We start from the raw sequence: 134079 nt of genomic DNA on the forward strand, positions 1-134079 counted from the left end.
GTGTGTGTGTGTGTGTGTGTGTGTGTGTGTGTGTGTGTGTGTGTGTGTCTGTGTGTGTCTGTGTGTCTGTGTGTCTGTGTGTGTGTGTGTCTATGTGTGTGTGTGTGTGTGTGTGTGTCTATGTGTGTGTGTGTGTCTGTGTGTGTTAGCTTGTAAGTATATTCGACGTCCGCATTTTTAGAGATAGACCGCCGCAGCGCCGCCTGTGATTTACCACGCGCGCGCGCGCGCACACAAACACAAGCTTTACGTACATAGTGCGTCCTGCCGGCGGCGGCAACGCGCACGATTACCGTCGTCGTTATTATATTATACGCACACTGCACACAGAGCCAATTAACGACGTCCAGCCGCGCAACAATAATAATAATAATTAAATCGTTTTCTTCAGGAATTTTTTTTTCTATTATGTTATGACTTTAACATATATATTTTTATTTTGTATCGTTTTTCTATAGACTTCTTTACTTGAACACTATAGCTGATACACTGTACGACTGTACAAGTCGTTAAACAAAATCAACAATGTGCTCACGATTTTGTTATTATAATATCAGTTATAAATGCTTGTCTGAATGACACTTGGTAAAAAAAAAAAAAATAATAAATAAAAATATTATAACAATTAAATGTTCGTTTTCATTTATGGCATCCAACTACTACGGCTATTGACTAACTTCTCGAATTTGAACAGAGCCCAGTCTGACAAAATGTGCTTCTATCAAACATAAAATAACCAAAACACCTGTATGTGTTTCGATTGATATTTTTTATAAACGCGTTTCATAATGATATCTTTGTTCCAACAACCAAAGATGTTACCTGAACCTTCTACAAACACTTCCATTTAAACTTATCCAATCATCACAATCCTCTAATATCTAACTTATTCGTTCGTAGAAACGCAAGTGATTCCGATCATATTTAAAACGGAAATGGTGCATTACTTTCTAGTGACTAAAATTAACCACGAAGTTCCGTCAAAATGGACGGTTTCTTCATTCGAGACTTCCAACTACTGCTAAATATAGTCCATCACTTTCGCTTATTATTGTAAAATAAGTATTTACACATTGTGTAATGTTTATATTAAACAAAAAAAAAAAAAAACAAAAAATAAAAACAATGATATTTGTTTGACATGATAATAAATATATATATATACATATACATATATAATGAAATTACATTTTATAATAAAACGCATCTTAAAATAAATAAATAAATAAATAAATTAATAATATATATAAATAAATAAGTAATTAAGTATACATACGTAATATATATAATATATTGTAACTTATATATATATAGGTACAGTATACACGCTTATACCATAGTCAACAACTAATGTGCATGTGCTTATTTTGTTTCTGTTCTATCAGTACATGCAATAATAATATTATATTCATCACGGGATGAATTTATAATATTTATTTTTTAATCGTAGTGTATTTGTTTTTTGAAATGTATGTGTTTTTAATCAGTGTATTATATAAGTCGTAAAAAGCAAACGCACAAAAGTTGTTGGAAATGCCTCGTTAGAAACTAATTAGGCATTAGTCTGTATACAATAATAATAACGACTAATTATTCAACTTTATAAAAAAAAAGTAAAACATAATAATAGTAATAATAATAATATTTAAGTAATATCTATACTGCTAAAATAATTTATAGTATTATCTTGTACACATGTAATAGACGATACTTATCTATTAAAAATAAATAACATAATATATATGGCGTATTTTCTTAAGTCTATAAATTGTAATAATATTCAATTCAAGTGCGTTATATATTTTATAAGACGTATTTTGTTATTATAAAATAGATATTACACTGTGGATACAACATCGTAAATGTAAACTATACAATGTTGGGTGAGGATAAGGACGTGAACACTAGTAGTCGCGACAGTGAGTGTCATTATTTCCTCTCTCTCAAACCCTCTTACTATATCTGATATATTTATTAATATAATATTTAAAAGCTCAAGAAACGGTGTATAATATAATGTTATATTGGCCATCGGCCGTCAGCGTATGTTTATCTTATTTTGAATGTGTTAAATTAGTTTCAAGCGATGCACGTTTGGGTTAAATTGAGACAAAATGACTTACATAAACCTACGCAATCAATATAGTAATAATATAAAATTTTTTACGCGGTGGGTATACTTATTATATACCTATACAATATTATATGTTTGGGGTTATTGTACAGCGATATAGGCATATGTTATGGTGAGCGGAAGAGGGGTAGATTTTAATCATGTCATCTAAATAATCGGATTAAAACTTATACCGGGTAAATAATAAATATAACTTTTCAAAAGTTTGAAAAAAATACCTCTTCCTAGACCCGGGAAAAACGATTTTTTGGCACTTTTTTTAATATTTACGTGATATGTTCTAGAAAAAAAAAGAATGAGAATGGGATGTTTATTTTTTGAGGTCGGAGTTTTATTTTTCCACGTGTGACGACGATGCTCTCGAATTACCGAATACTATATTATAGTATAACGTATGGTATGTTATAGCGTCGACAGTCCGGCGCAAATGTTAAGTTGTAATAATTCTATGATAATGGAACTAGATGACAAAAACGAACGACGTGGTTACTTGTAAGTCGATACGTTCCCCCGGGTGTAAATTACGATATCTAACGAAGAATGGAAAGGAAAAGATAACGAAAGAAAAATAATGCACGTACCTTACCAATTATTATATATAGGTATTATGAGGTTATATAATAAGTATATTATATTGAATCGTACCATATGATACGACCGTAATGGTGGATAGCGTAGGATTTGAAGATGAAAAAATTGAAACGAGAGACGACGATCGTCATAAAGCGAGAATGAGATTGAGGCGCAGAGGGGGTTCGTGAGGGATGTTTAACCGCCTTTAACACGTTTAACGTCGGTTGTGTTTGACTAAAAATGTTTATATATCTACGTATCTACCTAGTGTTATTTGGGGGTAGCTTTGGCTTATTATATAATAAAATATCTACGTCTACTAAGTATAATTTAATTATAATTATGGCGTTTCGTTTGTGCGAAGGTCGTGACTTTTATTTTTTTGTGATTTTGGTTCTTTTTCTATGTGCGTTTTAAATCTCACCCGCCGTGATGCCCACCATTGACTCAGCTGCGGAAGTGAGCCGGAAACGGCGTCGATGATCACGACGTGTATGCCTGGTGCAGAACAGCCGTCTTGTGGACCGTCTGCGACTGCAATTTGGGATTAGTGCAAGCTACCTGCGCGTTTTTCCGGCGTTGCGGCATAGATCTAATGCGCAGACATAGGTACGCGGATACCAGACACGATACCAGCAGGATGCCAAGCAGGACAACTAGCGTGGCAGAGAACCCGACTGTAGTCATACAGATCATTGATGCACCCGGTTCAACGGTTCTGATGGGAAACACCATAGTGTTGGTGGCCGAGCTGTTTGTCGAGTCGTCGAGGGCGAACGTCAGGTCACCCGTGGACACCACCTTGATGACGCGGTTGACGCCTACGGCTTCCTGTTCGGCGGCGGTGGCGGTGCTGGTGCTGGCGGTGGTGCTAGTGGCGACTGATCGACGGTGAAGTCGCGGCCGGACACGTCTCTCATCCCTGGGATGGGCTGAACCGATGCGAGCGTACACATCTAGGGGCGCGGGTGGTGGACCATACTCTGCAGGACCTTGCACAGCTGGATGGTGGGCAGAGAGCAAATTACCGTGCTGAGCGTTGAGTATGGCGTTGGAGTCTGAACATTGATCCGGGCACTGGTATCGACATATTTGTATGGTGCATTGGAAGTGCACTTCCATCGAGTCCGGGAACTTGAACGCTTGGAAGTGCGCGTACGACAGTACAGATGCGCTGGCACCGAAGTTCTTGATCTTGGTGAATCGGGACATGAGCTTGCCGCGGGTTACGCAACCCTTTTGGTCCACAAGTTGGATAGGTGCTCGTTTGCCATCGTGCGCCATACAGTTCCGTACGAGCATATCGAATTTGGAATCATCGTCCTTGATTGCCAGTACCATGGTCATAGTCTGTCCGATTTTCACCAACCCAGAGACTTCGGAAGCCCATGGTCCCTTGCCGACCTTGTTAAAACAAAAGAAAAAAATTAATAGTAAAAAACGAATTGAATATCATTATCAGTATATGGAATCTAAATTTTGGGGCGACAGTTATTTCAAGTAAAAAAAAATAAATGGATCAAAAGGTGTTGATTTAAAGTGAAATTTAAGAAGACGTTTCATCGCATTTTTTTCCAACTCTATCATATAAATGTACACTACGCATTTTATACTTAGCTTCATTAGTTTTAATATTACAATGAATTGACGTATTATTAAAACTAGAGAGGTAACAAAACTGATAGTGGTTCAATATTTACGATTTTTTTATTTTGAAAGGATTTGTAAAGTATTAAAATTTAAATATACTTATAACTGGTTTCAAAAAAACAACTTTAAAATAAAAATGCTTTCAACAATGTAATCAAAATAAGGTTTGTTGTTCATATTAATTCACTCTAATATAAGAATTAACGAATTTATAAGCGTGAACTACTGATCATTGAGTTGCCATGTTATAATATACTTACATATTTTTATGAGAAGTAAACAATAATAAATGCTGACGAGACGTCTTCTTAAAGAAGACATAACACTCGCACATTTATTGTAGGTTATCGTTGTCCGTTTGTTGGTTTAAAATTGAATTATTAAAAGAGAGAATAAATTTTGACCTATTACCTATTGAATTTAATGAACGTTATCTACAGGGCTATCTCATGCGTTTTCTTCGACATTTCAATGTTAATGCTAGTTATACGGTAGGTATAGTTTAATACCGAAAAATTAGATCGACGAAAAAGATAGTAGTCAAAATCTTGGTTGAAAGTAGTAGATACGACGTGTATAATAATACATAATAATATAATAGCTTTGGTGTAAATGCGAAACTTATGTGGTATATATTATTATCATGCGTTTTCGAATACGATTATTCGTGATATTGATGGTTAAATATTATAACTGTAAATGGCATATAATATTCACTACATGATATATAATTATATTTTTCTGCACTCGAAATAAAGCAAAATTGAAAATTGATATTTAGGTGGCTGTGTATTATAATTATTGATAAGTAGATTGTGTTGGGTAACTACATTTAGAATTTACATAATAAAACTATTATTTGATTTTAGAAATTCGAGTGTAAGGAGATAAACATTATCATTTATTTTAAACATAAATTATGGTACGTCGTTAACGATCGAATTATATTCGCAACTATCTATATGTACAACGTTTGCTATTATATTTACATACTACTTTCGTATAATCGATTTGCATATGTAAAATTAATTAGTATTAATTAAACTGAATTCCTGCAATAAATAACCAGGAATAATAATGTAAAATTGTAAATTTCTTTTTGGCGACATTAAAAAAAAATCCTATATGAATATGTGGATAGCCCGTGTACTAGTTAATTATTATTAATTATTTGCCAAGATAAAATGTCTACAGTGGGGATACGGATGATAATTTTGTTTTTTAGCGATTTTTCTATGACAGAAACAGGTGAGTAGAGGTACGCTAGGAACTAAATGTAATAAATATTATTATTGCAGAGGGTTTTTTTTGTCCGTATTTAATATCTTAGGAAATATAAAGATATTATAAGGTTTATAAACGATTCGGTGCCGTTAATGCATTTTATACTTGTGGCTATCACATATTATAATATTACGATCACGGTCGAGGTTACAATGGTCTTATCAAAATAATATGTGTATATAATATTTATCAATAGCGTAATAAATTACTTGTATTTGCATCCAACATCCAACGTTATCACCGGCGAAGTCAGCCCTGACTACATCCAGCATGTCAACCGGGAATGGCCTGAACGTGACGGACTTCTCGTACTGGTCGTGCCATGTGCACCGGAGTTTTCGGGCCTGGTCCCAGACCTCTTGCACTTGCGGGTCGTACTGGATAACGACGATGTTCTCGAAGTAGGTGCCTGATCCGGAGTCAGCCCCGTACCCATATAGACCATTCTCGGTGTTGCCGGAAGTGCCACACGCATGCACGCCGATCTCGAAGTTGACGGACGTTCGGCCTAGACCGGCAGGCAGGTGCACACAATTTCCGTTGCTATAATGGCCCTTACTGAACACGATTCCATAGAATGGCTTGTCGAAACTTAGGAACACTTTCATCGAGTTCTTCTCGCACTTGACGTCCAATGACACGACCTTTGGCATGTCAGCAGATGCGCTGCTCGGCCATGGGTCACCGAGTGCGTTTCCCACCGGACCGGCCGAGTATACCTTATCCATGGCCTCGGATTGTTGGGCGACCAATTGCTGTTGCTGTTGTTGTTGCTGTAAAGACGGTGGCGGTGGTGGTGGTCCGTGATAACCCACGTTGTGGTGGTGATACTTGCTAGACTGCTGTTGGGGTGGTTGAGCCTGTTGCTGAGGTGGAGGCGGGCCGCGGTTCAGCGGTGGATGGCCACGAACAGGTGCCGACTGCGGTTTCAAGTAATTGTGTTTGGCTATGGAACCGGACGCATCCTGATCGTCCACGTCGTCGCCGGTCTCCATGGCTAGCTGGTCTGGATTGTGTGTCTCCATCGCGTCATCACGCTTCTGCGCCGATGACTGCAACGATCCGTGTTGCAGCTGCTGTTGGTCGGACTGTAGCAGCAGATCATCGATTGATTGCGATGTCCCAGAAACAGCTTCGACCACGTCAACTTCTTCCGTCATCTGTACGCAATTCACATATATAATGTAAACGAGAAAAAAATAAAACCGTGAAAATGATGGCGAGAAGAAAGAAAAACAATTTTAAAAAATCACGTGGCATGTTATAGTATCTATATATTATGGTGATTTACTCTAAGCACGCTTAATTAGAATAATTTTATTACCCAGCAAAAAAATAAGGGTGAGTATCCTTGCTAAATCACCCCGTTTATTCTAAAGTTATAAGTAAGACTTTTATAGAATATGTGGTAGCGTTCAAAGTTTTATTGTATTCATTTTTTTTTCGTGACCGGACGAGTATGTCTACGATTGCATCGTGAAATTTGTATCAGTTCTTCGCGTAATGTCAACAATTTTAATGTAAACGTATAGATACAGATTTTATAGTTTAAGGCTTCATGGTTGCCAGATTTTTATAAAATTAAGTGGCTTACTTTATATACATAGATACATTTTATTTAGTAAGTTTGAAAATTGCATCATATTTTATCCTTATTATTTATAATATACTATACATCGATAAGATTTATGTAAAATATTCGAGATTATATAGCGATCGAATTAAAATTTTTAAACAATATTATCAGTAAAAATATAATAAATGTTATGTTTGTCGTAACATCTATTCAAGTATGTTTAAAAATGATTTCCTTAATTTAAGATAAAATAGTAAAATAAAGTAATTAGCTTTCTGGTCAATATAATCATATTGTTAGGATGTAATTAAATAATTTATTTTAGTTTTATTGTGTATCAAAGTGATTGCTAATAATAATTAAATGATTACCTATACATAATTACTTTGACCTACTCGGAACAGTATCAAGGGTCGTTCTGGGACAGATTTTCGAAATTTCAATTTACCTGCGATACGTGTTATTGTATATTATAACCATATAGGTATCAATAGTCGGTAACTGTTGCGGCGGTAAATCTCGTTGTATTTAATACTATAATATAGATCGCGGAGAACTACTTTCGAAAAACGCGAAAGTCGTAAAGGATACTACCACGCGTACACACGATGTATTGTATTGTATTGTTGTAGGTACATATTATCATAGGTACCTACTACCTATGTACCTATCTAAATATAATACATGTTCTGCATGTCGTATCAGCCGGAGAACGAAGTAATCACTTTTTTCAAGCTCGTAAGGTGTACTCATGTAATAATATTGTCATATTTGCATATGTTTTTACCTATATGATACACACGCGTTTAATAAGAATAATATTATTATTATTATGACGTGTGCACGAGGAAATGTGTTTATTGTTTGTGCGCGTAAGTGATACTCGATATTATGCTACTTAACGGTACTACAAAGGTTACCTAACCATAACGAGTAGACAGCAGTGCATACATATATATACCGATATCTAAGTATAAAATAAGATCTATATTCCACAGAGTACGTATATATACAACAATAATACGGTATAATTGTCCATAATGTTGTACCTATATATTATTATATACACACCGCGTGTTCCGTATCAATTAAATAGACCAATGGTATTAATGACCGCGTCGTATATGATACACGTAGTTATATATTTTTGTGTCACCACTTCGACGACGACGACATAATCCAACCTTTATAGTCTATATTATAGATATCAGCAGTTGCCCGCGGTGAATCGTTATTAATGTTTTTTTTAACGTTTTAATCAAAACAACGAATTACTTATACGTCGTGTTAATATGTATATTTATACATATAAATAGGTAGTGGGTACAATATAGAATATTATTATTTGGAAATAATACTCACGCTGTACGCCAGAAAACAAAACATCAGTGACAGTCTAAGGATCATTTTTTGTCCGTGCGGTCTTATTGAACAATCTGAAAACATAAATAGATTTAAAAATAATATTTTATAATAAAAAAAAAAAAAATACAGGCAAAAATATAATATTATAAACAAGTGGATCAAAATAGCTATCAGACGCGCGGCTGCATACGAATTGCGTCCCGTGGCAACAATTCCTTCCGAATTGCGTCCCAAGTTTTTTTGGGGGTAATACTAATTGCGTCCCGGTTATTTTTTGTGGTCATACTAGTTGCGTCCCGATTTTTTTTAAGTGAGTGCTACGTTGTTTTATATAAATATCAGTTTGTAACCTCTTCAGAGTATTTATAAATTGAAAAATATTTGGATGGGCATTATAAAACATCGCGTTGAGTTTCGAATGAAAAGCTTCACAACTATTAGTATTAGAAATACTAAAATAATTTATAATAATCAATAATTTCGCCTTTAAGATATCACAGGTACTGGGGACGCAATTCAGCCGTGCTCGAGAAAAACCCGGGACGCAATTAGTATTATACCTTTTTATATCTTTTTATACGGGACGCAATTCGTACGCACCGAGACGCGCCATGATCGCAATAACATCCCCGTGTGAATAATGACTGGGGTATACCTATCGATCGAAGAGGAAAGTTAAAATATGAAATCGATTTAATGAGAAAGAAAACAAATTCGTCTTTTGAAAAGGCTTCCGCGAAAGAATCGATGGAACGTGCGTGTGTGTGTGATATGGACTGCCGTGTGTATAGCTGGAACAGTACCTTTATGCAGTATAGGTATACAAGTCGTTTGACCGCTTTGAATTAAAAAAAAAAAAAAAAAAAAATAACGATTTCCTTCCAGTCCCGGCAGTCCCGGATTGTACTGCCTACTTTTGCGCACTAGTGCTGCAACTCGCGTATTCCGTACATAGATGAGTAAGGAAAAAAAATCGTCAGACAGATGATTCCGGTTTTCGCGCTCGTCTCTGCGTTCCGCGGTGGCACATCCTGTTCACCAGGAAATCTGGAGAGAACACTAGTGACACACTGGGACATAAATGTGTGTAAATCGTCCGTTTTTACCAGTACACGATCGTTAACAATGCCGGTCATCGATAAACAGTGCGTACACACACACACACATATACATATTACACACACAAACTGCATCTCGCGGCAATAAGAAAAATAAAAAATATATGTATTGTTTAATGACCATATAAGTTATAGAGCTTACGAATCGAAAAAAAAAATATAAAATGAACTTTCTCAAACGTCTTTGAGTCGGATAACCTTTCAAAAACGTCGACGAGGCAATGATGTATACAATCGTTTATCATACGTATTATATTATCAACCTATATGCACACGAGCCTTGCGAACTTTTCAAACCGCTGTTATTGGCTATTATTGCGATAATAGAAATTATTTAGATCATTGAGAGGGAATATATTATATTATAATTATATTTCAATAGGAATAACGTGTTTCATAATTCGATAATAATTAAGAACGAATGAGCCGCTCAACTTCCGAAATCCGGTTTTATGGTCATAGCCGGTGTGCGGCTCGTGAGTGGGTCAGTGTTTTTCTTAAAATAAATAAATAAATAAATAAATAAAATAGGATAAAAGTCTTAGCAGTCTCTCCCGACTAGGTTACCGTGCTACTACGCATTATGTATGTCGAACATTTTTATGGTAATATATTATATTATACGTTTAGGTCAAGTACCCGAGAGAAAACGCCGGCAGCTGCAGCAGCCGAGCCCGGACTGCCGATGCCTGCTCGCCCGCTCCCAGCGTCGATCAGTGAACGTGATTTTCAATAGCCGCGATCACGTTTTGTTTCTACGAAACTATTATAATATATACGTACCACCGCCTATTCTCTTTTCCATGCCAATCGATCGGTTTGATGACGATAATAACATGGTAAAAATTGGCGGATGTAAATCTTATGAACCTATAGCTAGTTGGCCCGGGCGCCAGGTGCTCCCCTCGGGGTTTTCTGGATTAGATTTCTGATCGATTTATTACCCCTTTTCCCCATGATTGACCCACAAAAATGGTGTGATGTGTATCAAAAACACAATATCGTTTAACAGCAAAATTGTATCATTATGTTACGAAAAAATGTTCACCGTAATATGATGTTCGTCGTAATATAAAACAAAAACCAATACGAAAAGTACAATATGTACGCGACCTAATTCGTGGCCCAATGTTGATAAAAATAAAATAAGTATACAAATAGTTTAATAACGAAAAAAAAAATTATCGTTCGCCCAAACGCATACACCTGATGTTTATACACAGTAGAAATGATGTGTATTGATGCCAAAAAATATCGTTCAGTGTGGTTCTTATTGCCTTATATATTATACAAAAACGTATTATTTTAAATCACGTGCAATTCCCTGTATACGTATCTACTTAGATACAAACCGACAATGTATAGACGTTTGATTTATGCTCGACATGTTACATGCTATATATTATAATACACAAATGTCATTTGCGAAATTGGCGTCTTGCATTGGCCTAACCTACTGTACATTATTAAGTACCTAGTATTGTCGCAGCAGTATTGATTGTTATTCGTTCATACATAATTATATTATACACACACTCGGTTACCGGCGAGTTTTTTCGATAAATCTGTCGTCCTAAATATATCCGTATGCACCCAATAGTATTTTACGATTTCGGTACACCCAGGTTACTTTGGTATTCGGTATATTATGATTGCGTTAAACCTAGGTTTTTAGACGTCGGTGTTCTGCGGTAGACATGCATACGAGTATAATATACGATCGCACACGCTTTTCGCGGTGGTGCTGTGAAACTGTGACTCAATCGTACACACAAAACAAGGTTATCAAGCCTTGCATTGTCGTTCATCCCGTGTTTTACTACTCGTGTTAATAACTATATGCGAAAAATAATAATAATAATATATACTCTCTGCTAGTTAACGTGACTGTGCATACGTAATGCACATAATAGTGCATATTAGTCGACGACAAACGGTTTTTGTTCGACACGTGCATTGTCTCCCGAGTGTCGTAGCTTTCTATTTTCTCCAGACGCGTCGCTGCAGCATCCCGCGATGCGGACCCCTATGGGTCGCCGTAACGTCCTTCTATGTTTCACCGTCGCGACATCGGACGTTTAATTTCACTTTTAAACGCGACAAAAGATTAAAATTAAAAGATTGGCCCGCAAATAGATGATTCGAATAATACTATTATCATTGCAGATGTATATGCCTCTAACTACATATTAGATCGCGGTCGTTACACGTACATCGTTATGAATAAGCTGATTATTGCCGTGCTCTGGGTCGGTTCCAGAAACGATATTTTATGATAATATTATTGGACCTATTTTCATATGGTTACGATTTAATTATTACCGTTCGAGTCCATGAACAGCGGTATATAATATGATATATTCCTTATAATATTATGGTTTCCTGTATCTTATAATATATCAAACTTTTAAACACAATATTGCACTGTTATTAACTCTTAAATCGTGTCGGTACATCCATTATTTGCTCTACATATTTACTCCAAAACACTAAGTATATTACCATCTCATATAAATACATTATTTTTTTTATCAAATAATATATTATAAGAATTATATCTATATTAAGCTAGACATCAACGCAGTTCGAACTTACGGCGACAAATCTGTAGTTAATTAACCTCATAAATCATCCCAATTAATATGTATTCAAAACTATATTAATTTTGATATTTATTTATAAATTTAAATACACATTACATGTCGTCTCGCGATCTATGTCAAAATACCTATGAAATTCACGAAATATGTGTTTCCAAAGCTATGTTCAAACTATAAATCTACTTTGCTGCAATTTTTTAACGATAAATAATATATTGTTATTCATTTTTTTTTCTACTTCTATGTTACCTATATAACACACTTATTATATTATCTACTTCTAATCATGGCAATAATATTTTAAACCACTAAATATGAATTCAATATTTTAAAGCACGTCCAAATAAAAACATATATGTACATATGAAATCGTCATAATTTTAACCATCGTTACAGGTAATAGTTTTTATATATTCGATCTATGTAAGTTTTGAAAAAGTTTACAGTTTATTAATTAAATATAGATTCAAAGATTCAGTGATGTTTAAATTATCTATGTGATTTATCTGTTCTTGATTGTTCATCGTAATGTTTTATTTAAAAATTGTCAATAAAGGCAGTTGGTGTTAATTAAAATTATTAATATAATAGTAAAAGTAATTATACAATATAATATTAATGTTTAAAGCGTAATTTATAATAATTATAAGCGTAATTTATAATAATTATTTTTGGATTATTCTATAGTTTTAGAAATGACATAACATTTGTTTAATGTTAAATTATTTACCACTCGAATTAATACTAACAATTTAATGCATACTAAATTATTAACATATTCAGAAACAATTAACCACTGATAAGTTGATGTTTAAAAACGAATTGATTAGTATTATTCACGCGGAAACTGGTTTTAACATTTAAAGAGTAAGTACCTGCTTATTTACTATAATCGTTTTGCTAATCATTTAGACGGAATTCATTCATGCTTTAAATTGTCCGCGTATTTGTTGGAATCAAATTTTATAGGTCGTGTCGAAACTATTAAAAATATTTAAATAAAATAAGATATTGTTGAAAATGATTTTTGCTCTTAGCCGACCGCTGTTTTTTGTTCATGAGATATTGTATAAACATTCGTCAATATATTTTTTACAGAAAACACTAGTATTTACTAAAACTAAATAGCGTGAGTAGAGATTTTGATATTATTCATTTTAAAATGTTTCAACCGAAATAATTTTCAAAAATGATCATTAAATCGTAATTAAGTCTTATAAAACGAAATAGTATATTTATATATAGTGTGTAAAATTAATTATTTTCTAAGATACTATAAAACTATCCTTTTATTATAGTATGTATGTGTGTGTATAAGTATTAAAGTAAAAATGAATAATTAACCATACTTGTTTGTAAATCACTTTTATGTTCATAACCTATATTTAGTTCGTATAAGTCTACTATAAATTGATGCTTATTAACGTGATAATTTTGGAATTTCATGTTTATAGAAATGTATGACAAATATTTGTATTTAAAAAAATTAAGTTATCGTTCGTATAAGATAAAGTATAAGACATTGTAAATAATTGAAATCTTACCTCAAAACTAGAAATCTGGTCTCACTAACACGTAATTAGACAGCAAATCGTTGTATTACGAAAACAAAACAACAGCACTATTGCACACTATTATAAAAAAAAATAAAAATAATAAATGTTTTAAAAAAGTTTACGGAAACTACAAAAAGTTTTAATGTTAGGCCGAACGAGCAGTTGACGCGACGGTTTCAAGACGATTAGTGATCGAGAACTCTTGGCCGGCAATAAGAAAGGATCAATGAGATCCATCCATCTCTTAGTCGTGGTTAGCTTTACAGGGGTCTGATGATGATATTGAAACGGCGACAACGTGTTTCCGTGTCCCCTTCCTCCTTCACGGCCACTCACGATAGATACTAGCCACTTGGTCATGACCTAGACCTCAACAGGAACAAGTCGGATGGTCTGGTTTCATCAAAGCCCGTATAGCAATTAGTCTGCGTGTGTGTATGTGTATACTGTTCCTCTCTCTCCCCGTCTGCGCTTGAGTATTTACTATACATCTTTCTCTCTGTCACTAACTCACTAACTCACTCACTCACTCTTTCTCTCTCTCTTGCTCTCTTTCACTTCCCATCGACCCCTCACTCTGTCTTTATCCATTTCTCCGCTGTTTCACTACGATTTTGTGCTTCATTGAAACTATTTGTACGGATATGGCTCGATAATGCTATTCTAAGATAATAATAATATAACGTAGGCACTCCACGAAAGTAGTGTACATGTGCCAAAACGAATACAGAATAGAGAAAAGTCCTACTGTCTAATTACACAATTGTGTAAACGCGTAGCCTTTATTTATTTTTAGTAGTGAAATTTTAACATTAAAATCATATAACCTAATTTTGAACAAAATCTTTCGCGAATTATAATATTAAAGTAAAAAACAGCTAGATAAATTTATTTCCTAGTTAAAATATAGATATTCTTAAATGTTCTGTTTATTATATTACTTATATAGTAGTTGTATTCGTTTATAGAAAATAAAGATGTACTATCTAATATGTAGATATTTAACGATTATATATGAATAGTTATTTAATTGTTGTATTGATTTTAGGTTTTTATGGAATCAATTAAGTTTTCTATTTATAGCTATACTGTTTAAAATAATTTTATTATTTCTTAACTAAGCAGTAAATATAATACTTTTATAACGGGAAACATATTTTGTATGCTATTGTATGTAATGTTATAATATAAAGAGTTTTAATATATAATAAAGTATATTATGTATTTTCTTTACAACTAAATTTATTAAAGCTTTATATTACAAATATCGATTGTTTTATATTACGCAATGAACAATGTTTAATGTTACAAGAATGTTACTTGGTATCAATCATATACGTAAATCAACCCTATTTCTGATATCACACACATAGCTAGTAACAGCCAAGTTAATTTTTTACAATATTAAATATATTATAAAATTTCAAAATAGAATGTACGAAGTTTTTCAAAATCTCATATAATAATTGCATAGTAAAGAAAATAATTAGAATATTTGTTCTAAAACTATTGTTTTTTTTTTTTCGGTAAATGCAAAATACTCACAAAACATTTACTCAATCTCTTAAATGTAAAAACGTTTAATTTTTGCAAAATCGATAAAAAAAAAAAATCAAAATCTAGTGCATTAAAATAAGTCGTTCAATATCTGTAAAAAGTAGCGAAAATAATTGAAAAACACTAAATTGCAATATTTCTATAGTAAATTATGGAAATGGATTTGATGAAAAGAAAGGTAACTTGCAAATTTTTGAAATTAGCTTACAAAATCTCGCATTTCTTTATGCATCTTTTGGTATATATTTTGAAATTTTAGAGCTAAACATGAGTAGGCTACTTTTAGTTAACTTAATCATTAATATTTTATAAGCAGCTTACAGACAAATTTTCGCAAGTAGTTTGTAACTAATTTCAAAGTTATATGTCAATATAGATGGGCTAACTTCACGATCAAACAGTGCATTTTTTAGGTAAAGAGTGAACTTGCAAATTATTGCAGATCTCAATGCATCTTCTGGTATATATTTCGAAAACTTAAAGTGACATGAGTGAACTATGAGCTCACAGTTCTTATTTTGTTTGTAACTCATAAATTAATATCTCTCAAATTTTTAAAGTCAATTTCTAAATTATAAATGAAGATTTTGAGTCATTTTACCAAAGTAGATTAGACATTTATCACTAAAAATATGAATTTATGACATAATTGAGTATTTTTAGGAGTATTGTAGGTACATTAATAATTATTTAATTTTATTAAAATATTAATATCTATATTTATTTCTATATTTCTAATATTTGTTTAAATGTATGTGACACAAATATCGTAAAATAATGACATAAATTTCCACTGAATTCCATGTATTATATAATTTATTATAAAACATTTACTTTTGTTATTTTAGTAATATAAAATTATAATTCTAAATCTAAAATATGAGGTATTTGTACTGCTAACTAAATTACATTGTTTTGCCGGCAAAAAGTATAGTGATGCGTTATATGTCTTCGATGTTAATCAAAAGAAAAATAGTCTAGAGTCTATAATATAAAAAAAAAATGCAGAATATTTGCTGAAAAATAACAGTCTAGTGTTTGATAATAGCAGATATTGCTTATTGCAATAGTTGTATCTACATAAAAACGATTTAGTTTGTATTTGAGTGTTAATTTTTACTTTTGAGAATCAAGTTTTTAATAATAATACATTAGATTTACACAAAAGTTTAAAATATATCGTTAAAATTATTTATTAATTAATTAAATTGAGAGCGTAAAAGTGTGTTTACAAAATAATATTTAGTAAAAGTAGAATAATGATTTGTTAATATACCCAAGTTTCAAATAATTATGTTTTATACACAATACAATAAATAATAATAATAAAAAAAAAATAAAACAAAAATTTGAAATAAATATTCGTACACCTATTTTTTTAAATACTTAGTAAAAGTGACCCTTATAACGTATTCTTTCGTAGGTATAGTTCCAATCAGATTGTTAGTTGTTAGGTTTACCTAGTTATTTAAAATTTAGCTGTAATAAGAAAAAGTAAATACTAGAAAGTTAATTGAAACTACGATTAATATCTATAATATCATCTATATAAGTCTATAAAAAGTAATTGCATAACGCATCTAATTACAGTAAATGTGTAAAAACACATTTTTAAATAAAAAAATTGCTCAAAAATGTTCGTATAGTTACTATACGAATATTAAAAATCGAGAAATAATTTGTAAAAGTATGTATTAAAATTATGGAATTTTCATTTTCTATAATAACACAAAAAAATTCCAAAAATGGAACCGTCTTAGAATGTGATAAGAATCGCTTAGAAATTTAATGTGACAACACATCAGTGGTCCATCTTAAACACTAATTTATTAAATTTATCAAGTGAAATGTGTGAATTTAATAAAATATTCAATTGTATATAGTAACCTGTTATTCACTTGAAAGTATGTCACATTCTGTAATTGTAGACGGTAGAGTAGACGGTTAGATTTTAATGTAATTTTTAGTTTTAAAGCATTGTAAAAATAGATAAATTAAAATTAATAAAAATGCATAATCATTAAAATAATATTATCTATTTGAGACAGCAATGACTAACCTAACCAGCAACGACTCGAAATGAATTTTTTTTAAATTTTTTTATAATCAGTTAGCTAGATATTAATTGTTTGGATTGTATTATTTAATCTAATTTATAATTTAGTTATAATTTAACGATCATTAATGTATACTTTCCTCAAATTTAATTTTGTCTTTTTTTATTTTTTATTACTTGGCTATAGAAGATTGCTTCAATACATTTTTTTGTTTTATTAGTTTACTTAACTACCTACTCAATTAATAATTTAAATAGTACAGCCGTTTTTAAAATAATTCATAATATTTTTAATCTCAAAGCATTATTTGAAAAACAAATAAATATCATATTTCATTATAGTAATACGTACTATTAATTTAATATATTGCATATTGATCAATATGTATATTGATGTATATGTATATGTATATTATGTACATACAATATATACGTCTTAATATTATAAATTTCAATCATGAATTAATTTTTTTTAGTTTAATATTTTTATTATTTACGTAGTTTTTAGAATAAATAAATAAATTTAATAATATTTAATGTGAAATTAAATATTTCCAAATTCAATTTTCGTAAAATTATGTGGCACATGTAAATTCGACCGGAAAAGACAGGCCATAAAAATATTGTACGAACTCCACCCGAGAATTTATTTCCATAGAAAAGGTCAGTAGTAAATTCCGCTTCTGATATTCATGTAATCGACAGTAATTATTAGTAGTTTCGGCTTTCATCTTCGCTCCGCTTTCTATACAATAACCCTCGATTTGTAATAAAACACCCGACGAGTAGGTCAACTATTTAAAAAAAGAATTTGGTTTAAAAACTAATTTTGTTATCAACAAGTGTAGCTTATAATTTGATAGTATTTTAATTAAAAATTAAGTAATACAATAATTTAAGTTTGAATTATCTATTGAATAAAATAACAAAGGTCTAAGAAAAAATATATTATATTTATATTATAGTAAATACATTTTTTGGAGAAAATATGTATTATAATGATTTATTCGATTTTTATAATTTTATTTTTGCTACTAAATAGTTTTATAATATAAAGTATATTAAAATTGTATCATATTATAATATGTATATTAATACGTATTATTAGTATTATTAATTTAACAATTTTCGTAATATAATAATATTCTATAGGACAGGTATTGTATAGGTATATAAAATATAATTGAATATAATATTGTATAAAGGTTAAAATGTCTATAGTTTAAGAAACTCAATAAATAATAATAAATATTTTTAATTTCAAAGAATATACAGTTAACAACTATTATTTATATAATAAGAACTGAATCATAGTTAAATAATGTACTTAACTCTTTGTATCACCCTTTCAACTATCATAGCCTATACTCTATAATATTATATAATTATCATAAATAATAATTATGTGAGATTTACTTAAACAGATCTATTTATAAAGGGTAGAGAATAAAATTAATTGATTTCAATCGAAGATTGTGAATAAAGAACATTGTTCTTAGATCAAACAATATTGATGTTAAGTACGTGTGAACTGTCGATTTTACACAATCTATAATGAAAAGGAACTACGATTAAAACTAACCTCATACTTTTATGTTCCCGAATATTTCCTTTACAATTCTTGAAACATGTTTTACAATGTAGAAATCGTTATAAACATTTTAAAAGAAGAATAATTGAATTGATAATAAAATACGTGAATATGTAGTAATGAGCAATTAATTTAATCAATTACAATTGATGATTTTACACGAATGTGCAGTGTAAAGATTATCATACATCAGATTAAAGCAAAATTATTCGTTTTTCCATTATTATCAAATAATATTCAATAGTTTTTGACACGAAGTGTATAGTTATTATTGATCACGATTCTCGGCACTATAATTTTGTTACAGCTTAAATTTATATTTATTTAAAATATGTTTTTTTTATAATTTAGTTAAATTTATCGAAGTGACGTTTCAAAATAGTTCTGTTTCACTAAATAAACGACATTTTTTTTTTTTTTTTTTTTGGTGACATGAAGATATACTTATTCAGAAATTTTTAAGGTTAGTTTTATTACATTATGATTTTTATTATATAATGTAGGTAAACTCAACTGATCACACGTAGGTAATGTATAAAAATTCAATAACAAATATTAATTATTTCGACTACTAATACAATTGGACTTCTTAATTATTATTAATAATCAAAGATAGGCAGCTGTCAGCCACTGTACCTTTTTTGTCCGGTCTGGCTACATTTTTAAATTGAAATTTAAAATACAATTTTAGTGTTTTTTGTATTTTAATTTTTTACTGTATTATGTTTTTATAACTCTAAAACATGTTGTAAATATAAAAAGTAAATGTAAATTTTATTGACATCTTCTTTTTTTTTTATTTCTATATTCTCTATCCAGCTAAATTCTAAAGTTCTAAAAACTGACTCACTAATAACTTCGAGTTTCTCATCACTGTTATGTATCATATATATGTAATAAGCACAATCAACTTAAACAATTTTAACAACACAATATTATAATAAGTGTTGATTAGGTTTAGTTTATTGAAATGCATACAACACATAACAGGTAACTTTCGTGATTACCAAAGAAGTAATAAATATATTAAGTTTTGGCATGCATAATAAAACTATAGAAATAGAAAAAAGTAAAAAAAAATGCTAAAGTTCACAATCAGCGCTAAAAGTATAATATATTTACTTATTTTTTAGGTAGCTACCCGTTCAATATCTGATTTGAGATAAATTTGTTTCATAAAACTAAAAAAATGTAAAAATGTAATTCAAATTCAAAAACAATTTAGCATATTTGATTAAATTTAAGAAATTTTGTATTGAGATATTTTAATTAACTAAACATTGTAACTAAACTATACGATTGTATCCCTTGTGCATTATATATATAAACATATAGTACCTAAGATTATTTCATCCGAAAATTATTTGATTCCACGAATTATTAAACGTCACTTTAGAAGAAATACTCCAATTCAAATGTTATTATCCAAAAAAATGTTTAAATAAAGTATAAAATCATGAAAATGTTAAGTGATCAATAAATTTGTTTTCAAAAACGTATGGTTGCTAGAAAAAAAGTTTACCTGTGATGATATTCTTTATTTTTCATATATAGGTACTTAAAAATAATTTTATATATACGTATAAGAATATAATATTTTTCTGAAACCTTGGATAACAAACGCGTATTTATAACACATGGCTCCCACATGCGACTTTAAATTAAAAATAGTCAATCTATTAATATTTGTCAATGTTCGAAGTAGGGTGATATATTATATTCTCGACAATATTTCACGAGCTTCTATACAAAATTTTATTTTTATGCTATATTTGATCATATTTTATAACAGCTTTTGACCGATATAAAATTGGTTTCAATAAAATTGGTTATCCATATTGTTTTGAATTTAAAACATGGAAATACTATCGCTGATATAATAATATAGTATACTATATATTTTAAATTAGTTTAACGATTATCTAAATTATTATACGTACAATTTTACAATTCAATGCTGTAGACAGAAAGTTGTTCAAAAGATTACCTTATTTAACATATATTAAAACCTAAAGTATGTAAAAAGTCTACAAAACCATAAAAATCAAAAATTTATTTCAATTTACTATTTATTTTATCCTTTTATCAATAACTTTATAATTTGCGTGTAAACGTTACAAGCTCACATAATTGTATACGTCTGCTTGTAAAATGAATCGGAACGTTGCGATGTTGTCGAACACTTGAAATTATATATGACTGAATATGTAAGGTATAATCTATTACATAAATCGAAATAATAAAAAAATTGTTTTTCCAGATATTTTATTAAATCTTAATGGTTTTGTATAATTCATTGAATATCCTCTGTCCATTCCTCTGCAGCTGTCGGTAGTTCTCGAAATGATATCGTTGCAATCGCTATAATTATAAAATATTATCATATAGTTACAATCATTGTAATAATGATTATTCATAATTCATAACACCTAATACTCATATGTATAATTTAATGGAAGATAGTTACTCTCTAAAATTTTATAAAAGAAAGGGTAATGATGTTATATAGTTTTACCTCCTCCTTTAAGCTCCAATTTATTGTGCATTATGATAGATTTTTTTTTAAAACATAATGCTTGAGTTTGATTATTTTTTTGTTTGTATTACGGAGTTAACTATAATAACTAATGAGTTATTAAGACATTTATATTGTATAGGTAATCTATACGACCATACTTAAAGAAATATAGTCGATATAATAATATTGACAGTATATCTACTTAGTGACAGCGCGAGGGGGAGGGCAATAGGAGTAGTTGCCCCAGAGGGAGTTTACCAATTGCGCTTAAAATTACTTTTTTATATACCAATTGTGTTCTAAATATTTTAGGGTCAATAGACCAACCATGCTCTATACATTTTAAGGTTGATAGATAAATTGCACTCAAAATATTTTAAAATACTTAATGAAAACTTATTAGTTAGTTATAATTATATAATAAATGATTACACATATCAATTTTTGTGGGTATAAATACATAATATAATATAAATAAATATAGTCAATTATTTCAAAATTAAAGTTATATCAGTTATGTAATAACTCACATTGAAACTATTTTAATATAAATAAATAAATATAGTCAATTATTCAAAATTAACGGCTATCATCAATGTGTTATCTTATATAGTACAATAGGTAAATATTATGCAACGAAACAATTAGACTGATAAATATCCAAAGACAATGAAAACTTATGTTCGTCTATCATTAAATTTCATACTTGTACGATCAAATGTGCGTAATAATAATAATGTTTCATAAAATTCCTGATACTGTTATAAAATATTATAACCAGTCACTTAAACCAGTAATCAATTCATCAATAAATAAGTTTTTAATTTTTAAGCATTTTTATGTGTAGATTGCTTATGTAATTTAAGTACAAACGCAATAGGTGCAGTAGGTGCTTTGACCCCAAAATTAAAGGAGCGCAATTGGTACAGTGACTCTAAACAAAAACTTTGTTTTGGCGTAATTGATCCATGCTTGCCCCGGACTTTGTGCTTTAAAATTTTAATTTAGGCCACGTGAGTAGTGGTTCAAAGGTCCTGTATAGGTAGAGGTTTATTTTTCCTAGGGCACCACAAACTCCAGCGCCGTCACTGTATTTACTATTTACTAATTTTATATTTTTTCGTTAAATTAAATAATTTGATACGACTTCAAGTATCTACTGCCCTATATTATATACCCAGTGTTTTCACATGTATTAATTTATTATTGATAAATTATTTGAAAGGTAAAATAATTATGTTCATTTCCTTCCCATTTTATTTTTGACATAATTTGTAAAAAAATATTTATCATAAAGATGTGCATTTTATTTGATGGCTTATTAAATAATTTTACTGATAAAATTCTATAAACATTGATTCTAAATTGATTTGCGCCCCAGAAATTTTGTCACGATTTCCATAGTTAACATGGTTTTTAAATTTCCAAATAAATTTCAGAATTTTATATTATTGTTCTATTTATATATTCATATATACATACATATAAAATAAAACATAAATTGTTAACTATGTAAGGTATATAATATAGGATACTATATAAAGGAGCTATTTAAAAAAAATGATACAACTCATACAAAATATACCTACGAATAGAAATCTTTTATTAAAAAAATATAAATAATAATAATAATCATAAATCAAAAATATTAAAAATAACAGTTTATTCGATTGTTATAAATTACCATCTAATTCTGTACACTGCATAGCGTCGCCTGTGAAAAATTAATTGTCACTTCTTAAACTTCGTTAGTAGGACGCTATAATAATTGTATGTATTGTCTTTGTCTTTCAAACATATAACATAATAAATTCGCGATCAAAAGAACCTATTATGTGTTGTTAGATTTAGTATCTAAAATATTACAAAATGCTCATATACAGCACAAAAATTAAAATATCGAGAAAAATCTAATACTTAATCACTGATAGTTTTCTAACTTTTAACTTTGATAATAATTCACTCTAATATCAAAGATAACATAATACGTAATGGATTCTACTGAACGCAAATATGCTATGTTGAATGTTTTGATGGAGACAACACAAACGGATGGTGTCCTCTCAAATGGGTCTGCACGTGACTTGTTTTGCTTAAAAACATGTCTTATAAGTAAAATTATCATGACTCTCAAAGTGATTCAATTTTAATAATTTTTGTTTTTTTTGGGTAAGAAATGTCTCTAACAGGGCGTATGGATTTCTTGCTACCCGTTCAAAGGATTTTAATTTTGTATGTAGTAAATATATTTATTAACCATAGTCGATCTTGCACGGCACCGTCCATGACAAATTAAATAATACTAGTAGATTTATCTTGTTTTAAACTTTGTTAAAAGTAAACTAAAGATGTTTTTTACACAGTCATATATATATTTTTGACCTAACTGAATGTTATCATATCTCCCACTTCAAAAAAGTTACACCATTGGTTACACGTTATCATTATCATTGACGTGTTCGTGTATGTATCATTATTTTATTACATTATCTTATTGTTTCCTCCCGCAATATAGTTATTATCGGTCACGACAATGAATACAACAACGTACGCGCGTGTGTGAAAAAAATCACGACGTGTGCAGCAATATAGTATCCATATAATATAATAATAATAATAATAATAATACGTAATATAATATATGCGCAGCATCGGGTGTACCGTAGTATTAAATATTCTGACTTCACGTCGATCGACTGAGAGCTGTGCGCATACGATCGTTTTTCTTTTTCCCTTATTAATTAATTAACGTATCCGGCAACGGAACGGATACGAGTACGATGAATGATGATAATAATAATATTATACACAACACCGAAAATAATAATAATAACACGCAGTCAGGTAACGATATAATTATGATCGTCGTTATAATAATAATAATAATAATTCTAAAATAGTGTACCTATGTAAAAGTACAAAAAAAAAAAAAAAAATAAAACGTTTATAATTATTGCAAGTTCGCCTTCTCTCTCACACCGGTGGCGGCGATATTAATAATGTTCGTATGATGATAAATAATAATATAACAATATATAATACATAGGTATGTATTTCTATGCTATACGTACATATATGGTGATCGCATACGTTATTATATTGTTATTAGGTGCGTGGAGTAGTTATACGTAGAACGTGGACTCGTGCGTAACGCACCTCTCTTCGAGTATAATAATAATATATAGGTACCTGCACATATCGATGATCAAATGGACCGCTTCTAAACTTCGTCTAGCCTCGGCCGAGTCGTCTCGATCGTTCCACACCGCCGCCGCTAATGTCACAGTTCTAGTCCTGAGCACAGAGCATACCTATATTAAATTAAATATTATATTATAAGCACCGCCGAATTATACGTAAATATTTTGTATACCTATATTTATATTGAAATCTTTAAATTCCGAACACTTGATCGTTGAAATATTGTCCGCTATTCGGAGGTGTTAGCTGTTCAGAGCTGATATTACTTATATAGTTATATATATAATATAGACTGGGTGGCCGCTGTATATGTTTTTTCCCGTCAATTATACTTTTTACAGCTATGGTTTCCTTTTTAATTTGATTTTTGCAGACCGTTTACCGTACGCTGCTGCATTGGGTTAGATACGTTTAATTATCACGTACCTAAGCCGGGTGATCATTTATTGTAGTATTACACTCGTTACATCCAAAAACTTAAAAACTTTTCTACAATATTTTTCTAAAACAAATAATAAAATTTTACTATTTTTTATTGTTATACGTATTTTTTAAATATTAAAGTTTTTAATAATAACATTTATTTTTAATTCCTTATTCCAAAGTAGAATATTAATTGGAGTAATTCGATATACTTAAAGTTTAGACGAGTGGAGTGAAGTGATACAGCAGAGACATCCCGCAAAATGTTCTCTACAGTTATGAATGTTTTATTACTATGTTAAATGATCATTCAATATAACTAATAAGTAATAACAATACTGTTATAAACTTCGAAGGAATTAGTATACAATTTTTTTTATTTTTCTCCGTCGAATTAAAGATGGAAGAAATCGTGTAAGATAGGGGTAGAAGAGTTATCGGTTATAGGGACATTACATAATATAGGCATTGAAATGTAACGCATAGTATATACGTTCGTGCGTGTGAGTGTAAATCTGACGTGTAATGACAAAACGAAAGGGATAATAAGCAGGATTAATGTGATTTCGGCAATGGACTCGCGGGCCGGTTCCCACGTGTCTCCGTCGGCCGTCTACGCAGCGGGTCGGTTGGCGGATGAGCGACGGGTGTTTGGAGAGGGGGTGCGGGGAGCGAGGGAAAGCACCTTGGGCAGGAGGGGCGGTCAGTCTGCATTCCATCGGGCAGGTCGGCCCCGTGACCTACTTATTATCTTCTTCTCAAATATCTATGTATATATGTATATATATATATATATATATTATATACTTGTAGTTGTACATAAGTACCTGTAGCAACAGCAGCAGCAGCTATATAATGTATACCCGCGCGCGCGCATTATACGCGCTCCGGGCTTATCGCCTCCCCTCTGTGTATTTTTATTTCTCTGTGGCACACACACACTCATAAGTCATCGTCGTAAATGGAACCCTGTTTTATGGGAACTGGATAGAATTTTATAAATTTATAATATGTATGTGTGTGAGTGTGTGTAAGTGAGTGTGTACGCGAGCCGCCACTCAGTGGTGTCGGAAGCGAAAGGAAGCCACCGCCGACAGGGGCTAACCGAATAACTACTTCCTCCTCTTCCTCCTATCGTGTGGTGTGCTCGTGTATGTATAACAACACGCCATTTGCGTACGAAAAAATGTTATGGAAAGTAAAAAAAAAAAAAAACCTAGTATTAATGATCCATTGATACTATTATACGAACACACACACGCTTGTCGGGACCACACGTACTATATATGTATTGTATATAAACAGGTAGGTACAAGTATATAAGTTTATAACACGCACTGGTTTAGTTCATTTTACGCGTACGTTATTAGCATGCCATTGATTAGCGTTATGTGTATTATATATAAAATATAATGTGTGCAGATCAAACAAACGAGATCGCTGCGCGCATTCGTGGTCCTCGCCTCCTCGGCATAAAATAATTACTATCATTATATTGTGTAGGTAAATCCGTCGTTTTTTTGATAAAATCATCGACCAGATTTCTCATTCTTCTATCATTTTATATAATATTATTATCTGTGTATTTTGATCAGAAATTCCGAAAAAAAATCATTTCACTACATTATTATATTATTGACTTTAAACAATATGATATTATATCGTAATAGTTTATATTCTGTATAATATGCGATTACAAATAATACAATTATAAGTAAGTCAAGATATTCAGTTGTAAAAAATAAAAGCTCAAGCAACTGTTTTATTTGTTGAGATTATATTTGTAATAACATTTTTTTATTGTTTGTATTGCTGTGACAAGAGTCCATTGTTATTAAACGCGAATAAACTTAAAGTATATATTATTAAATTTTAATATTCAAATAGTGCATGCTTTTGTATAATGTTTCAAACGGTCTAATTATTTTCATTACATTAAAAAACGCACGTCATAAATAATTCAAATTTTTGAGCTAGCAAGTGAAAACTAAAAGTAATAATGTGTTTGCATTTGAAAGAATGTATAATTGCACGTTGAGGTTAGCCTAACCTATATACCTACCTACCTACTTCATTAATAAAATATGCAACTATACTTATTATACAGCAGTATATTACTGAGGCCGTAAAAAATATTCTGTCGCGGAGAAACGAAGAGTTTAAAAAGTATAAGTTTTCGACCTCTGTAAATTATAATATTGTTATTGTGCTGACAATGGTTAACTGTAAAAAAAAACTAACAAAAACGCAAGGTCTCAAATATAAATAAATAATATGCAAGTGTCTAGACATAAATAATTATGTATAATAATATTGATAACGTTTTATTTACAATTTAGTTTTATCAAAATATGTTAAAGTAAATCGGTACTAATGTTAACAATACAATATCAGTAATTATTGGTTATCGGTATTGATTTTGGTTTGCTGCTTATTGCCCCGGTCATTGTGCAACATAGGGTGCTTGAAAATGTTACTTACAGCCCCAGTCTGCTTGTCACTGGCTGCCACTGTTTTTGTACCATAGTACAACGGGATGACGGCAGGACTGCAATCGTCCTGAACCATAGGGAATGTGTACTCGAGCTGGACGCCGTACTTGGGCAATTTGTCGTGCACGTAACTAAGCACGTTTACAGGCACCGTCCTTTCCCTGGACAACAGGATGCTAGACAAGTACCGCGGGCTGGACGGTTTCTCAGCGCAGTGCAAAAGCACTGCCCACGTGTCCTTACAGTCTAGTACGAACGTATTGTAAACTCCTTCATCTATAAAATTACAAAATTGTCGTTTTTAAGTTAATTTTTCTCATCATGAAAACTTAATCCATCTACGATCGAATATATCAAAAATACTTTGACATAAATATGTATAGCAATATAATAATATATAATAGTATATTATTAAAATTCTTTATACTTAGCATATGAGTAGAAATGCAACGTAATTAAGATAATAATTGTTCTAAGAGAGCTTTAGTCATTACAAAATATAATTAAATACCTATACGTGATTTAACCTTTTAAATTTGAAGTAACATTTATTTAATGTGAATAGGTAATTAACAATTTATAGTGGATACGATACAATTTTACAATATTACATATTTAATTCTAATATAAAAGGATATAGATTATAAAGGAAATATATAACGGTTGCTTAATTAAGTATTTTTAGGTAATTTATGGTAGCTCGTATCTAATCTATAGGATATAAAAATCCGTATTAAAACACGTAGAATGAGGAAAAATAGCTAAGCGTACAGCTATAGTTAACCAGAGTTTTCAGTCCAAAAGCTTCAGAAATAAGATAATAATCATGAAGTGTTTAATATATTCCTTGAATGAGGCCAAACATTTTTAAAAATGTGTGATATATGTATTAAAGTTGATTTGAGGCAACAAGTAACAACTATATAACTTGCATATAGTTACATACAATTATGAATTAATAAAAACTCATTCTCATGATTATTGTTTTTTTTTTTACCACCGTTTTGATTAGAAATAATTAAAATAATTAATACACAAATATTTTTGTTCTCGGTACCTATTGTGTAATATAAAGTAAATTAATTATATATAACTTAGAGTTTCAACTAAATTTTGAATTTGCAAAGCTATGCAACTTATGACTAAGTAAAAGTAGTGTATATATACTATTATTATGTAACACTATAAAATGTTATAAACAGACGCACGTATTTTAAAATAAACTATTATAGTATTATATATTATGTGATATCATAACGTGCCATACACGGTGTTTCCATGTGAACCCAATGACCGGGAAATTCAAAGCTTGGTATATTCCATGTGATGTTGCCGGTCAACATTTCGTTGTCCGGGTCGTCCGCATAGCTGTACGTAAAGTCCATGGAAATCTCCGGCGTGTCCGGCGATAAATTGAACGTCGACCTCATGCATCTATAGATCTCTACCTCTTCTGAACTTGCGTAATACTCTATTACGTTCCATGCGCCTTTAATCTGTAAATCGCATTTTGTTTCACTTATATTATTATTATTAATTTATTATACATATTTCGTCATAACCTTTGCGATATATCGATGTAACGATGTTTATTTTCTCTATATTTTATACCACCTATACTACTCGTATATAGATAGACGTACAATAAAAAGCAATAGCCGTATCATAGATACCTACGCGAATGTATTAAAGGTAGTGTTTAAGAAATATTTTACAAAAAAAAAAGTGTAATTTTGATTTTTTTTTTTTTTTAGCGCAATTTTTAATGATAATAAATATTAATAATGCATTACGTGTTGTTATAGGCATATTTAAGTATATAGGTATATAATGCTACTATGATGTAAGTACTCTATATTTGTGTATAATATTGTGTTATTTAATTTTTTTGTATGTGTCTTATCAATGTAAAATATTTTAAATACTTTTATAATATTAAAGTAGGTAAAAAATCATTCGTGTCTTTAAGGTAGAAGATTTTTAGCCTTTGTATATATTTTTTACATAGTCACAAAATAGACCGATTAAATATAAATTAATTTCGTATTACGACAAATTTAAATCTATAATTTTATTTTGTTTATTTTCAGTATTTATTAATTAAAGGTTTTTGCCTTTTAAGACATATTTAGGTTTATTTTTGTTTTTTGAGGTATATTTTTTTATTTTTGGGCTTTTTGCTCATTATTTTTAATAATATTTATTATTAAAAAGATATTATTATATAATGTGAAGGCACTTGGTTATTGCCACGTGTACACAATCACATCACGTACAAAATTAAGTAAAAAAGCAATTAAATTCAACAATCGATCAATATAATTAAATATTATCTAATTAATATAAGTTAGTTTCATTTACATAACATTTTTATTTTTATTTTTTTTTAAATACCTAGTACGAAATTTATTTAATTTAGATAATTATATAGTCTAATTTTAAATAATACTTATTAATTATAATTTTTACAAAAAGTTAAGTAAAAATAAAATATTAAAATATTAAAATATTGAAATATTTTATGAAAAATTTCAAACACTCAATATAGGTAATAGTAACATGCTACTAACCAAAGTAGCGAAGTGCGTATAAGCATTTGCGAAAAAGAATGTCATTGACTAGGTATAATTTTAAGCGAAATTTAAGCTTCTTAGATTGAAATATCTAACAGTTCTTATGAGGGTATGACGTGTGTGTGTATGGTAAGGGTGGAGTACAACAATTAATTCGAAAATACTTTCTTATCTCTACATTGTTTTTCAATCAACATCGAATTAAATATATTGCAATTCTTATAAAAACTATATACTTATAAATAACTCACACGCATATTTTTTATTGCTATAATTATTATTTAAAACTAAAATTTATTTAAGTAGATTGAGAAAAAAATTATCAGAGGGTTGAAGTAAATATGTAATGGAATAATTATTTCCCACAGTCCTATTTCCACCCATGTGTACTATATGTATACGAAGATAACATTTGACTGCACACGTCATAATCAGTAACGGCTATATGAATATTTTAATATCGAATTACGTATTAAAATTATACAAAAAAAAAAAAAAACCGTTTAACACAAACATACATCAAATGTGTTATATATTTTGAATGCACGTACATATTATTATTACTATTATTATTAAATCGTACATTTGTATTAAATAATGGTCTAATACGCTTTTAAAATATATTACCTATTCGAATAATTGTATTCGATATTAACAGATTATGGTTGGTTCGTGACGCATATCAGCATATGCCTAATATTATTTTAATTAATTTAATTTAAACATTTCTTTTTAATTATTATTTTTTTTTTTTTACAAGTACGCAATTAATATTTCTAAAAAAATTAAATTGTGATTTAATATATTTTATTTCCCAATATCAAAAAGGTACTTTGCGTGCAGTAGTAATTGAAAGTTTTTTTTTTAATAACAGATATTCTTAATATTAAATTGATTTAATCTCAAATGAAACCACATGTGCGGAAACATTAAATATACATTATACTATATTAATATCTATTTTATTTTTCTACTACTTCTAGTACTTTATTTGGATATGTTTTGTTTTATATTATTACATTAATTATTAGTAGTAAATATGTATATATTATCATATATTATATAGTTCTTACTGCATCTAGATCACAATTACTCCTGGCCCTGACTTCTGGACACTTCTCGTCATTTTTCGACAGCTTATAACACGACGTCGAGTGGCTAAAACTGATAATAATACAAAATAAAGCTTTTACCACTTTAAAACACGCCATAATAATATAATAACAATAAATAAAATGCGCTTATTAAATTGTATAATTCGTGAATAAACTGGTTCAACAAAGAGGAACGTGTCGCTCTGGTGGTACATATATTTTATCAGTTATCTCCCGATATCCGGTATTAAAATGCATGTAATAATAGTAAATAATAACGTCGGGGTCGATAAAAACAAATATTTATCACTATGTCCACATAAAAATGTCGATATTTCGTGTAGGTAAGCGATCAAAGTTTCCAGTCGCATAGATTGTAATATGTCATAATTTTTCAACAACAGTTCTGATCATGTATAGTACACGTTGACCTAGTTTTTGCGGTGTCTTAAAATAAGAATTGGAAACGAACAGGATGAAATTAATGGTATTTGTCTATGAATATTATTGGTGTGTATGTGTGTGTTATTTTTTCGGGAGGCCTCTTTAAAAAAACTGGTTCTGCGTTGATCATTAATTGGAATACTCGTTTAGAGCATCTGGACGGCTGTGATTTTTTTTTTTTTACTTTAAGTTGATTCCAGCTCATTGATATCGTAGTCAGACAACGGTCAAACATCCATTAGTATTAATATCTTATTATTATTATTTAGTGTATTATTGATTTTAATTGACAGTAATGCACGCTGCATCCCCTAAAACCGGGATTCATGGCAAAAATAAAATAACATAAATCGAATATCGTAATATTATATACGATTAGGTACGAATATTTGATGTTAAGTTGAGCTGATTTAGACTCAAAGAAGAATCACAGTCAACGCGCCAGAGCACGCGCGCGCGCGCGCGTGTGTGTGTGTGTGCCTCGGAGAAAGCTCAGAAACATTTTAAATGAGTGTGTGTATATTTGTACCTACATGAAAAGTTTAATTGTATGAAGGTAGTCCCCAAATAATATATATATATATATATGTATAGTATAATGGACAACAGGTCAACAGAGAGATGTGGACAAGTAGTCGAATCAATATGAGATTATTACGGAATAATAAATGTAAAAATGATTATAATATAATAATAATATTATTGCAAAAACATTTTCATAGTTATATTAATTATTTTATATTTTTATTATCTTAGAAACATAATATACTGATCACTTCCGGAAATACGTTTTAATAATTTCAACCTCGTAATATTATTTAAGCGTCAATGTCACTTATTTTGTTATCTTTAAAATAACAATCAATTAAATGTTTCAATTTAAATATAATTTATGTCATATGATAAGTTATTTGAAATTTTTAACAACATCTAATACCTTAGCACTAAGATAACGGGGAAAATCAATGATTCTTAAATTCTAAGTATAATAACTATGTCGTTTTTTTTTTAAGAAACAAAGCCGATTAAGATATGAAAAATGTCTGTATAGGCATAAACATTCTATGTTATAAAAATCCACATTAAAAGGTACTTATGGACTATGATAATCAAAATATATTATCATTATCTTTATAATTATATAGATGCAAATGTGAAATTACATTAATTAGATAAGCATAAACTATGAATTTTTTATTCTGAAATAGGTTCCTATTAGATACATATCAATATCTACCTAATATTACGAGAATATCTAAAATAATATGTAATTAATAATAATTAAATTGTTAAATACTTAAGTTGTCTCATTCTATGTTTCAACAGGTTTTTAAAACTTTATTTCGAAAATTAAAAGTAACATTGTTTGTATATTGGCTTATAATTTGTTTACACAAAATGTAAATAATAATTCATACAATAAATTTTTTTTTTTGCAACTTGTCAAATTTAAAATCACGACATATACTTACATTCTATCAGTTCAACATCGACATACCAGATTAAGTTTTTAATATATATATTTATATATTATTTATACATTTGACTGTTAGTCAAGTTAAATTTAAAATTTTAATAGTACTTTAACTTAATATATTTTTCAATGTATAAAAATATAAAATTCAAACATTTTCGTAACACTAAGAAACATGCATTCATATTTTATCATAATATAATATACAACTATATAAGTGTCTCATTAATGAGTCCATTTGTACCTACTATTTTAAAAACCAATCAGTGTAATGTTTTGCTTCTACTATAACTTTTTAAAATGGAAACTATATAAACAATGAACTAAAAATAATTTCAATAAGAGTAATGCTTAAATGATAGTTTAAATAAATGTATTTCAGGAAAAAAATTTTACATTATTTTTATCAATTCAGTAACCTATTTTAGTGAACGTACTCTACAATATACATTTATTCATTAAAATATTAAATATTTTGGTAAAATTATTTTATTTTATTATTTAATTAACTAATACCCATAAAAAAACGAGCCCATAGAAAAATACAATCATAATATAAGATCTATGCTTACTAAACAATTCTTGGTATTTTTAATCATAAATAATAGTTCTTTTATATTTTAAGAAGAAACTATTAAAATATCAATAAAGAACTTTTTAAAAGTATTATACCAACTAAGTAATAAAAGTATAACATGACAATTTCTAAACATATTATTACGCAAAAAAAGTTGATTGAAAAAATAAATAAAGTGTTTTTCAATTATCTCCTACAATAAAATTAATATTTTTGTAGTTTTTCTAAACATATTAAATAAAAATAAAAACTACATAAAAAAAATAACAGCTATTCATTTATCGTAATACACTATTAATATATATATTAAATATACTAAATGTAAAAATATTTTTTTATTTGAGTTGCCTAGACGTATTTTAAGGGAAGTGGCCAAACTACTACAATTATGTCCCACTTTCTCAATGATTCTACTAAGGATGCAAGAATGTTCCGAGTAATTTGTCCTCTTTCTTTTTTACTAAAATTGTATTTAAACTAAATTGCATGTTAACAACAACTGTATTAAAATATTTTTTTAATAAAATCAGTTTAACTAATTATTGTATTTTACTAATGTGTTTCATAGTACTTCTTATTTTTAATTAAAATTATAGTATTGGTTGACGTATTGTAATTTATTAATTTTCAAATATAAAATATATTTTTGTTTATAATATGATGTTATTGATCTGAAATGTACCACTAGAATTCATAGTCGTTTTTGCAAAAAAAAAAAAAAAAACAAATAAATAAATAAATAAAAATAATATTTATTTTTATTATAGTATAAGGTTATTAAGAGTATTTAGGTATCAATAAAAATGTTCTTATAATATAACTACACATCACAATAATAATTATATTTATATAACTATTTGTAATTTAGAGAATATAATAATATAGATAAAAAAGTAAATAACTAATAATGTTAATTAAATTAAATATAACTACATGATACTATGATAGGTATAAAAAAAAATATAAAAAATATTCATACACATTTTGATTTATAATTTTACACGTAATTGTTAAGTAATGCTTAAAAGGTACCAAATTTGTTTAAGTTTCTTGTTTCATGAGCCTTATAAAAATAAAGTTAGAATTAAAAATAATAAAAATGTTATATTTATGGCATATTGGCATGGATAGTTTAGGTTAGATTTATGTGCGGTAAAAATTATAGTAAAATTAAATGAATTAATTAATATTGATTTTCATATAACATTGATTTACAAGGTACTGATAAGTTTAGTCTTTTATGAATTGTTTATCAATATAAGAATATTTAGTTTAACTAAAATTAATATTATTATAGTTTCTAACCAAAAATGATGTAAATATGACGTAAGTTCTATAGATTCATATGAAAAAAATGGTCCAGTTTTAAGTAAAAAATAATAGCCATACAAATTTAAAAACAATTGATGCAAACAATTTGATAAATTATAGTTTGCATTTAAATAGTTATTTTATTTAAAAGTTAAAAAAAATAATAAGACTAAAGTCTAGTAGGTACTTATAGGTATAAACGTGTTTTCTTAATATTATCTACAATAATTTTAAAATCACATTTTTTGACCTGGAGGTGGTCCACGATGTCTGAAATTCTAGACACACCCAAAAACACACTACAGCTGTAGTCATATTTTCATATATTTTATTATATATATATATATATATATATATATATAGTGTTATAAAAACACAATTCATCAAAGAATATTATTTTACTGTAAATATATTCTGAAAGCAGCCAACGAAGACGTATACAACGATGTTAAGACATGTTTATCGTATTATCATAGTTTACGGTTATAACTTAAATAGGCAACTCAAAACTTATTTTAGTTTATTATTAGTTATAACATACATTATTTAGGTATTTAATTTTAGACTCATTAAGTGTGTACCACTTACGTGCGGAAACAATGTATTAGCATTTTCATATAAATATAGAGTGTTTTTCCCTTAATTGTTTCTATTTTTTTTATTCATAAAATATACGTTGAGCCTAAAACTAATGACTAATAGAAATATTAAAATATTATAACTACCTACATTTTATTTTAAAACATTAAAATATTTTAAGGAAAAGTGAATTTTTTTTTAGTTCATCGCGATTATAGAATCATTCATAACATATATTTTTTATTCATGAATGTGGACCATAGGTAATAGTTATAATATAAACATAGGTATATAATAATATATACAGTGGCAACTGACATGATTATCGAAGATAAACAACTTTGTTTAGTTAATATTCTCTTTCTCGATTGATTTAAAATTATTTAAAATTTATATTTCCACAATATATTTCTCTAGATTTAAAAGAACATATTTTACATTGAAAAAATATAAAATATAAGATGATATACCTTTATACAGTTATTATTTATATTTTTATTTTCAGTTATAATTAAATCCCATTTAAAAACTATATATTTTAATTTTTTAGAAATTTTATTAAACTAATAAATAACATTTTTTTTCTGAAAATACTCCTACAACGCAGTGTTTTTCTAAGTATAAATATATTAATATAGCATGACAATTTTGTTGTTATATATATTTTATAAAGATTATCCAAGTTATGCGTACTTGATGAGTATAAAAATTACAATCATTAACAATTTAAAGCAGCAAAAATAATAAAATTATATGAATTATTGAGGTCAACGTACCTATTTTAACATGAAGACCTGATTTAGATAAGTGCATAATCACAATTTTGTGATATGCACTCAAATATCGAAAATTGTACGATTATTCTTTCGATAGTACCTATCTTGTATTAATCAATTTTGATTTTGGTGCTAATTACATTTCCTATTTATTACTACCTCAGATGGTGTTAATTACATATCTTTATTTTGGTGCAAATTACAAACTCAATTTAAAAGTTTTAGTGCAAATTACACATGTTGTAAATATTCAGGGTCAATTTTGATGTAAATTAACAACACCCTTATAATTTTATCTATGAATGGTCTAAAATATTATACATACCACATACGTTTGCTTAACATTTAATATAATATTCAAATACTGTGATGTACGATGTACCATGACTATTCCATGACTATTATGTACAATATACGATTAGATGGTATATTATACATTAAAAAATGTCAATCATTTTAAATTTTGAGTGGAGCGAGGGGTTACATTAGTGTATATTAAATAATACAACTGTATTTTTTTCATATTATTCTTGAATATTCAACTTCGAATGTGGTTTCTTGTAGAAAATGAAATCTAGTTGGTACTTTAGAGAGGGGGGGGGGTCAAAAGTTAAAAGTTTTTAGTATTTTAAAAAATAATCGAAACAAATTGAACCACTGTGGTTCAAAAATGTAGAACAATAAAAACTTGAAATTTTTACCAAATATTAATTATTATTAGCATTTTCTTAACGAAATATAAGTACCAAAATATTTTATATTTTTTTCTAAAAATAAATTTGAAGATTTAAACATTTTAAATTTTTCTTCGATTTATGTATGATAATTTTTTTTTTTTTGTATATAAAATAGGTTTAAATGTAATACAACGATTTTCATGATTTATTCTTACAGAAATTAAAAATAACAAAAATATAGTCAAATAATAAAGCGTTTGAGTTTAAATTTTGACTAAATTCATCATTATCACAAAGATTTGCAAATTATTTTATAGTTAAAAATTCATTGTGTTATTTATTTTAATTTTATTTGATAATGTAACAGAAGATGCCTCAACATTTTTGTTTTCATTGGAATTAAAAACATGTAGTTGAAGGCTCATATTATTTTTTTATGAGTTTGCTGTAATAAAAAAAAAAAATGTATTGACAATTTAAAACATTATACTATTACTTAAATAATTATAGTTTACTAAAAAAATATGTCTTTAAAATATTATATAGAAATTATTTTTAAGATATTTTTGTACATTTTGTTAAAAAATATTATGCTTAGTTAAAATGTTTTATGATTGTAAAGGTACAAGGATTTTCATAATTAATTAATTGTACTATTATATTTATACTTATATAAAAATATCAAAAATTTATCAGCACAATTTATTTTTCTAAGCAATTACAGTTAAAATTTTAATAACGTATTTTGTCAAAATTATAAAATTTGTTAATTATTTATCTACTATGAGTAAAACGGATTATCCATTTGGATACAAATAAAAATTTACACGCTATTAGACAGACATATAACAATAAACTCGTGTAATTATGGCTGTATACGAATTGCAACCCTGATACAAAAATTGCAATTTGTGACATACTAATTGCGTCTCGGGTTTTCTATACTACTATACTAATTGCATCCCGATAATATTTAAAAATTATTTGGTTCAATTACACGGACAACAAATAGCTATAAAGTTTTCCATTCAAAATTTAACGGAATGTTTTATTCTGCTCATTCAAATATCAACAATTTTATTGATATACTTAAAATCGTACAAAAATATACTTGCATAGAAATTTGCAATTGTATTCTAATAAAGAATATAAAACATCAAATATTTTAAAAACAATAATTGTTAAGAAAAGAAATTATTAAATACGACGTGAACGAAATAACATGTTTTGTTCGTTTTGATTTTGTCAAAACCGAATCGTTCAAGTTTTTTCCAAGCCATAAGCCCATAAATAATATTATAATAACATATATATCACTTGCACATTATAACTAATATTTTTTATTATTTTTTTTTTTTATTCTTTTATTTTTATATTTAACGATGAAAACAATACTTTTGATATACATAATTACGATACGATAAAAAATAATATTTTTAACCTAACTTAGCAAGATAATATTTATAATATTTATTTAATGTTGTAATTGAATCTTAAGTCTATATCAAATGGGAAAGAAAATAACGTATTTACTTTAGACATTAGTATAATTTTTAAATATTATCGGGAAGCAATTAGTGTAGTTGTTTAATATTATTGGGATGCAATTTGTATGAAAAAGTGATCTTGGGACACAATTCATTTTCACCGGTAATTATTTATTTTATTGGAGTATACATTATAGATAATATTAGGTATACAGTGCAATTTTATTCAATATAATTTAAAAAGTGAAGGGAAAATTTATATTAGCTATAAAAATACCAATACGTTTACTAGGTTATTCATTCAATACCTATATAATTTGTGGTGGATAGTAAAGTGAAAAAAAGTACAACATGCCTGACTAACCACCACTGGGGAACTTTGAAATGTACCATGTACAAGAGAGTAGGTAAATAGATTTTACATGAATACATGATAAGAGATTATTTAATAGCTTGAGATATTGTAATCAAAAACTTTAGACTTTACGATTAGAACATTTAGATAAGAAGTTTGTCATATTATGTTGATATTTTCATTTTTACAAAAATATCTAAAACACTAAGTTTTGTATAAATACTGCTTTTGTTTTTATAAACACATTTTAAAGCCCAAATTTGATTAAAATTTAATATTTAAGCAATGTATAAAAGTTTAATTTTACTTGAAACTTTTCACTTCCACGTATGTATTATTATTATTATTAATTATATAAAACATTATTTTCAATATATAAGTGTAATCACTATAACCTTCTGTACTAGAATTATAAATAGAAAAATGTATAAAATATCTTAAGAAATTTGAGACAGTTCGTCTACGCTTAAAATCGATTTTCATCTATAATGTCAATATATTATTGCATATAAGTTTAATATATGTATTGTAAATGACGAGGGAGGTACAAAATGAGTATTTTTTAAATGAATATCTACGCTGTGATTGTAATATAATATCTACATATTAACTACTATATTTTATTTAATGTTTATAACTAGGTAACAATTTTGACGGAATATTCAAGTAGGTAACTATAAATAATTACCACACAAATATTAAGAACATTAAAAAAAAAAAAAGATCAGAGTTTTACTACTATAGTGACTAATTAGTAATATTTAAATAAGCGTATTACTTTAATACTCAAAGATTTGTTACAAAATAAATCGAAAATAACATAAATATTATTTTACATAGTACGTTATTGCTCTCTAGTAGATGAATATATAACTACAACATGAAACTCGTTTAATTTTGCTTTTACATTACTAGGTTTCAGCATGTATAGGAGTATTAAAATACTTAATTTAGTGGTATAAAAATTTAATGTGATACATTTAAATACTAAGGCGGTCAACTGTGAACTTAAAATAGTAATTCCCGTAAAAAGTGATATTTAAGGTCGTTATAGTTTTTTTCTTTTTTTTTTTTTTTAGTTCATATTTAGAATAAATTATAGAACCAATATATAAAATATCGATACTTTTACAAATTGTAGAAGTTTTATTTGAAGAGTTTTTTAAAAATAATTTTCGAAATAAGAAAACTATTGGTTCTTCGCAGCAGTGATTTTATTGCGTCATTATCTTTAAAAACACATTTTTTGTTACTAAAAATCTTCAAAAGTTTCAACTTCAATTTCTTTTCACTGACATAATGTAATACCTACTTACTTTCCTCTTATTACATGAAAATGAACATAAATATATGAACTTTGTAAATTATATAATAAACAATTATAACTATGGAATAATTAATAACTTAACTAACAAATTAAATTTTAACCTCCAATAAAAAACAATTAGCTGTTTTAGTTATTATTGATGATTTTTAATACATTCATACTTTTTGGAAATAAATTATATTGCATATTTTACACATTATACATTTTTTTTTATCGTTCCTATTTATGCTATAAAGTTTGATTTAATATAGTTGTAGACCTGGAATACAAATTTTTAATAATTATAAAAACAAAAATAAATTAAGATATTATATTTTTTTACAAACAATATTCTCATAATTATTAACAGGGATGCTAAATTGGCAATAATTAATATGTGAAATATAAATATTTTATGTATTTTATATTTTACACATCATAGCATAGCAGTATAGTACCATGGATAAAGTAAACTGTTTTATCAACAATTATTTTTTACATATTCCCTTAACAAAATCATTTAAAAATAAAACAATTTAAATTCACTGTTATAACATAATTTTAAATCGTATAGAAGTTATAGCGCTAGTCTTAATATTTTGTAAAAAATAATATTTTATTTTTTTAAGGGAATTTTCAAGGAGAGGAAATTATTTTAATAATTTGTGTTCAAATTAAAAATACATATTGCAATTGAGTAAAAAATACTCAACGATATTTGTAATGACTGTATAAAATATAATACATTAAACATACAAGGTAAATGTAAATGATTTGATAAAAATACAAATATAATAAAATAAACAAATAAATTTATAAAAAAACATTATTTCATTGTTACAAAAAATTTACCAAGTACAAAATAAAATAAAAAAATTGATGAAATATTGTCTTTACAATGCATTACTTAACCGGTAATTAGATATTAAATCTTTGATTGTTATATTGTCTGTCGTAGAACAATATAAAAATATGATTAAATTAAATTATTATTATTTTTTTATTGTCCCAAACACAAATATTGTGTCTGTTAATATCAAACATCATACATTTAAATATTAAATATAGAGTGACATGTACTTAAAAATTGTAAGTATTACATTCAATTAGCTATTGACAGCCTCGCAAGTATAATTTAAACTTTGTAGTAGGAACCTAAACGTTCATTTAAATACTTATAAATATTAAATGTATTACTTGAGTACCTACATACTATGTATTCGTCATTTTATCAATTTTAAAATGCTCACTTAATTTCAACATATTAAACTCGTAATAAAAAAATAAAACAATAAATTAAGCTGTAGGTACCTACTATAATAATAATAAAAATTATTAATAAATAATCTTAACATTTTTCAAATATAACGTCATTGAAAGCATTATAATATAATCTTAGAGACTTAAAACATTATCAATGAATAATATAATATATAAGTATATCTACCAGTTTTTACATACACAAATATTGATAATTCAATATATTTTATAATTTTCCTATTTTTCTAGAAAGTATAATAATAGTAACAATTACTCGTATATAAATATTTCAATTTTCAAAGCTTCAATACAGTAGGTGTAAAATTTAATGAACCCACGTATTTGGATCCATTAAATGTAGTTGAAACTATAATTAAATACTCGCATTGTGGTTTTAATGAAAATAAATCAAAGTACGGCACCTAAAACAATATTAAACGACAATTAATAATTAAATATCTAACTAATTAATATTTTATAATATTGTATCTGAGTGTTAGAAAATATAATTAAAAATAAACTTACAGATATTGCATGCATTTAAATACGTATATAAAGTCATCATATATACTTTTACTAATTTTTATGACAATTATTTAGTTAATGGTAATTATACGTTTATAAAAATATGTCTTATTTATTATCATTATTAAAACAATTAATTCTTTATACATTACTTTAGATAATTTAAAAGTAGATGTATTATATGAAAATACATATTTAAGAATAATTAGTAACCTACATTTATATTAATATTTAATATTAATAGTGTCTAACTTAAAAAATAAATTACTTACCGGAGTTCTTACTCTTAATGGCTTACTCTCGTCTTTGCAATCTTTTGAAGACCATGATAATGTGTAGTGAAATTTCTTTAATGTCATAGTAACTGGTCTCCATGATAGTCTAGCATTAATTAAATTACGTTTGTCAGGATTTCCAATTACAACAATTTTAAGTCCTGCGATTTGTTTAGGATTTAATATTTTTTTTCCTAAAACAATAAATCAAAAAAAATTTATTTTTATTCTTTACTTATAATATCGTTTTTTAATTATCCTCTTAATTCGTATATATATATATTAATTATTTAGTTTAACTGCAGTCTAACCTCTACCTAATGATATGTATTAAGAACTTGATATAAATATAAAATATTCACTAAGAACTGAGAAATAAATTATATTGTATAAAACCATTAGTTCTTAATTTTTAGTTGGATTTAGACAAATTATAAAAAGCGTTTAAAAAATTATATATTTTATGAAAGTTCACAAGAAAAATGTCTACGAAGAATCTTGTAAGATCTAATAAAATGCATTTTTGTAAAAAACTATTGATGAGTATTCTTAAACAAAAATTTCTATAATTTCTATCAACAGTTGCACTCTTGAACTATTACTAAAATGTAGATACACAGGCAAAGTTTAAAATAAACTAAATTGTTATATTTAGTTACAATTAAATAAAAAAAAAAATATAGAAATTATTAAAAATATAGTTTGAGAAACAGCTAGTAAACTAAGGGTAATTGATTTTAATGAAACTAGGTAGTATTTTTGTTTTATAAGCCCATAAGTATGTTGTAATTAGTAATAACATAAGTTAAAGGTGAATTCAACGAAAAAAAAAACACATATTAAATGTCATCTTAATATTTTGATAGTCATCACTTTAATGTTATGGTGTTAAATGTATGTATTAACAAATGCGTAGGTACTTAAAAATAAAGTTTAGTTACGAGTTCTAGTGAATAATAAATTATATTTTAATAACAAAACTAATAATATAAAAAGTAACTATAAAGATTGATTGAAGTATTGAACAATAAAGAAATATTTATAATATTATACCAATAAACCTTAAATATTATACAAATACATTTCATTTGAATGTATAATATAGTTAAATAGGTACATTTATTACATTTTCATTCACCTTTGGTTTTCAGGGTTGTTGAAGCCTTTTGACCTGCGAATCTTTTTCTTCCGAATTCGCTAATGGCTTGCACTTGAAGAAAATATTCGGAATTTGAGTTCAGCTTTTTGATTGTAAACCTCAAAATATCCTAGCCAGAAGGGGAAAAAAAAGCATATAATAATGTTTTTCATATACAGATAAATGACGTCATCGTGCGACAAAATAATAGTTGCGAAACACCTATCTTGTTACGTGGTCCATTAGGATAAGTCGAGGGTAGTTCCATTGTTATATATTGTTAAATGTAATACTGTTCTATTTATAGTGGAAAAATAGTTCACAAGACCTCAGTACATTCATTTCATTCGAACGATGCATGTTGTCTTGGGCAGTATTCCGATTTGGACATTATACGTAAGTACTTAATTTTTTTTAAATTAAATTGATGCACATTGGTTATTTATATTTCATCACATTTATAATAAGATTTGAATAATAATTAAGCTTTAAGTAATAAAAATTAACAAGTAAGTAAATTATTTTAATATAAATAAGTCCCTTGTTTTAGAATTTAAATGATCTTAAATTTCCAAAATGTAATAGTTTTAAAACGTAATTTAAATATGTGCATTTTTGATAGGAAACATTATATTATATGAATTTCTTAAATTTAAAAATAAACTTAATATTATGTTATACTAGTCCAAATTCTAGATAAATGATACATTAAAAATATGTACTTGAATATTTTAATAAATATATATATATAATTTTCTGTGTATATTTTTTCTTTTCTTACTACAGGTATTATTAACAATTAATAATATTTATACTATTTTTCAAATGTTTAAATAAAATATCTACGTATAAATATATTATTTTAATTTATTTATTATGCGATTCTACAATAAATAAAATATTAAATGATACTACTTGTAAAACGTATCTTTATCATGCATATTTATTAATACAGATTAAATAATTTTTTTGCCATTAATTCAATGCTATTTCAACATCACTAATATAATCAATCCTCTATATTTTTAACACGGCTGGCAGTAAACGTATATTATGTTTTAATATTTTGAAAAAATTGTATTACACCTTTCCTATACGATAAATGTAATTAATCCTGGATTAAATTTTACATTGAAATTATCCTATATCAGCAATTAACAAACGAAAAAAAGAAAATTTCTATGGTACAAAAACCCGGTACCTATTTAAAATAAATGATAATTATATATTTTGATCAACTATTGTCTATAATATTAATAAATTGTGTTTTGAATAAACGTAGCAAGTAGCTGAATATTATACAATAACAGGAGTTTCCAAAAAGCTCCTTGTTCCTCAGTGAATAAACTTTATTATTTACAATTAAACGAACACACTAACATGAAAGAAATAAGTAACCATAATAGGTATAACTTTTTTCAGCCATTAATTTTTACATTTTATTTAAAGTATAACTAGGTACCTATCTAAAAAAGAGTACTACTCTTCCCGCTCATTTAATTTCTTAATTTATTCCTTACCTTAACATTGTACTGAAAATAAGTTCAATTGCTTATGTAATTTAAAAATAATTGAAATATAAAATATAAAAGTCAATGAAATAGATATTTTGATATTTATCAAGAGAAATTAACTCAGTATAATTTTTAAGAACTTTAATTAGTTTTATATATTAAAATGATTTTTTTTTATATAGTTTTTACTTAATCACATCATTCTAATCAAAAGTTTAATAACAAGCGAACGTATAAAAATTTTTATTTATTTTTCGTCTCTAGAATAAGATTTTTTTCCGTCTAATATTGAAGACTGGTAGAGCGTTATACTCGTATTAATATAACGTGTAGGATTGTATAATATAAGAAGGTAGATATTTGTGGGTGGTAGCATTTTATTAAGACCTATTACGATATAATGATCATATTTTTTGTAATACTTTGTCGTCAGGCATGCATCAAATTCAATACGGTGGAATATTTCCTAAATCTTTTATAATAGTTTCGCGAACCTTGTAATTTATAGAGTGCTGAAAAAAGTTTAAAAACAGAACTTATATTTAACCCACTTCAAACCTATTATAAACATTTTTTATTTAAGAACTTAATTTGTACATTCATATATCATCATATAAGTACGTTCTATATTGTTATATTATTTAATGAATTAGATTGAAATAATTGATAATCATGATAATAATAAACATTTTAATAAAAACAATAATAATTATTCTAATACAAAAACGAGATATAATAACTAATTGCATTGATATTTTAATTTTAGAAATTAAATATTATTAAAGTTGTTTGCGACGCATGATGTCTAGTGATCTAATAATTTTTTTTTTTAATTTACCCCGTGCAGTAATTAATTTATTAAATGATAATTATAAAAAATGTCTGCCTCATTTCAATTTGGTACCTAAAGAAATCTTTATTTATTGTTGTTGTATAAAACAATAATAGCTGTCGCCATAATTTTGTTTATTTTTTTACGCCGAAAACTACTTAATCTCTAGACTTTTAAAACTATCGACATTTTTATAACTATTATTCTAATACATTATTATTACGTGAATACAAATGTGCACTTCGTCCGAAAAATCTACCACTGTCAGTCACAAATGCACCCACCCCACCGTGGACACTATTTGCTTTTTTTCTTTTCTTGCCGGTCTTCAAATTTATAACATTCCCTGTATTTCCCGATATTTAGTGATTTGTTATTGCAATACCTGAAATACCGGCTGTCGTTATAAAATTTTCCATTTTACATTTATCTACATCTCATTCCTCCCCACGTTCGCATTTTCTGGCTTTTTTTAACCCTCATTTTTTTAAATTACCAACTATTCTTCCATTTTTGGTTTGAAATCTAATGAGTAATTTCTATTTCAACCATTTGGCGAATGACTCCCAGATAGTAAGATTTTTTCGGGTGTTTACCAAGTTCTGATTTATGTAATTCTTATCCCCCCCCCTCTTCGTCAAAATATTAACGCAACCATGTTTTTTTTGTCAGGCGTTGGTGTCATGCGTGTCAGTCTCATGTCTGTCGATGGCCCAAAAAGTGAGATGGGAACTGGTTTACGACCCGATGCTGAACGACGAATCATTCGATCGATTCGTCGCCGCCGACCACCACGCTACCGCCAAGATGATACAGCCACGAGACGATCAGCAGCGGCAGCGGGACGAGCAACAGCTATGGCGGCATAGGGATGAACAACAGAAACGACACCGCCACCGCCAGCTGCAGCAACAGAAGCGAGATGAGTGGCAACAGCGCCGCAGCAGCAGCAATAGCGATTCACGGTACGTCGATAGCGTGTCAGTGCCCGCGTCTGAGATTTGCAACTGCACGCAAAAGACAACGATCCACCGGCTGACCCAAAACCACTACCCCAAGGAACTCCTGTCGGTCACGTGCAGCGGAAACTGGTGCAAGACAGCCTCGTACCTAGTTCCGGTGTTGTTAAGATCGAGCACACAGTTAGCCGAAAACCAAGAAGAATTGCCGGATGAACTACAGCAGAACGTCAATCACTGGACGTTTGACTCCGTAAGGATTCCGGTCGCCTGTTATTGTTCAATTAAATAAACGATATTTTTGCCTTTGATCTATATTATACCTACATTATAATAGACCAAGACGTGTAATACGATATTTTCCCCGATTTGTTTTATCCTGCATCTCCCACCTCCTCCTACTAGTTCAACCTCAGTCCGGTGCTTTATCTACATTCTATAATATAGACAAAAGTGGACAAGTAAATGAAAATAATTGACTCAAGTAACAAGTCAAATGAATGCAAAATTTTTAAGTAAAAAGAAGTTAATGTTAACAAACAATACATTTTAATTGACTCAGTTTAAAAAAAGTTGTTTTACTTTTTTAGTGCGTAGATTGTGAAAAAATAGTAATGCATGTTATTTAAAATTTCTTAAATCATAATAAACAATTTTATTAAACTTTAATCATCGTTTTCGTTTATTGGATCATGAAATTCACTATAGCCCATAGTCATAGGTATGAATAATGTACGTATCATAATATTTTACGCAAAGTATTTTAAATAAATTATTTAAAGTACTTTAACGTGTGTTAATTTAATTTTCAAGATTTTTACCAATTTTTAAAATCTTGTCGGTAGTCGTACAAATCACTGGAAGTTCGACTTCATAAGAACCTCCGTAGATTGTTTTTTTTTTTTAATAAACAATTTTTGTTTGTTTGATTTTACCTATTAATACTATACCTATCTTTGTTATAATAGAACAAAATGTATAACACAATAATTACGTTATTTCGTTTTATCCTGCATCTCAAATGAAGTAAAACAAGGTGGTGGTTCTATACCTATACGTATATCTACATCGTTGTGCAGGGTTGAACCCTGTCGTGGGCAGATCCTCTCTCTGAGCAGAGTTAACTATATAATGGTATAAAGAAAGAAACCACGATTCCTTCCCCGCCCAAAAAGGTAGAAACGCCTATATGGGTGCCAAATAAAATATTCAGTTAAACTACAGACGATCAAGCAAGACTTTCAGGTGACATAATCCCACTAATAAAGTTCCATAGAAAAAAAAACTGAAAGTCGTGTCATATTTGATTCATCGATATTAATGAATACCTATATACAGTTACATTTGAGTAAATTTATAGTAAACAAAAATTGGGAAATAATAGTGACCGCTCTATTCAAAAATATAAGTATTGAATGTACCTCGTCATTGAATAGATCACTGTAATGAATGTGTTAAATTAGAATTCATCAATAAATCATTGTATACTAACAACGATTTTCATTGGAGATATTATTAAGTATATTTTATTATACATTTATATTGCTATTATAGTAATTTATTCGACTATTTTATATTACGGTATAAATAGGAAATCGTTGAAAGTTATTTTAAATGTTTTTGAAATACCATTTCGTATAGTGAAATACAATAATATACGTAAATATTTCAAATCCCCGTGTATACAAACCGGGTACTAACAATAATAGATAGTATGCTTTGCCCGGTCCGCGTAATTCTACGAACCAACATGTATTAAAAATGTGAGTATATGTGTGGATTTTGTAAGTTCACTTAGCAATGGATGGATTTGCTGGATTTAATGAACTATATATACATGGGCGTGTGTAAAACTATAAATGAAATAGAAATACTTAACAATTAAATAGATGGTAACAGTATTTTGTCGTATGTTGTTGTATAATATAATATATAGAATTTAAAATAATACACAATAATATGGAATATATCACAAAAATACAAGTAACGTAATATTATCATTATGCATTAGGTACATAACAAATCAGGAAAGCTTACTCTGTGAACAGGCTAAGTTCACGGTAACTATATGCGTCTTGTAGATACAACACAATAAATTATAATATTCTATGTACGACTTATAAGAATTTGTTAACCTTTATATTTTAAATACTCCAGTCCCCTCAGCTCCCCTCTAAAGTCTAAAGGATTGTCAAAACCTTAGAAGTGTGCCGCGACAAATCAGTAAACAGCGTATAATATCGCATTTATAATATATTTTGTATATTTTAACTCACTGCCGGGACCACATTCCGTTTGTGGTAAACGTGCGGTCCGTCGTGTACGCTGATGAACACTTTATATTTTCGCACGGGTAGAACGGACTTGGTGGGTGGCTTCCACGACAACACACACTGCTGGTACTCCTTATTGGTCCATTTTAACGACGACACCATTAAGTCCTGTGGCGGTCCAGGTGGATCGACGTCTGTAGCGAAACAAATTCAATGTATTATAATATATATATATAACATTATACACGAGAATAACGACACACACATATCAGTACATTACAACAATACGATTAGGTAACATTGGTAACCATATAGGTATAATAATATAGTTGAACACAGTAGCGGCGCGAAGGGTAGGCACGGGCGGACCCCATTGCCTTCTCTGAAAATATCTGGCCTATCCACTGACCCGCAATGAAACTTTATGAAAATTAAATATTTTAAAATGTGCATCCTAGTTATTATTAAATATTCTTCATTGTCTTTTATTAGTATAGAAACGGAGAGAAAGTATAAATGCATAATATGGAAACACAATAAGTAATATTTTCAATGATCTACGTAGACACGTAGTAAATTATATGATTGTTATTCTTGTTTTTTACGAGCATAAAAATAGAAAGATAACATTAAAATAAATTAAATATATAATGTCAGTTATTCTATTCGAGTTAACCATGTTCAAGCGTATAATTTAAACTGAACAATATTGAACATCATATGTAATTATTTCAATATTATTTTATTTTAATATGTCGATAATTAAAAATATGTTGATATTAAAAAAAAATATATATATATATTAAATTAAATATAACTTTCATGATATATTATTATTTTGATTCATACGTAATATTTAATTATGTATGTTATGATTAAAATATGATATTGTGGATTAATTGGATGGTATAAAATATAAATAGAAGGCATTAATATAGTTTGGATTTTATTTTACAGAAGAAGTCTTAAGGTAATGATAATTTATTTTAAAATTTTTTGTATGAATGAAATTATGTATTATTGATTATTCAAGCAAAAATTTTGTCGTGGTCTAGATCCCATAGATTCCTTCTCTGGATAAGATTTCAGCAGGAAATTTGAAGCAAAGATTTTATACCTTATTTAAAGTATATATTTATATATTAGTTCTGCAGTAAAATAATGTGCCTCGAATAGACCCTAAGGTATAAAATCCTGGCGCCGCAACTGGTCGAACACGTATAATAAATTCTAGGAAATAGCATAGTTTTATTATAATATTATGTCTGTTTTGTTGTCTTGCGAGTTATGACCTGAAAAACGTTACAGCTTTTTAATAATATATATATATATATTTTTTAATATCGTTCTAAAAATAAATTTTTATGTGTTTTTCTTTATAATAATATTATTTTATTTAAAGTTATTTAATATGGACAACCAAGTAATAAAACTTATTGGTATTATACGATTTTCAATAATATTTATTAATATATTTATATTTTAGATTGGATGTAATACTTTTTTTCTGAGTCAAAGTTGTCATATCAACCAAAAAATAATAGTTTTATTGTGATATAAAAGTGTCTATTTTACTTATTACCTAGATTATAAAGAATTCTGTGCTGCAACGCATATACCGATTAGGACAATAAATAGCTTATGAAATGAAAACTTGATTTAATATATTGCATGTCGGTATTACTCAGATTTATTGTTGTTTGTTACTTGATCACAATTACGTTTTATAAAAGTCCTAATATTGTTATAGAACTTTGATCCAAAATTAACTATTGATATTTGAAATGCAAGAAAATTTATTTTTTAACAAACTAATTAATTAGTAATACATTTACCAATGTAAAATATATGTAATGAAATATTTTCGGAAATCATTAAATCAACCTACCGTAGTTCAAACACTAATAGTAAAATAGATTACTATATAGATAGCAATATAAAAAAATATATACTTAGTGTGTAGACTTGTCTTTACTTAAAACTATTTTTTATGTACAAAGATAGGTATATAATTGAATTCAAATTTAATAAATTCATGATTATATTAACCAACTTGAATTTTACTATACAGCAGGGATCGTCAATTAATATTTTTGAAAAACCACATTAGGAATCTGAAAATTGTTCATGGGCCATCAAAATTTTAAGTACATATTTTTAACATATAATAGGTGTTATTTTAAAATTGGATGTAATGAGAACATTATTTTTTTATTTATTATTTGCTATTCTTTATAAATATTAAGAAAAAAAAATAATTTATATTACAAATATTTAAAAAAAATAATTATAAATATAATACAAATAGAAAATACATAATATTTATTCTTTGTCTGCAGGCAGGATAAAATTTGTTCGCGAGTCGCTATTTAGAGATTCCTGCTGTACAGTATATAGTTGTTCACATTAACCCCTTCCATATTTTTTAAATAATGTATCATTTATTTGTATGAATTAATATCTTAATATGAAACAATTTTTATTAAGCAAATAATATAATTTCGCTGTCAGTCTTATAAGCCTGTAAAATTAGAAGGATAGTTATCAATATTATTGATTTATTGAAGTGTTATTATCAACACTTAAATTTCATGGAACCCAATCGCGTTGCGTTTTTTTTTTTTTGTGGATAAAAAGATAATATGAAGTAGGAAGTAATCATCCGAGTCAGAATAGGACACATAAATCTAACCCACTCTTTCCTCATTATTAAAGAACCGTCTCCTATATGAAACACATGCTAGAAAAACCTTACAACCAATTAAATAGTCACTAAGTTCTTAAAATATATCAAAGCATGAAGAATCTTTACTAGCCCAGCCTCCGTGTAAGAGTAACTTCGCGAAGAAAACACGAAAATGATATGTTTATTGTTTCACATTATTGACCCAAGTCAAAAATTGTTAATAATGTTATTTCAAATTATTTATAACCTATATATCTAATCTACGAGTAAGCTATTAATCATCATTGTTGAGGCCTTAACTGATAATTTAAAAAAAAATCTAATGAATCGATAATAAAATATTAGTATATATTTTAAAACGTTGCGGCGTTTAATCTATAATATTTTTTTCACGTGTAATATGTCATTTTAAAATTTATATCGAATAATATAGGTACATTACGTGGGACTTGAGTATTATATTTTTTAAGCATAAAGGATATAATTTGTTGATGTATCACATAGATATAAACGAAAAAAAAACAAAATATATTAAGTCTAATTTTGCAACTCAGAATGATAATAATTGACAACATATAAATATATTATTTCAGTACACGTGCATCGTGAAATTATGTTGATATAAGCATGTGAGTGTTGCACGTGTAAATGAAAAAACTGCGCGTTTTTTTCTTGGTTTTTTTTTAGAAGGCGCACGTGTTTTCAATTAATTTATATATAATAATAGTGTTATATACAATATTTTGTGGTTACAACAGGCATTACAATCATTAGATATATTTGATTCGATATAATAATCATTGTATAAGAACCATGATACAAAATGATGATGTTCGAATTTCGCGTTAAATATTTATGATCAGATAGACATTCTGTCTATACGTAACAAAAAAATAAATATGTTAAGAGATTGTAAACATCTATTAAAACATTAAAAATAATGTTATTTATTAAGCTACGAATAATAAATTGCAAAAAAAAAATAAAATTTTATTTTTATCTTGATAGTATATTTAATATTATTTCAGTATTATCTACATGTAGATAATTTAAGAATTTAAATATCTTATTTAGACCTACCTATTTATAAATATAAAAAAAAAGCTTTCTGAGCCCAACACTATAATATAATAATATTATATATGTGGACATAGCTGCAATTGCACTTACTCGGTCCGATATCGACAAAAAACTGCTCGGAAGGCGGTGAGTAACCGCTGGTACCGTTCTCGTTGATGGCGGCTACGCGGAACTGGAACCATCGTCCTGGTAAGTGCAGCTGCCTGAACTGTTCCCGTGTCCTGTCGGTCCTGGCCACTATTGCCCATGTGGTCATACGCTCCGGTACATACTCGACGCCCACGTGGTGTCGTTCCTGGACCAAATACGTAACGTGACCTATGGATGTGTCCATAGACGGCGCAGACCATTCGACCGCCAGCGCCTTACCGTAATCCGACACTGCGACGATTTTTGGCACGTTTGGTAAACCTGTAAGCCATGTAAATAGCACGTGATTATGAAAGTACTACAGGTATACACTATAGTAGCCTCTTAAAATATACGGATTACTTACCATTTTTACCGTAAATAAAAAAGTTATTTTAAACTAGCTGCCTCCAACGATCATGCAGATAGTACATAATTATACTCTCTCAAAAATAATCACACTATAGTTGCGTCCAATACGGAATTAAGTAATGGTTCATATACTTCACTAAAATATACCGCGTAAAAAGAATTTTATGTATAAATACTTAAAAAATATTCTGCATTAAAATATGGAATTAAAAATGTATATTGTCATTCAATATTTTTGGATTAAAAATGTAAGAAACTTAAAAAAAATCTTAAATTTTTATCATGATAATTAATAATAATTTATAAACATCAACCATTACAATGTTTAACACATGGATGATCTGCTCTCCCTTTCAAAAGTGTGATATTTTTGATAGGATTCAATGATACATTTATTATTTGCTTATTAAGAGGTAGTTTTTTTTTTTTTTTTTAATAAAATTTAAAGTACCTACGCCGAGAGGCAATCTGGATAAAAATGGATTAAATTTTCAGACTTGAGAGGGAGACAGCATAGTATGCGCAATTTGATTGCAAGTTTCATATATAATAATATATTATAATTATATCAATATATTTTAGCATCTGCAAAAGCAATGGAGTTTAATAATGAATTGATTAATAATACTTCATTATTACCTGTATAATTTAAATATACAGTTATTATTATGCACACTATTATCCTTTGGCGGGGTCATTACTAAACACAACTTTAACGAGCAGATACTTCTAAAATTACCATTTTACTGCACTTTTCTATACTTAAATTGCCTGTTCAATTTTTGATGTAAATACGTTCAAATAATTAGAAAAATTCTCTACTCTTGATTATAAAATAAAAAATTATATTTGACAAATTCAATTTTTTTGTAAAATATCTAGTGTCATATACAGTTATCAATAAGTATATTAAAAAAAATAAATATTTTTTTCTAAAATATTAAAATTGACTCATGGTATTAAATTAGTGTAGTCATTTAAATGGATCACTTAGTATATAAACGTTGATTTGTAGTAAATTTGTGAAAAATGCAAAAATAAAAATATTTTTCACCCATAAATTTACTCTAAAATTAAATATATTTCTCTAATAGACGGAGACCGGTGCCCATTAGATCCTATAATATATGACTTATAGGAACCAGTCCTTTAAAATAAGTACTAAAACATTGTAGTAAATCATTGTTAAATTTCTTGTGCAATACATCCAAAAATCATATTTATCACCGTACCGAAATACGTTTGTAAGTTATTATGTACCTAATAATGTCATAGGAGTGACCGGTTTCTTTTAATTTTCGATGCACTCATTGACTCATACGACACATTAATTCGAATGTATAGGTAGATTATACATATTGTACGAAATGCAAATATATCAAGACTGAAATCACCATGTCTGTAACAAGCCCATAAAAATAGAAAACGAATAACCGTATTGGTGCCAAAAACGATATAATATTTTACGATAAATTGTACAGCATATTATTATACCATATACAGAGTGCTTCACATTTTTCTATACATAGCTAGCACAAAATAAAACGTAGTTGCTTTTCTTGTAAATAATGATAACAGTAAAAATGAGAATAACAATAATACAGTTGACTATTACTTATTAGGAACTCAAAATGTATTGTGGAGAAGGGGAATCTTGTTACTAAGAATTTCGATGTATCAAAATAATATTGTTCAGCCTATAATATGAGGTTTCTATTATATTTTAATTTTTAAACAATTTATAAGTATGTAAAATACTAAAAACGTATAATTTAAAAGGGCTAAGTAAATTGAGTTTGCAATAATTTGTATACATTTTTAAATAAAGAAATTGAGTCCCGTTTCCTGCTTTCAATTATTATATATACTACTATTTTTATGATATTATTAATTAGAAAATATAAGAAGCTAATCTTAATTAGTTAATTTAATTTTGATCTAATTGTATGATAATAAAAAATTAATCTTTTAAATAATAATTTATACAATGTATATCATAATTATAAAATATACTTATCATTAATTTTATTTCCAATAAAGATTTCATAGTTTGTTTTTTCCAGAATCTCACTAACCAAAATAAGCTCATCTGGGACCCAAGTTTACCAATCTCATATTTAGAAATTCTCATGACTTTTTTTAAAATTGAAATATCTTAAAAACTCCATTTAAAAACAGATAATATTTATGTCTTCAATAAATTTGATAATTTATAGTCAATCAATTCACTGTTTTATTAAAGCTTATCACAGAAAATCGGAAGTGCTGAACGAAAATTTACCATGTCGTACGTTCGTAAGACCAAGACGACACGTGCGAGTGTGGTTTCCTCTCAATATTGTTAGTTTTCTTATTGACCCGTAATAACACATTTAACACTCAACACTATCACGCGGTACACGGATAAAATATTAAACGAACAAACCACAGAAGGAAAATAATTAAGACTACAGAACTTTACAGTAAAGACCATTTATGACCAACTATAATATTATGTGGCTATAAAAATTCAAAATATCGGAAACTTGGCCGATTAATTTTTGAATCAACTTGGTTTTATATTTTAAACATTATCATACCATATAGTGTTATGGTGATATTGTTTTAAAGGGAATTTTATTTAATCGAGGTATCGAGGATTTCGAGTCATCAAGGTTCGGGCTACCGAGAATCGAATGCACAGTATTATTTTAATAACGTATGGCGTATCATAAACATATAATAATATAGGTAGGTATAACGTACCCGGTCGGTGGTCAGCTAAGCCGACGGGTGGCTGGCATGTTATTCCGCAACTGTGCCGGCAGCACTTGTACTCGGCATGACAAAAGTCGTCGGAACTGCATTGCTCCAAACACGGTCGGTCCAGCGAGGCGACGCTGTCAAGGTCGCCGACCGGACACTTGCCCGGCTTATTAATCCATCGTTTGTTCAGACAGCCGCTATAACACTGCGGACAAAATCAAAACAAAACAATAAAAACAAAATGTTTTAAGCCGGGATTGTTAATAGATACCATGCGTATCTATTGCGACACTCGTCAAGTATTATATGTTATTTATTATATTATTATTATTAGGTAAAAGTAAGGATGTGTGAATTACATATAAATATACGGGACACGGTGCAGTGTCAGCGATATATTATACTTTAAAATGTAATATCATATATATATTATATATACAGGATGGACCATAACACTCCTTGAAGTTTATATATATATATATTACAACTTTAATGAAACACACTTCTTCTGACTTAAAATTTAAAAAAAAATGAATTCTTTGTGCAGTGTCCAGAGTCTTGAAAAAAAATTGGACGATATAATTTTATACTTTGATTTATACGATTTTTTTACTACAAATTATCAATTTATCACAATAATATGGTGTACGTACAAATTGATACGAACTTATGAAGATGACGGCTCGTTGACGGAGATATTTTTAAAATTATATACAAGTATTAAATAGTAGGACGGTAGTAATTAAGTCATATAATGATTGTATTTATCTATTTTTGTTGATTACGTTTATAGCATATAAAAAATAAATAATAAAAATAGAATATATTTATCAGTTTTGTTATCAAACATTATGTATGTTTAACCACTGAATTGACTAGCTGTTAGAGCAGAGGATGTGAACTCCCCGCAATGGAGATGTAAGGGGATCTGGAACCTATAAACTCGTAGGTCATAGAGTACGGGGATGTCATAGTAATTTGCATCTACAGTGGAGTCAGCTTAATCCTTTGTTATTATTAGTTATGCGTATGTATAAATGGTTTTTTTAATTACAAATTGTTTTCAACTTTTGATGAACAAAATTCTTATTTTTCTAAAAAAATATATATATTTATCACGATTATTGGGAGTTTTGAGTTGTGATCATAATAAAAATATTTTTTGTAACTATATATTAAGTTATATTAAAAAATGCTGGCAACCTCCGCAAAAACAGTATATGGCCGCTCATAGATGGGGTTTTTTTTAGCAGAACGTAGATAATTGCACCCTATTCGGTGTTATTTATTCAGACAGACAAAACAAAAACTGCAGAAAACAGAATATTAGGCGCTAATTAAAAATTATAGCTCATGGATGTACCTATTAAATACTAGTGTAATTTTGTTCTATCGTAATCGTATTATTTTATTCTATCGTTATATTATATTTGCATTCCTATTTTTTAAATATGAAATTTCTGGAACACCCGTAGTAGCGTGTTTTCCACATATACCAATCCAATGTCCATATAGTCACTCTGTATATATATATACGCGTCTTTACGGTGCATACATTAACACATACCACCTATATATACACACATATATAGGTACAATATACATATTTTAATGGATACGGCGGACGATGTAAAAACGACTCAGGGGCGTCAACGGCTAATAATGCAGTTTTGGCGAAGCCCGTCCCGTTTTTTTTTTTTTTATAACTTCGTCGTTATAATCGCGAAGACTATTAACTATATATTTTATACAATACCTATATATATTTATCATTATTTATTCTTATACACTTTAATACACCAGACGCATATTTTACATGCCACCACGATTTTTTTTTTCGTTGTTATTTCTACATTTTTCCCCGTCGATATAATAACACACGACAACACTATAAAGTGTTCGTAAACAAAAAATATTAATACATATAATGCCAAGTGCATAGACTAAAATTTACAATCAATCAATTTTATTTACTAGAATATTAGACACAAAAAAATTATGAAAAACATAACCACCGTAGAAGTGTGTATACCTTGTACCTATATATGATATACGTGTTGTGCTGAGCATTATTATTTATTATCCATGGGTACTATTATACCTACTTATACATATTACAAAGTAATATAACAAAATGATTTGTCAGGCGTGGTAACCAATCCTCTTTTTTTTCTTCAATAACGCAGTTATTCAAAATATAAATTTTGGATTTTTATACATACTTAAAGACGCCATAATTTACAAGTTTTATTTTTTGTTTTTATATTGCTTAAAGGGTGCCCTTTGGAGAATCCCTCATCTTCTTAAATAGAAATTATTTAGTCAATAGACCATAATTTATCCGAAAATGTAAAGTATTAAAATCAAAATTTGAACGAGTAATTTTTGAGTAATTTAACTTGGTTTACAAAGGTTAATAGATCATTTTCTCCTTTTTTCTTTAAGTTATCACAATTTAAGTAAGAACCATGATAATATTACTTAACCACAGTACTTTGGAATAATTATTTTTTGATAATAGATTTAAATGATATTTGAGCTATGGAAATTTAAAATTTTTTAATAATCTATTAATATTTATAATTTATAGAAATAATTCGATTATATTAAATACAAGATTCGACATTACATTTGTTTTAAATTTTTATGAAACTATTTTTGAGAAATTTTATTCATGATACAAACATTTTAATAATTGAAACATATAAAATTTTTTTTTTTTAAAACTATCCACTAAATAATTCATAGTAAAAAAGGGGGTTCTCATTTAAAAATAAGAAGTTTAAATTTTTATAGGTCACTCTTCAAGTGTATTTAAAAAATTCAATAAATTCATTATCAAATGAAAAACTGGGGGTGAACTTGTTTAGTCAAAAACAAAATGAATATTCTTATATAGTTACATACATCAACAACGACAAATGCATTAATGCTGACACAACATATTTATATATATTAATAAACTGGATAATTTTTTTTATCATTATTATGAGCCAGCAATTTTGCTAAAGATTTTAATAGTAAATTGATTTTTGGCTTTTTTCAACCTACATTATGATTTTATATCTATATAATATGCACATTAAATCATTCAGGATTTTTGATTACTCGTCAAGGTTTTTATTTTTTGTAATTGTGATTTTTTTTTAAATGGCAACCTACGATTTTATATTGACGTTCTGAATTCCTATTTATAATAATACCAATAATTTAAATATAATATAATATTTTAAACATAATTCAATATTTTATTTTTAATACCATACAAGTTAATTTTAATTAAAATTCTGTTAAAAATATCGATATAAATAAATAAAAATATTTATGTAACTTTATATAATAATTAAAATATAGGTACCTAAAAGTATTCATTAAAAAATTTAAACTAGGTACAAAAAAGAAATTAATTCCCTAATCTATATTTCAATTATTCAATGATATTAAACAATATCTCTCTGATAAAAGTTTGTTAACTTTAATTTTTAAGCGAAGATAGTATGTTATTACTTAATGATAACTGTTTATAAAATAAATAAAATCTAACAATGAAAAATATTAAATGATTATCAACCATAATTATCACATAAATTTATTTTATTTTTATTCTCGCTATATTTTATTGATGATATTATCATAGATACTGAAAAATTACTGTTATTATACTTTTATATAAATTCTAAATATAATCCTTTAAACTCCAATTGAATCTCAATCACAGTATTTCCATTCTAAAAAATGAACCATATTATTTTAATTTTTAATTTTTTAATGACAAATTGTATTTAGTATGTACCTATTCGTATTTTTAAATTGTTGTGACCATTATCTGTCAACATAAACTTACATAAATAAAGTTAAAAAATAAGCAATCATATAAAAAATGGCAACAACAGCTTTGTTATTCTCTACAACTAATACGAATCTAAATATTTACAATTTAAAAATAACATCATAATTTAAAATAGACAATAGTTTGGTATAAACAATGATTTATCAATGGCTAATAAAAACAACTAATCTGAATATTTTAGATAGAGAAATTATAACTGCTTCTTAATACCTAATAAATAAATACTTCGAAAATATAAACACAAAACAAGCAATACAAAGTCTATGGAATATACTTTTTATTTTACAAACACGAATCAGTGTTATTTTTAATCTAAAAAATATTTAAAAATAATTTAATTTGATTTTAGAAATTGTATTTTACAAAATATAAGCTTTTTTCCTTAAATGATTAGGTTAACTTTAAAACTAAGAAAAATAAGTCATTAATTTATTTAGTATATAAATAACAAATATATTTTAAGCTACATAATAATTTTTGTAGTTCATACATGAATAAATTAATAAATAAATTATTTTATCAATAATTTACAACTAAATTGATTGATTAAATATTCGATAAATATATAGGAAAATGGTTAATCACTCATCATAAACTTTCATAGATCATTATAATATACTGAACATAATTTAAATTATGTTTACACAATAAATCATTATATTTATACTTAGAACTAAAATTTATACAATGCCACAAAACAATCTACAACAGTTATTTATAACTGGATTACACACCCTATTGTAATAAACTTTATTTTACATTTTAAATTATTGCACTTCATTTCACAACATTTATGTAATACGTGATTATTGCATCTATTTGTCTCGTATATTAAGTATAACGTGTTTTAATACTGGGCAAGTTAACTAATTTTTATTTTTTTAACTTTCAATTATTTTAACATAAAGTTGAATTAATATTAAAAAACATGAATTAAGTTTAAAATCAAAAGGTACTTATTTTCAGCTTGTAAAAGTTACTTAGTTAAAAATCAGTAACAATAGCAAAGTAATATTTCACCTAATAGTCAATACAACTCTTAACTAAGAAATAGTCAAACATTTTAATATTTTTAAAATAATAATAATTAAATTTATTATATTTAAAATATAATTAGTTGAACATATACTATTAAATATTAATCATTTCGTTTCAAGAATAAAATAATTAATTACTCTATCAAATTATTTTACTGTATTAGTTAACAGTAATAAATCATTTCAACAATTAATAAAATAATATAACCATTAAACTATTTTGCATCTCTACTTTAATTATCGTCGGAATACTCATAATACCGTGATTATTTTTCTAACATCGAATTTACTTTTAATATAAACATATAAATATTTTTTTAATTTTATTATTACAAAAATATCATAAGTAAATATCAATTAAGGGGACTGGAGCGTAATTGATTTTCAGTCGAAAATTCAGCTCACTACTTCAATCATTACACCCAATATAATGTTCTGATATTAATTTTGAACATGGATTTGTATTCGTCACTAAGTTATCTATGCTTTGACAATTTATTTTTTCTGATTTTTATTTTATTTTTACTTAGAAATTTCACTAACAAAAATAGTAAAAATAGATCATATTCATAATTTAAATTTAAATACATTGATATAGAATATGAAAAATGTTAGACAGTTAAAACATAGAAAATTTAAAGAAAAATTCAAATCTGCTTTTAAAATTGAAATCGAAACATTCTACTGAACGTAGTGATTGAAGTATTTTTTGAAAAAAAAATAATGTTTGTAATTTTATAAAGTAATATGAGGTTGACACGTGCATGCGTGTAGGTAAAATGACAAATGTATATATTCTGTCACAGTAACACCCCTATACAACGTGATCGTAACATTCCAGGAATCGAACATATCTGATTAATGATTATTTGTATTATAGTAATGTATACAAAATATGTATAAATGTATAGGTAATAGAATTTATTGTAGGAGAATTAAATTATATTATACACTATACAGGTATAGTTAAAATTATTTTTGTATCGTTGTCATTCGTTATAAGAAATATTAAGTAATGATGATGTAACCGACACATCAAAAATGATAAGCAAGTTCATATTATACGATATTTTATTATAATTATGATTACTGTTATTTATTTTAAATTAAAATAATTTACAAATTTTGGTGATTTTGAAGAATTTAGTCAAAAGTCTTAAACACTCACAAAAATTTAATGTGGATTTACACTCAACGTTTTAAATTTCCACTATGAACAACTTATGAGAAAATTTGTACTAAATTTTCAAGTTTTTTGACCAAGCAAAAAAATTTTTTGGACAATTATTTAAAAAATAACTGATTTAATTTATTTTTGTTTTTCCTGGCGTTTTTGAAAACTATTGGAAATTTTTACTAACCCAAATTTTAATGACAGACAAAATAAATAATATAATAATATTAAGGAAAACACACACACATGTCACATTGTAAGATCAAAATAATTATCACTTCGCTCAAGCTCAGCATTCTAATATATATTTAAACAACAATAAAATTGGAATATTTACATAACATTTGTGTTTGATAAAATTAAGATTTTTTTCAAATTATATAGATACTTTTTGAGTGGTAAATGAAATGATTGGGTAATTATAAGAAATTTATATTACATACCTTTGGTATACTTTAATAAAAAATAGTAAAATGGTAAAATAATCTACTATTTAAAATGATATTTATGACCCGCATAATTTATTCATTGTTTACGATGTTTGGTGACGACGATGGATGGTTTCTAGGAAATACTGACCGAAACGATTCCAGATTAGACTCACGCACACTTATGTTCGTTTACATTGCACACACTTACAAATCACTTTAATATCTTCATGTTATATTACCTATATTAATTTCCTTAAAACACGACCTGCTGCAGCCACCTTAATAATAAATAAGTATATAAAAGTGTATGAGATATCGGGTAAACTAGTTATATTTTTATTTTTTCAATAATTGTTGCCCCTATAACTGTCCTGTCCATTATCCATAAATAATATATTTTAATATTCTATGAATTTTCAATTATTATACTATTATTAAACATTATTATTTATTAGTTATTTCTTATGTACAGCATACATTCTACACCTATTAATTATTTGTATCACTATTATAGAAATCAGAAATAGTGCAAGACAGCAAAACTCTTAGACAGTACAATTATTTAGAAAATGTGTGATACATTAAAATTAACAAATTTTATAAAAAGAAAAGTTTACAAAACAAGATATATTTTAAATTGATGGGGTTTATAATAGGAAACTACTTAGTTTAACGTAACATTAAAATTAATTAACATTTAACTCAAAAGTTACTGCATATCATGGAAAAAATATAAGAGTTAGAAACAATTAAAATAAAAAAAAAATGTATTTAAAAGTAATTTAACTTTAACTGTTTAATTCATTAATGCCTAACCTTGATGTCTTTATATCAATTTTAATGAATTTTTTTTTCTTAAAAGATTAAATGAGAGGTGTAACTACTCTTCTAAATAAAATTATGGATATCAACAAATACTTAACTCAAAAACCATAGTTACAATTTAACCTGCCTTGACCCATTCCCTTTTAAAATATAAAAATGTAATTATATTTTCTAAATCAAATTTAAAATTAATATTAGCTTTTTAATTATCTTCTGGCTTATTTATTTTATAAGCAAATACAATTTTTTTTGTAAAAATTATTGTTTACAATTATTAAAAGAATAATTATAATAATTAATAATATAATATACACATTATACTTATTGTTATTTAAATTACGTTAAAATTAATTTAAAACAATTTTTAAATTAATATATTTGTATTTAGTTTTTTTACTAACAATTAGATTTTAATTTATAATACCATTATATAGTATATATTAAGGTTAGGATAAATTTTATCCGAAAACATCACGTTATATAAATATCTATGTATATTTATTTGCGTTGTGATTTAATCCTAATGAACCGATTGCCAAATAAATTATCTTGTTATTCGAAATCTATGAGTTATTATATGTTACTTTACAAACTGGTGCATTCCGCTGAAATTCCCCGCTATTATGTGTTCGTACATCACTTCATATTGCAATGTTTTTGCTCGATTAGCATACGGTATAGTTGATACAGGTATAGGACTTCAGATAGAGAACGTATTATAATAATATATTTTTAAAAGATAGAATAGTGCAATTTATAGTCTGCAGGTATTGCTTACTTCTACAATTTTGCGTAAAACCCAAATCAGTAATAATATTAAGTAATTATCTACCCTGAATTTTGTCATTGTATCACATCACATCATAATATAAAGTACATATTAAAAAATATCTACTTTGTAATATATTTCAAACTTATTAAGAAACAAATAATAGCCTGCATAGGATGTAATATTTTGTAATATTTTGAATCGTTATGACAAGTAAGCAATAAAATCAATACGATAGCATGACAGATAATTTATAAATTATTTATGTATATCAAACTACATTAATTTTTTATTAGAAACACTATTATAATTATTTTCATCATGAAATTTATAAATTAATATTTAGCATAATTAGCTATTTAGCTTCATCAAACGAGTGAAATTAGGTCAAATAAAACACAATTGTATAACCTTTTTAGTGCTTATCCAATTAAGATTTTATATATATATTATAAAGAAAAGTTTAGGTAGATATTTCCAGTAACCTTTAGTTAATTTATCAACACGTTTACAGTAGGCAGTAGCTAATGAAACATTATTGTTATGTCTAATTTATGTCGGCCAATCAGTAATGACAATATTTTAAAAAGAAAAAACTATTTTTTTATTTTTGTTTATCTTTTACTAACATTTAGATGATGAAAATATAATATATTGCAGGCATATTTATGAAATAATAAATTAATAGATAAATACACAATAATATTATTCTTATTTCTTAATAATTCTACACATAATATTCTACGCGTCAAATTTTCTAAACTAAAACAAACCTCGAGAAGAGCAAAGATCCGCTGCGCATTAATTTCTTGTTAAGAAAAAAACACTAGAATTTCTTGTATGCAAACCCCGATAAAGGACAACCGTATAATATCTATCATTTCATTTAAATCAAATCCATTCGTTTAAATCGTATTTTATACAAAATATAATATTGTAATGAATCGACCAGAAAGACTGTGATACAAGTATACGTAGGTGCAGTTGTGTCGTTTCATGAAATTTCTGCAATGTACAATTAATAATATAACCAATTATTATTCATCATATCCCATTATAAATATATATAAGCAGGAATACTAGGGACAGATCGCATTGCTCACAAGTCATTTCATTAAGTGTTATTTCATGGCAAATGATGAGATGGAGTATGATGGGTGTTGTATATATTAAGGGGTGCAAAAAATAAATAATACAGTGTAGTTCATTTTAATTAGTAATTGAATTATTTTACTCGTCACTCAAATAAAATTCTAATGAAATAAAATTACTTTACTTTTCAATCAGAAAAGTAAAGTTAATAAATTAACTACGTTAATTATACATCGAACAAAATAAAATTGTAAACAATCGTTATTCGATGAAAGTTATTGGAATTAGTATGTTAATAAAATTTAAAAAAAGAAAAAAAATAAACATCAATAAAATGAGATATAAATCTGAAATGCCCTAGATGATAATATTTTATCTTCAAAGTTTATAATGAATCAATAAATGCACTCTAATTTTAAAAGTAACAGATTAAAATAGATAATTGCAAACTCAAAATTTGGAGTTGTACGTTCATAAGACGAAAGCAACACATCATGTGGTGCTCCCATAAGAAGATGTTACACCCGAATTTATTGTCTCTGTCTTATAAATGTAAACACATCAAATTTACTTTCAGTACAAAACTGATTTTATGTTTTTCACTTTAATATAGAGCAAATTGACTTATTATCAAATTTAAAGATAAGAATATTATTTGTAATATTTGTAATCTTTCGTCGGTTTTATACGATATTTTAAGTTTTAAGTGAATAGTGAATATGTATTCTATTACTAAATTATAAAAATACTCATAACTTATTTAAAAATTAAAATAACGTAAAAAAACGAGGAAAAATAACTAATAATATTCTTTTCTTTGAGATTGACAATAAGTCAATTTGCTCAAATAATTAAGTTAACAACATAAAATTGGTTCTACTGAGGGAAATTTTTTTATATTGTATGTTTGTTAAACGGATACAATACCACGCGGGTGTAACATTTTCTTAATACAATATTTATTACATATAAAACCATAATAATTTCACATGACACATTAAAATAATTCTGTGTAAATGAAGAAAACCCAAATAAACTTTTACCTAATTTACAGCGCAAATACGTATTTATTCCAGATCATTGAAATCTAAACTATGATGTGTTAAAATTAAATATATTATTTATTAATAATGTAATCCCGTATCACATTATACTAGTATGGTCAAATAAAGCCATCCAGACGGCTCGAGTGGTATAATATACCTAAAAGTTATTCGTAACCGATGGTCGTTGCATATCTATACGTTTGAATGTCCATATTTAAAATTCTGAAATCGATTGATGAAATCAATGGGAATACTTATATGTAGACCCAAGTTTACAGCTACATCGTCCGTCGTGTCGCGTCGCGTCCAAAAGTCGAGTGAGGTCTGATACTCGTGAAATAATTTTCCGGGAGATGGTGGGATATACATACCTAGTGAATAGTTTGGTACACGCGGTATACCACGATTGAAACGATCGATCGGATTACAGCAAAAGGCACACGACGGTAACTGTTGTAGTCTGGCTTAAGTGTACGCATGCGTAAATGTGTATACGTACTTTGGGCTGTTCGGCGGAGACGTGGCGGTAACACTTAGCGAAACAACGTGCATCGCGCACGGGATCGCCAACGAGTGCAGTTATCGCGTCAGCGGTGGCTGCATCGGTGGTGGCGGTTGCATCGGTGGCGACGGCAGCGGCAAAGACCGCGGTCGACTGCAACACGATGTACCACCGAAACGAGGCGGAAGACGGTCGTGCGCGGCACTTCATGATGACGATTCGTCAAAGTCCAGTCGCCGGTTCGATGCGTTTCAGTCGCTGTCCAAACTGGTGTACGCGTGCATCGGCGGTATGCAATACACGGCGGCTGCAGCCTATGACCATTCGCGACGGCTACGGATGCGTTAGCGTGTGTCGTCGGCAGGTATTCCAGACAACAACACCACCACTACTACCACTACCGTCTACCACCGCCGCCACCGCCAACGCCGCCAACGCCGCTGCCGCCGCCGCCGCCGGTGCCGAAGACGGCCGACCGAACACCCACCCACCCACCAATCCGCATCTCGTTATTATATTATTTGCGTGCGTGTGCTAGTGCACTTGCTGCTGCTGCGTACTGCTGCAAGCGCGGGTGGCGGTGTCGGCTGCAGAGATTACGGCAACAATGGTATACAGGGTGAATCTTCGGACACGCTCAACCCCGTTTTTCCATTTTTTAACGGCGAATTTTTTTTTCTACGTGAAATTTTCAAATATTCTTGTTGTACACCATATTTTCAAAACGAAAACCCTCCTTATAGCTGCAAATTATTTAATGAATAATATTTTAAACATTTTGATATGATAGTGAACCAAAAGGTTATACTTGTACGTGTTATACATGAATCATTTTTACAAAAAATATCAATATTAGTAGATTAATATTGACTACTAACATTTATGAATTACCATAGCTCCTATACATTTTTAACACATTGTCATAGACCTATTATCCTCAGTATACGAGTACTCAAAAACTTCTAGTTTGCATTTTTAATTAAATAAGTAGATAAATAGTAGGTACATCGAAAGTTTCAAAAAAAAAAATAAAATGTTCCACTAAATAATTTACTATAAAAAAGGGGATACCTACTCATTTTAAAATTGATTATGACTACTAGACACACTTTAATTAGTACAGATAATCTCAAGAATTTTAAATTATAGTCTTTAAATGTGTTTAAAAATTCATAAATTCAGAATTTAAATAAATCCATTATTAAATGAAAATGGGGTTGAACTTACTTGGTGAATCATCCTGTATATTATGATTATTCTTATAGTTTACGGTACCGATGCATGGTATTTTAGTCTCGTGCCTGTTATTTATGTGAACAAGCATTTTATTTTTTTTAATATATCTTTTAATAATAATATATTATTGTATATTCCGTGTATTATAGTATTAAAAATTAAATTAATGTATTGTATACGTAATGCTATTATTACCTATGTATAACACACAACCACCGCCGCCGCCGCCGGTCGGCCACATATTATTACTATCAAAATTTGATATGCACGCCGCTACTCCACAAAACATTTCTTTGGTGTAAACCGCGTCGTTTGGTTTGATTTTTTTTTTAAGTATTGGTTACCTATTTTAATAATTAATAATTTAACGTCGCAGGACATCGTCCGTAATACGATGGGAAACACGCAACCGCGGAGACACGACAAATGCGCAATAATAATGTGTTCGTGTTTACTGTAATAATAACCACCGTATAATACGTAACGGCCGTGTTTTGTATTCAGTGCACATTAGTTATTATAATATATTTAAGTCCTATACATTATTATTTTATCTATATAGTATAGGTACAAAGAGGTATAAACACGTATTTTATCTCAGACCAAATCTCGTGTGTATTTTCAATGTATATATAGATTTGATTGCTGATGGCAAAAAAAAAAAAATTGAAAAATAAATAGAGTTGTGTCGAAAATTATGAACACGATGCGCCCGAAGAAAAACTCAACGGTGTATGCATAACATATTATAAATATAGGAGACACGCATCTATAATAAATAAGTAAATTATTTTTGTAGATCCACGCAAACCTAATATCGAAATACGTAATGCGTACAGTCATATAGAACAACAGAGCAATAGTATAGACATATTATATTTATTATAATATACAACCAGCTGCAATAATTATGAATCGGACAAAAAGTTGGTATAGGTTTACTAAAATGTAAAAAATTGAACAAATCTAACTATGTATTTATGCGATCGTCGAAATTCAATAAAATAATATTTAAATTACCTATATAAACGTATAATAATATGATACATACTGATACACTGCCTACTACAGCAGCGGTGCCTTAAGGTATTTTATATTATATTATACTATTGAACGCCGCCACTCCCTCGCAAACTATAGCAAAACAAATTCGGAATTTTTACAAAAGTATCCGCAATACATCCACAAAAAACGATACGACATTGTGCCTCGAGCAGGATATATGAGCAGTTACTTCATGTTGGTATAATATATGGTTCCTTTGTTTGCAATACCCTTAAGTAACATCCTATGTATTTCTGTCTTTGAATGAAATGGATAAGAATCTAGCAGAATGAGATACATTTACCTCGTTTTTTTTACCTATATCCATAACATTTATTAATCTGTACTTATCCATCTATTCGTACACTTACTTAATAATATTATATTTATAAATGTTACTATAATTTTATGCAGAATGACTCACCAAACATGCTCAGTCCTACTTTTAATTGAATAATGAATTTATTCATATTCTTCTTTTTAGAATTTTAAAATATGCTCTTACTTAAAAACCATATTTTCAAATTATTGAGATTTTTAAAATTCATAATGAATGTTTACAAACTTTTGTTTTTCAAATGAGAATCCCTTTTTTGACTGTAAATTGCTTAGTAGAAGATTTTTTCTTAACACCAATATATCTAATTTAAAATTCAAATTCTTTCTCTATTGAAATGTTTGTATTAATGATGAAAATCTTTAAAAATGATTTTATAAAAATATAAAATATAAATTTAACATTGGATATAGTGTTTATTATAATTCGACCATTTTTATAAATTGTAAATGTTAACAAATTAGTATAAATTATTAAAATTACCACGATTCATCAAAGTTCACATATCTTATAAATTCAATATCATAGACCTTATTTTTAGTAAAAAAGTTAAATAACCCAAAAATACAAGACGTTCATATTATTATGATTTTTCAAAAAAACATTTTCAGAAAAATTATTCGCTAGATTATTTAATGCAGAAAAAGTGGGTTTTCATTTGAAAACAGAAGTTTGTATCTCCATAGAACAATTTTTAATTAGTATAAAAAATCTTAACAACTTCAAAATAAGGTCTTGAATTAGTATAGTTGGAAATTTCAAAAATCAGATCTTGAATAACTGCATTAATGGATAAAAAATTGTGAGCATGATTAGTGAACCCTTGTACATTACCTATTATGAAATAGACTATATTTTATTTTTTTTAAAAAAACAGCACTACACAGTACAAAAAATATCTTGTATACATGTCAAACGGGACCCATGTACCTAATCAATTTAATGCAATAAAAGTAATTGTAAAATAAATGTGTTTAATAGCTATATTAAAAAATACATCATAAAATATACTTAGTTATATTAAAGCTGATGGACAGTCTTTGCTCAGAATCGTTTTTTTGGATACAATATGATTTATTATTAAGTTAAAATTTAAAAAAACCATTTAAGTGACTCTCTCGAAACTTAATGTACAATAGAGTGATACCCACTTGTCCAAATTTTTTTGAATTTATTTTATTAATAAACCACATCATTAAGTCTTATATTTTATACTTAAGTTTAGGTTTGAAATTGAATAATGTAAAAATTTTAAAAATATGTAAATTTTGATGAATTCTGTGAAACTAATTTTTTAAATGACTATGTAGGAATATTTGTAATTCTATTTATATTCATACTTTGATCAGCTTACAAATAAGGGGGAAAGTCATCTAATGTAATTTAATTTTCAACAAAGTAATCGAAAAACTTAATTATTCTATTGTCAATAAAAAATTATTTTTAATTTTTAATAAATGAATCGATTCGAGTTATTCAATTATAATAGCAATTTTAGCAATTTTTACGTATGCTATAGCAATTTAATATGGGAAAGCCTAAACACTGATGTAGCTTTCATTAATTCATCAAAGCAAAGAAAATAAAACTGAAGACGTTTACATTAAACCTTTTCATTACCTTTTTACTTAACCGAAAATCTGGCGAAGTTTACAATCACTCGTCCAACATATGACGTTTGACTCTTTTATTGAAAAATTAAATGAAAATAAAGAGCAAAAATAATAAATATAGATTTTAATAAAAGGTACCTTCTACTTAATGTGGTCCTTATAAAGAACTTGTATATAGGTAATTATTTTTAAAGTTTTTCAAGCATCTCGCGTATAGTATTCTGTTCAATAATTGCAGTTCAATATATACTTTGAGTTTGATATACCTATTGTATAATAATATAATGTACCTATTATAGATAAGTACATAATATTTTATTTGAATTACTTTGTTCAAACTTAACAAAAAAAAAAAATGTAAATATCTGCAAAACATAATAACATGTATTTTACTATTTTAGTATAATATTATGAACAAAATAAACATTTTTATATTTATAAAATATATAGGTAGATCAGGCACGTATACAGGGGATTTGGGAGTTCAACCCCCCCCCTGAAATAATTTCTTTAAAAATTAAGTCAAATTATACCTATTATTATAAAATATTTTTATTACTAGCTATTGGTTAGTTTTCTTTTATTTATGTTAGTCGGGTATGAAATACAAGTTTATAATCTAGTACTCGTATTATAGTCAAATTAAGTGATAACTGATTACTAAGAATTACGCACGTGTGAGAACTGAACATTGCGATATAAGCCTTTATATACCTAAAAAACTCACATTTTGTCAATAATCTTTTTTTATATCTCAATCGATGACCAAAAATTCCTATTAATTTTCTAATTTATGTATTATTAAATCAATACTGTACGGTACATTTTGGCTTCATTATCTGTTACAACTGTTACTGCGAACGGTCATTCTCAACTCTACGAAGACTTAAAACGTACTTACGAAACAATATAAGAGAAATTAGACTTACTGGATTGACACTACTAAACATATACCGAAATTTTGATTTAAATGTGGTAGGAATTATCGATAGATTTGCTAAGTTACCACGAAAATGGGATTTTATACTTAAATTTGTAATTATCATTTATAAATTGTTTGATTGTTTTTCTTCTATCTAGGTACTTAATAGTATAATACACTTAGGTAATTTTATGTGCATATATATAGGTTAGGTACCTATAGGTTATATATGTACTAATAAAATAAATGTCTGTTCTGTTCATAACATTTAAAGTTTTATTCATTATTATTATAATTGTTCTTAATAAAACTTACTTCTGAACAAATGACATACATAAAATTTGAATATTTAGCATAATAATTGTCATATTAAAAAATAATGAGTAATGAGGAAGAAATTGTTTTATTATGTTATGTTGCGGTACAATTTGTATTACTATATTTTATAACCCCCCCCCCCCCCCCCCGAAATTGTATTTTGTATACGTGTCTAAGGTAGAGGCTTACTAATAATTATACAATTATTTATTTAATGAGTACACTATACCCACATTTGTTGTCTTAATTTTACAATGCGTAATAAAGCAACTCTACGTTCAACAGTTCACGTTTAGCTTCGTTAATTTTGATATTAAAGTTAATTGACCGATTGTGAAACTTAACGATAAACACTTTTTATGTGTTGGTATATCGATCTTTTACGAAAATTTTATTTTTAAGCAAGTTATAAACATTTTTAAACTGCACTGTTTTGTTTAGGTAAAATCCAATGCAAACTTGAATAATTGTAAAACACCACAAACAAACAAACACATATTAAGTTCTTATCGTCAAATTTCATAATAGATCAATTCATTATATTTATTAAAGCTAACGAAGCTAAACATGAACTGCTGAGCATAGATTCGCTATGTTACGCACTTGTAAGACGAAAATAACAAATATGGGTATATTATCCTCTTAAAATGAACAATTCAAGTATGGACAGCTTATATTATATATTATTTAAACGTCCTATCTCTCCGGCATACAACAAGATAAACAAATCATTAATTATCTAGATAGATATATTTTTATCTTTTATACAATCCAGATCAATAGGAAATAACCAATTAGTCATTTAAATAAATAATTAAATCATCTTGATAACATTTAATATTAAAATATTTATATTACTAATGATGTAGTGTGTGAGGTAAATGGGTTCAACTGTTCAAGTACTTAAAATCAGTGTCTGATGGTACAAAAGAACAGTCATTTTCAGGATGATGTTATAAGTAGGATTATGTTTGGATGAATGAAGTTGAGAAGCGTCAGGTATTTTATGTGACAACAGAGGATGCCGTTAAAAGAGTTGTAATGCCAGCCATGTTGCATGGATCGGAATTTTAGTCAGTGAACAATAAAACAAGCGATTGTAGCAGAGATGAGAACGCTATATGATGGATCTGTGAAGTGACACCAAGGGAGTGTGACTGTGGCACCAATTGTTGACAAAATGAGAGAGAATAGTTTAAAATGATTTGGTCGTGATATAAGAAGTACCTCTTCTCCTAATGGTATATATATATATTAATGAGTCAAGTGAGAGAAACATAATAATGCATACATTTTTTAAACTTGATTCCTTCAAAAGAAAAATTTTAATTTGTTAAAGTGTTTGAATTCAAAAATAACTAGTTAATTGTTTATGGTCGATGTATATCTGATGTGCGTTCACTTATTTTTCATTTATGACACATGTGTAAAAACAAACCTTGGCACGACGTCATTGTGTAATATATTTTGTTATGGACCCATAGAAATTTGAATATACGGGATGAATAGTATATGATTTTCATAAATAAAGTCACTCAATATTTCAAAAACCGTCAACATTTTTATGATATAATTTTTATGTAATTTTAAAGTATAAAATATAACAAAATAATACATATTTTACAATTTTTAATAGATTTTACTTTTTTGAATCATAACATACATATCTTATTTCATATTCCTATGAAGAATATTTTTTTGTGTAACTATTCAATGCGTCTATAAAATTATAATTTAAATAAGTAGTCTTAATTAGATTTAACTTAAAAATATATTAATTCAAATAAGTTACAATTGATTAACTTCTTGTTCAAAGTTCAGTTTTGTATATCATATCAAAATACTGAAAAAATACCCTTCTTCAGAAATATAAAAATTTCACGCTTTTATTTAAAATAATAAAAGATATTACATTGTATCATTTATTTTACTATTAACGATACAGTAGATTAAATTAATTTATTTTAGTCGGAAACATTGCATATATTATATTATTATAACAGTTCAGAAACTTGTACGTTTATTGTGCAAAATATTTAATAACCTCATTAATTAATAGTTATATCATGATTATCATTCATCAGTTCCAATTAAGCTAAAAGCTATTTCCAAATTTTTTAAAAACCGTGTATAATGAATGAACGTCGAAAACAGTGTCCTGCACAGCGATCACTACACTTGCCTATAAAAATTAAAATTGAACATTTTATACATTTTTAATTTCAAAGTAATTCAAAAAGAATTTTATCAAGATTTGAACTTAAAATGCTTATAAAGAGAAAATCGTGCATATGTATTTTAAATATTTTCAAATATCTGTAATAGCAACTTATAAGGAATTTTTAATATATTTTTAGGTTGTTTTATCAATTCCAAGAAATTATTTTTTAATAGATATTTATGTTAAATAAATAATAATAACAAATTTTTATAAATAGCTCAAAAAGAATCAAAACATTTTAACCATGTTTATTATAATATATCAAAAATGCTATATTAACCTTTTTTATGAAAATTTCGAATATCTACGGTCATATGTTTTTAAATTACAACAAAATAACATAAAATAGCTTACTTTGCGTGATTATTCTAGTTTTTCTTAGTTATTAAGAAAAATAAATATTTGGAATTTTAATTTTGAGATTTCAAAAATATCTAGTTGATGTCAATTATGTTGAAAATCGAAATATTTCTTCTGCTAAAAACCGTATATGCATACACAAAAGACAAACATTATTAAAAATCAATACATGCATCAGTCTAAAAATAAAATATAAATTGATTCAAATATTATTTTTTTATCTTAAAATTAAATTTAAAAACATTTTAAAAATATTGATAAATTTATTAAATATCTTAGGTTAAACAATCTTTTTGTATAATTCATAAATATTTATGGGAATACAAATATTTTACAACAATAAATTTTGTTCAAAAATTCAAAAATATTGTAAGTACCTATATTAGCTACGCATATATTATACATATAGTTAAATATTATATTAATATATACATAATTATAAATGTTATTTTTATTAATAATGCATTATATTGTTATAAAACTAGGTATTAAATATTTTTTCGTTAAATGTATGAGTATAATAAACCTTTATGATGTTTCATTTTCTTTAAATACGTATATATAATATATATTGTAATATATACCTATTTCATTAATGTAGCTACTTATATAACTATACAAGCGATTAATAACAAATTAATTTACAAATATAATACTTAATATATGCATATAACATGCAAATAATTAATAAAAAGTATACTAAAGTATTACCTATGCGTTTTAACCTAAATACAAAACTATTATTAAATGAATAAATTAAAAAAAAAAAAAATTCAATAAATTTCAATAACAAATCATAATATAAATAATCTATACTTGTTTAAATACTCTTTACATTTTAAGTCGTTAAATATGAATATTTTGTTACCTGCCAATTGAATAAATATACTATAAATTGTATCTTATCGGCTACTACCTATATCTATTATAAGTACCTACATACATAGTGCATTAGTACTTAATTACAAATAATCGTTTTAAATAAATTAACAATGTAATTATTACCTTGTTTATTTATTTAACAAATATTTATAACATTGTTTTGATGAAATAAACTCTATTACTTTAATTATAACTATAACCTATTAAAAATTATATAATTTCAAAATATTTCATAAATGAATTCAGAAATAAATTAAAAACGTTGGGAGTTAATTTTAATTTTAATTGAATATAGATGATACTATATTATATAACATTTAAATTTAATGTCCCTGCCCATGCTTAATGCTCTTTATATGATTATATTATGTATTCACTATACATTTTTGTAAAAATAAGGAAATATGTTAATAATTAAATAACTGTTCCAATAGTTAAGTTTTGAAAAAAAAAAAAATGTTAAAAAAATGAAAACCTAAGCCTAGAATAAATTATAAGCAAAATAAATTTAAATACATTTATACCAATAATAACATAATACAAGTATAACAGTTATTTATATTACTCCTAAAACTACTACAGTTATGTAACTTAATCAACACAACATTTATTTCGATATTAATAAGGCGTAACTAAACTTCTTTAAGTATACATTTAATTAATAAATGAATACGTTTAAATTATAATTCTATAAAATCCATTACTTACTCTTAAAATTTCACAATATTATAATATATTACAATTATTAAAATAGATAATTAATCGTAAAAATCATATTATAAGTTATAACTAGATGAAACAAAATAAATAAGATGATGTATAATAAATTATAATACATGATTTTAAACATTTCAAAGAACTAAAATTATTCAAAATTAAAAAATTCTTCTTATTAAATAATTAATCAGTGATTTATTTCATAATATGTATTGAAAGACTGTTTCTCTGAATAAAATTTTAAAATTTTATAATAATAAAGGTCCAATGTCCATACTAAAACATTTTACATATTATATTAATGTTTTGTGTATATTAAACTTATATAAAATTTGCCAAATACTATTAAAAATGATTTGTAAATATTTTTAGTATATAAAACGATTCCTCGCTATGTTTACCACCAAGACTTATCTCATATACCTACCATAAATCAATTTCTGATGTTATATTTATCAACTATATAAAAAATAAATCCCTAAATAAATAATAATAAACAAATGACCACTTCTAAAAAAAGTAGAAAATATATCTTATCCTTCTATTACAAAATGTAAATTTCTCCTTGCCAGAAAAATAAATGGCAAAGTAATAATCACCCGATGAACCAGAAGAGAACACATGAATTTAACCCACTTCTTCCTCAACATGCATTATCGAATAGTTGGCCGCTACATGTGAAGAAAACCTCACGAAAAATTACGTTGTTACCAAATATCTAAAAAACCATAATATAGCACGAATAATCTTTACTTATCCAGTCCTACTCTAACACGCACTTAACAAAAAAAAAAAAAAAATACAGAAGTAATACACTTATTTTTCCATAGTTATAAACTTTAGAAAAAATTCTAAATAATGTTATTTTGTTTTATCTATATCTATAGGCTGTTAGACGTTAGTATATAGTTGTCCCAAAAGTCCCGTATCACTCTTAATATCTCCATGAAAAATCAATATATTTTTTTACTGTATTAAGTATGGAAATTCTGATTGAATGGTATAAAATTCAATTTTTTTTAAGAAAAATTCAAAAATTTTTTCATGCATTTAAGAATTTAAAATGTTTAAGATAGCCATTTTGTTGATCATATTTTTTAAAAAAGTTCAAAAAAAAAAAAAAACTAAAATTGAATAAAAATTGACCAAATTAGAGCAAGTTATATTTTTGAATAATTGTAATAAAAAAATAAATTGTTTCACATTTCAATAATAAAATATCTATTTCAGCATGATAATACTTTTACATACCTTTTAAAGTTTTAATTTGAATAGAAATAAAAATAGTAAAATTTATCTTAACTTTAATTAGGTGTGTAAAAGTATTGTCATGTTGAAATAAATATTTTATTATTGAAATGTGAAACAATTTATTTTTTTATTACAATTATTCAAAAACATAACTTACTCTAACTTGGTCAATTTTTATTCAATTTTAATATTTTTTCTATTTTTTTTTTTTAATATTTAAAAAAATATGTTTAACAAAATGGCTATCATAAAAATTTTAAATTCTTAAATGCATAAAAAAATTTTTGACAATTTTTTTTTTTTTTTTTAATTTAATTTTATGCCATTCAATCAGAATTTTCATATTTAATACAGTAAAAAAAACCCGTGTCTAAATATGTTGATTTCTCATGAAGATATTAAGGGTGATACGGGACTTTTAGGATACACTGTACATTTTAATCTAAAAGTACAGCTACTAATGCTGAAAATTTAACAGATAATTTAAAGTAAAATAATAATAATAATAATAATAATAAAATGTAAGCTTACAAACTAAACAAGATGATATATTTAATACTTTTAAGTTCTTAAGTAATCAATAATCATCATATTGTATCAATGTAAAAAATGCAGTAGGTACCACTAGTACCTATAATTTTAACTGTTAACTTTACTGTTTAATAATAATAATGATAATTAACAGCAAATTCTGTTATCGTTATTTTGTGTAAATATGTTTTTTTTGTTTGAACAAATACAATATACGGTTATATATTTTAATACTATATTATTTAAATATAAGTATAAGTATTTTATTTTTTCCACCATACACAAATATGTTTAGTGTTCAAAACACTTGTATTCAATATCTTTCTTCATTAATAATAGGTATAAATAGTTTAACATTAACAGTTTACACCTATTCATTATTAAACGGATAAATTCATACACTTCACTAATGATTATCATTTGAAACATTAATATAATTAGTTGAACACAAATTATAGTAATTCATTGTATATTATTCATATTCGTAGGTCATAAATATGAATACAAATATTAAAAAATGTTGAAGTATGTTCAACAACATGCCTACCATTTAACAAATATAGTATGTGCCGTTAGTTGAGCACCCATAAATATTTATAAATTGGTAAATTTAATTTAGCATAAGTAACTTGAATAACAGTTGTTATAACTTTTGAAATACATTTTGATATATATATATATAATCGTATTATACATTTGCATGCCAATTTTTAAAATTAAAAAATTGTAAGTATCATTCACTACTACAATATTAGTATGTTATAGCTATGGTGTAATGAATAAAAAAAAATCATAGACGCATCTAAATCTGAACATGGAATAAGTTTTGCAGTAATTAAAGATGACACAATCTTTTAACACAAATTTGAAAATTATACCATCTATGCAAGGATAAAATTTTCTCTAAAATCAAACAATTTAATATAAACTTATATATAATTACTAAGAGTTAAATTATATAACAATGTATTATAAGTTTTTCGAAAAAATATATGAATCAATACATAGTTATTACATTAAATTTGTTTTTCTTCTACATGAGAAATAAAATAGAAAAACTAAAATAATAAAAAATTAATTAAATTCTTAATATATGTATCTGATAATTTTGCAGATAATAATTAAATGAATAAAAACAAACTATAGAAGGCATACAATATTACTATACAAAATTATATATAATTAAATGGCTAAAATTTATTATTATACAGAATTCGGTTTCTTTTCTTCCCCTTCCTAGATTCTGGTCGCCAAATATACTTAACTGACTATTTATTGTAAAAATAATACAGATAATTTAATAATACACAACCGTTTTGTGAAAATAACAATATTCGAAATATACCCAAATATACCCAAATAACTCGTATACCGGTGCCTTAAAAAATACTAACGGTGTGGGTTTTTCTGTAATTACCAACTAGGAATATCAACTTTTCCAACTACCAACCTAGTAGTATAAGTATATACAACTAAAATGTATGCTACTTACGCTGCATTAATAATCATCTCATCTTCAAACTTAAAACAGCCTGCAGCAGCATCGTCATCAGTGACTCATTGAGCGCACTCTCTTCAAACTCAAAATCCTATTAAAAAAAATGAGCTTATTCAATACAAAAACTAATATTTGAAATAAATTATTCTATATATTTTATGTGGGTCTCCTCATTTATTGGAATACATCTGGAAATAAAAAAAGACTTAATGGCAGCCTACAAAACTACCCACATCTCCAATTATTAACAAAAATTAATATATAAAACTCACCTGAAACTTTTACTGTTACCCATCACAAAATAATGAAAAAGTGGCAGAAATGCTAATGCTGTTAAACCTATTTCTCTCCAAAAAAACTAAAAAATGTAAAATTTTACATAAAAATAAATTACCCTCCTGGTATAAAAAGAAAATATGAAGTAACCATTACTCGAGCTAAAATAGGCCACTCTCACCTAAGTACCAAACATAATATGCTTACATCATCAGAAATAAACCAGCACCAATATATAATATCTGTAATGAAACCGTAACATTATAAAATATCAATTGTCCTAAATGGATAACATTGAATTGAGTACCAAAATATTGAAATGAGTTCTACAAAAGCTTTTGAGTTATCAGAATTGAGTCCGATCAATATAGTTAGGTTATTCTAATTGAGTCCCTTCAGCCTATTAGTTAATAATTAATTAGTTACTGGTTAAAATTTAAATGACATTGATTTAAAAAATCAAATCTGCAAATTTGCAGCTTCTATACATTTATTTATCTGCTCCCGTAAAAATTTTCCCTTTTCCAATATTATTTAGATAATTTCATTGCTTAACTTCGTAATTGTATGTATGTATCTAACTGTATTCCCAAAAGAGTATGAAAAAAATAAAAATATTTGAAGACCCCAATCAAAAAATGCATTTAATTTTGTGTGAAAAATTTCACACTTTTTAGTGGTCCAATTAATACTTGTTGAAAAATCGTTTCAAATTTTGGGAGGAAATTGTGCAACATCATTATAAATGTAATTATTTAAAATGTTATCGCAGAACTGTCAATTTTTTGGTCATCACATAATTTTATTGTCATTAAATCTTCCGTGAAACAATTGAATACGTCATTTTCGTTTATAAATGTCAATCTGTAAAAATTCTTGAGATATCTATTTTTCTCAGAATTAGACTTGTATACCTTAGACAGACCTAACTATTGAATTGTTCACTACCAGCTTTGGCCAAATGAAATCGACACCCTTTAATTCTAACATCGATCTAGACTTGTTTAATTGCATAATGGATTCTATTTTCAAAATCAACATAAATTTCTGAAGGGCAAAATGTCAAACTTATCGATGTACAATAGTTAATAATATGTTGAAATTCTTTCGCATAAATATTCGACTCTTTCAAGGCCATCACCAACTATAAAGGTAGTTATGATATCTTATCTATACAGATTCAATTAAAGATATTAAAATAATAAACTGAACTCAATTCAAACACATAAAAGTAACATGGACCCAATACAATATCACTGCCTTAAATACACCGAAGCTCGCAAGATCCTCAATAATCTTCTCACACTTCACCGAAGAGAACAACAAAGAGAACACTGTCGTAATCAGTACATTTTTTCACAATTTAAACCTAAATCATAAATTGTAAGATATCCAAATCATATAAATATTTATCTCAAAACATAATGTATAAATATATATTTTTTCTAATATAAAATTAATCTAGACTAATAACCTATGTAGTTGAAGCCTTTTTACCAAAAAAATAAAAATTACTATACAATATACATACAATATTGTTCAAATTATTATCTAATATTATTCATATAATTTAAAAGCAAAGATTTTAATTATAGTAAGACCATAATTTCACAATTTTTATAATGAACAATTCTAATTTCCTTGTACCTAAATATTACAGCCAGCTATTTATATCACAATTACTGTATTAATAATATATCTACTAAATATATACCATCTTAAATTACAATTACTAAATTACTTATGGACTATGACTTGCATAAAACTATAATACTTCATGTAACCAGTAAATTCTGAAATTACTTAACTTCATTCACAACTACTATAATTAATTTATTAACAATTGTAACTAATTATAAAAACATACATAAAACATAATATATACAGATGATAAATTCTCATGAATAAAAAAAAAAATAATACAATAATTTAATCATTTTAAATTAAATACATAAAAATACTTAAATAATTATTGTTTATAAAAATTTAAGTCCATACTACTGTTCCATGAAATAATATAAGTACTGTTCTTTTAAAAGTTTTACAATAAAGTATTTAAAAATAATAATACATAGCAAATAAACATTTTTTCCAATATGTATAAAATAAAGACGTATAATATTCAAAATCAATATCTTATAATACGCTTCAATATAATAACCAAGTATTTAATATAAATAATGTACATAGGCGTGAATAGATTTTAATATATTATTATTTTTAAATAGAGTATTGAATATATTAGTTTTATAACATGAAACAATTTTCAAAAAATCCAACAATTTACTTTGATTGTCAGTCTTAATCCTGTGAAATTGGAAAGGAAAACTGTTAAAAAAAACCAATACCTATATCTAATGAGACGTAATCATATTATATTTTTTTTATAGGTAAAAAGTTAAAACGTATGTAATCGTGTTGCAATAGCACAATATTATAAATGATATGACTTCAAGGAATGTCATGTAAACATAAAAGAAACAACACTAAATAAATTAAAATAATCAACGGAACTTTTTTTATCTTTTCTGATAAAATAAGTTCTTTACACTGAATCGCGATGTTCGCTCTCGCAGACAAGATGATAACTATATTATTTAATTTATAATTTAATTTATAGATAATATGCATATAAATAATAAATAAATAATAATTAATTTACCTTATATATTTAGTTCAAAATAATTAATAATACCAACAGGTAATATATAACCAATTTTCATAAAAGATTATAAAGTATAATAATACTTTTTTCCAACTAAAAATGTTTTAATCTTGCAATATCTAAGTTAAAAATGTATGATCAAAGTCAACGTCGATGACTTTCTACCTATAGAAATATTCAACATTTTAAACCAAATAATAGCACGCGTGTTATTTACTTATAAGGTAAAATAAATAACCTCATAACTTCTCCCATAGACCAGAATTCTGAACCTAGAATCTGATCTTATTACCCAGGATCCCATGAAAGTAAAATAACTTATTAAATATTTTTTTATGATGATAACCCAAAACAAATTTATTTTCTGACATTCTATACGTATTATTATCATGAAAAAGAGGAAAGTGGGACGCTGACTACAACTTTAACTTTGGTGTAGACTGTTTAGAGTGTAGACTGTAAATGGTATTCCTCAAACGTGTTATAATCAGAAGAAACGTTATGAATTAAAAGAAGGATACTGTTTTACAAAGTTTTGTAGTTGTCTAATGGCTACACAATTTGTTAAATAGCACCTTACTCAATTTTACTGATGACGGATAAGAAGTTAAGAAATACTTATAGTTTAAATCAAAGGTCACCAATCAATTTCTATGTAGTTCTGTCTGAAAACTTACTAAACTTCACATAGTCCAAAACACTTTTAATGATTTTTTTTACACATAAACTATACATAATTTTTTTATAAAAATGTAAAATATTATGTAAAAACTATATTGTATATTTTATATTCACGCGACTATCAGGTTCATAAAAAATGTGTACACGGTCCACCAGTTGATAACCCCTGGTTTATATATACCACTCCAAATTTAGTTATCATGTTAATAAAGCATAATATATTAAATAAGTTTAAGATATATGAACTATATGAATAATATTATATCAATATACAATACAACGATGATATCTACGTACAATATATAATAATATACATAATAATAAATAATAATTTATATTATCTGTATCTTATCTTTATATAATATCGAAAATAAACGTGGCTATAATTTTACTTAGATTTTATAAACTAAAATTTACAGAGCTTAACTGTGATTAAACGGCTTTTGAATAAGTTAAAAGAATGTCAAATCTTAAAAATAATGAATACACAAGTAAAGTAAAAAATTAAATTTTCATCAAAACATTTTTAAGAGTTCGTCTAACCCATCTTACAAATGTACAACATGTAACAAATTTGCATTCAATAGTTATTAAATATACTAAATACTCGTTAATATCGTAAAACACCAACATATAAAATCATTAAAAACATGTATAATGTATAAGTTGTATTATACGTCAATAAAATTTACTGTTTAATATTAAATCTAACTAATAAAAATTGGTTATGCTGAATGCAAGTTTTCGATAGTACTGTTTTGTAAAGAAGATACAACGCATACAAGTGAGATGAAATTTACACATTAATTTAACATTTTTATGAATTTTATCTTTATATCAAATACTTTTAATCTTTTGTAGATTATTTAAAACCAACTCAATTCTATGCCTTTTAAATTTAAAAAAAATATATATATTGTAAATGAAAAATCTAAATCTAAAATTAAAATTTTTTTATATAAATATTTATTTATGGAACTACAAAATTACATGTATAACCATTTTGGTATAATTTTGTCATACCTACTTAATTTAATTTATTCATCGTAACAACTATTTTAGATCAAGTATCATTTTCTAAAAATACCTATAATAATCTTAAAATCAATTTATTTTATTTTTAGTATTAATATTTTCTTTTATATTACACTAGCGGATTACCCGTCACGGCTTTATCTACGAAATTTTAATAAGTATATAATAAAAAATAATAATTTATGGCAACAATTTTATTATAAAACTTCTCTATAAACTACATTTGATGTATTTCCATTTGGTGTCAAAATTACTTAAATTATGGGCATATTGACTCTGGAGCATGCCACATAAAATTTTTCGTGTAGAAAAGAGCCTAAAAATGTAAGCTAGAAGCTCACGGCTTATAAGCGCTAACTCATCAATGTATTCAATTATTTAGGTACACGTAAAATTTTGTTGTTTTTTTTTTTTTTTTGTCGATTTCAACCCCCTAAAACCAAAATGTTGAAAAATCCATTTTGGGTGCACAGTGAAATTATAATATTAATCTACCCTTAAAATTTCAAATCGATTACTCTGATAAGTTCAGCTCTGCGTTGATTATGAATCAGTTATACGGGACAGTCTCGTTTATAAATATATGGATTAAGTTTATTTATCATTAATTACTAATCAGTAATAATTATAACTTGCTATCTTCAACAAAGGCTGACTTACAGAAAGTAGGTTAATCAAATATGTAATCATTATAATATAAATTCTGTATTATATGTACTGCTTTAATATTAGTTTAATATTTACTAGCTAATAATTTTTATGAAATGATATAACTATTACTAAGTAATATATTATACGTGATTTGTTTTAGCAAAAATTCATATAATCTATAATTTTACTAATAAAATGAATTAATTACTCACGCCAAAATAAATAATATATAATAAAATATAATCCTTAGAAATATAGGTCAACAAATAGACCATCAATGCACAGAATTATTTTTCATATAAAATCATTGAAATTTAATTTTAACATTCACAACAATGACAAGGAACATTCGACACTTAATATACAGGAAACTGACTTCCACAAAATTTCCTTTTTCCAAATGATGTATTTTATTATAGGTACCTATCTATAATATTTTAATATGACATTATATTTATATTTTTTTAATAAATTACTTATTGTCAGATTATTTTAATTGATACATTATTAATGTTCAACCATTCAATATTTTATAGGATATGGTTTTTACTACCACACATCATTCAATATTTTTATTCGTAGGTTTATATATTATGGTTTATGGGCAATAGGCTATTTATGTTTATAGCTATATATATTATGTAATATGTATTCTACTATTATGCTTATGTGGTATAATATAAAAAAATCATAAAAATGAATAAATGTATCTACTTGCCTATATAAAATAAATAGATATATTATTATTTTTAATTCTGTGAGAAAAATAAAAATAATATTTATCTATATTTATTTTCTATACTTATCATTACAATATAACTTATGGTAAGCTAGATAAATCTTATAAAGGTAAAGTATCTGAAAAAAAATATTGTTTTAGTTGATCAATTTTACAGTAAAAACATTAAAGTTTTATGATGATTTTCACTAAAATAAGACTATTTATAACATGATAACTAGCACTACTGCGTTCTTTCTAAAAGAAACTGCATAATAATATAGTATATAGTATGCAGTGTAAAAATATATCACATACCAACATTGTGTATGTGTATACACCAGCAGTCCTGTTCCACAGTTATACATACTTCTTTAAAAATGAACTAAAATCAATTTAAATTAACTAAAACTTTATCGACATATTTGTAATATTTTTTTAAATAAATTTTAAGTGGACAAGTACTTAATTTAAATAATAATATTTAATTTTGAGCAAAATAAATGCTATAAAATAATATAATTCCGTCTAATTTTTATTATAGAATGTTTTCATTCCTTTCGTGTCATTTAACCTGTATTTAAATTATTTAATGACTATTAGGTTCATACTCGTATTCTTACTACATACCTAATTATTACGTACCTATATATTTTTTTTAAATAAATATATCATTTTCATGTTTCATCTAAAAAAAAAACACATAATTAAGACATTGGCGTAATAATATGATCTTATACAATTTTTTACTTTGGATATCTACTTAATTTTATTATTTCAAAATTTCAAATAATAAAAATTTTAATTACCTTTAAGCTATTCGTCTATTATATAGTTTATTTTAATTTTATATACATACTGTTAAATAATTGGAAAAAAATAATAATACAAGGCAAGATCAATTAGCCAATGTACAATGTACAATGTACCTATAATACAATATGGCAATACTAAATACTTGTTCCAGTCGTACTTAGGACAGGAAATTTTTTAAAACGTGTGTATAACAATATAATATAAGTAAGCTCTTATGAAATCGTGATACTTAGAACATTAAGGAAAATAAACAATTATAACACACTACATAACTTCATTAAAAAATGTTTTAATTATTATCATTTATTAAAATGTAACGGGACTAACCCACATAACTGCACTAATTGTTCCTATGCACCAAAAAAAAAAAAAAATAATAATTAATTATGATATCACGAAACTCATTAAATAACACATTTCGTTAATTTTATTAACCCACTCAAATACATATAGTTGAAGTCATTAAATATTTTTTATTTTGGCAAAGGAGGCTATATGTGTATAATATGGACTGCATGATTGCACTTTGCAGCATACACAATACACATATAACATATATGGTAGTGAATATATAACTTTATAGTTCTGGGTTTGCGGAAACTACATGGACACTAAAAATCAACTATTGGTTCTAACCTATAATACCTGCAAAAGCGATAACTAGTCAGACAACACTAGTCGACTTACAAAGATTTTTTACTAAAACCATCATAATATAATGCATATTGTGATATATAGTTTTATTACATTAACATAAAATTTTCATTGAAATATTTTAAAAATGTAACTACCTGCAGTTTTTAGTTTTATAATACACTTGATAACCTACTATTCATCTATTCACTACATTATAATAAATATAAACAATTAAACTATCATTATTGTTTTATAATTGTTCTTTTAAATTTTAGTCACTCTGAATATTTATGTTTAAAAACCTTGATACGAAAATACTATGGTATCAAATAATATCAAATAATTATTTAATTAAAAATAATATATTACCGAATTTATACATAAATGTAACGTAATTATATTAGTGTGTCATTACTTATTTTATTACCAAAAAAATAAATTAAGTAAGTAGTAAATTCAATAGCAAACATTGACTACCTATAGCATGATATGATTCAAATTATCGAAATTAATAGTTAAATAACATATTTAATTTAGTTGGTATTTTGCTTTAGCTGGTCAAATGTAAGAAATTCCCAGCACTTCTTAAAATCGTCGAGAAAAACAAAAAATGTATGTTAAACAGAAATTTACTAGCTAAACCAGTTTTTAACAAAATTTATATCTTTCTTTTATTATAATTCAAAATCGAATAATTATAAAAACTTAATATTTTTTTATATAGATGATAAAATTTTCTAAATATTTTTAAGCTATTTAATAAAGGCACTAGAAATTTTCAACTCATCCCTACAAATGTTGATATCAAATGTTCATAAGTTATTATTAATTAATACTAAAAAAATAAGTTAAGCATAAATCCACAAAAAGTTTTTATAAAGATGTAAAGTTAGAATTTTAAAAAATGTCGTTAAAATTACGAAAACATCAAATAAATATATCACTTAGTAATATAAGCTGTTAAGCCGTTTCCGCTCATAATCATTTATCATATACAATGATATATTATGGTATCCAAATTTAACAGATCTATAATAATGATTCACTCAACATTCAATGTATAACAGAACGGTACCCATTTACCAACATTTTTAATTTTTTTTTTTTTTTAACTTATAATATGTTGTTTACAGCATCTGCGTTTAAGTCTCCAAGTTAGGAATAATTAACCTAATAAGTTGAATAATTAATTAATTAGAATGGAGCATAAAATTTAAGTGTTAATGAAAAAGTTTAGTTATTGTGTTGATGTGTAAGTCTGAATAAAAGGTTTTGTTAGAGACGCGTAATTGGTGCATATATTATTTTTGAAAAAATAAATATTGAAAAGCTTAATTTTTTTTTTATTAAATAATTTTATAATTCTTTAAATTTGTGTACCCTAACCCCAAATTAATATTAAATATTAATAAAGTTGTATGAATTTAAAAAAACCAATAAATATTTGTTCGAATGTTGAATTTGGATAATTTATCCAGAAGATGGTATAGAAAGCTTTTCGGCGATTATTGAACATAGTAGCTACAAGTTTGAATAAAGTTTATTGAAGCACAAGTAATTGCTTTTCCAGAACAAGATGAAAATAACAAACACTGTTAATGATTAGAAATATAAATTCTATTAGTAAAAGCATTTTTGAAAATCAAATGGATCGTTAGTTCACGTATTATTAAAATTAAATTACTTATTATATTTTATACGTACATACTATAATATTTAATAGTTTGTTAGGGGTGCAACTAGATTAGAAAAAAGTACACTACATGCGAGATGCAAGTTACTTATCCCTTTTTTGAACCTTTTATTTTATTGAAAAGCAACTTACCTATAGGCTATAATTTTTGACGCAAGTAATATACATCGATACAGTTTATCTGCACAAAAATAAAAAAGTGTAGTAATTATTTAGTGTTTGGTTTAATTTTCAGATTCCGTAGAAATGTGGAATATTGTCCATATACCATCTGTGAACTTTGCAATTAATTTTATGCAAAATCGTCGGAGAAACGCACATGGAAATTTAATAAAAACGTACAATATTCACACACTAAAGTAACCAAACCACTTAACACGATGACGTGTTGACCGAATACGCGATACGCGGATAAAACGTATTCAAATTTCAGGAAACATCCGAATAGGAAATTATTCATATTTCTTATATGCCTTTATATATATATATATATAAATACTTAATAATAATGTCATGCCGTTGTAATAAATTACGAAAAAAAAAACTCTCTATTTGTCTCTCTCTTTCTGATCGAGAGATAGAGAAAGAAAGAAATATGGTGTTATTGTGTCAACCACCGTTGCAGCAGTTTATAAATATTTCGCGAGATTCGGCAAGGTCGCAATATTCGGTTGCGTGTCCGAAAAACAAACAAAAAACGACATCCCAATAATGTGTCATATCCATAAACAGCTTGAACATAATTTTTGTGATTTAATACGAAACATCAGAATTTTAGGATTTAAAATTTAAATTGCGTGTATAGTATACGACCAGTACGACACACTTTATATACCTATTACAAAATGTTAAGTATTCAGTGACCTGCGTTCACAGTGGCTAACATAGTGTATAAAAACTTGTTATTAATTTTTTTTTTTTTTTATTTTATATTTGATCTTAATCATTGAAAAATATATCTTAAATGCGTGCTAATCAAAATATAATTTATTTAAAGTTTAATAATATTTTAAATTTCAATCGTGTATGATTGATGGTTATCGTATCAATATACAACATACATTGAGTAGTATTTTAACAACATGTTTTTAGACGATTAAGAAATAAAATGCTTACGATAAAGTTCTTATTATAATAACTCTATAGTTATCCAAAATAATAAACTAAATTTCTTCACGATTGTATGGTAAATTATCAACGAAAGTATTATAAGAAATACATTTGGTGAATATACTTAAAATAACTGAACATTGAACGGAGAAACTTCGAATTTTCACGTTGTAGTGGTTTGAATTCAATTTATCGAATTACCAAGTGTACTTAAATGAATGACTTTTATTTGAATTATCGCGAGATTTTCAAGAGAATAAGCATTATTACTTCTAATTACCGGAGGTTTAAATTATCGAGAGTCGACTGTACATAAAAGGTTCAATGTGAGCATATAAGTATTATATATATTTTATATTTGGAGGGTATTAATCAACAGTATCATTAAATGTGAGTTCGATTGATAAAGTTTACTCTTAAGTTATAAGTAATAAAATTGATTTTATAATAATATACACAATTTAAGTGTACTGTTATTGAAATCTATCATAATGCATTATTGCTATCATATTAAATACTGATATATTTTTTTTCACGAGATTCATAGCATAGCCATTGTATAGATACGAATATAAAAATAAACCATATACTATTTGATTATTTATTAATATATTATGCATATAAGGTGGTGGGAATTGGAAATTGTGTTCAATAATAAACTATCAATATAGGTGCCCATATAGATATGTGTCTTGCTCCTACACTTAATCGTATCCTACTTATCAATAATTATTCAATACATAATTATACACCATTCACTTCTCACATTTGTTATAGCCATTTTTGGACTAATGCCTTCCTCACATTTTGCTTTGTGGTTATTAAGTTGTATTACTATACGAAGTTAATAAACGAATATTGATTTTGAATCTCATAGAAATGCTGCAATGCCTACAAAACGAATTTTAGAATTGATTGACCAATTTTCTTATTATAATATATTTATTTATGTAATATGTCCACATTGGTACCTTAATAATTTAATTTCTCTTGCTTCCTCTAGCCTTTATTTACATTTTTTCACGTGTATAAGTTGTAATCATCGTTGTAATTTATTGTTTTTAGTTATCACGTATATCTGATAAGTATACAAGAATTTCACTAAACGTTTTTGCAGAACAATAAAAATCTCATTTTATCTTAATAAATTATGACGTCAATCGTCATATGGCAATAGGTCTGAATAAAACAGTGTTCGTATTGTTATCCATATATTTTATGGATAGAGTTGGCCAGTTGGATCGACACCGGTATACACATTTATAAACACTGCATAACATTCACACACATTACGTATTTACACATTCCAAACATTATAAATATTTAAAATGATTTTCTGTAGGCAACTTCAGTTTACTGTTAGATAGCATATATTAGACGAATAAGAAGTACGTTTATAAGAACATAAATTTGTAACCATCACGCGACTACTCATCATACAGGTCGAAAGTATATTTTCAGGAATTAATCGATATATTATTATATTTGTGCCCGGGTACTTATAACGTCTTAAACATTTCATTTGTAGGTGGATCCATCGCGTTTGTGGGACGGACGTGCATCTGCGCGTTTCCACAAACACTTCGCGGTACCTATCCGATCGTTTCGACGGTCCCGCATACTCTGATCCACACACATATCATCGGCGAATCGCGCGTGATTTAATATAAATTAAGTTATTGGAATCCGATAAATAATAGATCAAAGAGCTGTGCACAGTATGCAGACCGGACGATACTTGCAGCGAGGACATAGGTACGCGCATATGTGTGTGTGTGTGTGTGTGTGTGTATGTGTAAATGTATTACTCGCGTGCAGTGTATGTCGCCAGATAAATACTGCTCAAAACGGATGAGTTAAAAAAAAAATAAGATAAATAAAAAGAACGAAGGGGAAAAAATGCAGTCGTCCGGGCCGCGTGTGCAGACATGCTATTATCAAAGGTGCCGCTATATTCCCGTGAATTGCGGTTGGTAGCGGTTCCAGTTTCCCGCGAGGACCGGTTCCCCTACCCGTCGTCCGGTCGGCCAGTGGCGGCGGCAACGGACGTACGCGCCGCCGCCCGTGGTCGCGGTCCCGGTCTCCCGGCAGCGTCGCGTCGGCCGGTCGGTTACGCCAAAGAACCGGCCGCCGGTAGTAAGTAGTGTGTCTCCGCGGGTCTACGAAATACGTGCGCCGCAGCACAGGTGTCCGCGCTGCTACCACAGTAATAATACGTCGCATCGTACGCACGCGTAAATATCGCACAAACTCATTGCGCGCTATCGCCGGTACGACAACTGCTGTCGATTATCCCGCACGCAGAGCGCTGTTCCCGCGTCGTCGATTTATTGCGCTAGAGTGTCCGGCCGATTCCGGCACAGCGCCCGAGACATTTTTCCGGTCGGCGTTCCGATTTCCCGTCGCGCGTCGACGTCGGGCTCGCCGATTTCGGGATCGTCATTCGCTTCCGCGGGTCTCGATCCGCCGCGGTATCCGCGTGGTTGTCATCGCAGCCCGCAGCCCACGCGCCAGTAATGTGCGACCGGCGACGTGCGGAAAACCAGTAAACGAAAAGCCGATACATTGCTGCACACGTGACACGGGGAATATGATGATCGTTTTCGGGGGCCGAAAAAACGTTTGACCGAAGCACAGCGACCAGCGACCTCGCAAAGAGAGTTTGTACCGCCGGATACGATACCGCACAGACGTCAACGTCGTCGTAACTGTACCACCGAATTGAAACGTAAGTAGAGTTGTTGACAAATCGTCGGTGTTGCCGAAAACACATAATATTAATTATTATACGTCATCGTACACCTACGTTATTGTGATCAGTAAAACGAACCCTGTAGCTTGGCGCGACCGGGGTCCAGGACTACGTTCTACAAGACATGCCGAAATAGCCGACGTCTATGTGTATTTCGTCGTAATTCGTTGGCTGCGAGTGAAACAAAAGTTAGGAAAAAGAAATCATTGATCGTGGCTGCGGATCTACGTCATCAATTATCGCGGCCGCCGGGCACACGTCGTTTATAATATAAAGTATATATTCATAGATGTGTACTGATTTATAGATATTATATACTGCAGAGAAGGATAGAAAGAGAGAGAGAGAGAGTGAGAGAGTTTTGTTATAGTACCGCTCATCCACCGCCACCGCCTCCACCACCGGTATATGGGGAGGTGCCCTCGAGTCCAGCGCAAAAGTACGGTTTTTTGAGGCGTCTGGTTCGCGATGATAAATCTATAAACTTGCGTACGTTCGACGATGATGATGGTGATAATAAAATAATAATATATATTTGCAATAAATACGTCCGAAAGAAGGGCGGTGTGTATCCATTGATATTATACAGGTAGGTGTATGAAACGTAATCTGAACCCGACGGGTCCGCAAATACAACATTGCAAAATAATATGATCTACGCGCGGTATACATTATAATATGTTATTATCGCGCACCGATTTTCGTCTTCTTGATTGACGATTTCGATTCATCTTGCGCATTTACAACATTCGCGACCTCGTTCCGGTTATATGTTTTTCTTAGCTCTCAATGCTTTATACGTTGATGCCGCACAGTGCGTTACCACGGATACCGATGATCGTTAACCACTGTATAATGCACCTCGCGACGATTGTTTATTTGAGGGCACCGTCGCACCGACGTAAGAACGCCATTTAATCGACCAATCGTCCGATTTTTAGAAAAATCCCAACCTCGTTTTACAATAATTCCCTCGACGTTAACCGCGGGCACCTGCTCCCGACAATGGAAACCACAGCGGTCTGAGGTCAATTTTTGTCGCTCTCCGTTTTTGAATAAATACCGCACACAATTTTAGGACATTCAGAAAGATTTTCCGGTTCCGTTATATTTAATAATTTTATTATCATTACGATATGCGCATACCTATATAATATATATTATGTTGTATGCCTACCGTTTGTCACAAGGTTTCACTTTGCAGTGTATGTTTCGTTCGCCACGGGACAATAAATTATTAATATTTTCTTTCCAATTTCATTATAATAATATCATCACAGTGCTATATGAAATTGCAAAATATTATGTGCTCTTCTCCAGCATTGGATACCCACTACTAAAACTGTTATATAGGTAGGTATAATATTTTATATTGAATTATATTATATACACATGATATACCGGCTACTAATAGACACACGACTAATTGGCGTGTTACTTTTATTGTGTACACATTCCGTTACACGTATGTATCTCTGCAGTAGTGAGTAGTGACGTGTTGCCGGATACCTACTACAGCGATTCGAATAACACGGATATATTTTATTATTATTAGAACACGGCTTAAAGTTATAATGTGAGTTTTTGATTTATGTGATTTACGCTGCATAGCAATACTGGTTAATTGACTGCGGTTTCAATGATCAATGATCATAACGCGTTTCCATTACTACCCACATAATATTATGTATTATTATGTTTATAAGCTCTCACGGTATATAATATATTAATATTTATATATTACTTATTGGTGCATACTTACACCTAAAACTGAAACCAAACCAAAAATATCAAACATTATCTCATTGTAATATTCGAACTCGCATAACAAATCTACGACAATATCGGTTTCGTAAATTAAGTAAATTGTAAATTATCCAGTTATACGAATAGGTATTGATGCAACTACGTCGAAACTCGTTAATATAATATATTATCGATCGATATCAAAGCTTGCAATCGAATAGACGAATTAACGAGAAAATAATGTAGTTTACACGCTATAGCGCTTTTAAACTTAAATTTCAGCAAACCTCGAACGACAAACCATTATATTTTATTATAGCTAATCCTTTAAAATTGACCATTGCGGTTAGCCACACATCTGCGGTCCAACCCACTTTGTGTACCAGAGTATACACCATCATTACACTTAATATTTTATTTACAAATTACAAGTCAATTGCGCGAACCTCGTTAGTAATAGTAATAGTAATAGTAGTGGTAGTAGTAGTAGTAGAAGTAGTAGTAGAAGTAGTAGTAGGAGTAGCAGTAGTAGTAGTAGTAGTAGTAGTAGTAGTAGTAGTAGTAGTAGTAGTAGTAGTAGTAGTAGTAGTAGTAGTAGTATTAGTGATACACTGAATACACAGTACACTATTATTGAAACGTCATATAAAATTATAAACACAATTTCTTCCGGATAAAAAGAGCGATGTATTAGAGCGCCTCCTCCCCCTAGTGAAAAGTATTTGATTTGTAAATAGAGTTGCAGGGTGATAGTAATTTTTATATTTTTAATTCCTACTGGATTATAAAACAACCAAATCAATTTCGAAAAAACCTTCTTTTTTTTTTTTTATCACCCAAAAATGGGTTCAAATCGACGTAATTGACAATGTCCACAACCTGTGAGTTAGGGGTTTACACTATCAGTGCGCGGTGAATGCACGATATTATCATAATCGCGTATTTTGCATCTAGGCTTGTACACTTAATAATAATATGGAGAATGATGAATAACAACAATAGCCGAGATATTTTGTCGCTTTGCAATAATAACGACGGAATTCATGTGAAAAGAAAAACGAGTTTTTAATAGTTTGCCAAACTCATAACATCTCCCACCAAGTACGCTTGTATAGCAGCTGTGCCGCAAGTATATGATGCTTCACGTTTTCTTGAAGGGTGCGCCGCGCCGTGGGAAAACTCTATACAGCGTATGTATCGTCCGCATTGTGTGTGTGTGCGTGTGTGTGTGTGTGCGCGCGCACGCGTGTGTGTGTGTGTGTGTGTGTGTGTGTGTGCGTGCTGAGAGTCGATGCCCTGTCTGTGGTCACCTCTCTTCCGGCCCGGGCCGGCTCACGGGTTGTAGAATGCCGTTGGGTCAAGGCTATAAATGCTCCCGCCGCGGTGATCGCCATACAGACTCGCGCGCCCCGCGACGCTTTCGTAGGCCAATAATTCTCCCACTGCCGCCGTGCTCGTTGCCACTGCCTCTCCTCGCCATCTCGATCGCCACTGTATGTGTGTACGTGTGCGTGTGTGTTTGTGTGTGCATGCGTTTGTATATGTGTGTGCCACCTGACCTAAATCAACTTACCTGATCCGCCCGAGGCGTATAGGTGCACGCCGACGAAAAATATACGAAAGAAAAAATCGACAATGTATTATATACGTCCGCTACAATATCTACGACCAGCCAGCGGTAATCCGTACGCGCAAGACTTTCTGCCAGTCTTGTAATCATTTCCGACTCCACTTATTAGTCATACATATGCGCGCTCTTACTTGCACCCGCAGACATGCACACGCGTGTCCGGTGTGATGTTTTCAGAGCATAAAGCACGTAATTTCTATAATGTTTAATATACGGTCCGCCTAATTGTTTCCGACAATATACATACGTATAAATCTAATATTTTATGGTCCTGTGAGTTCAATACGTGAAATGAATTAATAAAGCGCATACCTCACTCGACACGAAGGATTTTTTATCTTTGTTATTGTTGTTGTTGTTGTTGTTGTTGTTGTTGTTATTTTCGTCAATATTATAGGTGTATGGCTAGAAAATAAGGCAGAAAACTAAAGAATGCGTGGTGCGTTAAGTGGAAAAAAAATTATCATGTATTGTATAATGGAGAGTTTGTACCTCAATAGTTAATCGTCCAATTGGATTTGTATGTATAACATGTATGTAGGTATTATATTCGACGGTGACTACTATATATACAAGAAATATATTTGAGAAAAGAAAATGAGTATTATCTGTCTATTAATTAGAGTTCCGGTGGGGATTTTAGATATTTTTGAATTCGGTAAAAAAAAAAAAAATGCTGTCTCCTGTAATCTGTAATCCGGTTAGGACATCAGACAGGTTTGATAATGTCAGCCCCGGGGCCCCCTTCCCGTACGCAATGTGCCCCGCACACACCACCACATTATAATATTATGTGCAACACACGCCCGGTGCTGCATATAGCTCATGTACGCACAAGAACGCACGCGCAAGAACTTTAGACGGTTCACAGCCGCCAGTTAATTTAAAATTCATAACAGGTCCGATACTGATTTTAAGAATGTCCGGAATTTGACCGACTGATGGGCACGCTTTCCAAATAATATTATAATATGTATGTGTCTAATGTTACAAACACGCGCGCTCTTGGGATGACGTCACCTGCTGCGTGGTAAGACCATCATCCGCCACTGACTGAAGCACAACTTTATGACGATATTCGATCGGATATTTGACTTGTCTTACAACGTAGGTATTATCTGGATATTGGAAAGGGAGATCATAACTAATGTTCAATCAACTTATTTATAAACATTTTATAGTATACATCGTAAATTGAATCGTCTTTTCGATGGTAGTAACGTACCAAAATCATATAATAGAGTAACGCTCTACTCTCTCTGTTTCATTATACCAGAAACAAGACGGCAAACATGTCGAGATTAACAATCATCAATACAAATTGCTGTAAAACGAATTCATTGGTCCATAATCGTATTAACATCATTCCAATGAGAAAATCTAAAACCCAACAACATCATTCCTTGCAAAATAAAATCGCGACCATCCGCTGCTTATACTCGCACCTATTTTATTCGTATTCATACATTTACACGATCGTAAAACGTGTGTTTTCATTATAATACGTAGTGTAGGTTAGTATAGGTATATATGTTGTGTATCTACACGCGCACTTTTCGTGTGCCAGCTCCGCGCCTGACAGTCTCGCAGCACGATTCTACGTCCGGCTGGATCAAACTCGCGTGTATATATACGTATATAAGCCATACAAGTACTATGTATTATTGTTATTATTAAACAGGCGCGTTGTCGCGACGTGACAGCAATGTTAAAATCCATTAAATCCAGGACGGATCTGACAATGAGCCCACGGGCGAACAATGGGGACCCGCCGCCGCTGTGCGCGATTTGTGCGGCCGACTATACGGACCGACAGACCGATACCGACCGACGGGAGCTCTATACGCGTACATCATACATATGTACAGCGATACGTACGACCATTGAAAGTAGGTCGATACGCCGCACAAATGAAAAACGAAACGAAATAAACAATGCTTATATATATACGTATATTGTACACACAACAGGTATATCCGATATCGCGTATTGATGTGTCAGTATACGTATAATCCGATTAAAATGAATGACAAAATAAAAATATTATCGTCGGAGAAAACCATAATTTGTCGACAGAAAAAAGTAAAGTCCTCCTCATATTATATTATCTAGATATACCTACCTATACGTATTATATCCTATACACGCACACATATGTATCGTTTTCTTTTTTTGCAGGATAAATGCTTCTCATTGATGCCGCGCACTACATTATCGCGCGACACGCCTTGTGAAGAGCGACTCGTTTCCGCATGCACGTCGTTTTTTTTCCGAGAATCTTTAGCGGATTTAATAATTTATCCGACGCGCTTAAAACGGAGACTGCACAAAAACCCGTTCTTGTTTCCTCACTTCTTTACGTACTATATAATATGTCTCCGTCCTTATCATCTACGAGTTCCCTCGTCGCTACACACAGACGTATTATTATTTGGTCATCTTCTCTTTTTTTTCCTGACCGATCCATTCATTTAATTTCTTACGGCAGACGTCGGCGATCAACGAAAGTAAATCACACGACAGAAAAATTGCTGTAGGTACTAGATACATGATAACGGACATTAAAAAAATAATAATAATACGCCCATGTCTCATGCACCACGTCAGCGATGCACATATTATTATACATTGCAGGTACCTACCATAATAGAAGCTATTCGCGGCGCGGCATATACCGGATATACGGTCGATCCATTGACTGCGAGTTGCAGACCGTGCGCGCGCGCGTTATCGAGTTATTTCCGCGAATGAGGTTCCGACGAGGTACGTTGTTAAATTGCAATAAAATAAAATAATAATAGACGATCTCAAAACTACCGCAGCCCGCAGAGTTGTAAAAAATTAAAAAAAAAAACCTGACGACCTCCTATCCCGGAGGTATTATAATGATAATTGATAAATGCGGTTTTATGACCAACCGTTTTATTTTGTTTTCCGTTTTTCGAGTTATAACATGCTGTTTCTCTGTTTGCACATCATATACGCGCAATGTAATATCATAATATAATGCTATGTTTTCGTGTGATCAATCACCTACATACTGCCCACGTGATAAGTAAACAATTTCGCTACCCACTGAATTTTAGCTGAGATGATCAAAAAGTTATAAAATTGACTTCTGGAGGCTGCTATATACAGCATGAACACACGAGTGGTTTACTCACATTGTTACGATGAAATATTGATATCAGATTAATTATATTGATACTTCTTGCAACGTCTAAGCTCTAAACTAAGCCCGTTATAATATATATCCACCGAAGTATCGAACGGACACAGGTTTTAGAAATCAAATCATCAATAATTAATTCAATGGAATTAATGAAGTGTGCGAAGGTTTTTAAATGCAGAAACTTGTCTGATATACATAATACGTATTATTGTGCTTGATAGCCTTCGTCATGTCATTTTGTGTGTGGAAAAAATCAAACTGATTAATTATTAGATTTTCGTATTGTATAATAACGCCGAGATTAGCGTGAACAGATTTGTTGGCCTGAAATATACACTGTATAATATGGTTTATATGGATAATACGGAGTAATGTAAACATGTATGTTCTAAAAATCACTCGGACACATTGGTATACACTGTACGCTCATTCAAAACATACTTTTATATATTTTTCTCACATTTTTTTATTCACACAAATTCCGACACAGCCGTACAAAGTTAACCTACTATAATCTGTATAAACGCAAAAAAACGTTTTTCCAAAAATAAAAAAATTAATGTTTAGTAATATTTATAGATAAGTACATTATATATTAGTTATATTATATTCAAATCATTCAATATTGATTACATAATATATTATTTTCTTAACACATATTCTGTTAAAAACTACCAAATTTTCAGTCCTTAATTTAATAAAACGAGTTTTAAAGACAAAAAAATTATCGAATATATTATATTTTAATATTAAAAATTGTATTCAAATGTTGTTAGATGGGTAGTAATTTGATCAAATTTTCATTTTCTGTATTAATAGGATATTTAACAGAATTATTTTTTACAGTATTTTGTTTCAAGTAAAATTCATATTTTTTCAAATTTAAAGAACATTAACAAAAATTGTATAAATAAAAATACTTACCTAACTACAATAATTAATTAGTCTTATAGATTTATAACTATGGCAGCGATATTCAATAATAATTTATCAATGAACAATATAACAACGATTTGTATAAACTCATTAATCATCCCAGAAATATGAAAACTTTAGTTAATTAATTCGATATATTCAAAAATTCAAATTTTGTATTACTACTAAACACATAATTAAGTATTAATTTATACGCCTATTTCAATGCAATACAGTAAAAAATTATAAAATCAATTAATAAGATATGTTTTCTGGATAAGTTGATTTCTATTAGAATTAATGCTGCACATTGGCGTAAAATTATTCACGACAAATTCAATGTTAATACGACTCATATTAGATTATACAAGCTGTTTAAACGAAAATGTTTGGAATGAATTAACATAGGTATACAATATTAACGGTCGTAAAAATTTGAGTTAAAATCTGTGGAGAAAAAATTGGCACTAATCTACAAAAAAATATGCCAAGTGCTAAGCAACTGCAGGTTATTGTATACACCTATGTATATACACAAATTATGATGTAGATATAGCTCACGTGGACACCATAAATATCCGACAATATTCAACATTTATTCGGTTGGTTAATATTTAGTTTATATTAATTACCTATGGGTATATAATATATACTACGAGTATGTGTGTCCGTGGCATGTTAGGTTATTTAATAAGCATATATACTAGTTATGGCGATCGTCAACGAGTATAATTATTTATACATAATATATACCACGTCCCATAACAATAAAATATGCATTTATGCGTGTAACAGTACTGAGAGTGAGCACAATATTATATATATATACGTATAATATACCTAGGAGGTACCTGCGTGTATTTTATAAATTGTAGATGACTTTGGCCGGACGTGGTTTTCCACGCGTGTGTTCTATCTCTATATCTTGACGCATACATTATTAAATTTTACAATAAAACGGCGAATAGACTCGTATTGCTATAACCTAGCCTAACCTGACCACCTAACCTAGCCTAACCTGCCTACCCATATAAAACATATTATTATAATACGTGTGAATGTTGTATATACCGCGTATAGTGTAGATATTGTACACATAAAAATAGGGAAAATAAATTCTCGACCAGTGCGCGGTTTGTCAGTAGTATGTATTATATATTATTATACATGAACGTCGTTATATAGAAATTAAAAAAAAAATAATAATAATTATAGAAAAGCAAAAAAAAAAAAAAAAAAAATGGAAAAAACCGCGAGCTCGCGGTTATAATATCGTCGCGCAAACGATTCCGGGAACAAGCGGTGTACATGCAGCACTGCAGACGGGCTGGACACGGACTTAATTACGTACTGATGGCACGTATTACGGCTGTCGCCATCCTCGCCGGCCCCGTCCCCCGCGCCCGTTCGCCGTACACGCGCAGGTGTCAGTGTGAATACCCTCCACCGCCGTCGCCTCCACCACTTCCGTCCAATACCGTCTACGCGATTTTTTTCTACAACTATATATATACACATATATATATTTATATTTAATATTATTATTTTTTATTTCTTTTATCTCTTTTACAGTTAAAAACGTCTCGCGCGCCATATCCGCCGCCGTCTAACCTGTGTACGGCTCGCGCGGTTGTACCTCATAATATGTTTATAGGTAATAATAATAATATATACTCGGCGCGGCGTGCTGCCGCGGGATGAGGGGAAACAATCGTAGTCGTAGTCGTCGTCGTCGTCGTCGTCGTCGCCACCGTCACTGTCGCGGCCGTCGAAATGACTGGCCGCGCAAGCTCACGGTTTTTACAATTATCTGTTTTTAACGAGTGCGACAAATCCGCGCGCGACGGCGCGGCCGCGTATCATATTATTATCATTATTATTATTATTATTATTATTATTATTATTATTATTACTGTTATTGTGGACACGTATTGACGTATTGTATATGCACTGTTACAATATATTTTGTATGTGAATACGAACGAACGATGATAGAACGCAATAAACACGTTTAGGAATTGGAATTTAAAATGTCTCAAAATTGAAAATGTCAATTAGACCAATGAAGACTTTTTTATACGTAATCTGATATGGACAACTATAGTGTAGATTAGTTTTTACAAACATAGTAAATTAGTAAACGTTGATAATGAACGATTTATTTCAACGTTAATAGACGTGGTTTAGAAATTAGCTTTGTTATGAGTTGTTACTTATAATATGTCCAACAGTAATTATAGTTGTCTCATCCAACGGATAATTCTTTAACTCTTTATTTTTCGGTAGTATGATTTTTGAATCAAAACAAAATTTAGTTAGTAATTTTTATAAATGCATTCTAGTGCTTATTGAGTTTTTTGCTAATTAATCAAAATAATTGATAATTAATTAGTTACACATACCAAATAATATGTATATAAATATATAATCGTCTATTTCTTATTTAGTTCATAAATGTTTTATAAAGTCATGAATTTGTAACTTACCTTATGAAATTATTTAATAATATTTAACCTTTTGACATCAATGTTTAACTTGTTAAGGCAAATTCTACATAATTGTATATAAACGGTTCTTTGTATCATACAAAAAGGAAACGTATACTTTACATAATATTTTATATTGTTTTAGGTACAACTATAGAATTATTGATATTCAGACATTTTTTTTTTGGTTTTTTTTTTTTTAATTTATGATTTATTCTTATTTTTCAAATAAATAAAATGAATATAAAACTGTTGAAATGTTACAATCCTAAATGTATAAAACATATTATAATATAATGTTAAAATATAAAATATATTATTTTATATTATTCACCCGCGCAAATTTAGCAGTATGATAATCACAGTATAGCACTCAGCTCTCCGATTGACGTTTGTGTCATTTAAAAAAAAATAATAATAATAATAGTGATGATATAGTATCACGATAATTATGCCTAAGCCACCGCCTCTAAACGTTATTTTTGATTTTTGTTATTTTTATTTTGTTCGCAGAGTGATGCTAGCGATGGGTGACAAGACTTCTGCCGCATGGCCCACGTGGTGGATCCTCACATTTTCTGTAAGTACCTACTCGGCTACTCATATAATATAAATGTTACATTATTATATTATATCATCGTGTGTGTATTAACAACGATGCTATACTTATCAGCTACCATTACCTACAAATGCACGATTCATTATTATTTTGTTGTCGTTGTTGTTGTTATTTTAAATGCGAAAATTCTATACACATTACTATCAAACCGAAACGTCGCACAACTGCACGTCGTACGTAAGTTAAGGTACTTAACATTGTGGTACCACAGATAATACACTAAGAATCTCGGGGATTTTACAATATATTATTGTTAGATACGTGTAAAGTAAACCAAAGATACGAGTATTTTCAAGAAAAATAATACAGCGAATTAGGATCTTAGTTGAAGGGTATGCACGATGAACCTTTAAGGTATATTATATAAGCTACCAATATGATCTTTAGATTTTTACCTCATCGAATACCTTAGAAGCTTCAAAATATAGATATAAATACTGAAATAAATAATATTTTATTTTATAATTAAAATTTTTTATTTGAATCTACATACGTTACAAACCAGAAATTTTTAAGAATACAATATTATTGTAGTGGACAATAATTATTGTCACTATTGGCATCCATAGTGTTTTAGGATGCGCATGTTGTTAATATTTTTTTTAATTTTGAAAATATCAACTCATAAGAAATATTATATTACATTTTCTATACTTAGGTACAAAAATTAAACTATTGATTCCACGAACTTTTATGTATTAAAATTGGATTTGATATTTTAAATACTTTAAATCTTACGAACAATTTTTCCCGCTTAATTATCTAAAAAAGTATGATTATGTGTATAATATTTTTTATTTTAAAACAAAGATAATTTCTACAAAATGTCAAAATCAATAGTAATTACTGATTATTGAATAATATTTTACAAACAATTTTATAATTACAAAATTATGTTTACTCAGTTTATTAATAAAACCATGTGTAAATAACGAATAGACTACATTTGAGCAAATCGGTGAGACTAGTCTACTTGCAGCTCAATAATATCTAGTAAAACAGTAACATTTTCATGAAAAAAATAAATGCATATACACATAGTAAAAATCTAAGATATTTTTTATTTTTAAAAGTGAATAGTATATAGATAAATAATTTATTCAAAAAAATCAAATAGGTATTGTTACAAATTAATTTTCAATATGCATACTAAAATTCGTTGCATTTTAAAGCTGATTGCGAAATATTAGTTCCGTATAATACGTTAAAAGAAGGATTTAATATAATATTGTTCTTTGTATTGGCGTATAGTATACATAATATATCGTCAATTATACTCATGCAGCAGGTAGGTATATATTACCTAGTCATCTAAATTCTAGTTGGTGTACACACCATATGCGTTACGCATACATCTTCTTACTCGTACATTTATGTACGGAAGGATCCATTTGACAAAACACTCATTATTTCAGGAAACACAATTGTTTTCGAAAATAAAAATATAATATTTTCTTTCATTTAAAATTTTAAATCATTACAAAATTTTTTTTTTTGAAAAATTTATATCTTTTACTATTTTTTTAATAATTTTTAAATTGTTTCACTTTTTGAATGACAGTATACATTTTTTATTTTTTATTTCGAAACAGAATATTATTCGGAGTATTTCGTTCTATATTAATTTTGGACTAGCAGTTTATTAGTTATATACTCATTATTATTTTAAGTTTAAATAAAATAACACTTATACTAACATTTACATTTGCACTACATTTATACTCCTATATAGCTATATAGTATTACTTTATTCTGCTCATCTTAATTTTAAATACTTATGTTTCATAAACTGTACCTACTCATCAAAAATTCGATTTTTATGTATCGAAGTATTCCGAATAAGATCCTGGAACAAGAAGTTAAAATGAGTATTATCGTTAAAATAATCAAAAAATGAAAAAAAATACTATAACTATAAAAAATAGTAAAAATAATTTTTTTCCCAAAACCGTCAATAGTTTTTTTAAGCAACGAATGTCTTTCGTCAAATATATCAGCTTTTATATATAAATATGTAATTTGGGTAGGTAAGTTGGACTGTATTTATATGTATGTAGGTATAAAGTATATATATGACCTGTTAATGTATAATGTATATTATATACCTATACCCGCTTGCATACTATAATGGCTATAATATAGTCACATGTTTTCGAGATGGAATTTTTTTACCGTAAGTACGTATTTTGGGTATGGTAGAAAAACGGGTCTATCACCATATTATATGAAATTATATAACATTTCCTGGCGGAGTATTAACCAAAATCGCCCGTTATAGTGATTATTATACCGATCGTTTGTGTAAACAACTGTGCGCCACCGTCGAACGCGATCCGGCGATACCGTTTTTCGCGCATAAGTCTTGAAGGTCTTGAGCTAAATAGTCGAAATGTCACGTCGGGTCAAAGACATACACGCCACTAACACGCCAACCGAAGAACCCTAACACAGCATATTTATAATATTTGTATGTGGATGCGCTCGTCTGCGCATATAATACACGCACTTAATAACTTTTGAAACTGGTAGGTATGTCCATGAAACGCGATGCGTCCCATTAAAATAGCGTAATAATATTGTTTTATAAAACAGCAGTGGTAAGTAAGAAAAAACTAGCGGACGACGTTTAACATAAATACATAATATCTAAATTTACATAAACATTTTTTTTTTATATTACTGGTTTTTTTTCAAGTTCTAAAACACGGCGAGTTTTAATAATATAATTACACTATATCATTCGGCAGGTTATATTATACGCCCGGGCGTTATTGTTCCCTCGGCGCTCGTTTCCTCTTCACCGTTGTTTTTCTACGATGTACTTATAATAATAATAATAATATAATATGATGATATCTGATTTCGTACAACCGATTACGCGCGATATTCTATACGTACAACTCGATGGTAGATATAGGTAATAATAATATATAGATATCTATGTGAGTAGATGAGCTATTATAAGTCTAACCTAACCACCTACTGTACGCTAAATAATATATGATACGATGTGTGTCTTTATTCGTAAAGCCGTCAGTGTAGTATACAATATTGAATTGTATTATTATTTTTATGACTGCGCGTCTAGAACGTCCATCGTATCATACCGTTATATATTTATATATACAAATGTATATTATAGTCTAAAATACACGTCTATATTTACATGCAAAGCTAGACAAATTGACTATTTTTTTTTTTTTTTAACTAAATACTTAGAATCAATGCTAAAACACATCAAGCAAATTTAATAAAATTGTATGCAATATACACAAAAACAAAAAAGGAATTGAAGTATAAATAGTTTATACTAAAGTAGTTAACAGAAAATATAACAGAAAAGAAGATCTTTCATGTTGATCCTTTTAATAGAAGTCATACTAAAAATATTAACTTAATGACAATAAAATGAATCGACTGATTAGTAACTGCATATCACGGAAGAACTTTTAAACAATTACTAATATTTTGAAGTCACTTTAAAAAAAAAAAATTAACTCGTTTTGTAAAGTTATAAATAAAGCAATTTAACCTTTTTAACTCATTAATGCCCATATAAGTATATGCTACATCATCGTAGTTATAGGTCGTTTCTCTACCCCTCTCTAAATCCAAACAACAACGAATAACTTATTAAAACAATAATAATTACCCTCGACTGGTAAAATTTGTCGTACATACATTATGTAGTACACGCGCGCAATTTTCTGTCTTTTGTTTCGCAAAACTGTTTATTGGGACGGTTTCACAATAAAATAATATCTCGACAAAAAGCGTCCGTAGTCGTTCATTACAGCAGTCACACGTAGGTAGACGATGACAATTATATTCAATTAAACAATACATGTATACTTTATACATATTTTATGTAAGTATTACTATATTGTAGAGACAACGGTAATAATTTTCAACAATTATAATTTTATAAATATTACGTTATTTGTAATATAGCCACTCTGAGATATTATCAGCCACTGCAAATTACGTGGTCACAAAGGATCCTGATAATCGCAACAATAACGGACACATGAAACATAATATATAATATTGTATTTGTATACCAGATACGTTCCATCAATGTACGTTGATCGTTGATAATTATATTTTGTTACCATTGTCTTCGGTTAGGTTAGTCAATGGACGTGGGGTTGATTTCCTCCTTCTTGTGAGGTCATAAGCAGGCGGTTCAAGTCACGTGCTTTACTGGTTACCTAAACTGGTATACCGTTGGTTTTGAATGAAACACACACAACTGGTTTTCATGTACTCCCTATATTAAGCAATGACTGTAATATACGTATATTCTGTGTTAAGTTTTTTTTCTTCTTTTTTATTTTTTTTTCCGCTGTGTTTATAAGATATTATGTTACATAGATACGTTCGTTCAGTGCAAGTTGTGACCGTCAATAGCGTACGTTAAGCTTCTGCTATCGTGATTTATACGCCACGGAGAGAATAAACTATAAGACTTTTATACTAGGTTGAAATGTTTTAGTAAATTATTACAAAATTTATAATGTATAGCATATTAAATTATAAATACTGACGGAAAACACTGCAGTTATATAGGTATTTATAAAATGCTCCACAGAAAAAACGATATTATGCGCATCTGCTATACGCTAATCGGCCCGTTCGGTGTACATTTTTCAACGGCCGTTCGCCTGAACGTCGCACTTTAAAAATTATTTCGTATACGAAGTCGAATCATACTCGATAATATCAATACAATATAATTATTGTATACACGTATAATAACACTCGTTGCGCGTTCCAAACGAATACAAATTGTCAGCTTTCTTTTCCTGCAGTTATTAATAATTAACGTTTGCCAATTATATGAACTCGCTATGTACACGAAGAATGTAAGCACACGCGCGATGTATTATTTTAACATTCAATTGGTATATATTTATGTATATACATTATACATATTATATATATCGTATTAATGATTTCATACGCTCGAAACCAAGAAACAGACTACTGGTTTTTTTTATGTGCTAATTTTCCAATAATGATATACTTAACCAAGTATAATAGTCATGGAAATTCAATAACCTGCAGTGTTATGTACTGCATGCGTGTTTTAAAAAAATGATATTATCGAGATTTATTTAAATATTTTCATTAAAAAAAACATATTTTGTAATGTTAATATAATATTTTATGTTTGAAATTATAATAATAATGTATATTTGAATACTTTTATAAATAATTAATAATATATTATATATTATTATTATTATTATTATTATTATGATCTATCTACAGAATATTGTAAATAATATTATTATCGTTATAATCTGTCTAAATTATAAACATTCATAGGATATAATAATATAATATGTATAGAGTATAATATATTAAAGGTATAATAGTATATAGAAATAATATACAATAATACTAAATAGAATTGTATTCGACACGCTGTGCAATATAAAAAAATTTAATATTTATAATTATACACAATTTTTTCGTACTAAAACGTCATTATGTATTAATTCACCGGAACGAATATATATCAGTTCTATGTTTAAATCGAAACAAGATTATATAATTAATATTATACCAAAGACTAGAACCAAAATCATAATGCTTAAAAATCCGTATTTCGTTTCTAATTCATAAAGCAATTTATAATGAGGTAGTAATAATAGTAATGTACTCGCATTAAGTATTTAATTTTAAACTGTATGGTTAATGATATTGTTTTCTATATACATATTTTAGAAGACCGTTAATTTTGTAAAGAATATTTTTAGTACCTAATAAATACAAAAACCGTGTTTATAATATGTATACACATCGTTTATATGTTTTTACCTAGACATATAGGTTAAAAGAGATAAACAACATCAAAAAACGTGTAAAATCAAGTTCTTCAATATTTATAATTGATATAATTTTCTCGTTATTATAAATAATACATTTTTTTACTATTATTTTCAACTTGCGTAAATGTACGGATAAAATATAATTTTATATGGTGTTTATTAACGATAACATTTCATTTTTGTGCTTTTTTACCAAATTATACAAATTTCACAGTTGTATTTAATAAAATAAAATTTATTTAAAGGACGACGAACGATGATATCGTTAATTAGTTAAGTTTTTTATTTTCCATGGAAAATATTTATTTTAAATTTAACAATGATATTTTTATAACAAGTTTAGTTTGTTAACTAATCATATTATATTATACACACTCCTTAATCCTTAGCAATTTTCTATATTATATTCGATTTTTAAGTTATTTTAACGATAATATTTAATTATTATTTAGTTATGTGACATTTTTTTTTATGAAGCTTATTCAAATACAAGCGTTTTGTATTTAAAAATTCCGTACTCCATAAAGATTATTACTACATACACGTAATTAAATTTTTACCAATATTACCACATTTTTTTTCATAAAACTTGATATGAAAGATTATATAAATTTCAGACAAATTAATTTCACGTTAATTAGCAAAAAAAATCATTGTGTTAAAAATACCATCAATTATTAAAGTGGCCTGTCTTTCAAATTTAACGTAAATACCTACCTAACAATTGATATATACTTAAATTAATTTCAATTACTCACATACTTTATACTTTAATTTTATAGTTTAAGATATTATTATAAAAATAAAAAATAAAATACATTTTATTATACATCTATATAGATTTTAGATATATAATTATATTATATTAAACATATAATATTTAATATACTTTAGTAGGTAGACAGTAAATCTAGATCTAGATCTAGATGAGGTTAATGAACGATCAAGTGTAATAGAATATAAGTAACTTCTTTATAAAAACCATATACACACAGTAATAAAAACATAAAAATATTTGAACATTTTTATTTATCTATTGAGTAAGTACTATTACTAACAACTGTTTATAACTAATGGAAATATGATGATGATATTTGATCACAGCTATAGTCAAACACAATGTATATTATGTGTATTTTTAGTATCTAAATATCCGATCAAAACCGACGATAATAATATTATATATTAGAGAGTAAAATGAAAAAAAAATGTAATTTAAACGTTATCTTAAACCAATTATATATTGATTTTTAGATGATTAATAATAATTATAAGTACCTGTAATCAATTAGATATATTTTTTATAATTGTGGAGTTTATTCTTTATTGTAACAAATTTCTGAGTATAGAATTATACTATTTAATTATTTATGCTATATAAAAAAAAAAAAAAAAAAATGTAGAACTTAAAATAGAAAATAATAAAACATTTCTTTCACTTTTAAAAATTAAAGTTATTTCTATAGATAAAGACTTCCATATTAACATATGGTTTTACTATTGTAAAGTTTTATTGATAAATGAAATTTGATTTTTATCAATGATCTATTATGCATATTCTATTATTGCAAACATAACATTAAATTGTATTACGATTGTACTTTTTAAAATTCAAATCACACATTTTCATCGATCACGTATATTATTCGTTTTACCTTTACAAAATAATCCTGTTCTACTTTACGTATAATCAAATCTATTCATCATATTCTTTTATATAGGTATGTGAAACATTTATGTATAATGTATATAATACATTATGTAGGTATACCCGTAGCAAATACTGACACGAATCAGAAGATATAAATTACTAATTGTAACATGCTTTAATAGTCACTTAAATCTATTCTTTGTATTTCATGAGAACTAAAATGAATTTGTTTACATCAGAACAATAATAACAAATATATAATATACTATTTAAAATATATCAATGTTATACAAACATTTTATGATAATTGAATACAAAAATGCTCATCTTATTAATAATTTTTTTTTTTTTTTTTGTTTCACTTCAAATAATTAACATTAAAAGAAGTCAAAAGCGTAAAAGTCATTTTTAAATAAATTATAAATGGTTACTTCAAAGTAAAAATATGCTAATAAGGGTGTACCTATAGGGTACGAAACACATAATATAAAATTATTTTATTCCACCAATAATACTACAAAAGTTAATTGTTCTTTGTTTTTAGATTAAATTAGACCATATCAAAGTTTCTTATTCATTAGTATTCTTGTTTGCGTATACAACAGTTGATTATTGAGTTGTTTTTATTTTTTTTAATGTATATTATAGCATAAATTAAACGCAGTGTTCAATTAATAGTCTTTAAAAAATACTGGCAACGATGTTCCATATTTTTCATCACTTAAAATAATACGAGTAGAATGTGCAAAAATAATATTAACATCGTAATATTAGTAAAAGAGAATAATTTAGTATGTAAAACTGTACATAATAATTTACATAATTGTTATTATTTAATTGTCACTCACAATTATTTATCGTATACTAATTTTGATAATTATAATTAAACAGAGCATAACATGGCTATTTTATAATGTAATTATTTTTTATTACTATATACGTAGCTTAATTTGACAGTAATTTTGTATTTTTAAAAGCACTTAAAAACTAAAATATACAATCTTATTTAAGTTTTGTTTAACCTAAATTATTTTATAATTTATATTAAATAAATTGAAAAAAATATCTTTTAATCAAATTAGTGTCTACTTTGCATCCTAGTTGTATTAATTAGTCCAAATATATATATATACAGCGTTTATTTAATAATACGTTGTAGTATAATATGGAGCAATACAAAATATTAGAATGTACCTTTTACTTGTATTTATTATTTTAGCGGTATACTACTAATACGCTCGTGACGATAACAACTTTATTTTGCTTACAAATTATTTGAACTGCCAAATAACAGATATATTATATCATATGTAGAATCTTTCTAATACGATATCTACAATTGTCAATTATTGCGTATACTAAATAAGTTATCAGTGTTATCACTTATCACACTGGGCACACTGTCAAACTTCTAATTATTATACCTACAATTTTTTCAATAATTATCTAATTAAATATGTTTTGTCTGCTTAAAAAAATACCTATACAACAATTATATTTTAAAGAAAAAAATGTAAATACAAAGAAGCAAGAAAATTTGTATGATAATAATTAATCTATATACTATATATTATAAGAAAATTGCTAAATCTTGATACTAAACTTAATTAAATTAGAAAAATATTAATCGATTACAAAATCCAAGACTTATTAGAAAAGAAGAAACTATGATTAACTAACTTCAAATAGATCACACTATTCACGCTCACTTTATCACAGTTATCTAATGACCAAAAATGAACCTCCAATTATGTAATATATATGTTGCCTCCCTGACGATAAATCATATTTTCATAAAATGTAAAAACAATTTGTTTTGTGGTGAAAACGTTTATAGTTTTATACAATATATGTTGACTAATATGGGCCACATTTTCTACCATGACTCAAGTCTCAAAATACCTAAATCAGCCCTATCATCCACTTAACTGATTTTATTTCATTTTGCAGTTGATACAGAACGCTATGAGCGTAGGTGGTGGTGGAGGTGGTGGCGGTACCAGCGATATTTGGCCGCTCGAACGACCTGACGGTATGCCGGTGATCCAGTCATTGGAGGTGATGTGTGGCAAGGATCACATGGACGTGCACTTGCAGTTCACACAGCCCTTTGAAGGCATCGTTTCGTCTAAGGGTCAATACGCTGATCCGCGTTGCGTATACGTGCCACCATCCACCGGCAAGACATTCTTCACATTCCGCATAGCGTACGCGCGGTGTGGCACTAAACCTGACCTCAACGGTCAGTTCTATGAGAATACTGTGGTCGTCCAGTACGATAAGGATCTGCTGGAAGTTTGGGACGAGGCCAAGAGGTTGCGGTGTGAGTGGTACAATGATTACGAGAAGACCGCATCTAAACCACCCATGGTCATCGCGGACCTGGATGTTATACAATTAGACTTCAGAGGTAATAGAAATAGCAATATAATTAAGAAAATATTAGAGCGTAGTAGGTACTTAACTGTAAGCAGGAACTATTTGATCTTCATTTTGATAAATGTTTTGTAAATCAAACTTCATTTAAATTCGTTTTTGGAACTTATTTAAAATTAAATCTCACAACATCATGCTATATGTTTATATATTATTATATGCTTCTATTAAATATCCGTATATAATACACTACATAATACAATTATTTTAATTATTAATACATTTTATAACTTTTGTCTGAAATACTAGGTGATAATGTCGATTGTTGGATGGAAATACAACACGGAAAAGGCCCATGGGCTCCACCAGTTAGCGGTATAGTACCTTTGGGTTCTACGTTAACGTTAGTAGTAGCCATCAATGATTATAGAGGTAATAATGAACACTATACAAACATAAATATAACAGTCTATAATTTTAAAATAGTAAACTAATGTACTATGATAGTTCATACTAAACTGTAAATGATGTATCCTCTTTCTCCGAATGCAGTGTTAATACCTTTAATATAATGTATAAAGAATTTTGGAAATTACCAATTTATTTAAAATTTAAACATTAAAATGAAATAATTATATTTTTTAATGTAGTTATATATTGAAATTGGTTTATTAATGTTTTCAAACATTATCAAAAACATTTAACAGTAAATAGAAAAGTTTTTTTAATGTATTTTTAAGGCTATAATATGTCCTAAGGCCTTAAAAATAATGAATCTTTGTATTATTTTTTTAAATAAAAAATAATGAAATCGGAATTTACAATATACTATTGAGCGATATCCGATAATGGGACAAGTTTTTCGGTGTTACGCGCATTCTGTGTTTATATAGCAGAGCGTCTTAAAATATAGTACGGCCATAGAGCACACAACCGCATAAATATATTATAGTATTATTAGTGTACCAATAATAAAAAAATCTTTGATTATGTTATAAACCTTTGTATTGTTATGCCTCCGCAGGTGAATTCGACATGAGAGTAAAATCTTGCGCCGCGTCCGATGGTGGTGGACACGTCATACAGTTGACAGACGACCAGGGATGTGTATTAAGACCGAAAATGATCAGCGGATTCCTGAAAGCCAGGACTTCAGATGAAAGGGCGTCCGTCATAACTTATGCATTCTTCCACGCTTTCAAATTTCCGGATGCACTCAGCGTGCATATTCGGTGCAAAGTGGAAATCTGTCGACACGGTTGTCTGGACCACTGTCAAACGGATGAACGGACATCGGCCGGACATTTATTCCATCAGCAGCAGCAGCATCAGCAACATCAGCTACAATACGGGGCAGTGGATAGAAAAGATCAACAGAACGATCGGTTAGATTATGTTCAAACGGTCGTAGTCAACACGGATCAGCCGAGTGCTCAAGCACAGATCCACACTCCATACGATACCACCAGTCACAACAAACCGTTATCAGGTCAAAACAAGGTACGGTATCAAAACAAATATTTTCTCTATTTTACCACTTACTGTTTTAAATATATGTGTTTATTATGATTGATGTTCTGTGGTTGTTCACTGTACAGTGACGTCACATGAATTTTTCGTAGGGACGCTGAAATATAAGCAGGACACTTAATTTTAGCAAATTCATAATTTATATTGTATGTTATATCATGCGTGTATGATGCTTAAAAGTTCTATACGTCAGGATTCGATAAACGAAACTTTATTTCGAACATTTGCGTATTTCAAAATCATTGGGAATATTTTAGCATATTTTGACATAACGTGCATTTTATCACATTTAAAATTATTTTAGTTATTATTAATAGTTTTGATATAAGTAGCTACCTAATAATTTTTTTTTTGTCTTCAAAAAAAAAACCTATTTGAAAACGTTAAAATACCATTCATAATTACATATAATATAATCAAAATACGCATAGGTACTACGTCGACTTTAAATTATTATTGATGTCAAGACGTTATAATTAATAAAGTTCGACTGGTCGAGTTTAATGAAAACGATTACAATTATCCCGGAGCAAAAATACAGTTTACATACAAATGTGAAATGAAAATTATTCGGGGATGCGATTGAGTTTTATTTATAAATCAAAAAAAAATATATTATAATAATAATAATAATAATAAACAAGCAGAACAAATCGACGCGATTTCAAACGAAAAGGATTTTTTTCAGGAGACATTCAACCGGGACGGCTTCCCGCACGGGCCACGAAACCTGGACGACGACGCCGCGGCCGAACCGTCGTCGACCGGCGACGACAAGCAGCCGCCGGCGTCATCCGCGGCGGACAACGGGACAGCGGGCGATCAGACGGCCGCGAGCTCGGCGCAGCAGCAGAGGCGCCGGCGCCGGCGTTCAATGAACGTGTCGGACGCGGGCAACGCGGACGTGGGCGTCAGCGGGCTGTACGACGTCATATCGCAATCGGACCTGGCGTTCACGCCGGACACCAAGGCGGACGGCGAGGCGGTGACCATTTTCCAGGGGCGGATCCGCGAGGACGTGGTGTACGGCATATGCATGCCCGTGCACGGGTTCGGCGCGCTGTTCGTCATGTTCGCGGGCTCGGCGATCGTGTCCGTCGTGGTGGCCGGGTTCCAGTTGCACAAGTACCAGGTGAGGCGGGAGACGCAAAAGATGATGTCCGTGCAGGCGCACCAGCACAGCGTGGCCGCCGCCGGCGGCGGTTACATCCACAACTCGCTGGCCGGCATCGTGGCGCTGAACAAGCTGATCGCGTCCAAGACGACCGCCGCCCAGACCAGACGAAACAGCTAATCGTCGACTGCTGTATTGATATCATCAACAGTATCGTTTACTATCCACGCGTTATATCATTATATTATCAACTATATACAAGTGTACATGGTACACACTTACTTCGACGACGATGACGACGACCGCCGCGACTTTCGGTACACGCATAAATCACGCGATCGATGCCATCGCCGTTTCGAATCATCGTTATCGCCGTCGGTCGTCGATGTCGTCGGCGTACATTTATTCATAACTTTAGTGAGGCTAAATCGATTGGGGGGGGGTGGATGAGAGGAGGTGGAATTTAGTTTGAAAAATATTTTTCTCTTTACTTACCCGTCGCCGAACCGAAGAGAGAAATATACTTTTATTAATCTTTATTCGGCGGTTTCTTTTCTGGATGATTATACTAGTGCACTATTTATACCTATATACTACTTAACAGGGCTTTATTTTGGCGTGGGGAAAACGAGGGGTCGTTGAACTGGGCTTACAGAATGTTTAGGGGGAGTGGAAATTTTTCGTTTAATTGTCATTTTCTTTTTTCTTTTTTCACTATGCATGACTCCGCTCGGCGATTTCTTGCGGTGAACATTATATTATTTTCATATTTGTTACCGTAATTTATAATAATATTTTCAGTAGTAAAAAATAAATAAATCATAATCGAAAAAAATCTAACTTCCGCTACCAAAATATCATATTGTAATTAAACAACAATATTGTCTGTGTCACAAATATCAGGGAGAAAATTCAAATTATGTAATTGTTTCTTTTCTTTTTTTGACATATAAATTAATTTTGCCATAAAAATTGATCTTTTAAAACTAGTACTTTTTTTTTTTGTTAAATAGGCGATTATTTTCGTTGCAACTGCGAAAAATTCGTAAATACAGTCCTGAATTGTAATCAATCAATGTAATATTAACGCTCCAATTTAAAGTGGCTTAATATGAACAAAAAAAAACATACAATTTACCTAAGTATAATATAGTCAGCCGTCATAAATGAATGTTCTATTTATATTTTATCATAAATTATTTAGATTCTTAAATATAAAACTATCTAGGTCAGCCCACCATAACACTAAATCCATCTCTGAACATCATATTATCGCCATGCGGCATAAAAATCCTCTGACTTTATTATGATGTAATATATAATACCCCGGTTAATACTGATAACAATTAATACTTAAAATTATATATATTTATATTTTTTTTTTCATTTTTATACGCTTAAGAATATTATAGGTAGTATACATAATATAATTGACTATTATTATTATTATTTTATCGTACTGCGTTTGAACTAAGAAAATATTTTTATTTTTTTAATTGGTGCTAAATTAATCTAAATCAGCAATAAATATTTGACTTGAATACAAGATGCATACATATTTTTAATTTTATTAGACAATTCATTATCTTATTCCACTTTAAAATCGCATGATTTTAAGTTTAATTATAGTTGTGTAAATATATATCTAATTACTGAATGATAGCAATCAAAACTAGATAATTTTGTTATATTTTAATTTATTTTAATATTATAGTTTAATATTGTGTAGTCACGAAATTGGCCAGTTTTTCGAAATAACGGTTGAAGTCTTATTTACAAATCTAACAAATTTTATTATCTAGTAAAACCAAAATTTTTTGTGATTTATAAATAAAATTCTTAATATTTATTCAAGTTGTATTTATTACACGGCGTTTCGTATAGGCGAAATATGTACATTCATGCAAACGAATATCTTATTTTAAATAAATACATACTATTGTTAACAATAGTTATATAGTATATTATACTATATTTGCATCTGATTAACAACACCCGTTGGCATTTTTACTTAATAATTAAGTTATTGTAAATATTTTATTATTATTATGTATTTATTATTTATTATATTTAGCGTGAAATTGTTTTGCTCAGCATTTTGAGGGGTGAACAGAATAAAAATGGAATTTTTTTCTTTATCTTAAATAAAACTTGATTATTTTCATCTGAATTTAATCTACTAAAAACTAAATGACTCATACTATTTTATATAATTTCTATTGAAAATAAATAGTTTTTAAAGGTATATCAAAAAAATCAAAATTCTACAAAGATATATCTAATAAATCTTTATTTATTACAAAAATACTTTTATACAATTCTTTTAATTTAAATAGTTCTAGGTATAAAAACAAAAAAAAATGAATATTACTAAGTTATTTATAAAATAATGCAACTATAGTATCTAATTACTTAATCCATTTTTACTCTGAGCCTCACATAATATTATAATCATATATTTTATGGTATAATTTTTAGTGTGTTAATTTTTTATTTTATTATATTTATAAATATTTTGTTATTATCATAAAGTTAATAACTGTATTATGTAAATAAATCTTAAACAATTTTTTTAATTGTATTTTATTTATTATTAGTATTTAAATCTGAACCAAATACACTGTTAACACATATAACTTAATGCATTTTAACATATAAATATATAATATATACCTAAAACTCATGTATTGAATACACGACCACATCCCTTCAACTATAATAAATTATAAATAACAGTTGTATTAACAGTCCTAGCACAATGAACCTATAAAAAATGTATATGTTATCTTATATATTCGCATTTCGCACATTGCATAAAATATTTATATCATAGTTGATATCAACCTGCCTAATAACCGATCAATTTCTCTCTGCACTAAAAACGTCATATTAAATTTCTAACCCAATTAGAACTTGACTTAGAATTAACTAACCCAAATATTAGTTGTTAAATAATTATCAACATTGTCTATCTGTGATAATATAGTTTCAAATCTATGAATTAAGCTTAAAAATAAGTAAAATATTTAGAAAATTTTACCACATGTAGCCGATCATAATATGAACACTTGGTGAAAATTTCAAATATCTATAGCTATTTGGTTTGGAATTACTGCAAAATAAAAAAATATTTTGACGAGAAATAGGTATTTAACGATGGATATCTCTTTTCATCAGAATTTAAACTTAAGATATTTGTAGAAAATATATGTATTTATTTTTTTCAATTTCATAATTCCAACAATAAAAACCTATTGTACTTATTTTTTAAATTTTAAGTATGAACATTAAAAATGTTATGAACTTTACCTAAAAAATAATTTGAACATTTTCGCATTTTTAACGAGTTTGTTCAAGAATGGCAAATAGAATTTTTCAACGTGCCAATTTATGATATGATTCAAAAAACAATTTTCAGATGAGCCAGTTATTATTTTTATCATCATAGAGGATTTTCACTAAATATAAATGAAAAACTAATGATAACAATGCAAAAAATTATATAAAAATGTACCTAAATAATGTAAAAAAATTATTAAATTATTATTATTTGTTAGAAACCTTTTACTTCATATTGCTTGAACGATTTTTTTATGTTTGATTGATATTATGATGTTGCTTACTAGGCAATACACGCTGCCGAATCTTCTTCGGTTAATCTGTTTCTAGTTTTTGAATGTGTAACCTCTAATACAGAAAAGAAACTTTCGCAAGCATATAAGTTGAAGAAAAGATCGTTAACAATGAAATCGCTAATTTTTTGACGGAATAAAAGGTATCTTAGCTGGAATATTATTCCACTATTGTCCATGTTACTACAACCTATAAATTATATTTTATAATAATAAAGATACCAATAAGTCATTGTGAAATATAGACTATCGAAAATCTTCTGCATGCCAACCTAGGCACGCGTGTCACTTATTTACCATCCCTGAGTTAGTTTGTTTTTACTTTTATTTATACCTACTTTATGTACACAACACATATAACCTAATCTTTATTAAACAAATGTGTAATAATAACATAATAATATTATGCAAGGTGAATCAAATCTTAAAATAATTTTCAATGCTTTTTTCGGACATACCATAGATTTTTAGCTTGTTGGTAATAAACTAATAAGTAATTTATAAATATCATTATTCTTAGTGAAGATTATTGATATATTGAATATTCAATTGTTTTATATTCACGTATATTTTATTTATTTATTTATTTAAAATATACAGCTATAACAAATGTCTGCTAAGATTAAAATCTGTGTATTTTAATCTAAATTCTACAATTGTTAAGACTTAACCATAAAGATAACTCCAATTATACATTTTTTAAGATTTTTTTGGAGTGTAACTATAGAAACTATGTATTAAATCCTTATTTAATTCTTAAATATACATATACAGTAAAACCTGTCTAATACAGTGCACGAACCCTTGTTAAGACGGAATCCTGTTCTGTGCAGAAATTTATTATGGTCCCGGCAGATTTTTATAATTTAACATAGGATTAAACCCTTGATAAAACAAAACCTGTCTAACATAAAACGGAAATCTTTTTTTGGTTCCGTAAATCATATATACCTTTAACAAACGGAAAAACATATCTTAAAATGAACAAAAATATTTTTGATTACAAAAGTAATTGCAAACTTTTTTGATTTTGAAAAATTTTGTTGAAATATTAAGTTCAAATGCTTATGAATAAAAATCATTCCTTTATGTCTTTAATATTTTTAAATAGCTATACATAATAATAACTGTTAAAGAAAAATGTGTTAGTATAAACAATGTTCAAGCTTTTTGGCCCAATAAAAATATTTATTAAGATATCAATTAAAGATTTTCAAAGCACTAAAAATTAAATAAAGATAGTTCTAATATAATTTATTTATGAAAGAATTTTATTATTCTATACAATGTATGTTCATTAAATTTCCTTTTTTTTTTTTTTTTTTACCTATTGTTGACTTTAAAAAGCACAAAATTATACATATATTTTAGTTTATTTTTACCATATTATTTAAAATGTTCAATTTCATTGATTCTCAAAAAGTATATTTCACATGAATCTAAATACATTAATTAAGTAAAAAGATATACTCAACTAAATAAAGATCATCAAAAACTAACTTTGTTGTTGATCTTAGATAAAAATTTAAAATAAGCAATTAAGGACCATTTAATGCTCAAAAAGTACTAAATTTATTTCATTATAAATATTATTGAATTATTTGTTAAATAAATAAATAAATAAATATGTTTATATAAACAAAAAAATCATTATAATTTATTAGACACTAATATACAAAGGTAATAAAAAAAAAAAAAAAAATCGACATTTCTAAAATAAAATGATAAACTAGTTCAATCCATCGTTGTATAAATATATATTTAGACATTTTATTTCAGGCATGAACCAACACTTAACAATATAATTGTTCATTTCAATGAAAATAAATATTAATTAATAATATAATTTTAAATAGACTACTCACATATTATTAAAATATTCTAAAAATCTATATTTTAATGAATACATAATAATAATATAAACTAAATAAATATATCACATGCATGAATTTTAAATAATTTAACATAAATTAATTATAAAAATGCAGAACTTAAATGAAAAGTAGATTGACTAAGATCGTTAAAGCAAATAAATAGTTTTTTAAAAAAAACTCAAAAATATACTTGAATAATTTTTTTTTTTTAAAGCAAAATGTACTGTACATTAATATCCCTCATAATTCTACTATTGGCTATCCAATTATATATAAGTGATTCGCAACCAGTGACACTGGTCCTTGAGCACAATATAGATGCTAGGTGGACCAAATATACTAAAATTTTATTCTTTTTTCAAATTTTGTGAAATAATAGTATTCACCAAGAACTTATACAGGTAATTTATTTTATTTTAGGAGATTATGTTTAAATTTTATGATATAATATGATGGCAAGCAAATAACAATAATTAGTATGGATTATGGTAACTAATAATAATAAAATTATGCCTTATTCATCATTGTTATATTGCTGCGAACCAATATAAAACCAATTGTTTTTATTTATTCTAAAATCTAAAATATAAGGAAAATTTAATCCATTTACAATCAAAAAAAAAAAAATAAAAAAAGTTAGGAAACAGTAATTTACATGATTATTAAAAAGCGTATACAAATTAGATAAATAATTTATACAATAATTATAATTATTTCCTAGATGATAAATTACATAATTTCCAGTTCCAAATTAAATTTTAATAGTATTAATTTTTTCGTTTAAAATTAATCATGAAATAATAAATAAACTTTAAATTCAATTAGGTAACTCAAAAAAATAACATTACTATAGTAAAATAATAATAAAAACTAAAAATAAATAAATAATTTAATTATTTAATTTTGAATTGGTATTTTAATATTATATTTGATAAGTTTTAATAAAATACACACAAGTGTAATAAAAATATAACAAAATATAATATAATACTTGTTTACTATGGACTTATATTGAAAACTTAATAACTTTTTGTAGTTTTTTGCCAACGTATACTAAAATACATATTCTCTGGTAAAAGTACACTTGACAGTTTATATTTCTTATGGTAATCATATGTGCTGTGAATACTAAAATGAAAATAATTAAGTAATTTTAAATTAATTTAATTATTAAATAAAATATGTTAAAAATAATTACCAAAATAGAACTTGAATATAAACTCCATACCCTGCGAATATATGCCACCAGGCATGCATTTGAGTGAATGGTTGAAAGAACATTGGAATCTGTTCTCTTAAGATCCTGTAAAATATAGATAATTAATTAAATCTAATCTAATATATTTAGCAGAACTCTAAAAAATGTGTTTATTTATGCATTTATCACATTCATTTAATGATATTGTTCATTTTATTAAATGGATTTTTACTTTTCTTGGTACAATATGGATAACATTTCATGAAATATTACAAGCTTTCAAATAATATAATGACATGTAATATGGAAACTTATTTTTAAGATGATATAAAAATAAATAAATTATAATATGTCAAATAAAATAATCATTTATATTAATAAATAATATGCAGCTTTTATTATTCTACAATAGTAATGAATGAATTTACATATGAGAAAATATTATATCTAATTCATGAAATATTTTCTATATCGTTACTTTTTTCATAACATAAAGAAAATAATTAAATGATTTTTAAATAGATGTAATCTAAACAGACAAACAAAATATAATTACAAAACCGAGGGATTCCAGAATACCCTATTGGCATTTAAAATAAACTGTTATATTTTTAATTAAATTACTTAAAATAGACAATAATCTTAAAGTTTTTAGTTTTGAAAAATAAAATAGAGTAAGTGATATTCCAGAATCTATATAAAATTATTTTGTCAGACTTTTATAGATTATTTAGATGCAAATTATTTAAAAGTTCAAAAAATAAAAAGTATAACTTAAAAATATATTAGTTCATTCAAATACACTGAATAACTTACGTAATATTTTTGCAGAATATATTATCAATATTCCACAAAAAAAACCCAAATAGGTATAATGCTATTGCAACAATAAACACACGTTTACAAACAGCGCATTTAAATTCTAATATTAATTTGATCTCCTGTACTAAAGATATAGCAACTAGTATACCATAACAAACATGTTGCAGTAATGGTTGTGGCCAAGCAAGATAAATTATTGCAAATCCAATACTTATAACTATTAATATTAATAATAATAGTTTATTTGGAATAATCTTAGATTTCATATCATGTTTTACTATTGATCTGTAAAAAAAAAAAAATGAACATTAAGTTAAAATTTTAACATAAAATAAATTTTAAATAAACTTACAAACAATAAACACAATAACATGTTCCCCAAACCATTGGTAATTCATCAAATAACTGCATTTCATACAAAAGTGTCATGTGAAATGCCAAACTGCCAAAACCAACCACTAAAAATATAATTATTTTAAATTAACAAAATATATTTTTAATTTGTTTTAATTATGTTATTGTAGACTTTACATACCCAAAATAAATGCATAACAAAGAAAAAATCTTCGAGCAAATTTTTGTTTTTTCATATCCCAAATACCCCATAATGGAGGTATTATCATCATTAAATTACTGATAGTATTCCCTTCAATATATTAAAAATTATATTTAAGTATCTTATTACTACTTAATTTAAACTACTTACACATTTCAGCAACATAGTAATTTACTTCATAGTTTTTTTCACACCAATCAATGGTAGCTGTAGGTTTACCCCAATAGCCTGTGTTATTGAATTCTTGGAAATCCATTGGTATCTACATAATAATTAAAACACAAATATAAAAGTTAAAATAAGCTCTTATTAAAAAGTAAAGTAGATACCTTAAACATACATGTACACATATAAATATATATATATATATTATATTTAATTCTGAATAATAATTTTGTCTTATATTGTTTTAAATTACCTATAATAATTTGATTTTTTTTTTTAATACATTTTAAGAATATTCAAAGTATACAAAAATGTAGAACTGTTTTGGTTATAAATACTTAAGTACAAATAAGATTTATAATTGTATGACTATAAGAAACACAATGACCAATAAATATTATTTTTATTGAAGATTTTCTACTTTCTAGTTTTAAACACTTCATATCTACTTTGGTTAATCATAATTTATATTTTAAACATGTATTTTGAAACGTGATATGTTTTAATAATAAATTTAATGCTAAATGTAGTTTCAATTATTGTATTGTACATATAGTTATTTCTTTTCAAATCAATATTTAAATAGGGTCGAGTTTAAAATCATATTAATTACAAATCACTAAAAGGCACTTGAATATAATATTCAGAAATATTCTTGCATAATAAATTATATACTTATAACTAATGCAAAGCAAGTATCTATATATTTAATATTTTAATCTTTGAATATAGTAAACACTATTTCAAATATTTCAAATTGAATAAGTAATAATACAACCTCTAAAATGATTTGAATTTATTAATATTTCATATTTGTATTTATGAAAGTATAGATAAATAATCCAATTAAAATAATTCTCACACATTTAAAACATTAAAAAAAAACTGGCTAAAGAATATTATTTATAAATATTTAAATTATATTCAATAGGTAATTTAGAAAAACATCCAGTAATATAAATAATAAATATAAATACTAAAATATTCATACAATAATAAGTTTTTTATAGGATAAACATTTAAAATAGGTACTTGGGAAGATTTAATATTATACAAGCATTAAATTGGATAAAATAATTAAATCTAAGACAGACTTTATAGTTTTGATAAATAAAAACTTGATAATTAAATAAAATAAATTAGTAGTACCTACCCAGAATTTTAGTTTTAATTTAAAATATGAAATAATACAGAAACATAATTTACTTATAGAATAATACCTATAATACTAACCAGTACCTATACACATTATGTTTTAAATTTGAATATTATTAATTATTAAACTGTAAACTACCAATAGATTTAAAATATGGTCCATTAAAACATATATATATACTAAATAAATTACTAAAAAACCTCGTAAAAAACCATATCACAAATAATCAAATATTTATAAATTAATAAAATTTCTACAATAGGTATATAGTGCACAAATTATATCATAAGAATTAAAATAAATTAGAAAAATAATAGTTATTGTTAAAAATACTAAAATACTTACATAGTATATTTAAATGGTTATTAGTTATAGCTTATAGGTATCTACTGGTAACTACCTAATTTTAATTAGATATATTATAGATTCAAAGAATGGCAATTTCGGTGAGAAAATGCACCTTATTACAACTATTGAGAACGATAGCACCGTACATAACCCACATTGTAATGAACATGGTTAGGACTTGGGATCTGTGTTCATTTGCCAAAAACTATAAGCGGTGTGTAGAAAATTTAAAATTCTAAATAATCATTGCGGATAGGTATAAGAACACTACGCGGAAAACTACACCAACGACCGCCACCACCGAGTCACAACGGTGACTGCCGAGTGCCGACTGGCGCAGTGTTGAGAACTGCCGAACTGCGGTCTGCAGAATGCGAGTGAGGACGACCGACGGAAGGTCAGCAGCGGCACCGACTTGTCGCCTGTCCCGTGTCCGACGTTTCCTTTCAATAGTTCGTACTGTTCGACGTTCGTACTACAGTAGACCGTTTTCCCCCGGGAGATAATAGATACCTATTTTACACAATACACAATGTTCGGAAACGTTTCCCGGTGATGTCATTGACACACACAGTGTAGCCACCACGACGGACGACGATATATCGGTCAACGAACGCATGCAAAAATCGTTTCGACGAGGACAATTTTAAGTATTTTATTTTTTTTTCCAAACGAGTAACATAGAGAATATTAAATAATAATAATGCTAAATTCTATATAGTAGGACGCCCACGTCCTATAACTAAAGGGTAGCAGTCCGAACAAATCATTCGACTCCACGATTACCAAGATAGCAAATCCAGCCAAACCGATATGGTTACCGTGCGATCGTTACTCGTCGCGAGCAACATAATATATATTTCATAAATGATTAACTAAATTATCCATCTATTTAATATGTTTGTGGAATGTCACAAGTCTATGTAGTCAATTGTCATTGAGTAGTTGATCGGTCGGTTCGAATGTTGAAACGTCACTCGTCAATTTCACCCTACTGGCGGGTTCGGGGTTAGTACTGTTAGTAGTAACTAACCCGCACACACATTAACTGCACTTCCAAACACCGCAACACCCTCAACGCTATCCGCAGCAATTTTGTTGATTTCCCGCAGTAGTGGTCGAACGGGTTACACGCCGCCGAAGCAGCGCGCTCTCGCGGAATCGACATATCTCTCTATGCGAGCTCATTTAGTCATTTACGACAACAACGCAATGGTAAAAGTCTAGTGCTGCATGACGGTTTGCTCTCGCTCTGCTAGCAATTTTCCGGACACACAAGCACCTAATTCCCCTAGACGACCGTCAAAAATGGCCGTCGCCATTCATATATGATCTCGCTCGCTCCGCACCACGTTTCGTGTCGATTGCGATAACGTCATCTCCGCGTCACGTTTGTCCGTCTCGCTTCGCGCCCGTTTCAATTTCAAAATATGCACAACTTTGGTGGTGGACATCACTCCAACCGTCTTTAAATTCCGTTGTGCAACTCCGCCGCTCTCAAGGCATGACTATCATAGTGTTCCTCATCGACACCTCGGCGTCCATGTGTCAACGGACTTACATGGGTGGCCGGCCGACGCTCTTGGATATCGCCAAAGGGGCCGTCGAGTCTTTTGTCAAGGTTTGTGCCTCGGGCCACTCTCGCGTCACCCTTTTCGTCAGTTCATTTGCCGCCTTAACACGTCGCGATGAACCGATAGCACAAGTGTTTGTTTTATTCTTAATTTTTTTTTTTTTTCTGAAAATTAGGTAAGACAGCGATCTTCAGAGAGCCGAGGTGATAGATACATGTTATTAACGTTTGAAGAGCCACCAGCCAACATTAAGGTACTTATAGGGGATACCTATACTTAATCATGACTTGAATCTTGATGTCTTATTATAGGTGTAGTAAAAATATGTAAACAATAGGTAACAAATGTATTATGATAGGTTGTTTGAGCATTCAAGAACACTTCCAATGTGCTGTATTTTCATATTTATAGTTATTAAAAACATTTAATGTTAAACCTTGAATTTAGTTAATAACTTTAATAATACCTAATTAAACTATCATAATCAAATATTTATTTTTATAAATATCTATCAATTTTTAATTTAATTTCAATACTGATTATCAAAGTGCCATTGTTAGATAGCCTCTTTAAATTTTAATCAAGACAACTTGTATTCATTACCAATAAATTATATTCTTCTGTTATCACTTGCCAAAAAATTGTATAATTTAAAAAAAAATAATTATGAGTATTATAAAAATTTATATAATAATGTTGTTTATTTATTTTTAGGCTGGTTGGAAAGAAAACATTGGTGCATTCATGAACCAATTGAAAAATTTACGCTGTGCTGAAATGACTACTTTGGGCTTAGCACTCAAAAATGTATTTGATATACTAAATATAAATCGTATGCAAAGTGGTATAGATACTTATGGCCAGGGTCGTTCTCCATTTTTTTTGGAACCATGCATCATAGTAGTTATAACAGATGGTGGGCGTTTATCAAATGCATCAAATGTAGTTGATGAATTTAACCTACCTATGACAAACCCCATTCCTGGATGGGAGATGACAAGAGAACCATTTCGTTGGGATCAAAGATTATTTTCTTTAGTGTTAAGAATGTCTGGGACACCAACAGTAGATCGTGATACTGGACTAGTTGCCAATGATACATCTCCTATCGATGCTATGTGTGAAGTCACTGGAGGTATCAAATTTATTTTTTAATTTACTATTATATTTAATACCATGATAAACAGAAAATCTTTGTTATGTTGATATATATACATAATTTTTTTTTTTATTTTTTAGGCAGATCATATTGTATAACTTCACAAAGGGTATTAATGCAATGCATTGATAGTTTAGTGCAGAAAATACAAAGTGGTGTAGTAATAAATTTTGAAAAAATTGGTCCAGAACCTTTACCAATAACTGACAAAGAAAATGGCATGGATATAGACATTGGTTATGAAGAATTTGGAAAAATAGGCTTTGGAAATACTGACCATATAAATCATCAAAATGGAGTATGATAATGCAAATAAACCATAATATATATTATCTGTGACTAATGTAAAATTTGTATTTAGAATAAAGTGAATGGTATTCCCAATATTGTTCAATCTCCTTCCAATGCATGGCATAATTGTCGTAAACTAATTCATGTTCCAAAATCTGCTCAAAAAGGTTTTCCTATGGGATTTTGGCCTATACCTGAATCATATTGGCCTGAAAATACCATGAATTCTTTGGTATTTATTATTAACTACAATTACTTATATTTTACATTTAAATAATTACAATTTTTAATTCCTTTAATAGCCACCAAGATGTGCTCATCCAACAGTTAAATTTTCTTGTGTTAATCAAGAACCTATGGTGATAGAAAGTTTACCTTTTGACAAATATGAATTAGAACCATGTCCACTTACACAATTTATTTTATCGAGGAAACAACCTACACTTTGTTGGCAGGTAATCAGTATAAAACTTAATTATTATAATTTAAAATTAATCAACTTTTATTGTTTTAATGTTTTAGGTTTTTGTTGCTAACAGTTATAAAACTCCAGAAGTAATGCATCCATTTGGTTATTTAAAAGCCAGTACAACCTTATCCTGTGTTAATCTTTTTGTATTGCCTTATAATTACCCTCTACTATTACCTATTCTTGATGAACTGATCAAAGTGCATAGATTAAAACAAACTCCTGAATGGCGAACTCAATTTCAAGCATATTTAAGAAGTACACCAGGATATTATAATGCTGTAAATTATTTAAAGTATTACTATTTATTTAGTTCTTAACTAATATTAAAATTAATCCAATTTATAGCCTTTAAGAAGAGCATTAACAAGAATGGGTGTGCCTAGTACTGTAGTGACTTCATTAGTACCAGACACTGCAGACAATGCCTCATTAAGCTACTCTGTTTTAAGTTATTTAAAACGACTTAAAACCCAAGCCAAAACAGAATATGACAGGTATTTTTTGTTTAACTAAAAAAAAAAAAAATTTTAACTTACTTATGCTAACAATATACTTTTTATATAATAGATTATGCACTGAAGTTACTAATAAACAAACGGCTAAAACAAATTTAAATTTGGCTGATTATGTCCGTGTTAATCACATATCATTGCTCAAAAAAGATATGACGACAAATCCTCTATTACAAAGTAATATATATATATATTATTTAAGTTATTGTTAATTTTAAATAAATTTTATATTTATAATTAATTTTAGATAAATTTATTCATCTGCGAGAACAATTAAACGACTTTAATAACTATGTAGTAGGTACAGCTAAAAGAAAAAATGTAGAATGTAACAAAACCGGTGGTTCTGGTTTTCGTAATCCATTTGACATATCAAGAAGTAAACTTTTAGAAGTAGTCAAAAATATGCAAACTAATTTTTCTCATTTTTCACAAACCAGATTTTTTGAAGATGGTGAGTAAATTAAAAATTAAAACAATGTATTTTGTTTGATTTATATTTTATTTAACATACATAATTAGATCTGGTGCATTCAATGCCTGTAAGTCAAATGGGTAATTATCAAGAATATTTGAAACGTATGACATCACCACTCAGAGAAGTTGAATCTATGCCTGTTCGACAACATATGTTTGGAAACCCTTTTAAAATTGATAAAGTTAGTGTTACATATAAAATTTGTTCTTCTATATATTTTACAATAAGTATTTTTTTCAACAGAGAATGATGGTAGACGAAGCTGATGTTGACATGGTTGGAGCTGGAAGTGGATCATCAAGTCCTAGAACTGGATCAAAAAGAGCATTAGATAGCAGTCCCGCACGAAGAAAACCTGGGCCTTTACCACGACATGTGTGTGCATCACCTAGACCCAGATCACCATCACCATCACCACCACCATCACCTGCTCCTTTCAATCCAATTAATTCAATAATTGAAACTCCACCTATACTTTTACCTAATGGAGGAGAAACAGGTTTGTCTAGAACTATAATTTTGTTTTTGTTTTTTATTTCAATAAGAAAACATCATATTATAGACTAACTAGAAATAATGCATTATTTAATATTTTAACATATAAGTTAATAATATTCAAAAAATAAATGTAGTAAAATTATTTTATACTTTAAAACTAACTAAATATTTACTAAATTTATTGACATATATCATTAGATGTTTTATTTTATTACAATTTTAGATGAAGAAACTCCAATTCCAGTTAATGGTGAATGTTACCCTAGAGCTATGTGCCCATCACCACCTCCACCCATTCTTGAACCATATGAAAATAACTTTAATGATGACGCTGATGATGACGAAATTGTGCCAAACGATATATGTAACCATGTTCCAGTAATTCCAGAAGGAAATACTGTTCGTCAACACTTATTAACAATTACTGCTAATATGAATCAAGAAATCGATGAATTATCCAAGCAAGAGTTGTTAGACATTAAACAACACAATGCAAAAGTTAGGAAACTTTTATTCGTTGAAGTTAAACGTCCTGGTCAAAGTAAGTATAATTCATATTTTGATGGGGCGTCATTCGCCTTCTGAGAGATTGTGAGTAAATAATAAATATATATAGTATAAATAATATGTATATTTTTTTTACTAATAAAACAATGTATTTGCTTTTTTACATTTTCCTTTTCAGATTATACAGCATTATTCCATTGTTTGAGTACATTAAAAGGTCCAGCGTCTATCCAATTGACTTATGTTAATGACATTATTGCTGAAGCCCTTAGGTTTAAGAGAAAAAAATTAGTTAACAAATTGGAGGAGTTTAGAAAATCATATATGCGAATTCCAGCTGCAGCCAGATGATAAAAAATAATAATAAGATATGGATTTTAGGCCTTACTCTTATTATTTTTTCCTCTTCTTTAATATCATGTTGATTTACTGATATTATCTGATGTGTGAAAATATAACATCTTTGTCTAATGCTACAGACATACAAACAAATTTAACAACTATTTTTGTAAAAAAGATAAATTGGCATAATTTATATGATGGAATAGGATAACATTAATTAGTTCCTTTTCTATTAAACATCTGTCTTCTACTTTTTCATGATACTATTGTTATTTTGTAAAATGATATATACATTTGAGGAAATAATTTTCATTTCCATTATTGAATGTTTTTTATTCAATCATTTATAATTTTTTTTTTTTTTGCTTCTTGCTATCAATTAAACCAGTTACCCATTTTGACACTCGGTTTTCAACAAAATCAATGCATTTTTATTTCTCCAACTACTCTTAAAATACCTACAAAAAATTGAAGAAAAAAATATTTTTTTACAAGTGGTGCTTAATTTAGTGTAAATTCTATTCTAAATAAAACATTTGATTTTTTAAATTAAATTTTATACAATTTTATGACAAAAAGTATTACGCAAAATTATTATTCTCTATTCCAAATAAGAGCAAACCTTTTTCATGTACATATATTTAGGTCCTAAATAATGTCACACCTCTGGGCAAATGACTAGCTGATTTATATTAGCTATCCATTGTTGACATCACACTGTAGCAATTTTTTTATGGTGGGGCAAAAATTTGCTAACTGTTGCATGGTATGATCTCATTTGGAGTAGAGGATATAATTGAAAAATTCAACAAATAAACGACTTAATTTTTATTAATTATGCTGTTTAGTACAATCAACTTTGTATGTATTGCTTAAGTTAATAAAATCAAAGTTACTTTAATTGTTAGGATTTTCAATTTGAATATTATTTAATTATATAAATAGAAATAACTTAAAGTATTAAAATACATATAAAATCAAATATTAATTTCAAATCAGTAGTTATTAATTAACTATTATTCTTCAGTTTGTGAAAAAGATGAAAGTAATTTTTATGGATAAATATTTATTATAATAATAATGGTAATAGATTATTTTGGATTTACATAGGTATATATCTGATTCATACAACCAATATTATATTTGTTATAAAAAATAAAATTACAATGTACAGTAACATACACTAGAAGATAACAATTTATCAGTATATATATTTTAGTAATGATTGATTACTAATTAAATTGTTAGAAATTTATTATAGGTTTTATTTTTATCTATTATTTTCCATTAAAAAAAAAAATATATTTTACTTTTAATTTATTATGAATATGAAACAAATCCCTGTGGTTTTCATTGAAGAAAATGGAAATTAATGAATTTAAAAAGTACTTACTTAATGTTTATTAAATATATCCATCAAAAAAATTTATCAATAGAAATAAATATTTTTAAATGTAAAAATAAATCAACTTCTAAATAATAATATGTAACAAATTCAGTTATTAATATCATAAAACACATATAACAATATAACAATTAAAACTAATAATTTAAACAAGTACTCAAAATTAATATATACCACTTACCCAACTTCAATTAGACCTTGTTTTTCAAAATAAACCAAAAAAATTAAGGTTATCTTAAATAGAAAATAATAGGTATTAAACATAAAATATTGCTTTTGTCCTTTAATATGCTATGCCTGGTTACTTGGTTATAAACAGCTCAATATTTTTGAGAGACTTGAGTCGAATGTTATGTTATTATACATAAAAAAAAAAAATACTCTATTTAGTTTTTTAAGAGTTATTAAAGTATTCTATAGAAGTGGACTTATTTAAAAGATCTAAGACTTCAGCCAAATAAATTTTATTTTTTTGATATTAGAGTAAATTAGCCTATTATCAAACTTAATGTAAGTACTTCATACTTTTAGCATAAACAGTATTTATGTTAGTACTTTGAACTTAAACGATGTTTTAATTTTTAAGCTAATTTATTGTGAACATGTGACAAAATAAAAATACTCCCATATTTTGTCGCTTAAAAAATACAATTTCGTAAAAACTAATACAATTTAAATACTCCAGATAATGTCCTTAATTTTTAGTTTGATACTTGTTTGGTCAATCAACAAATTTGATGTATTACTAATAACAATTATGCTAAATATGACTAAACTTAACTATTTGAATTTAGGCTTGAGTCACCTACGTCTTACAAGTTTTATTTTTATTCGCTCGCTTACAACCAAAAATATAATGCGCCACTGTATAGGTAATATTAGTCAACGGCATAAAAGTTAAATTTTATTTAACGTATAGGTACCAGTATATATGATATACATTAGGTTGATTTTTGAGCTATTTCCGTTATAGAAAATCCAATCATAGCTTGATTTTCCAATGTTAAATTTTAGGAGGTAATGCTGAAAACCTAATTTTAACATTTAAAACTACTACTTTTATAAGTATGAATAGAATAATAATTAAAGTACCTATCTAGTTTTACGATAAGTTACAAAAATTAATATTTTTATATCTACCAACCAAAATAGTAAGACAACCGAAATAAGCTCCAAAATATGAAACACGT

At 27.8% G+C, this 134079-nt stretch overlaps 7 protein-coding genes across 7 annotated transcripts; 3 read left to right on the top strand and 4 right to left on the bottom strand.

Annotated features, from left to right (window-relative positions):
• Positions 1–2397: 2397 nt before the first annotated feature.
• LOC112598751 lies at positions 2398–14113 on the bottom strand. Its single transcript, XM_025345342.1, has 4 exons — positions 13845–14113; positions 8580–8653; positions 5851–6801; positions 2398–4111 (listed from the first exon to the last, which is right to left on the bottom strand). Exons 2-4 carry the CDS (start codon positions 8622–8624, stop codon positions 3191–3193), a joined length of 1917 nt encoding a protein of 638 aa, XP_025201127.1. The 5' UTR covers positions 8625–8653; positions 13845–14113; the 3' UTR covers positions 2398–3190.
• Positions 14114–27520: 13407 nt separating this feature from the next.
• LOC112599031 lies at positions 27521–31529 on the bottom strand. Its single transcript, XM_025345735.1, has 3 exons — positions 31341–31529; positions 28962–29190; positions 27521–27970 (listed from the first exon to the last, which is right to left on the bottom strand). Exons 1-3 carry the CDS (start codon positions 31476–31478, stop codon positions 27600–27602), a joined length of 738 nt encoding a protein of 245 aa, XP_025201520.1. The 5' UTR covers positions 31479–31529; the 3' UTR covers positions 27521–27599.
• Positions 31530–41886: 10357 nt separating this feature from the next.
• LOC112599136 (anosmin-1) lies at positions 41887–67242 on the bottom strand. Its single transcript, XM_025345900.1, has 7 exons — positions 66859–67242; positions 56136–56340; positions 52980–53300; positions 49127–49317; positions 43546–43675; positions 42405–42601; positions 41887–42029 (listed from the first exon to the last, which is right to left on the bottom strand). Exons 1-7 carry the CDS (start codon positions 67069–67071, stop codon positions 41904–41906), a joined length of 1383 nt encoding a protein of 460 aa, XP_025201685.1. The 5' UTR covers positions 67072–67242; the 3' UTR covers positions 41887–41903.
• On the top strand, positions 43687–47404 carry LOC112599137. The gene is made up of 2 exons (XM_025345902.1): positions 43687–43941; positions 46564–47404. The coding sequence occupies exons 1-2, from the start codon at positions 43900–43902 to the stop codon at positions 47140–47142; spliced, it is 621 nt and encodes a 206-aa protein (XP_025201687.1). The 5' UTR covers positions 43687–43899; the 3' UTR covers positions 47143–47404.
• A 24913-nt stretch (positions 67243–92155) lies between the features above and the next one.
• Positions 92156–117277, top strand: LOC112598884. The gene is made up of 6 exons (XM_025345543.1): positions 92156–92800; positions 103287–103353; positions 112831–113290; positions 113566–113688; positions 114281–114756; positions 115475–117277. The coding sequence occupies exons 2-6, from the start codon at positions 103291–103293 to the stop codon at positions 116078–116080; spliced, it is 1728 nt and encodes a 575-aa protein (XP_025201328.1). The 5' UTR covers positions 92156–92800; positions 103287–103290; the 3' UTR covers positions 116081–117277.
• A 5124-nt stretch (positions 117278–122401) lies between these two features.
• On the bottom strand, positions 122402–126352 carry LOC112598768 (alkaline ceramidase 3). Its single transcript, XM_025345369.1, has 7 exons — positions 125649–126352; positions 124133–124244; positions 123962–124072; positions 123779–123884; positions 123421–123711; positions 122605–122709; positions 122402–122534 (listed from the first exon to the last, which is right to left on the bottom strand). The coding sequence occupies exons 2-7, from the start codon at positions 124236–124238 to the stop codon at positions 122426–122428; spliced, it is 828 nt and encodes a 275-aa protein (XP_025201154.1). The 5' UTR covers positions 124239–124244; positions 125649–126352; the 3' UTR covers positions 122402–122425.
• Positions 126353–127155: 803 nt separating this feature from the next.
• Positions 127156–131758, top strand: LOC112598767 (integrator complex subunit 6). Its single transcript, XM_025345368.1, has 14 exons — positions 127156–127272; positions 127401–127478; positions 127940–128360; positions 128465–128682; positions 128746–128907; positions 128978–129130; positions 129198–129425; positions 129493–129641; positions 129715–129836; positions 129907–130113; positions 130182–130318; positions 130381–130636; positions 130859–131176; positions 131321–131758. Exons 1-14 carry the CDS (start codon positions 127156–127158, stop codon positions 131491–131493), a joined length of 2739 nt encoding a protein of 912 aa, XP_025201153.1. The 3' UTR covers positions 131494–131758.
• Positions 131759–134079: the final 2321 nt, after the last annotated feature.

This window comes from Melanaphis sacchari, unplaced genomic scaffold, assembly GCF_002803265.2.
Source record: "Melanaphis sacchari strain LSU unplaced genomic scaffold, SCAv2.0 Contig4_pilon_pilon, whole genome shotgun sequence".
NCBI lineage: Eukaryota > Metazoa > Arthropoda > Insecta > Hemiptera > Aphididae > Melanaphis > Melanaphis sacchari.

Excerpts from the sequence above, each read along its gene's own strand:
- LOC112598767 (XM_025345368.1), top strand. The coding sequence starts at position 127,156 with ATGACTATCATAGTGTTCCTCATCGACACCTCGGCGTCCATGTGTCAA. Across the intron at positions 129,131-129,197 it reads AACCTACACTTTGTTGGCAG|GTTTTTGTTGCTAACAGTTA; the intron begins GTAATCAGTATA and ends TTAATGTTTTAG. Across the intron at positions 131,177-131,320 it reads AGTTAAACGTCCTGGTCAAA|ATTATACAGCATTATTCCAT; the intron begins GTAAGTATAATT and ends TTTCCTTTTCAG.
- LOC112599136 (XM_025345900.1), bottom strand. The coding sequence starts at position 67,071 with ATGAAGTGCCGCGCACGACCGTCTTCCGCCTCGTTTCGGTGGTACATC. Across the intron at positions 49,318-52,979 it reads TTTTGTCGATATCGGACCGA|ACGTCGATCCACCTGGACCG; the intron begins GTAAGTGCAATT and ends GTTTCGCTACAG. Across the intron at positions 43,676-49,126 it reads AACGGAATGTGGTCCCGGCA|GATATTTTGAGGTTTACAAT; the intron begins GTGAGTTAAAAT and ends CCTTCTGGCTAG.
- LOC112598751 (XM_025345342.1), bottom strand. The coding sequence starts at position 8,624 with ATGATCCTTAGACTGTCACTGATGTTTTGTTTTCTGGCGTACAGC. Across the intron at positions 6,802-8,579 it reads TTTGTTTTCTGGCGTACAGC|ATGACGGAAGAAGTTGACGT; the intron begins GTGAGTATTATT and ends AATTGCGTACAG. Across the intron at positions 4,112-5,850 it reads GATGTTGGATGCAAATACAA|GTCGGCAAGGGACCATGGGC; the intron begins GTAATTTATTAC and ends TGTTTTAACAAG.
- LOC112599031 (XM_025345735.1), bottom strand. The coding sequence starts at position 31,478 with ATGGCGTGTTTTAAAGTGGTAAAAGCTTTATTTTGTATTATTATCAGT. Across the intron at positions 29,191-31,340 it reads GTAATTGTGATCTAGATGCA|ATTAAAGGCGCATGGAACGT; the intron begins GTAAGAACTATA and ends TGCGATTTACAG. Across the intron at positions 27,971-28,961 it reads GGTTCACATGGAAACACCGT|ATGAAGGAGTTTACAATACG; the intron begins GTATGGCACGTT and ends GTAATTTTATAG.
- LOC112598884 (XM_025345543.1), top strand. The coding sequence starts at position 103,291 with ATGCTAGCGATGGGTGACAAGACTTCTGCCGCATGGCCCACGTGGTGG. Across the intron at positions 113,291-113,565 it reads TATACAATTAGACTTCAGAG|GTGATAATGTCGATTGTTGG; the intron begins GTAATAGAAATA and ends CTGAAATACTAG. Across the intron at positions 114,757-115,474 it reads CGTTATCAGGTCAAAACAAG|GAGACATTCAACCGGGACGG; the intron begins GTACGGTATCAA and ends GATTTTTTTCAG.
- LOC112599137 (XM_025345902.1), top strand. The coding sequence starts at position 43,900 with ATGCATGTTGTCTTGGGCAGTATTCCGATTTGGACATTATAC. Across the intron at positions 43,942-46,563 it reads TTCCGATTTGGACATTATAC|GCGTTGGTGTCATGCGTGTC; the intron begins GTAAGTACTTAA and ends TTTTTTTGTCAG.
- LOC112598768 (XM_025345369.1), bottom strand. The coding sequence starts at position 124,238 with ATGGATTTCCAAGAATTCAATAACACAGGCTATTGGGGTAAACCTACA. Across the intron at positions 122,710-123,420 it reads ATATTCTGCAAAAATATTAC|GATCTTAAGAGAACAGATTC; the intron begins GTAAGTTATTCA and ends TATATTTTACAG. Across the intron at positions 122,535-122,604 it reads TATATTCAAGTTCTATTTTG|TATTCACAGCACATATGATT; the intron begins GTAATTATTTTT and ends TTTTCATTTTAG.